Source organism: Crinia signifera, chromosome 9, assembly GCF_055691185.1.
Source record: "Crinia signifera chromosome 9, ASM5569118v1, whole genome shotgun sequence".
In the NCBI taxonomy this organism is placed as follows: Eukaryota; Metazoa; Chordata; class Amphibia; order Anura; family Myobatrachidae; genus Crinia; species Crinia signifera.
Window position 1 is genome coordinate 123496800 of NC_139225.1, and position 144179 is coordinate 123640978.

At 45.9% G+C, this 144179-nt stretch overlaps 5 protein-coding genes and 1 long non-coding RNA gene across 10 annotated transcripts; 4 read left to right on the top strand and 2 right to left on the bottom strand.

The window, feature by feature from the left end:
• Window positions 1–8491: 8491 nt before the first annotated feature.
• Window positions 8492–45597, bottom strand: CLPTM1 (CLPTM1 regulator of GABA type A receptor forward trafficking). Its single transcript, XM_083159639.1, has 14 exons — window positions 45440–45597; window positions 36375–36502; window positions 31777–31900; window positions 31517–31675; window positions 28206–28323; window positions 28037–28122; window positions 27834–27954; window positions 25908–26152; window positions 25390–25483; window positions 25102–25292; window positions 22372–22467; window positions 21846–21981; window positions 19579–19746; window positions 8492–10557 (listed from the first exon to the last, which is right to left on the bottom strand). The coding sequence occupies exons 1-14, from the start codon at window positions 45464–45466 to the stop codon at window positions 10370–10372; spliced, it is 1881 nt and encodes a 626-aa protein (XP_083015765.1). The 5' UTR covers window positions 45467–45597; the 3' UTR covers window positions 8492–10369.
• A 12841-nt stretch (window positions 45598–58438) lies between these two features.
• Window positions 58439–69176, bottom strand: LOC146035927 (uncharacterized). Its single transcript, XR_014460748.1, has 3 exons — window positions 68918–69176; window positions 63709–63772; window positions 58439–58860 (listed from the first exon to the last, which is right to left on the bottom strand). It is a non-coding gene; the product is annotated as an uncharacterized LOC146035927 (long non-coding RNA).
• Window positions 62238–63642, top strand: LOC146036700 (nanos homolog 3-like). Its single transcript, XM_083160603.1, has one exon. The coding sequence runs from the start codon at window positions 62734–62736 to the stop codon at window positions 63229–63231; it is 498 nt and encodes a 165-aa protein (XP_083016729.1). The 5' UTR covers window positions 62238–62733; the 3' UTR covers window positions 63232–63642.
• Window positions 69173–81699, top strand: CCDC61 (coiled-coil domain containing 61). 2 transcript variants are annotated; one of them, XM_083159641.1, is made up of 14 exons: window positions 69173–69296; window positions 69760–69915; window positions 73115–73197; window positions 74812–74972; window positions 75052–75204; window positions 76411–76621; window positions 77733–77815; window positions 77992–78185; window positions 79299–79377; window positions 79464–79522; window positions 79654–79729; window positions 79873–79942; window positions 80394–80466; window positions 81010–81699. In XM_083159641.1, exons 2-14 carry the CDS (start codon window positions 69768–69770, stop codon window positions 81102–81104), a joined length of 1485 nt encoding a protein of 494 aa, XP_083015767.1. In that variant the 5' UTR covers window positions 69173–69296; window positions 69760–69767; the 3' UTR covers window positions 81105–81699. The 2 variants fall into 2 exon arrangements, with proteins under 2 accessions (XP_083015767.1, XP_083015766.1); XM_083159640.1 differs by lacking the exon at window positions 69173–69296 and adding an exon at window positions 69533–69557.
• Window positions 81700–87058: 5359 nt separating this feature from the next.
• On the top strand, window positions 87059–109813 carry DMPK (DM1 protein kinase). Of its 4 annotated transcripts, none has more exons than XM_083159642.1 (16): window positions 87059–87487; window positions 87713–87942; window positions 95101–95192; window positions 98129–98212; window positions 98327–98422; window positions 98735–98883; window positions 98972–99065; window positions 99151–99351; window positions 100207–100470; window positions 101391–101467; window positions 101575–101677; window positions 102862–102986; window positions 104255–104358; window positions 104957–105027; window positions 105410–105484; window positions 108229–109813. In XM_083159642.1, the coding sequence occupies exons 2-16, from the start codon at window positions 87810–87812 to the stop codon at window positions 108286–108288; spliced, it is 1728 nt and encodes a 575-aa protein (XP_083015768.1). In that variant the 5' UTR covers window positions 87059–87487; window positions 87713–87809; the 3' UTR covers window positions 108289–109813. The 4 variants fall into 4 exon arrangements, with proteins under 4 accessions (XP_083015768.1, XP_083015770.1, XP_083015769.1 ...); XM_083159644.1 differs by having other exon boundaries at window positions 105414–105484; XM_083159643.1 differs by having other exon boundaries at window positions 87059–87434.
• A 17037-nt stretch (window positions 109814–126850) lies between these two features.
• On the top strand, window positions 126851–135792 carry RSPH6A (radial spoke head 6 homolog A). Its single transcript, XM_083159646.1, has 7 exons — window positions 126851–127167; window positions 128042–128276; window positions 130365–130820; window positions 130921–131208; window positions 131302–131446; window positions 131965–132082; window positions 135495–135792. Exons 1-7 carry the CDS (start codon window positions 127067–127069, stop codon window positions 135727–135729), a joined length of 1578 nt encoding a protein of 525 aa, XP_083015772.1. The 5' UTR covers window positions 126851–127066; the 3' UTR covers window positions 135730–135792.
• The last annotated feature ends 8387 nt before the right edge of the window (window positions 135793–144179 follow it).

The window sequence follows — 144179 nt, forward strand, 5'->3', positions numbered from 1 at the left end:
CCCGATGCTCATGATGCCACACACGGTAATGCCCATTGCACATTACACATGACGCAACACACTGTACTGCCCATTACACATTATACTACACAACGGAAGGCTTACTACACATGACGCAATACACCAGAATGCCCATTACATATTATACCACACACTGTAATGCCCATTACACATGATGCAACACACCACAATTCCCATTACACTTTATACCACACAACGGAATGCTCATTACATAATATGCCACGTAAGTGCCACTTACCCACATGCTCATTGCTTGATGCCAGGGGCTTCATGCCCAATGCCAAGAGGGTTCCATTCTTGTTACCATGGGGGATTGCATGCTGGTTGCCAAGAGGGTTTCATGCTTGTTACTATGAGGTATTACATGCTCGTTGCCAAGGGGGTTTATTCTCACAGTGACAGCCGCCACAATGGTAGTGCCATGGCCGCCTGTCCACCTGGCAGACTGTAGCTGCTGGCACCCGGCGATAGGTGGGGAGATTACAGGCTGGGCCCGGGGGTCAGGTTGCATAATGTGCCTTGAGTAGCGTGGCTGGGATCCCCTGATTATTTTTTTTCTCCCCTCCCTGCAGCAGAGATGGAGGAGATTCAGCACACAGGAGACTGGCACCCGGCAATACCGAAAGGTGGGGAGATGACAGGCTGGGCCGGGGGTCAGGAAGCATTGTGCCCCCCCCCCTATCATTTATTTATTTATTCAAGCTCCATCGCGACCGCCCACCCACCCACCGAGAGAATGGCAGAACGGTGAACTGCTCGTGCCCGGCAGTCTTCAGAGCGGGTTGCGGCTATTTGAATTCTAGCGCAGGAACAATGTCAGCCAATCAGTGGTCTCGCAACCCAGCGCGAGAGTTCAAATAGCTGCAACCCGGGCATGGGCAGTTCACCACTCTGCACTCTCTGCTCTGAAGACAGGCAGTTCGCCGCTCTCTGCTAGCTGTCACCTGGCTGTCACCACTCTGCCATTCTCTCGGTGGGTGGGTGGGCAGGCAGGAAGGCGGCCGCGACGGAGCTTGAATAAATAAATGACAGTGGGGAGCGCAATGCACACTAACCCTCGGCCCAGCCTGTCATCTCCCCACCTTTCCCTATCGCTGGGTGACAGCAGCTACACAGTCTCCTGTGTGCTGCAGTGAATGGCCGCGTAATCTCCATCTCTGCTGCAGAGAGGGGAGGGAAAAAAAAGAGTTCAGTGCTCGAAGTGCAGGTATGTCATACCGTTGTATACCGGCCCACTTCGAGCACTGGATATATTTATATAGCTATATATCTATCTATATATATTAGTGCTGGGCACGTAACAGCGATTAATTTAACTACATTAACACAAGGGCAAGGCAACAGGAAAGAGAGGCACCACACAGGGTCTGATGACAGCATTACAGAGACCCTGTGCCCCTCCAAAAATGTCTTCCACCACAAAGAAGACACGCTAGAAGTACTCTATGTTTGGAGGGGCGCAGGGTTTCTAATGCTGCCATAGACTCTGCGCTTCAACGACACCAATCCCTCCCACAAATAAATGATTTAACTCACGCTGGGCAACAAGCATTTAACCCCCTATGGCAACAAGCATGTAATCCCCCTGGCAATGAGCATGGAACCCCTATGGCAACAAGCATGCAATTCCCCCTTGGCAACTACAACCATCATATAATCCTACCTGGCAACGAGCATGGAACGGGTGCTGGACGTCTCACCGACAGTTGGGATTCCGACAGTCATTACTCCGACGTCGGAATCCCGACTGCACCCTCGTGGGGGTCCACAACCCCCATAGAGGGAGAATAAAATAGGTGGCGAGCACAGCTCGCTACCATGCCTACAGCGTGGCGAGCGCAGCAAGCCCGTAAGAGGCTTCATTGCGCTCCCCCCCCTCCCCCGCTGTGCAGTCGGGATTCCGATGTCACGCTAATGACTGTTGGAATCCCAACTGTCGGTGTGTTATACCAAACCCCATGGAACCCCCGACAATGAGACTGTAGGTAAGCTGCACTTATGTGCCTAACAATGCGATTAATCAGTTAATCAAAAATTTCATGCGGTTAATCGTGACATTCTCATCTCCCTGCCTTGGAGACCCAGACTTCATTGGTCTATTACAGCATTTTTCAACCACTGTGCCGTGTCAAACCAGTGTGCCTTGAGTTGTTCTCAAGTGTTCCCCCAGATCTAGAGATGTCCACACCAGTTTACAACCACAACCACTGCCAGTTCAACTGTTATTCACTCTTGTGTTCATGTGAGGGCCATTGTATTTTATTTTTGTTACCTGTGATTGTTTTTCCATATGGGGCCAATGAGTTTGTTTGTTTTTCCTGTGGGGGCCAATGTTATTTTCCCTGTGGGGGTCTGATGGTGTACCTTGGAGATTTTAATATCATGGGGTTTATTCTGGTTCACTCCTTCTGGCAAATTCCTTCTCAAATGGACAAAACCATGTGCACTGCAGGTGGGGCAGATGTAATGTGCAGAGAGAATTAGATTCTCTCTGCACATGTTACATGCTCATGCTCTGTTCATTAGACAGGGGCAGCGTTTGAGTCGGACAGCTGGTGACCGGGGGCAGAACTGCGCTCTATGCTGCATACAGAACAACTAGGAACAACTACAATTTACCTCAGTGGGAATTTTGATGATATTTGCAAGTTCATTGCGTCCTTCATTCTCTGGATTGCCCCGGCACCCTCCACACGATTCAGGCACCTTTTGAACTCCTTTGTGTTGGTTCCTCACCTCCTTATGTTATTTATTTGATATACAATCTCGTCCTGGAAGAGGCAAGTCTCGGAGTTGGGCAAAGCGGTGAGGGAAAACAACTGGGTTAAAATATTTTGTTTGGCACATGCATGCTCTCCTAGTGTTGGTGTTCAAGAGACCCAAAACAAGTCAATTACCCGCTGGTATAGATGCCCGAATGCTCTCTGCAAGATTCGGATTGAAGTACCCAATGTTTGCTGGTGTTGCTTAAAAGCCCCTGGTAACCCACTTCACATTTGGTGGCAATGCTCCCACCTCAGTATGTTTTGGTGGTTGGAAGTTTTTAAACTCTGCAACTATCTTGGTAGAAACAGCTCCTTATGATCCATTATTTTGGCTGTTTCACCCCTGTCCCCTGCTCCCACCTCAAAATATAAAAAGATTTTTACTATGCCCTGTAAATAACGCTTATAGGTGGCGCTACTCCTCTTCTCCAACAGTTACATTGGATTAATAGAACCAATCTCTATATGGGGATGGTAAATATTCTGTCTTCCATGGACGGTAACTATGCAGTCTTTGGAGATACATGGTTCCACTGGACGGACTTCAAGGACTTGAAAACTTTTAAGGATATTATTACACCTCTCCCCTTTAGACCTTCCCATGCCATGTAGGACTCCCTGGATCCATGATCCCCTGGTTTTGATTCAGATCTATTTATTTTCTCTATTTGATTAGTTTGTATAATTGTTTAATTGAAGTTTGCTCTTCTATTTGACTCTCTCAACAGCCAAAGCTGTTCTCTTCTCCCCCACCCCGTCTTCTTCTTCTGTTCTTTTGTATCGCTGCTTTCCTTGTTGCACCTGATTCATTTTGAATGATTATACAATTGACTCTATGCCTAAACATGCTCAGAATTAGTTTTGCATATTGGGAAAAGCATTTTTGCCTGTGTTTTATTTTTTTGTCTTGTTAATCTGTAAACCAATAAAATCAATTTGCACACCCAAAATTATTTTTGTGTGCCATGAACAAAAATTATTTTAAGATGCTGCGATTCAAAAAAGTTTAGGAGCCACTGGAATAGAGGGAGATGAGCTGGTCCTACTGTTCCCACCAACCCAAGGAGTGCCCTCTTCAGCTGCCAAGAAACCTCAGAAACCACCTTGTATTTCAGGCCCTCGCTGGTGCATTCCTAGCTTAGCCTGGGAGCCAGTCTGTACAAACTGCCCTGGATCCATTAGCAAGTGACTGGAGGTAGCTAAATCCTTTCTCCCATGTAATCTTCTCTTTACAAATGTCAGTGTCAGAGGAGTGACATCATACCAAAAGCAAGGGCTTGTGTCTATTCAGCTATTATTATCCTTTATTTACATGCATGTATGTAACACCCTTCCCCTGAAAATAAGCATGTAAGCCATGGCATGGAGCATGTAGGTATAAAAATCAAATGTTATTAATTTATGGGGTAGAAACCTTACTGTGGGGCTTCATTTGTAAGGCTATCGGCAGCATAACTCTGTGCATCATAATATGTAATGGGCATTATAGTGTGTGGAATATTGTGTATGTGGCGTTACTGTAAGAAGGAAAACAGGCTGGTGGTGGTGGTGGTGGTGGGGGGGGGACAATATCAGCTAGCTACACCTTTGTGTGTGTGTTAGCTGTATGCATGTATGTATGTATGTATGTATGTAAGTTATGTATGCAGTGTGTCTTGTATGTATGTATGTTTGCAGTGTTTGTGTGCATATATGCTGTGTGTTTATTTATGTTCACATGCTGAGGTGTATATATGTATGTTTGCTATGTGCATGTGTGTGTTGGTTGGATGGATGTATGTATGTATGTTTGCAGTGTTTGTGTGCGTATATGCTGTGTGTTTATTTATGTTCACATGCTGAGGTGTATATATGTATGTTTGCTATGTGCATGTGTGTTGGATGTATGTATGCTGTGTGTTTATTTAGTTCTAGAGCCCCCACCCCTTGTCTGAAGTACCCTGGGCCCCTGGAGCCTCAGTCCAACTCTCCCTCTCACAATTTACTCCTCACTGTGTTGGCATTTGTTTGCACCCATAAACCGTTTCATTTACAACAGGATCCTCAGTGACCTACACAAGCAGAAACCTCAAAGCCACAAACCAACATCCTCTTTCTCACCATGCCCTGCACCGTCCTCATGGCAGATTGTGACATTTCACCCCCCACTTACACAATAATCTCTCTTACATCCATGAATTTCTATTGATTTTAAAATCCATCAACGTCCATTCCACTACAGAAATGTCTGAAACTACTACAGCTCTTTCCCACAGAGACATGCAGACAAGATGGTGGAGTCACCTTTGTGTGTCAGATCCCAGGAACTCTCCCTCTCCTTCTAGAAGTGGATACATCCCGATTTGGTCTCCGCACCAACTTTGCATTGCTGTTCTATACTCACAGTCCAGGTTACAGATTATTTCAGACTCTGGTTCAACTTGTTTCCAATACATTGAAATCACTTGTTTGGGAAGATCAAGGATAACCACACCATTGCCGCAAAATACCCGGAGTGCTGCAGACTGGTAGATACAGCCTTTAGCATGCAGTTACCTAGGAAATGCGCAACACCTTCTGTAAATATAACTGTGGCCTTAAATACTGTAACTCTGCAGCACTTGAAATAATTGTTCCATGTTGCATTTCCAATACACACAAAAATGAATGATTATTGTTAAGTGGCCATTAGCAGCACCACCGAAGAGATTACTTTAGAATGCAAGCTCCCACAAGCAGCACCCTCTCCTCAGGTACTTTCTCTCTTTATGGCCCAGCTGCATTAAGCATCAAAAGTGGTAAAATGGAGAGTGATAAACAACCAACCAATCAGCTCCTGCCTGACAGTTTTCAAACAGTCTGTGACATGGCAGATTGGAGCTGATTGGCTGGCTGTTTATCACTCTCCATTGTATCACTTTTGAAGCTTAGTGCATCTGGCCCCATATATTTCTATTGTTTTTTTTACTCCTTATTCCATTGAACGGCACCTAATCCTAGGTCTCTGTCACCCTAATAGTTACTTCAGCATCCTGTGTTCAGTGGGGAAATGGTCATCCGTCAGACCACACTTAGGTCGACAGAGTTAAAGGTCAACATGACTTAAGGTCAACATGGGTTTAGGTCAACATGGGTTTAGGTCGACATGAGTTTTTCACAGTTTTTTTGAGCAGACATGTGCCGACAAGCGGTATTTCATGCCCTACCATTCACTAGGGCATGGTGGGAGAATAAAATAGTGTACCGAGCATAGCGAGGCACCATGCCCGAAGCATCGCGAGCGATGCGATGGGCTGCGGTTCAACTACAACTGTGTCCATGTCGACTGTGTCAACATTCGGGTAAAAAAAAAACAGTGAAAAACTCATGGCGACCTAATGACTGTCAACCTAAACCCACGTCGACCTTTAACCCTGTCGACCTTGGGGACAGTCGACCTTTCAGGGTCAACCTAATGACTGTAGACCTAAGTCTGGTCTGACAGATGTACCGATTCCGTTCAGTGTTGGTAGAAAAGCCACACATTTTCATTTCTCACTGGATCTCACATTTCTCAGGTGTGTGATGTACAAGTTTCATGAAACAAACACACTCTTCCAACCTACTTTCATTTCAATTGTTCCCACGGTGTACAGTGAACAAGTTAATGCTTGATATGCGTTCTAAAAAAAAAAAAAGTGTTTAGAACATACTGTATGACACCCTCTCTTGTAAAGGAAAATGGCACTGTGCTGTAACAAATAGGACTTGATGGTAGATAGTATGGCAAAATTACACGTCTTAGCATCCATGCAATGGTTGGAAGAAAAAAAAAAAAACCTCAAACTCCTCAACTGTCAGTATGCTAATCGGATACCATAACAGCCAACCAGCTCCTTAAGGTGCCCATACACTAGTAAGATTTATCTTCAGATGATCTGGCTGGTTAGAACAAAAACATGGTTATGGATGAGTGACAGTTTGTCAGTTTTCCAGCATTTCCAAGCAAATGGTCAACTGTTATTTGCTCTCATCCATAACCATGTTTTTGTTCCAACCAGCCAGATCTGAAGATAAATCTGCATGTGTATGGCAACCTTTACTGTCATGTTACAGGCAGTGTTTAAAAAATTAAAGGAGCTGATTAGCTTGCACTTTATCGGTCTCCACTTAACACTCTCCAAGCCATAGTACACACCTGCCGCTATGTGACGAACCAACTCCATTATATTTTTGAATCTTGCTTTTACCATAATTATAGTGTTCTTATGGCTGCTGGACTGCTTGAAGAACCCAATCTCTGTCTTCCCCTTGCTTCACGTGATCATAATTGGTATCATGATAGCAGGGGGGGGGGGGTTTGTTCAATCCCGGGTAAATTTTTTGCCAGGCGAAAAATCTGCAATTTTTGCCCAGTGCTGATTTTTCACCTGGATTAAAAATCCAGGGTTAGGGGACATATACGATGCACACAATTTGGTAAGACTTCTCATCCGGTTCAGTTTGTAACGGCCTTCAGTGGTATATTTAATGTACGCCAATATTTCCTACGGTCTTATTTTGGCACTTTCAATAAGAACGAGTCGTATCTACATTCGACCTATAAAATCTACACGATTGAAAATCTTCCAAACAGTTGGAAAACCGGAATATTGGCAAAAAACAGATCCTTTCTTAAAATCAAACCTGCATTGTCAAAAACAGACAGTAAATGGTTGTATCTGTGACCGGTTTCTACTATCTGCAGCTACATTAAATAGGTGTGTGCGGATATTTCCGATGGTCAGAAAAATCGCTACACATTGGATTCATTTGGTGCAGGTACTCCTTACCCAGGCTTTTTGGAAGTACCTGAGAGGAGAATGTTCCCCTTGCAGCAATGATGGCTCCCAGAACTGGCCACGCTCAATCACAACCACCTCCTCCCCCAGTACCCAGGCCCTTGTCTGGGATTGGTGGTTCTGCTCAGACCTGGTTAATTCAAAGTGTATTTATAGCCTCACAACTATGGGGGTTATTCAGACCTGATCATTGTCTTACACATTTGTACAATGATCAATGATCAAATCACTGTATGCATACATGAGAGCAATGCTTTTTTTTTTTTTTTATTCACAATCACCACACAACTTGACTGACAAGAAGACAATGGCGGGGGTGGTAACCAGATGTTTTCATGAAGAAAAGCAGGTGCGCCCAGGCATTTTCTGGGAGGGCGTGAGATGTTGGCTCCGGTCTAGATCAGCATGTTTCTATCGCAGAGCTGTGGACGGGTCAGGGTTACACACAGCCGGCACAAATACTTTTGACAACGAGTTGCAGGTGTTTTTTGCAGCAACAAATCAGCGATATTCTTGCAAACTATTCGAAGACTTGCCCAGCGCGGGATTTCACTGGCTGGGCAGTGACTATCTGATTACAGAGCATTGCAAAACCACACAGCAGCGATTAGCTCGGAATAACCCCATATGAATATATTCTGTATGACCACTTAATAATGTCCCAGTAATTACACAATGACATCACCCATGTACATATTACCTGACCAGATACAATAATATACATAACACACCTTTAGGCGAGTGATACAGTATACAGTGACAGCAAATACAGTAACCATTGTACACGTATGTTATGGCCACCAGCATCCAGTGTACTTATGTCATTACATTGTTACTTGTACATTATATACAGGTCACATTTTCTAGCCAATGGTTTAGAGGCGATATGGAAAGCAAGTTAGTATATGTTCCTTAAACCATAACAACTTTATTAGGTATAAGATATAGGTATTTACTGAAACTCATTGCATTTACAACCATGTTGTATTTGGTCATACTCAGAACAGGCTCCTCCCACTTGTGATATTTAACATACTTTATAAAGCAATGCATAAATTATATACATGCCATAATGTGATTTATCCAATCGAGAACCTGATTACGTTATCTCTATACAATTCCAAGTAATATGTCAGTATAAGGTTCCAAGATTTATTCATTCCTTTAAAAGGTGTTGTCCCACCTTTGGACGAATCCCTCTTTCTGACCTGCATCCACATTTAGTCTAAGGTGGAGATCTCCCTCCTGAAGCCAGAGCCGTATCAACGGGAGACCCGAAACATGGGAAGGGGTCCAGTGCATCCAGTTCTCTACAATGAAGCTGAACAGGTATAAGACAGTGTGAGTCCTCCAGTGCTACGGAGCCATCAGTGCAGTACTGTAACCAGTTTCAGGGCGTTGGCATGGTCCCAGGGGGGCGGGAAGTTGGAGGCAAGTAAGAAAGAGGCAGGAGGATAAAATAAACAAATATTTTTTTTCAGAATGATCCAAGTCTCTGGGGACTGTTTATTCTACAATGGGACACAGGCAGCAAGAGCACAGACTCACAAATAGCCATCACCCACTTGATGAAGTGTCTCTGTCCACCTCAATTTACCCTAATACAATAAAACATTTAAAACGTTTCATAGTGAAAAACAGTATTTTACCATAGGAAAGGTGCACTGCAGTCTCTCTTGATTCATTTTAAGAAAACGTGACTACTACCAGCCACAAAGCAAATAAAACAAAATAAATCCAAGGCAACAAAGTGGACTCAAACTTTTTTCTTGCCTTGGTCCAATCCTGGTGGACTCCATTGAGATGAGTCTACCACCCCACTGATACGGGACAAAGGTCAGTTGCAGTCCAGTGTTTCAGAGGACACAGACCAAGGAACGTTTTTTGTTTGGATTGACAGAAACCGGTTACCTTATTCGGAAGTGAGGGTCTAGCAAATTGAGAGGCTCAATCTGGTAACCTCAAACTGACGTTAAAGAGCGGCCATATTTATTAAACCCAAATTACACATGTTTATTCCAGGAAAAGGGGTTAATGACGGAGAGACAGGAGAAGAGACACAGCACAACAGAAGTATATCGGAGAGGAAGGAGCGTGGGGATGGGAGGATCTGGAAAGGCAGGTCAATAGAGAGCTTGGGAGAAAAGTATGGGGGAAGGAGGACAGAGGAAGACGACAGTAAGCAAGGAGGCGGGCAGAGAAAGACGAATCACAAGAAAGCAAAAAAATATACAACAACCCCTTATTGACGGATGTGATGAGTATATTTAAAAGTTAGGATATTCCCAAATGACATACAAAATACTATGTGAGCCATATCATAAAATGAATACATATTGCACATGTAGTTTATGTATGAACACTGGAACATCTGTGATAGTACATTACTATACTAGTCACACTTCAATGCCAACAGTTTAAGAAGGAGAAATTAAAAGGACTCCTGAGGGCAGATTCACATCTTCTACAATGCAACCGAGAACTGATGCACCGGATTAGGAAATCTATTCTCAGGTCCACTGAGACTGAAATCACAGTTCTTTACATACATACTGTAATACAACGTCTGTTCCATTTACAGCATGGCTCACACAGTAATTCCTATTGCATTTGGGCAGAGAAAGACAAACCTCACCAGTCCCATATACATAATTCTAGATGCGGAATTGCCATCTCAACAAAGGTGGTCAGGGATGGGGGATTTATATATAAAACAGCAGCTGATTTCCCCCCCATGGGGGGGCTGAACAGTTCATGTGGGGGTGGGGACACGGGAAGAAGAAATTAGTCTTTCTTTTTGTCTTCTGCTGGTTTTGGTGACGACGTGTCCTCCGTGTCGGAGGCAAGGATTGCTGGCCTATCCTGTGCAGGGGCAGGAGCAGAGGTCTCACCGGTTGTTCCAAACTCATTCAACCGTGTGGGATCCACTCTATAAATCCAGCGCTGGTACAAATAGATAAAAAACACCACATCTGGGGAGGAGAAATAAAACACGCATCAGAAAGAGGTCAGGAATGCTTTAAAAGGGAAAGAGTGGTTTATCAGAACGTGAACAAACAAGACACACAAAACACTATTTAAGCTTTAAGGCCCATATACAATCCTGGCCAAAATGTTCACGAGGCCAAAAAATAATGATTAAAAAAAAAAAAAAAAAAAGGCAAAAATGTGACTCATGGGCCTCTGTTTTCCTCCTGTTTTTTTTTTTTTTAAATTCAATATTTTTTATTTGATTTTCATACCAATTTACAACTTATACAAACATTAATACATTGGGATAAAATAATAATACAAATAAAAAGGAAAAAAGACATATGAGAACAAGATGATTTACAGCTTTTTTTTTGTGTTGGTGACGTATTTTCTGCTCCACAGTGACAACATTTCCGATATTATGTAGTGGCGTTTATAATTAATGTTACAATTGTTACAGGCATCCATGTGAACAGGCAGATCAAGCCAGCACATCTTATATTAGTGGTTTGACATTGGTGACTAAGATGTATATCTAAACAAGTACAATAAAAGAGATACATGTTATAATCATTCTTTGAGTGCATGACTCTACTTCTTGGTGTATGTTATTGGGGAGTACGCCCATGTACATGTTCTCATCCCCCTTCATCTCTCCCGTGCGTGTTCATGTCCTAGCTGGGCATGCGCTATATACGGCAATGTTTATACATTTGGTTGCATAAGGGATGACTCTAACCACGGGTCCCATATTTTATGGTACTTTCTCTCTGAGGCTCTGGATGTGTACACGAATTTCTCGTGTCTGACCACAGAATTGGTTAGAGAAAGCCATTCTCCATGTGTAGGGCCCTCTGAGGCCATCCACTTCCTAGCCACACACACCTTGGCCAGAGTACATAGATTGACCGCGTATCTCATCATATTTTTGTCAATACTATCCACATCCATAAATGACAGGGCACAGAACCTTGGGGTGAAGATGTCGCGGGGTATGCCCGTGGACATCATTGACGTAATTACCTCTTGCCAGAAGGCAGACAGTATTGGGCAGCTCCACAGCAGGTGCCAGAACGATCCCTCCTGTGACTTGCATTTAGGACACATAGAGTCAATTCTACCTCCCATTCTACATAGCCTGGTGGGTGTCAGGTAGACCCTATGGAGAATATAAAGTTGGATCTGCTGGTATCTGGATGAGGTGGTTGATATACGTGGGCTCCCCAGGGCTGACTCCCAGTCTTCCTCCGATATCGGGCCAAGTTCAAGCTCCCATTTGGCCTTCAAATGCGGCAGACCAGGAGCATGTTGTGCTGTTAGAATAGCTGCGTAGAACCTGGAGATCGCCCGAGGGGGTCCTCCGGACACCAGCAGATTTTTAACCGGTGAGGCTTTAAGTTCTGGGGGGCTCGTAGGGAATTGCGTCTGGCATGCATGACGGAGCTGGAGGTAACGATAGAAGTGCGCATTTGGGACCTGGTATTCTTCCCTTAGTTGCTGGAATGATTTAAGTACATTGTCTGTATATATTTGGCCAATTGTGGTGATACCCCAAGTGCCCCAGACCTCCCGGAGCTGGAGTCCTATTAGTTCGGGAAACGCCCTGGTGCCATCGAGGGGGGTGTCAGGGTCAAGTCCAGATGCTGATAGCAGGCGGGCGGATTGTCGCCAGATCATTACCGCTTGTTTAAACAGTGGCATGTCTATTAATTTACTGTTGTCACTTAGTAGGACATGTAGCGGGGACAAACCGGGTAGTTTATGTGTGACCAGCAGCGAGGGGAGCCCATCTGCCGATCCCTCGCCACACCAGTTGACAAGATGTGCCAACTGTGCAGCTAGATAATATAACCGGAATGAGGGGACCGCCATACCCCCACCCTCTCTCGTCCGCATTAGTGTATTCAATTTAATACGGGCCCTTTTTCCAGCCCAGATAATAGATGAGAGCAGGCCGTCAATTTTCCTAAACGTTTGAAGGGGTAAGTATATCGGTGCATGTTGTAGTACATACAGGATCTTCGGCTGAGCCGTCATTTTAATAAGACTAATTCTTCCTGAGACTGTCAGGGGCAATTTGCCCCACACTGAGATCCTGGATTTTAGATATTCTAGCTGTGGCTGGATATTTAGTGGTATATACTGGGATGGGACATTGGACACATGTATCCCTAGATATTTAAAGGAATTCACCCATCGCAGTGGGAGGGTAATCGCAGGGGGTTCCGGGACGTCCCCTTGGAATGGGAGTACACAGGACTTGTCCCAGTTTATTTTAAGACCCGAGTACGTGCCAAACTTGTCTATAATATCCAGAAGTGGAGGCATAGATGTGGCATAGTCAGAGATGAATAGTAGGATATCGTCTGCATACAGCGCTATTTTTTCTTCTAAGCGACCCACCCTGAACCCTGCAATCGCCGCTGAATCCCGTATCAGACAGGCCAGGGGTTCCACCGCGATGGCGAATAGGGTGGGCGAAAGTGGGCAACCCTGCCGGGTTCCCCTACCTAGATCAAACGGAGATGACATGTATCCATTTACAGAGACCCTGGCCCGCGGGGAGGCATAGAGTAGGCGAACCCATGTGATGAAGGCGGGGCCAACACCCACCTTTGCCAGGGTGAGCCAGAGGAATTCCCACTCGATCGAGTCGAACGCCTTAGCGGCGTCTAGCGAGACCACTATAGATGTATCAGCGTCCCCGCGGGGGTTCTGCAAGTGGGTGAACAATCTGCGCAGGTTAATCATAGTCGACTTTCCCGGCATGAAGCCGGTCTGGTCCGGGTGTATGATTTTGGTGATCACATTATTGAGGCGAAGTGAGAGGATTTTGGCGAGGATTTTAATGTCTATGGGTAGGAGGGATATAGGCCTATAGGATTCTACTGAGCATGGATTTTTGTCGGGTTTTAGGAGAACCACTATGGCAGCTTCCATCATGGATTGGGGCAGGGAACCGTGTAGGAACAGGTCATTGTATAATTTTAAAAGAATAGGGGCATAAAAAGAAATGTGTTTTTTATACAAATCTATAGGGAGACCATCCAGGCCTGGTGCTTTACCGGCCGGGAAGGCCCTAATGGCTATCTCTACCTCCTCCACTCTGAGGGGCATATCCAGGGTCTCCATGTCCGCAGGGGTCAGGGCAGGCATAGCAATCTGGTCCAAATAGCGCTGTATAGCAGAAGTGTCATGTGTTAGTTTGGAGCTGTATAGGGTTTGGTAGTATTCCACAAATTGGCCGGCTATCTCAGGAGTTGTGGTGTAAGAAACTCCCTGCGAAGAGCGGATCTCACTTATGGTATTATTGGTGTTTTCTGCGGCCGCCAAGCGGGCCATGTAGCTACCAGGCCTATCACTGAAAGCATATTGGGAATGTTTAGTGTATAATATTTTATATTTGGCCTTATCCCCAAGGCATTCTAGCCATGCCTCTTGAGCTATGAGCCATTCACGCCTAGATGAGTCAAGACCGTCCTCCAAATAGGCAGCCTCAAGTTGTCTGCAAGTATCCTCTAGTTCAGTTTCTGTTTTTCTATAGGTTTTTTTGAGGGCTACTATTTTTTGGATCAATGTCCCCCTGACGTGGGATTTGAATGCGTCCCATATTATTGTGACTGGGGCAGTATCTTTATTTAGTTCTAAAAATTCTTCCCAAGCGGACATTAGTTCTGCCCCTTCTCCTAGTCCCGTCAACCAGAATTTATTCAGTCTCCAAAAAGACTGACCCCTGTCTCCACCCATCTGGACATCTAGAGTTAGGGGAGAATGATCCGATATGCCTCTGGATTCATAGGTGATGGAGTGGATTTTGGGAAGAAGGGTCTGTGACACCAGGGCTAGGTCGATCCTAGAAAAAGAGGAATGCGTAGGGGAGAAGCAAGAGAACTGTTTTGTAGCGGGATGTTTATGACGCCAAGCGTCGACTAACCCCATACCCTCTATTAATGCCCTGAATGATCTATGGCCTGCTCTTCCGGGGATCCCCGATTGGCGGTGAATATCAAGAGTTGGATCTATCACATTGTTGTAGTCGCCCACGCTTATAATGGGCACATCTGGGAACTCGGCCACAAATTCCGCGGCTTGTTTGAGGACCTCGGCGGAGTATGGTGGGGGGATGTATATAGCAAGCAAAAGCAGAGGGACAGAGTGGATGGTACAGAGGATTAGGACGTATCTACCCCATTTGTCAGTCTTCACTCGCTCCATTTTAAAAGGGACATTCCTACGTATGAGCACCGCCACACCTCTTGATGACGGTGTATAAGAGGAGTGGTAGAGCCAGCCTACCCATGGTTTTTTTAGGGACAGGACCTTGGTGCCCGTCAAATGCGTCTCCATCAGGCATATAATGTCCGATTTATATTTGCGGATTTGACTGAGCACCAATGTACGCTTGACTTTGTCGTTAAGACCCCGGACATTCCAGGATGTGATTTTAACTAAATTCGGAGCCATAGTTTAACTGAAATACATAGACCCATGGATACCTGTACATATATATCTATTCATCTGCCACCACTGCGCGTAGCACAGCGTAACACCACCAACTGTATATGTCTGTAGTATTTTAAGAAAAAAAAGGGAAAAGGGGGGGAAAAGAAAATGGAGGAAGAAAAGTGAAAAGTAAAGGTAGAGAGAAAAGAAGAACAACACTTGATGCATAGATTGTACCTTGCATCTAACCAAACCCCCCCCCACCCTGCATGCCTCCCGGAACTTCGACATACTTGGATCCCTAACTAAACAAAAAGGAAAAACCCCTTATGTGGATAAGAGAAGCCTATCCACCCCTTCTATATGTACTGACAATTTTAAATTTCAAGATTTAAACACAAACTATTAACTATTAATGGGGGGCAAAGTATACAATGACTATCAGGAACATTTAGCAGGTATTGCCCGCTCATATTTATACATACGCTCTGTCGTCTTAGGATAGTCTCTGTTGCGACACAGGTGTAAAAGTCCCGCCCCTAAATATAGTCAGATGTATACAGTCCCAGCAGTAACTGATTCATTAAGGTGTACAAACGATGAGCAGCCATTACTTCAGGAGTCATCTAGGACAGCCCGCCTGGCCGGTCTTGCAGTGTCCAACCATGTTGACGCTTCCCTTGGGGTAGCAAAGAATTTGGATTCTCCATCCACGATCACCTTCAATCTTGATGGGAATAGCATGAAGTATGGTAGATTCAGCTCCCTCAACCGCCGTTTAACTTGAGCATATTGAGCTCGGCTCTTCTGTACCTCCACCGCGAAATCTGGAAATATAGACACTCTTTGGCCGTTCCACTTCAGTGGACCTTTGGTACGGTTTACTCTTAGAACAGTGTCTCTGTCTCTGTAGTGGAGGAGCTTTGCAATTAGGGTGCGGGGAGGGGCCCCAGGGGGCAGGGGACGTGTGGGCACCCGGTGCGCCCTCTCAACCGAGAAGAAGGGAGAGAACGCATCTGTTCCATATGTGTCACGAAGCCATTTCTCAATAAATTCTTCTGGATGTTGACCCTCCTCCTTCTCCGGGAGGCCCACTATGCGGATATTGCACCTCCTCAGTCGACCCTCCATGTCCTGGAGCTTGGTCTGAATGGAATTGACCTGTGATGATAGGTCCGAGACCTTGTCTGTGAGGGGTGAGAGCTTGTCTTCTAGTGTGGACGTGCGGGTCTCCACCTCTCCTACTCTCTCTCTGACCCTCTGCAAATCATGATGTATGATGGATAAGTCTGACTGCACCTGCCCAATTTTATCCGTCAGCCTTTGTTCACTAGAGGTCACGGCCTCCAATACTCGTTGCAGGGCCTCCGTCTGGTTCTCAGGTATTGGGGGTGCGAGATTGCATGGGGATGGGGCCCGAGATGGGGGCTGGGAGATCTCATCTGAATCGGGGGTCTCCACGGCTGATCGCGGGGTTCTGGCAAATCTCTCCAGCTGTGTAGCTGCAGAGCTGCGGTTATTCTTCCCCATAGTGGTTGTAAATAGGGTATATGCTTTATAGGTGTAAGAGGGCGGTGCAGATTTGTAAACTTGAGGGCTCTGAGAGTCAGGTCTGAGGAAAGGGGTCAATGATACTTGTTGAGGGTTTTTAGTGCCACAGACTAGTGTTCTGAGCTTCAGCAGGGGGTCCCCAGCGGGTGGTGCGCTTAACAGGCAGTGAGGAGTCACAGCCAGTTCCCAGTATGATTCTTAGGGAGAATATGTTGCTGCTTTGCTGGTTATGCTGGCCAGCACAGAGTTAGTTATCCCCCCTGGGTATTATTAAGTTTAGGTAGGTACCTGTGGCTGAGCAGGGAGATAGCACCTTTCTCCTGTGGCTTGTGACTGTCCCACCTAGGAAGGATAATGGCGCTGGCGTCTCCACTCTCTCCCTCTACTGTGTGGTCTTGATGCCTCCCTCTCTGCTGCAGGCTGGGTTCACTGGGCTGAGGGTAGGTGCTCTGAGCAGGATAGATTATGCCCCCAGAGATCGCTGCCCAGGTCTGGAGCGCTTTCAGCTCCTGTTGTGCCTGACGGGATGCCTGTGTCTCTTATAGGGAAGATGGCGGCGGCGTCACCCCCTCCTCCGCTCCCCACTCACTGTTGGAGGTGTTGGTCTCTGTGGCCTCCTATCTGGGCATCGACCGCAAGTGCTGGTATGTGCGTGGCCAAGCGGGGATGCTAGGAGTAGGAGCTTCTTGTGCCGAGGACTCCGTTCCAGCCGCCCGCTCTCGCGCCCCGTCAGAATGCACGAGGCGCGCGGCAAGATGGCGCCCGACTCGATGCCGCCGGCCTGTACGCTGTCTCTCAGGCAGGTGACTGCTGGGCGTATCGGGGTTTTGCCGTTGCCGGAGGGATGCTGGGGAGTTCCCACACCTGTGCCGTCAGGGGTAGCCGGTGAAGAGCGCATGTAAGGATGTTTTTCAGGATAGTTGAGACGGGAGCTGCTGTCCGGCACTACCGCTCACATGCTCCGCGAAGCCACGCCCCCCTTCCTCCTGTTTTTTTAGTACATTTTCACCCATGCCATTTCACTTTTTTGGGGGAGGTGGGTATGGACAAAATAAGCCATAAAAAATGTGCTCAAGCGGCTGCTTATTTGCCAAAACCATGTGAATTTGTGGCAATTTCGCTGATACACGCGGTTTTCCCTCTTCCTGGAAAAATCAGCACTGGGGTTTAATAGGCAAATCGAATTCACCCCAAAAATATGGGTGAAGACTGACTTTTTTGGGCCTGGTGAAAATTTTGGCTGGGAATAAATATGGGCCTAAAACTCTACATCCAGACAGGACTTAATCCCAAAACCCTGCTACAGAAACACTTTCACTGATAAAAGGATGCTCCATATTCCCATTATACAAGCTTGCAGAGATTACCCCACACCCCTATTTTGGTTTCTAGGCCTGGAGAAAATTAAATGCTAGGCGTTGAGAGCCTCAGACCAGTGTAACTGCCAGGAATTATCCACCACGTTGTCTCTGTACAGGGAATATTCCACTAAAATGGAAACGTCTTTTCGTGACCACGTGAAAGTCTAAACAACTACAGTAAATACACTTGCTCAACACCAGATTAATAAGAAACTCAAAACTTGTGTTTAATATATTGAAAAAAATGGTACTCTTTACCTAGAACGGCGCCCATCGCGGTGATCGCGACATCGCGGGCAGTACATAAACGGCCGCGACGCGATGCCCGCGATCACCGCGATTTTCCCATAGGGAACAATGTTAAAAAGCCTGATTGACCGCGATTTTGCATTCAATGCCTCAATGCCCGCGATTTTCACATAGGAATCAATGTTAAATGGGCTACAGAGCCCAAATAGGCAGAATTAACCCTTAAATGTCCCCCCAATTTTTGTACGCCACCCCACGATCCACGCCAACCCGAAGCGTGGCGAGCGCAGCGAGCCCGCGAGGGGCGGCGGTACGCGTCCTCCGACCTTTTCATGCCCTACTATCCACGTCGGCGTGGAGTTGAGAATAGAATAGTGTGGCGAGCGTAGCGAGCCACCGAGCCCGAAGCGTGGCGAGCGCAGCGAGCCCCGCGAGGGGACGCGGATACCTTCACAGGTAAGCGCGTCCCCTCGCGGGCTTCACAGGTGTCCGCTTTTCGCCACGGATACCTGTGAAGCCCGCGAGGGGACGCGTATAACTGTGAAGGTATCCGCGTCCCCTCGCGGGGCTCGCTGCGCTCGCCACGCTTCGGGCTCGGTGGCTCGCTGCGCTCGCCACACTATTCTATTCTCAACTCCACGCCGACGTGGATAGTAGGGCATGAAAAGGTCGGAGGACGCGTACCGCCGCCCCTCGTGGGCTCGCTGCGCTCGCCACGCTTCGGGTTGGCGTGGATCGTGGGGTGGCGTACAAAAATTGGGGTGACATTTAAGGGTTAATTGTGCCTATTTGGGCTCTGTAGCCCATTTAACATTGATTCCTATGTGAAAATCGCGGCCATTGAGGCATTTTAAAGTAAAATCGCGGTCAATCAGGCTTTTTAACATTGTTCCCTATGGGAAAATCGCGGTGATCGCGGGTACACGATTTTTATGTACCCGCGATTTACCCGCGATGACCGCGATTTTTTACCCCCGACGCCCGCGATTCTAATCGCGGGCGCCGTTCTAGGTAAAGAGTACCAAAAAAATAAATGTATAAGTCCACCCTTCCCTAACTATAGATTCCATTACTACTTAACCTGCAAATCCCTTTGGAATGGAAAGTGCAGTGATTACACGGATTAAACAAGATGCATGGCTTACTGTATGCATTCCGTGTTTTTTAGGGGTAAAATACTAGAAACCTGAACAAAATAAGCAGTGAGGAGGGCGGATTTATCAAAACAGGACATGGATACACCATATTCACACCTGCATTCTCTACAAAAGGACATTCCACCTAGTAAAGATACCAATTTCCCCTAATCATCGACTGCAGCCCCTGTCTATAGAACTAGACCATGCATTTTTACCTTTTAAACATACATTGACCCTAAACGCTTGCCATACCCCATAGAGTTAGGTAAGGTCTTACCGTCTCGCAGACACCCAATCCTATACATCATGGGCATCTTGATGACGAAGGCAAACAGATCATCTATGAAGGTGTTCAGGGCTTTGTATGTTAACATCCTCCATGGGAGGTGAGCAACTGACTTCATCTTGTAGTTAATAAACAGCTGTGGGGTCATGGTGATGAACCCTGCAAAATAGAAGAGGTTAATACGCCCGCTGCCATCTCCGATGTACCCCTCACTCTGCTGTGCCAACATAAAATTAACAGTCAAGCCAGGCACACACTGGCACATTATGGGGCCAACATTTGGGGCAGATTTGGAAGGAAATATTCCCCCGATTGCTCAGTGTGTGAGATAGGCCGTGGCATGCGCAATGGAGGAACAATATGTCGCTCTGAACTTAATTACATCACTCTTACGTGTGCCCAGGTTCCGTTATGCTGACCCAACGTAATGGCTGGGTACACATTGCTTGTGTGTGCTCAGCCTAACAGTTAGAAAGTACAGTAGGAGTATAGTCTATTGCAGGGCTGGGCAACACCGGCCCTCCAGATGTTAATTAACTACACATCCCAGGATGCTTTGCATTAGTTTTGCTATGTGGCTATGCTGAAACTGATGCAAGGCATGCTGGGATGTGTAGTTCATCAACATCTGGAGGGCCGGTGTTGCTCAGCCCTGGTCTATTGTATTATCTACTAGAGTGCTACAGGTTGTCCAAGACTGGATTACAGTTATTTAAGTGGGCACAGAATTCCTAATTATTATTATAGCAATATGTGACAGTAACATTTGTAAGAATTGAAAAGAGGAGTTCTGCAGAATATTAAGGTCTGCAGAGTGAAACATGTTTAGTGAATACAGAAAGAACGGGAGGGAGGGAAGGCGTGTGACTGTCATGAGAACGAACACCCAGAAACTTGATTTTCCGCAAAGGTTCTGAGCCAGGTTCCCTAAATAGGTCAGACCTATTGGCGGTTCCTGTTGCTTTCCGAAGCAGCGGATGCCTGAATGTGAAAAGGGTAAGAACACGGACAAGGTCTTCAGTATCTCACACAGGCCCCTGACGACAGACATGACATGGGCTTTCCTTGCCTGCTTTGGAACGGTCTTCTACAGTGGATTTGGGGAAGAGACGGAGTTACTCTGAATGGGAGGATTAACCCTAGGTAATGGAAGAGTTTTACCAATGGTTGCGAGCACCTTTTTGGAAGGTGGTTCTACCATAGTATAAACAGGTTAGGCGTTACCTGTGCTATTCTCTATGGGCCACATGTATTAAGCTTCAGAAAGATATACAATGGAGAGTGATAAACAGCCAGCCAATCAGCTCCTAACTACCATGTTATAGGCTTGACAGGTAGAAGCTGATTGGCTGGTATTTTATCACTTTTGAAGGTGGATACATCTGGCCCTGGGAGGCTGCCATAAGGGAAGTCAGAGGACAGATCATACAGTGGTCCATCAGTACCACTAGCAGGGTCTCTGCTTTACTGACCACAGATCGGAGAGATCCCAGAGCTTGGAACCACCTTCATGCTAACAGGCCGCAGCACCAAGATTCAGACATGCACCTGATTCATTAGACAGGGCTTTGCATGGGAGTTTAACTCTGCTTGCTCAGTGTAACAGGCCTAGGCATACATAGAGAGCTAATATCACCTACACAGATGAAGTAATCACCGGGATGATTAGTGCTCCAAGTAACTACACATTGGGCCTGATTCACGCTGACTCACTAAGCAGCATAAATTCGCTGCTTAACGAGCCATCTAACGCCACCCACCAACCGAATGCCCGCCTCCAATGCAAGAACATCCAGGCCGCACTGCGAATGGATGTTTAGCAGAGCCACCCATTTGCACAGGAGTGAAAAGTTTTTGCGGGCACGGCCAGGAAACATTTGGCCTCCCCATGCCTCATCCCCAAAGACCGCCTCCAACCCACCCCCCGTGGGAACACATTGGTGACAATGCAAGTCGCCGAATGAGTCTGCACAGCAGCCCTGCACATGCCAATAATAGAATATGTGCAGAGTAAAAACATCGGTCCCCATGTGGGAATATGATGGGGACCGGTCGTTAATGAATTAGGCCCATTGTACTTCTGTCTGATACACATACTCTTTAGGGACCTGTTTATATACAACGCTGATATAATCACAGATACCAGCTATATCTCTTCCTGCACTGAGGCACCACTCCATAAAATCATCACCATAATAGAACTGCACTGCTAGGGTACACAGGTATTTGCAGTCAGCTTGTTAATATTGCTTGCTTACCAAATGTGAGGAGGAAGCCATACAACATACTCAGTACAAAGGAATACCAGCCCTTGTGCTCCATGTACAGCAGACTGTATATTGAATAGCATCCCAGCAATGGGTACAGGATCCAGGACAGGTATCGGAAGGCCATCTGAATACAGGAAACCAATTTTATTATCACAGTATGTGCTAGACTGTCCCTCCACCCACCCATTGTGCTAACCACAAATATACTACCATAATGCATCTCACTTCGGCATTAAACTGAATTAGAATGTATTATGCAAATACAAACAGCCACATGTGCATCACATTACAGAAATGCTTTACTATTGGTCCTTAGCACAACCAAAATTTAAATCCCACATGAACATAAAAAAAAAAAGTTTCCTAATAAAGTCAGTATCTTTATCTGCATATACAACCACCTCCTAGGCTTCATCTACCAGACAGAGAGTGAGGTCTGAACTTCCTGTATCACAGGAGCTCTCTATTCCTTATAGAGAGCTCCGCACCATCTCCTAAATCTCAGTGCACTTACATCATCGTAGATCTTAGTAGCGGATTCAATATACGTGGACTTGTCCTTCACTGTGAGTCTGGGGAAGATACCAGCCACTTTATTCTCTCTGTCCAGCTGTTGGAAAACCAGGACACAACATTAACCACTTAATCTCCAGTGTCACATAAAGCAGCAGATAGCGGTACAGTCACTGGATCAGCACAGAGCAAAGAACCAACCAAAAGCTTTAAGGTTAAGGAAAAGTGAAGCATACACTGCAATATACAGTACACACATGCAGAGCAAATGCTGGCAAACTGCTCAACAGACCGCACCCGAGGCCGGTAGGAGCAAAATGGTGTGACTGGACCTTAATGGAGGAGAGGCACACAGGGGCAGCAACCCAAACTCTCCAACAGCGATCAGCAGAACTCCGGACTGGGCATGATGGCTGCTTTGTGTCAGAGAGGGAGGAGGAACGCAGTGGCAGGAAATCTGCAGGAGGGAGGGCGCCACTGACCCAGGGGAGAGGATAATGGAGAGGCTCCCCCTGCAGACAGATCTCCAGGGAAATGGCCGCCAGTGCAGCATCATTAAGGCGATGGGGATCCAGCCCTGATACTGCATGTCTGTTTCCCTGGAGGAAAATGGTCAGCGCAGCCCCCTGCACCAGAGCTGCCCAGCCGATAGCGTCTCCATGCGCAGAGAGAGGCTGGTGGCAACCCATGCACAGGGAGCCACCTTACCTGCACCTGGCATCCGGCTGAGTTCCCTCTAGTGCCCAGGGACTGGCCGAGGTCACTCACTGGTGTGATGCTGCGGCCACCGGCACCTGGGTGAAGGCGCAGCAGAGCTGGTGTCTGCCAGGCACCCACGGGCAGATTTATTAAGCTTGGATAAGAGATAAACTGGAGGTAAAGCGGAGAAAAGGTAACAGGAGATAAAGCACCAGCCAATAAACTCCCAACTGTCTTTTTGAAACACAGCTGATTGGCTGTGCTTTATCTCCTTTTACCTTTTCTCTGCTTTATCTCCAGTTTATCTCTTCTCCAAGCTTAATAAATCTGCCCCCAGTGCTGCTGCACAGTGTAAAAAGAAATAAAACATAAAATAAGGATGCCTAATACAGCCCCCCCGTTACTATCGGTGCATCTGGCTCCTGCTGGCACCAAACTGCAACGGAGTTGGAGGTGGGCTACAGGAGGAGAAGCCTGGGCTGCCTGGAGGCAAGAGTTAACCCGTTTGGTGCCAGGTCCTTCCTCCAATCCCGCTACCCAGCACCAGCCCTGTGTCACATATCAGAGCCGGCCCTAGGCATAGGCAAACTATGCAATTGCCTAGGGCATTTGGGATGCCTAGGGGCACCAGCAGCTTCTACTGATTAAAATGATATGCGGCATGCCTATATACTGTGTGTGAGTGAGGCTGTAGTGTATTCATGGAAATTACTGTAACATAGCATTCCGTATGCAGGTACAGCCACAGTCGCACACAGAATATAGGCATGCCGGATATCATTTTAATCATCGGAAGCTCCTTGTGTATCCTGGTCACATAACAATGCAAATAAGATGAATTTTCAGCAAAAGAGGCACCCAACGTTAGCAGAACTGGCCAGGAGCTGCATGGCCTATTGAGGCAAGATGTATGAGGAAACATCTGTATCCAAGCAGAGGCAGAGGTCACAGTGTTAGCAGCTGTGCGAGTGCTGTCTGCGGGTGGGTTGGTTGTGCAATAGTGTTCAGCATATGTATAAGGGGCATTATGTGTGTCATGTATAAATGCATTAATAATGTGCGACATGTGTAAAAGGCATTGTGTGTCGTGTATAAGGGCATTAATAATATGCAACATATGTGTAATGGGCATTGTGTGTCATGTGTATAAGGGCATTAATAATATGCAACATATGTGTAATGGTTATTATGTGTGTCATGTGTATAAGAGCATTAATAATATGCAACATGTGTAAGGGGCATTATGTGTGTCATTATGTGTATGAAGGGCATTAATAAAGGTTGGAATAATGTGTAAGGGGCATTATGGTTATAAGGACATTCATAATGTGTGTCATGTGTAAGGGGCATTACTGTGTAGTATTATCAGGGGTGCCAAGAGAAAGGGGTAGAGGGTACAAATTACCCAGGCCAAAGTCTGATGGAAGGGCAAAGTGGGGGCCCCGGGCCCCCTCCCCTTAAATGACAGCAGCAGCTCTTCTCCTCTGCCCAGCACACACTGCTTTGTGCTGGGTTGCAGTGTGGCCATGGAGGTGCTTAAAATACAATATTTTCTCAGGATTTTTTTCTAAGGGTATAATATGAATAATGTGAGGAGTAATGTATATAAGGTAAAGTGGTACTACTGTGTGATGCAAGTGAATAAGGGACACCATCACATGATATAATGTGAATAAAGTTTCACTAGTGTGCAGCATAATTTGAATAGGGGATACTATTGTGTGGCCATGCCCCTTACCAGCAAGAACACACCCCTGTTTGGGCCGCGCACCAAATGTGTGCACTGTTTCTATTTAAAATATTGCGGGTAGGAGCACCAAAATGATGACTGCTATGAAGAGGGTTGATGGTGCTGGGAAAGGGGAGCAGGGTCAGAGGCGAAACTAGTGGTGGTGCTAGGGGGCACCAGACAAAATCTTGCCTAGGGCGTCATTTAGGCAAGGGCCGGCTCTGTTGCATATGGAGTGAAGAATAAAAAAAAGTTAGGAATAAACTGCAAAACACCATAGCCTGTATGGTAAGGTCACCTCACCTTGACATCCATAACCTTGGTTATCTTCCAGAAGTCGATCAGCAAGCCGATGCCCACGCTGACCTGCACCACAAAGTTGGTCTCATTGTCCAAGATGTAAAGCAGCACCACGAGGGACTGAAATACTCCAAAGATGACGGATCGCACAGAGAGACCCTCCAGAGACTGGCGACTGTTCCAGAACTGGATGTCTGAGAGGGTCAGGAAACAGAAATAAATAACCAATATAATATACATATTATTTGTTTGATCTTTTGGCTTCGGTCAGAAATGCCCAGGAAAACTTACCATTTTTGAAGGCCAGAAACTCAAAGACACTGTGTACAATGGACACGGTGATGGTTAGAGCAAGGAGGTAGGGGTTGGTCTCCAAAAGAGCCACCTAGAAAGATAAAATCACCATTTACAAACTTGTAAGCTCTGTAAATGTACGGACGGGAATGAGGGGGGCTTGCAGGTAACGTATTATGGAAACCGTACATGTATGGTATCATCATAGTTGGCTACCAGAATTTGAGCTGGTTTCAGTTACTTTCGAAGATTAATTGCATATAATAATCAAAAATTCTAAGGAATGTTTCCGAAAACATTGGAACAGCGATCACTAAAATACTTGATGCCCATCCTGTGCTGTGGTCTCCTGGCAAATTCTATTCTCCTGAACATAAATGAAACCTACAAAACGCACGATAGTGACAAGACCACTTTACTGGATTGACAATGTAGCCCTCTGTTCCACGTCTCCAGTATGGGCGCGCTTTGTACCATTCTATACACGACACATTTATCAGTTCTCCAGCACTTGCCTTAATAGAGTCCTGCTCTTCATCTGACTGTTCATACATGTCGTCTCCAAGAAAGCTCCAGGGACTGCGTGAGTTCTGTGCTGCATAGAGCTGCCACCGCCACAGGGACAGGGGACAGAAGGACAGTCTCAAGGGCAAACTGGTTACAGTGGAGTTTACTGGGATATAATCTTTCTGAAGGTTCCAGTAGTCGTTGAAGTACAAGATCGGGTAGTAGTCACCGCTGACCGCATCAAATTTCACATCTGTGGCAGAAGAGATTTTATGGTTAGTGTAACTAAGGAGGAAGCTGCTGTGGCCAGAGTAGCTAAGGAGGAGCCTCTGCGGCCAGAGTAGCTAAGGAGGAGCCTCTGCGGCCAGAGTAGCTAAGGAGGAGCCTCTGCGGCCAGAGTAGCTAAGGAGGAGCCTCTGCGGCCAGAGTAGCTAAGGAGGAGCCTCTGCGGCCAGAGTAGCTAAGGAGGAGCCTCTGCGGCCAGAGTAGCTAAGGAGGAGCCTCTGCGGCCAGAGTAGCTAAGGAGGAGCCTCTGCGGCCAGTGTAGCTAAGGAGGAGCCTCTGCGGCCAGTGTAGCTAAGGAGGAGCCTCTGCGGCCAGTGTAGCTAAGGAGGAGCCTCTGCGGCCAGTGTAGCTAAGGAGGAGCCTCTGCGGCCAGTGTAGCTAAGGAGGAGGCGGAGCCGCTGTGGCCAGTGTAGCTAAGGAGAAGGTGGAGCCCATTAAAATCAATGTAGTTAAATATAAGGAAAAAATACAGGACATCGATCACACATGTCCAAAAAGTAACCTCATCCAGTTCACCATTACACTCACCCAAAACATGAATAAAGGCTCATTACACACCCAGCGACACCACAAATAGAGGTCCTTCACCCTGGATTAATATTCAAGTTTGGCTGTTTATTGCGCAGTGGCAAGTCATGGAAACGGCTAGGGCAAATACGTGCATGGAGGGATGACAGACTTGTATGAGGAAAGCGTAAAGACCATAAGGCGGCTCCCTCCTGGGGTCACATTCATGGGCAGTGACTGGGGTTCAATTAACATGGGATGATTCAGAGCATGAAAACGGGTGTTTGTGCATTCAGGGTGCCCTTCTGTGAAGGAAATGTTGGGGTTCAGGTTACAAATTGGGCAAGTACTATTGATGATGTGTTGTGTATGTGGTGGGATTATGTGGAAGGTTTTCTAGATGTTCAGGACATGGGGGAACAGTAACTACTGCAGAAATGAGGAGATGCCTGTACTACATTACTGATCTGGTTGGGAATGGCCTCTTGGAACTAGAGGTACCAATCTACGGTAAAGAGGATGATAGCTGGAGAAGGATTATCATGATGCATGGATCAACATGGGTCTAGGTCGACACAAGCATTAGGTCGACAGTCAAAAGGTCGACATGGGGGTTATCACCCGAATTTGAAGTTTGAAGTGCACCGCATCCACTCGCAATGCTTCAGGCACTGTGCCTCGCTGCACACACTATTTTATTCTCCCACCACTCCCTATTGGATATGAAATACAACCTGTCGACTCAAAAAACAGTGAAAACCCCCATGTTGACCTTTTGACTGTCGAGCTAATTCTTGTGTCGACCAACATACTGTAAACCAAATGACCGTATCCCCCTTAGCCCACCAATAAGCTGAGGAACAGGGATCGCCAAGGAGGGTGGTGTGATGAGTGCACGGGTAGCCAAGGAGGATGATGCTACATTTTAAAAGGATAAAAACACAATTGAGGGGATGTTTGCATACTTTTACGAATAGCGCTTAGTGGTTCCCCTTCTGCTGACTTCCACATAGGCTAAATGTATGTTAAGAAAGTGAAAGCAATCCTATGCTATACAAGTGGAGCTAAGACAAGAAGTTTTACAGCAGAATTCCACAAACAAAAGCAGCAACACTAACTGCCATTTTTGGTGCTTCACTTACATTGGTCTAGAGGTGGTGGGACACTGCCTTGCACCCATGGAGTGTGGTCATCAACAATATTAATTGTTAAATTAGGATGCCAATGAGAGATTATCTCGATAGGACCGAAATCCTCAGCTCTCTGAAATGAGATCACAGCGGTCAGTATCTGCATAAGGAAACCATATCATAAACGACTGCTAAATAACTAGACGGCTTCCCACCTTGATAACCTCTGGGTCAGCCTCCGTCTCTCCGGTCAGAAGGTTTTTGGTCTTGAGAAACCGCTTGCGTTTGTATTTATTAAGCACTGCAAGAAAGAGTTGTCACATGAGATATCATACCACTCTCTGAAGGCGACAGAGGAGATAGAGAGGGGGAAGATATGCTTACTACGAGATGTGTGCACGGTGGCCAGCCTCCGATGCACAGCCTTCTGGCTGGGGTCAGGGTGGAAACCGCTCTTTGTCAAGTATACGTGAATGTAAAAAGAGCCATTGTTCTGGACTCCCTGCGAGAGACAAAAAGTAACGCGTCACCACTACATGGTAATAATAAGCACATTCACCAGCTCATGTCTGCATCTCAGAGCACCAGCGGCTACATGAAATCTGTAGCCTAAGTGGACGTTGCACAGCAGGTGCCCACACATGGCCATGTATTTTTTCAAGGCTATGGCTGTTTGACCAATCATTTAAAAAAGGGGTTAGACAATCGGATAAAGGGGTTAGACAGACAATTTAAAAAAAAAAAAAAGATATAATGGTTCAGGATAGACAGTCAATAGGTAGACACCAAAAAGTCACGACAAAAAAAAAAAAAAACCGTTGACATCAGTTTTTCACAGGTTTTTGGTGCCATACGACACAAACCCCATAGATAAAACCTACATAGATATTTATACAGATGTGTCCACATACGTCTATTCTCTAAACGCTACAAGTCACATAACCCATGAGCGCTGTGATACTCTGTAGCAATAAGCATCTCTTCAGTAGATTTGCCATTAAAATGAGTTTTGTTTGAAAAGTTTGCAAATAAGATGCACAAGCAGCTTCTGCGGTTTAAAATTATAGGTGGCATGCCTATATTCTTTGTGCTGGCATCTGTATTCTGGCCTCCTGCAAACCGCCTGCCGGTCATCCTTAAATCCTCACAGTGCTGAGGTCATGGGTTCGATACCCACCATGGCCCTAACTGTGCAGAGTTTGTATATTCTCCCCGTGTTTGCGTGGGTTTCCTCCGGGTACTCCAGTTTCCTCCCACACTCCAAAACTATACTGGTAGGTTAATGGGTTTCTAACTAAATTAACCCTAAAATGTCTGTGTGTGCGTGTACATGTGGTAGGGAATATAGATTGTAAGCTCCACTGGGGCAGGGACTCTGTAAAGCGCAGAGGAATATGTGTGCGCTATATAAGAAACTGTTAACAATATATCCCAGAAGGACTGATTAACATGCAAGGAGGCTAGATGTAAGTGGTCATATCTGTATACATATAGGTAAAAAGATATAAATATAATCAATCTAGCCAACTGTTTTTCTATTTATTCAGAACATAGCAATAAGGCATGAAAGCCAATAGCTATGGGAAATAGAGCTATAGGGCAGGGACAACCAATTTAACATACAAAACAGAAATGTGTTCAATATGTAAGAGCATATGTAGATGGAAAAGGACACAAGTATATTACAGTTATTGCACAATGTTACGCTATTTGCTCAGTGTAACACATACGACATGGATGAGATTGCCAAGTGCTATAGGGCAGGGACAACCAATTTAACATACAAAACAGAAATGTGTTCAATATGTAAGAGCATATGTAGATGGAAAAGGACACAAGTATATTACAGTTATTGCACAATGTTACGCTATTTGCTCAGTGTAACACATACGACATGGATGAGATTGCCAAGTGCTTTCAGAGGAAGCCAAAAGAAATAGAAGATAAGTACAGGGATTACACAGGGAGCGTGGATGAGAAATGTCTGCACTTCACCACAAATACTTGGTTACTACAGAGATAGAGAGGTCGGGCATATTGTTCTGGAACTATAGGAAAGCACGCTGCCAAAAGGCCGCACTGCTTACAGAGTTCCATAAAGCCAGCCTGGCCTCTGAGAAGGATCTGCAATGCCACAGCTGGCTGAACTCTATTGTTTAGAAAGTGCTGACAGTCAGGTCTGTGTTCCCTGGTTACTGAAGGAAGCATACATCAGAATGAAGCTAAGCTCTCTGATCCAGCCAGCAGGGACATAGCACTCTGCATACCTCCCAGCTTTATATTACAGTGATTGCATCTACAGAATGACTTGTTTCACCCATCATTAGATGCCCATTAATTTGAACTTCATAAAGAAAAGATTAAATCCAATGCAAATAATGACCTCAATTGCAGAACTGCAGGCAACACAAGTGGTGGGAGCTGCAGCCCCCTAGGGACTCAAGCTTGTAACTTAAGGACAATGACTGTCTAAATAAAATACAGAATTTAGAATGGCTGCCCTCAAGTTCCTCTTCCTTTCTGGGGTGTCGCTGTTTGCTGTGGTGTTTCTAGCATACGTCTGTTTTGTATATCAGTGCTGATATACAGACCACACTGTGCTAGAAGCACTACAGCAGACAGCAACACCCCAGGCAGGGAAGAGGAACTGCATGCGTTTTCAAAGATGGCGTGTGCTAGAATGGACACTATAGGGCAGCATATTCCGTTGTGCTTTACAATTGGAAACAGTGATTAAACAAACTGGGTAGAAACAAAGAGGTAGGAGGGTAGTTACAGTAATTAAAAAAAAATGCACACAGCTGACTGGATGCTGTTGGTTATATCACCTCTATGTGTAAATAAAGATTGGCTGAATGTTATGTAGGTGACCAGGCAGTGGGACTCACGATTAGGAGCAGTGACCATGCTCGTATAAAGATGGAGGAAGACAGGGCACATCAGTTCCCAAACGTTCTTGAATCATGCTGCCCTAGAGCAGGCCTGGCCAATCATGTGGCTCTCCAGCTGTCCAACTTCAAGTCCCAGCATGCCTGGCATCAGTTTTGCTATTTGGGAATGCCAAAGCTGTGGCAGGGCATGCTGGGATGTGAAGTTCCACAACAGCTGCTGAACCAATGGACAACAAGTTGCCAAGGCATGCTTTACAGCATCCTTTTATTTTTTTACGGCACCCTTGGCATCAGTATTTTATTGAATAAATTAGATGAAATAAAATAATTTGTGCCCAGCAGTCATCTAGTTCTGTGGTGGTGTACAGGGCTGCGCTTCTGTGGTCCAAATATTGTAAAGTATGATTGATTATAACCTGCTCTAGGTTTGCCAATCACATGAACCATACATTTCATTTGGATCTGGACCACGAAGCTGTGCCACCAATACCAGTGCCCTGTGGCACCACGTTTGGGAACCACTGGCTCAGCACATTAATTAACAATCAATTCTTATACCACTGCATTACATTTAAAACTTATGACACACTAGAAATATTTGAGACATTTTTTTTCATAACTGGTGGATACGTTATTCAGGCACCGAATTCCATACTGTGACAGCAGCAGCTGATCATTCTACTGGTGAATACTGTTACAATCTCAGGCACAGAAATCATATTGAACGGTTGGTTTGTAAGAAATACAGCTCATTAGCCAATGGGAAAGGGGCAGTAGGCCCCGCCTTTGACAGGTAGCACCTACCTCTGGTACATCAATTTCAGAGTGCTGCTCATAGCAGCCGTCTCCCATAACCCCGCTGCTCCAGTCTCCGTACACCAAATCCCGCTGCTCCCAGAAGAGAGCTGTGGAGGAGTTGAACTCTGTGAAATGTTCATTCTCTGAGATGAACACATGGAGATCCTACAGAGAAAGATAGAACACGGGTCAACGTACATCACATCTTAGTAGAAGTAACAGATCACACTGATGTCACATAGTAGACCAGACAAATGGAAGGTTACCATTAAAGTGTCTTTAGGGAAGAGATTGCGGCTGGGGGGTCGCGGAGCCCCGGGAGATGTGGTTTGGTCCTGGGGAGTTGATCCCCTGCGAAACCAGCTGCTGATGGCCCATATTATAAAGATCCTGTATGAGACACAGAGCAAAAAGCCATTAGAATGTAAGCTCTCACGAGCAGGGACCACTCTCCTCATGTGCTTTTTCCAGTCTTAGAGAGTGCGTAAGAATATAAACACATTTTTACTCCACGCAATGGTACCTACCCTAGGTCTCGGTCACCTTAATAATTACTGCAGTATCCTGTCCCCGGTCTTTAATTACCATGTTGTACTTGTCCTAAAATGCCTTTACTGAAAGCCTTTCTTGTTCATTTGTGTATTGATAAGCGCTGCAGAACCCTTGTGGCGCCATATAAATAAATTATAATTTAATGCCACGGGCAAATAAAAAAAAAATTTAAAAAAAAATTCACTCTAAAACAGTGCATACGGGCAGTGTACAGTGCATACGGGCAGTGTGCAAAGATACACACAGCTCTACAGAGAAACATCCTCACATTTATATCCAACTTGCCCCAAACGGTACCCAATTCACAGTTCAGATTTGGCCCGATTTGAACAGATTTCAACGGATCAGGCCAATATATCGGATAAAATCGGCCCAAATCGGAGGTGTCTGACATAGGTTTCAGAAGGAGTGTTTGTCTATACCGCACTGAGTGCTCCTTTGTGCGATCACATAGAATTCCCTTTTTCTTGTGTAGGTGTCTTTTTATTCTTTTATTTTATTTTTCACAGTTACTTGTGTGTTTTTTTCTTTTCAGCAGTTGTGATGCTACCCTTCTCTTATTTTATGAACATGTATAATGGGAAAAGAAAAGGATAAGAGATATTCTGGGTGCACCCAGAACTCTTATCCTTTTCTTTTCCCATTATACGTGGTTGACATATGATAGGATCCAGTGCTCCCAGGAAGCTGCCAGGGAAACTCAAGGGAAAACGGGTCCCTCAGACAAGTCGGACTGTGCATGGGGATGTAAATTCATCTACAGTAGCTACAAAAAAAACTATGTATCATGTTGCCACCTGTTGGCCACACGTGGCAATCGCAGTAGTCGGAGGCAGATTCTGAGAAATGCAAAAAAGCAGGTAATGTTTTACCGGGTTATGATCACTAGGTTGACATGCATGAAGGTCGACAGTCAAAAGGTCAACATGGAGGAGTTTTTAACTTTTTTTTTTTTTTTGAGCAGACAGGTGGCATTTCATGCACGCCATCCACTAGGGTGCGGTGGGAGAATAAAATAGTGTGCCGAGCATAGTGGGGCACTGTGCCCGAAGGGGACGCGGTGATACATTTCAGTGTCCATGTCGAAATTCAGGGAGGGGGGGGGGGGGGGGGGGCGGGCGCCACCCCATGTCTACCTTTTGACTGTCAACCTAATGCTTGCGTCGACCTAGTTCATGTCTATCCAATGATCCATACCCATTTTACATGCAATGCAGAGAGAGCAAATACATTTATTAATGGTTAATTGCTGCTTTCTTTTTCCACTGCCTCTTAGCTATGAGCTAGGAAACATGGCATCTCAAACCCTCAGTGATATCGTTTACAATATTTTCTAGTGCAATGCAAAAAAATCAAATAAAAAAAACACAATGCACATGCTCCAGCGGGCCATTAACATCGCCTGGCGGTCAGCTGCACATGCAGCTCAATTTGAGAATCATCAATGACTGGGTGTATGGAGCAGGGACTCAATGACATCACTTAACGAGATCATTACCGATAGATCACTCAGTGTGTATGTCCTACATCATTCCTCCATTAAGCCTTGGAAAAGATAAAGCGGAGGAGTTGCCCAAAGAAACCAATCAGTTTCTATCTATCTCGATCAAGGTCTTTAAAATGGCAATTAGAAGTCAACTGGTTGCTTCAGGCAACACCCCCATTTTTTTATTTATCCAAGGCTTGGTGCTGCACCCCCTGAAGTCCATTTGTTCAGAACTTTACAAACAATATTCCTGCCTAATGAATTCCCAGCACCTGACAAGGATACAACTAAGAAAAAAAAAGTTTTGATTTCGCAGGTGCTCCTCAGAGCGTAACATTTACATTACGGAACATACCGGTTACTCTAGAATTATGTTTAAATTAATGTTTGAGATGCCGCCCAAAACCAAAAGCTACTTTGTAGCCTGTCCCAGGCATTCCTGTCAGTGTTTTAATCTTATGGGCGTACACACGGGGAGATTTCATGGCTTTTTCTAAGCGATCTGACTGATGAGCAGATTGCTTAGGAAATGCCCCTACATGGATTATATGTAGGGGCCACAGCGATGCGTGGGCCTGCGCGTCACTATCACCCGGCGATTAAGATACAGCAAAATCGACTTTGATCACCGGTCATGGTCCAGTGTTCTCACCGGAGAACACTGGCCCAGACAGATCGCTCAGCACAATCTCCCCATGTGTAAAGGCCCCCATACACTAGCCGATTTTGGTCAGATTTCATCCAGATCAGTCGGATCTGGCCAAAATCGTACCAAAATCGGCTAGTTTTGATGTCCCCTCAGATCCGATGCGCGGTCCCGTGCGCATCGGATCTGCGTCGGGTGGTCGGACCTGCTGCACGTCAGACCACCCGACTTGGGACCTAGTGGGGCGGCGAGGCGGTAGAGGGAGCAGGGGGGGCTGGGGACGCTGCGGGGGACGCAGGCGGCATAGAGCCGCGCAGGGGGAGCCGGCGGGAGCTGTCAGTATTGAATAAAAAAAAAAAAGCCCATACAATGCATGGGCGGCCTGTGATTGGCTGAGCGCTCTCTCAGCCAGTCAGCAATTGGCTGAGAGAGCGCTCAGCCAATCACAGGCTGCCCATTCATTGTATAGGCTTTTTTTTCTAGCACTGACAGCTCCCGCCGGCTCCCCCTGCCCGGCTCTATGCCGCCTGTGTCCCCCGCAGCGTCCCCAGCAGCGGGGGACACAGACGCTGTCCCCGCAGCGTTACCAGCAGCGGGGGACACAGACGCTGTCCCCGCAGCGTTACCAGCAGCGGGGGACACAGACGCTGTCCCCGCAGCGTCCCCAGCAGCGGGGGACACAGACGCTGTCCCCGCAGCGTTACCAGCAGCGGGGGACACAGACGCTGTCCCCGCAGCGTCCCCAGCCCCCCTGCTCCCACCTCTGTAGCCCCCCCCCCTGCTCCCCGGGTTTTTTTACATGTGATAAATCGAGACGATTTATCACATGTAAAAAATGGCACATCAAGTGCCAATCTAATCAAGCTCCCCCGGGGAGCAGCCGGGGAAGCTCAGGGGGAAGTCGGGGGCGACTTGTCCTAAGGACAAGTCGCCCTAGTGTATGGGGGCCTTAAGACTCATTAGAGAGCCAGCTCCTCATTACTATGGTAGAAAGGACATGAGCCGTAGCATTAGGCATTGTAGACAATTTGGAGTACAATTGGGAACAGTAAAAAAAAAAAACACAGGGTGACGTGATCTGATTAGGAGGTGCAAAGCCATTTTACCAGATCAGATGGAACAAAGGGAATCTCTGCAGGTTAATGCAGTAGGCCCAGCTTGTATGGGATTACAGACTGGAATTAATGACAGATTTACAAGGTAATAGGATCACAAGGTCCCAACTGTTTCAGATAAGGAGAGAACCAGTTACTTGTTATAAAGCAATTAAAGCTGCAGTTTTTGAAGACAACAACTGACCACTGGGAAATAGAATTGTAGTGCGCAGAAAGGTGCATTTGGGCCAGTGAAGTTACTGCGGACTCTGAATTGTCACCTGTATTAAGTAGTTTAGAACAAGGACCTAAAAATGTGTAAAGGTGTCTTGAGTTGTAAGGAGTTAACACTTGAATTTATAACAATACTACAGTATGCATGTTACCTGGCTGATATGAATACAGGCTTTCAGGCAGAGTTTCCAAAACTCTGTCATTACATTCCAGGGTTTAAGGATAGCCATTACTTGAATCCAGAAGATTTGTTGGCCAAACATACAGAAGTCAAACGGTTTTGAATTATTTGATGAATCCAGTATTCCAAACTTCGATAAAAATACTTCTGAATAATGTCTTAGAGATCCTTTTGGCTAAAGGGGTTTTCACAATTTAAAACTGTATGGTGTACAATTACCCCCTGAAGCTGGGTACACACTACCACTACACGCGCCCGATCTGTCGGAATGGACATCGCCAGTGGGCGGGTGCATTTGCATGCGCCCTCCCACTGATCTCTCAATCACAGACTGCTTCCGGTGCGGCTGTACGGGCGGTCAGCAGATCGGTTATAGCATGCTGATATGTACGACAGTGGCAGCCATATTGCAACAAAATTTAACATTCATCATGGCGCAGCCTATCACAAAGGTGTAAACACTGTGCATCTGCTGAAATGAACTGTAGTACATACTGAATAGATTTATCTACTCAATGTCTAAAAGGTCACATTAAAGCTCAAGAGAATAAGTCAAGCATGGCGGCAATTCCACTAATTCAGACACCAGCAGTAGATGTATAGCTAGAGGTCAGGGATAACTGGCTCCTGGGTTTGCCTTGTTGAGTGTTTTATGTGCGAAGATCACTCACCTGAACAGGATGCCTTTTATCACTTGCCAAGCATTGGGGGGAGGTGGCTGCTGTGGCTGCTGCGGCTGGGGATTCTGCTGGTCAGGTGCTACAGCTGCTTCAGTTCCGACAGAGCCATTGAGGGCCGCCTGCAAGACAGACATTAATACCAGACTTAGTATAAAAAAAAGGTACAAACTGTTAAAATGGTCTATGTACTAATTGGGAGGAGATAATGTTCCACCAAATCAGCTACTAATTGGCATGTTTCTTCCTATAGAATGATTGTAAGCTTGAGGGCGCGGCCTTCCGACCGCTGGCTGTTATTACTCCGTTTATTCTAGAACGACTGTTCCCAATTTTAAAGCGCAACCGTATAAAGTAATAAGGTTACATTATGTGTTCAAAGATTAACAGTTAGGAATGGATCAGTTGGTACTTTATCTCTACTTTCTCCAAGGCTTAGTAAATAGACCGCAGGTTTTTCTGACTGGTTGATCCTCTGCCCATCCTGCACATCTTAGTTCACTGTTTCAATTGGGTATGGGTTGACAAAATTTTAGGTCGAAGAACATAGGTCAACGACAGGAGGTTAACACGCCAAATGAAGACAGGGTCGCAAGGTCAGCACAAGCATTAGGTTGACAATAGGATGGATTGACATGAGTTTTTCACGGGTTATGTCCCAAATGTCGGCATGGACCTCGTCAAAGTGTACCGCTGCGCTCACCGTGCTTCGGGCACGGTGCCTCGCAGCACTGTTCACCCTCCAATGCTTATGCCTACCGTTTCTATTACTAAAAAGCAGCCGTGAGAGCAGGGACCCTCATGCTGAAGGTGCGGAGCTGCCTGCCTCATGTACGCCACCTTTCTCACTAATCATCAGTATCCACACTACAAATACAAGCTGACCTAAATAGGTAGTTGACGTTAAAAAATAAAAAAAACTCAGCAAACCCGAACGTTATTGATGCTGAATAAACAAAATCTTCACTTTGCCAATTTAAATAAACAGTATTTTATTAAATACAACAATACTCCCGAAGTCCCTCATGACTTGGAGAAATGTGTAGCAAATAACTCCATTATAAAATACAAATACAATTACAAAAGAGGCTACGGAGCCAAGACGTTCCCACCAATTAATAGGACTTCAATCAGCCAGCCTCTTTGAACCAGAAAACAACTTTAACCATCAACAGAGGCAACAAACATTGTATGTACCAGCAGGAACAGAACTGTGCTTTGGGAGAAGAGGGAGCTACAGTTGATCACTTCTTGGCCCTCCGCTTATTAATGGAGCAGCGCTATCCATTGTAGGGATGAGCCACATAAAGGATGACATGTAATAGGGTGAGAGAATCGTAAGAAATCTCCAATTTTTTTTTAAAGCGGCAATCATTTACACTGCAAAATCAAACTGGGTAAAAGGATTGCCACTTAAAAAACAAAAAAAAAACCTGGAGAGTTCTTACCAAATCTCTCACTTTCTGTTTTTCATCCTATTACATTTCACCCAAAGTATCTATTCAAAGCAATACAACATTGCCATCCTGAGGCCTATGCAGGAGGCATTGGACCACAATGCCTAAGCAGTACTGCCTGTATGTAATGTGGCTATGAATGTGGAAATGTTGGGCGCTGTGCCGGAGGCGTGCATATTCTACGCACACAAAGTCACCCAACAGAAGCTTTTTTATGGCTGTGGACAATGCTGTATCTAGCATCGTTCCATAATAAATGTATTGTTAGGACCTTGTGACTGTGAAAGCCATGACAAAATGGCTAACCCTTTGAGTGCTCAGTAAATTTGTCAAAATAGGTGTGAAAATTGACAAGCAAACATTTTTATTCATCATAATGACCTGTAATGTTTACTTGATATAGGAAATAATCTTTTTTTTTTTTTTTTTTTTTTTTTTTTTTACACATTTTTTTTTTTACATTTATATAACAAATGTGAGCAACGCTGGCATTTTTAGCGAATATTTTGAACAGCTCTCACGGAGATGCTGGCACTCAAAGGGTTGACATCAGTATCATGTGACACAAGTCAGCATGGATACTGCGTGATCTCTTGGGAAGGGTGGCAGTAATATCAAGGAAGACCCTAAAACACAATCCGGAAAGGAAATCATTTACCAAATTATGGGGCTGAAGATATCACCCAGCACATACATTACATCAGCATAAATCCTACAAATGACCTGATATATACTAGTCTGGGGGTCTGTCCGGCAAACATGCACATTGTATTCCTCATGGCACCCCTAGTAGAATAACCATGAGACAATCAGCCTATAAGCAGTAGTATGCATAACTTTAGGTATTCATTTTCTATTTATAAATATGGATCCACAAGTGATCCTCCAGGGTTCTAAGCAGCTCACACGGCAGCAAAGATCCGCTGGGCCCAAGTCATCAGCAGATCCAGATCAACACTGAATAAGGATCTACGCGAGCAGGATTGCCAGGGAATACAGGTGGATACACTGTGATCCTTATTTTAACGAAGAGGTAACATAATATTTTTCTTTATTCCAGCCTTATCGCTGGTTCAGGGGGCTGATGGTACTGTATACTGTGGCTCTCTAGCTGTTGTCGGAACACAAGGACTGGCAGGATGTTCTAGGACTTGCGCACAATAGCTGGGCATCCCAGGTTTCCTACCTATTAGTCTGCATGTCCAAGTCTCCATCCACATACAGCAGCACTCTCTGATGCCTATATACAATCCCTACAAGAAACACCAACACCAATGTTTATACTTAAACACAGCTTGAATATGTTCGGTATGCACACTTAATAACAGAAGAGCCCTTTGTTTTTAATAACCAAAGGCAAACTGGTTTCTTCTGCATGAGACAATAACACCTGATTGTCCATACAGCACCTTGCATTCTCGGCCAATGGATTCCCCTACTGTCTCAGTGAATAGCCATGGTTTGTGCCCTCAAATTATTTGAATATTGCCTTAAGCACGCCATGTGGCCACTTTCTCTGCACACTTTACGGTCTTCTATAAGGGCTACGGTTACTAGGTCGAAGGTGGACATACATTGAGTCGACCACTGAAGGTAGATGGTGCTTACCTGAACTAGGTTGACATGGCTATGGTCAACAGAGTGGGAAGGTCGATACAAGCATTAGGTCGACACTAAAACGGTCGACATGAGTTTTTCATGTTTTTTGGTCCCGAATGTCAAAACGGACACCGTCTATAAGTGTACTGTGTCCCCTTGCATGTCAACCTTATGACACATACTCTTCTATACCACCCATATTTTACTTAAAAAATTATAAAACAAAATAGTAATAGGGTCCATTCTAGCACCCTGCTTCTTTCAAAACCCATGCAGTTCTTCTTCCTTCCCTGCCTGGGGTGCTAAATCTCTGATTTAATCCACCAAGGATATATAAAATAAACTGGAAAACAAAGTATGACAGCGCTAGGGTGGTAAATAAAAATGAAATAGTCATTAAATAACGGTTGACTCAAATTCTACATACTGTATATTACACAATTGAACTACTAATTCAAGCATTTAACGATATATATATACATGAAAGTAACACTGGGGGGTATTCAATCCCTGGTAAATGTTTCGCCAGTGAAAAAATCTGCAATTTTCACCAGTTTTTTGGGTTGAATTCGACTTGCCCTATTCAATCCCAGTGCTGATTTTTGCCTGGGCGGAAAAAAATTCCAGCATCGCCGAAAACCACATGGATTGGCAAAATTGGTGATTTTGCAGCCGTTTCTGCCCATCCTGAGTCGGCAGGGTATTGCATGCTGGGTTCAAATGCGATAACTTTACAGTAGTGTATTTACATTTCACAAAACAAATATTTTTAGCATTTTGTGAGGTAATAAACATTCATATCTGGTAACATGATATAGGACATGTGATCTCAAAGAACCTTTGGGTTAATAAGCATGTTTAATCATATGTAAATATGTGTTCAATCTAAACCCTTGATGGCAGTTGGAGTATGAACAGTGAGGATAACAAAGGCTACAGGATTCTGATCAGCAAATATCCTATTTCAGTGGTTCTCAAACACTGTTCTCTGGAGCTGCGAGGATAACAAAGGCTACAGGATTCTGATCAGCAAATATCCTATTTCAGTGGTTCTCAAACACTGTTCTCAGGAGCTGCAACAGTTCATATAACAGGTGCACAGGTGTAGTCATTGCTCTCCGACCCGTTTTAAAATGAAAAGAACTTACAGGTGGAGCTAATTATGTAACTTAGTAGTGATTTTGTGAGAACTGGAAAATGTGCGCTGTGTGTGGATCCGGGGACAGAGTTTGAGAACCTGGGTTCTAGATGATAGAATCATAGTCCCCTCACTAGAACACCCCACTCATCTAAGTGACCATGACAACAGGAAGTATCCGAACTTCACTGAACAGTCTGTATTAAAAAGGCAGTGCTCCTCTCTCTGGGGACTGATCATGTAATTATTATAGTATCATTGTGTGTCTGTTTAACAGCCTTCTTTTTGTGACCATGTGCCTTAACACATGGTGGTTGTCATATTGGAAAAATTAGGTTTCATTATTCAGAAGAAATATGCTAATCAGCTTTAAAGGATGGAATTCCTCTTTTCGTAGAAAATCAATTAGAAGACTTCACAAATGATTTACCCTATTACTATACCGAGGAAGAATACTGTACATCCACAATTTTTTTTTTATTTTTTTTTTAAAGAATAAGACCAGTATCACATTCAAAACAATGGTTTTAAATTGCATAATGGATTGTTATTATTACAATAGGCATTGCTAAGCAACCACCCAATTATCAATTAAGTTGTCTCAATTAACAGCCACAGTGACATGCCGGAGGAAGAACCAACTAGAAATGAAAGATCTATAGAATACAGTTAATTTGAAAAACTATTTACCCATTATAAGGGAACCAAAGTGTGCAAATGTATCTTATGCTAAACATTGAATAACAGTTCAATTCTATAAATTCATCATGTTATTAGATCGTAAGGTTAGATTTTTCTTTTTGCTTTAATTACAGCATGGTTACAGGTTATACACCTTTGAAAAGCCTTTTTGTCTGTTGTGTACCTCATTTTCCGCAGGATTTTTATGTTGTTAATTGGTTGAAAAAAAATCTTACGGTAATTTTTTTTTTTCGTGATGTATACATTTAAAGGTCCATACACACTGGGCGACTATGCTCAGCGTGTATGGACAGTGATGATGACAATCATCACTGTGGGGAAAGCCGCTCAGTGCATACACTCTGAGCAGATTTCCCCCTGCCCGGCGCCGGCTATGCAAAGCCGTCCTCAAAGCCGCTCATCTGCTGGTATAACCAGCAGATGAGCGGCTTTCCCGGCGATGTGGGAGCGTGCAGCAGGGCTCATCGCTGGGGCATACGCACTGGGTGGCTTTGAGCTGAAAGCCGCTCAAACAGGCTGTTTTGAGTGGCTTTCAGCTCAAAGTCGCACAGTGTATATGGGCCTTTAGAAATAAAACAAAGGACTATTAGTAATACACAATGTTTATGGGTTTCACAGTTCCTAAAAATTTGTATGGAAGCAGTTATAACATTTGAAAATAAAGGCTGCATCTTGTGTATTAAGACCCTAATGGGGCCTACACACGGGGAAACACTGCTGAGCAATGTAGATCGCTCAGCACACAGCAATGTGTCAGGGCCAGTGTTCTCCGGGAAGAACACTTGCCCTGAATGGCTCTCTTACTAAAAATTTACACAGGACGTTAATTGCCAGGCGATAGCGACACACAGGGCTGTGCAGCGAACTCAGACAGTGGGGTGAGCACAGAGAAGCACCTTTTGGCCTCTCTGCGCTTGCAACCTATTCTATTCTCGCTCTGTAGGGGTCGTGGACACCCATGAGCTAGAATAGCCCCTGTCAGTTGTGATCCCGACTCTCAGGTTTTTAACAGCTGCGATTCCAAAATCAGTGTAATGACTGTCGGGAGGTCATGCGGCACCCCTCATTCTAACACTCTTTTTCATACTCAGAGACACCCCATCTGTGTCACCCTTGTCTGTCCCTCCCCTACAGAATGTAAGCTCTTACCAGAAGGGACCTCTCTTCTTGTGCTTTACCTACCTACATAATTATCTACTCAATACTTCTGCCACCCTAATGCTTATTCCAGTGTCTGCTGATGAAGCAATGTATATCAGCATCAGAATCAACTTAATTGGCCATGTATACCTATACAATGTACTCATCCTGGATGATCTTGTGCTGTAAGTTGCTGTACTTTTTTTGTGCTACAAAACCTTTGTGGCACAACAGTAATAATCCTCTTCGTACATATACACATGAAATTAGTGCCATAATAGAACACTATAACCAGTTTCAACTAAAATACATCCCTATCCCCAACTACAAAAAAAGTAAGGGGCTTGGTTCGGAGATACCCCTCATTTATGGAAAACATCTCTTTTCCCCAACACCTGGCGGACTATCAATCATCTGCCAGAGGATTCAGCAGAAGTTTAAGAAGTGTGTAGCCTTCTAAGGTAAAACTTAAAGTGTGAACCCGTACATTAAATGATCCCACTAAGACAGGTATGAGGTATTGACCCATCCATCATCATGCTGGCCTTGGGTAACCAGATGTTAAACTAAAATGCTACTACTGGATAACAATCATCTTTAACATTCTTAAAATAAACTTTCCATCTGTGCAATTCCCAGGTCAGTTTTGTTACATACAACTATGAAGTCATATGGGCCCCATACATCAGCAATTAATTGTGACACTCCTCAGATCTGGAGATGATTGTCACAATTAATCTTTAATGTGTGGGCTCCCCCTTTTGGCGATCCTGATCAAAAATTGATCGGGATGGCCAATCGATTGCTGAATCAAATTTTTAAACATGTTTATTAATCTGGTATTATCTGCGGTTGTTTTTTATGTGTGGGCATTCCCGTCTCGTCGTCTTCTTCTATTTAAATTATGAAAAGAAGTAACAGATGAAATGACAATCGATTGAGGTGATGTATGGGCACTTTCCAGATATGAAGATGCAATCTTTAGATGGGAAAAATCTGCCGATCACTGAAATAAATCTGTAATGTGTGGGCAAGACAAATAGATTGTAGAAACCATTTATCTGTCCCAAAAAAAAAATCACTGGATCTGGAAAACCATTAATTGTGATTGCTGAAGTATGGGGCCCATTACATTAGAAATTGTTAGTACAAAGATAGCCTACCCTATAATGAGAGCTCTAAAACATCAGGATGGCGATGGCTGTGTTCACCCATATAACGGTGTACATCTCTAAAGCCAAGTACACCCCTATGCAATAGCTCAGTGGTTCCCAAACTGTGCGCCTAGGCTCCCTGGGGTGCCTCGGTGCACTTGCAGGGGTGCCTCAGGTTGGTGGTCCAGAACCAATTCAAATTGTTTATGGTCAATGTAATGGCCAAATATGTGGATAAACAGAAGTGAATCATGTTCCTCACCACATAACTGGACCGAAGGATGACATTTAGGCACAACTTATTTAATTTTTTTTTTTTTTTATTCTTGGTAACAAACTTTTGACCTAGGGGTGCCCTGAAAAATATTCTGATACTCTAGGGTGCCGCGAGTCAAAAAAGTTTGGGAACAACTGCAATAGCTGGTTCGATTACCCAGTGTCAGCTGATCAGCCCAACCATTGTATAGATGAATATGAGGGAGCGTTAGCTGATAAATGGCCTAAAATGCTCCTGCTACAGTTGGAGTGAGAGGTCACATCTTATAAGCTGTTTTATAACATGCTGACTTCCAGATCCCATAGAAGAACAAACAATAGGCTGAGATATTTCCAGCTCAGTGAGTGCAGGGGTCACATGGGGTCAAGCTGCCTACATATTACTCTGTTGCTCCGGAGAATTTAACCCAATAAACCAAGTGATCGCTAAGGCGTGCGCCCAGCTTTAGGATAGGTACTCTCTTGTACTTTTGATATAAATATTTAACTTTCGTGAACACTGTATGAATGTGACAGAGGCTGGAGATGCCTGTAATACTAGTACCACTAAAACATTACTAATCTGGTTAATAAGTGAAGAAGCCACCAATCATTACAATTCCAGAATAAAGTCCATCAAAGTATAGCTGACACCATAATGACTTATACATGTTACAGAGACACACAAATTGCATTTTAGGGAAATCTATGCATGCATTCTCCATCTTAGCACAATTCCTAAGCGCAACGGGTCCTAATGCCCACATGAACACAAGTAACTGAACATCTCTATCAATGGAACTACTTCAGTACTTCCTCATCTTTGCAGCAACCGCTTACGCTACGGAACTTACAAAGCTCCATTGTCCGCTCGCCTCGCTTGCCACAAATTTACTAAAAGGTAATAGATGGTGGCATGGACATGGGAGGGTGACATGGACACAGGAGGGTGGGGTAATTCCTCCCCAAAAATCCTTGCTTAGAGGTTAAGTAGCAGCTAACGTAACTGGCGTAACAGTGGCCGCAAAGATGAGGAAGTACCACTTCTTAGAGAATGCCTGTAGCCACCACAGTCCCTAGGGTAGTGCCTACTCTTTGTCGACCGAACCTTTCCCATCATGCATTAGGTCCATGTCACCTTCACATATTATTAAGTCCACATCCCTGCAATGGGGTCTGCTAGCACAGTGTGGGCTTTATCGAATGGGATTTGGCCCTGTATACAAGGTGATAATGATCCCACCGTACTGTGATTCAGCCTCCATCCAACAATACAAAGGGACATGGATAAAATGAATGAGTGTACTTCCTATGCCACGGCAATCACCATGAAGCCATGAGACATCAATACAGGCAGCTCTATGTCTGACCGGTCACAGCACCATTGTTATCCGTGCCCACACTGCCCATTGTAGGGTAAGACACCACCCTGCCCCCGGCTGTACACAGCACTAGGCTGCCATGGACAATGCAGTGAGAATAAGGCCATTCCCTAAAGTGATCCCTGCAGCTCATTGCCTAGCTATGGTCTGGCTGGCTATGGTCTAAGGCTGCAGCAGGGCCACATGACTCTCCTACCTACCACCCGCCAGGCCCGGGCACACAGCCACTTACCTGGCTCTCTCCTCCCGGCACCGCCATCTTGCTCTTTGCTCTGTCACTGAATTAACCGGATCTCGTGAGAAGACGCCGGGACATCGGCCGCAGCAACTACCGCCATCTCCGCCAATGAGCGCTCAGTACGTCTCTCGAAAGAGACGTCAAAAGATTTGAGGGCTTAGGTCACCTTGCATGTCTTTTCCGGATTCGAAGCCATCGCGGCCATGTTTACCAAGGGCAAACTGAATGGAATTACCCATAGACGCCATGTTTGGAAAGGGAACCCTCCCATACTTTATCATATACCAAGTGCGGATACTGCCCTGCACGGCAAATAAGCTGCCCTGTTCCTGTGGTACGACACACGCTGCATGAGCGCCATGTTTTAAAAGGGCAAATACAAGTTCACTATTTAGATTCAGATCTACTCCAATCCAGACTTGCCTACCCTCCTGCATTCTGCAGGAGACTCCTTGAAATAGCAGCAATCTCCCTCTCTCCCTCATTAGTCTAGCAATCTCCCTCATTTCACCTAGCCCTCATTACACTGTTACATTTTTCGGGGTAAAAAAGGAATTAGAGACAGGTATTTACATTAAATTATGAGCACTATTTCCCAGTAGCTCTAACTAACTGCTTTGGGGCTCATCTAGATTTGGATATAAGTCCTTTTAAAAGATTCTCAGATGTAGAAGTACACACCCACGCTTCTAGGTGCCACGTTCACAATCTCTTTTCACAATCTCTCCTTATATGGAACTAGACACGCCCTTTGGGTGGAGCCCGACATGCCCCCTCAATGGGGCGCTGTGCAAAATTCTCCTGCCAACTATAATCTCCCTGAAATTAGTTTTCAAAAGTAGGCAAGTATGCTCCAATCTCCCTATGTACTTCTACCATGCAAGGCTAGAAAGATGAATACAATATCTAAACATACCTAAATACATATGATTATTTTGCACTTTCTATCAATGACATTAGTAGGCACTCCCATACCTCCCAACATGACCCTCTCCAGGAGGGGGGACAGAATGCTCTATTCCTGGACTCAGGGGTGTAGCGAGGGCGGAGCCAGTGTAGCACAATCTTCGGGCGCCGGAGCCGTGCACCGCAAACTCTGCCGCCGGCTCCTCCACCCTGCTCGAACATTCCCCCACCCGCCCAGCTGTCCGACGCTATTTTCAATTCAAGTTTCCCGCTGGACCGCTAGCATCCAATTAGAAGCAGCATTGGTGGCTGCTGGACTGCGAGCGCCTATTGGTTAGCGGTCCAGTGGGAGACTTGAGAATTGAAAATAGCAGAAGACAGGCTCAGCCGGGCACAGCGGGGAGCGGGCTACAGTCCCCCTTGGCGACAATCAATTTCAGTACCCCTTGGCAACGAGCAATTTCAGTCGCCTTTGGCAACGAGCAATTTTAGTTCCCTTTGGCAACAAGCAATTTTAGTCCCCTTCGGCAACAAGCTATTTCAGTCCCCCTTGGCAACGAGCAATTTCAGTCCCCCTTGGCAACGAGCAATTTCAGTCCCCCTTGGCAACAAGCAATTTCAGTCCCCCTTGGCAACAAGCAATTTCAGTCCCCCTTGGCAATGAGCAATTTCAATCCCCCTTGGCATCGAGCATGAAGTTCCTAGCAATGAGCATGTAGGTAAGTGGCACTTATGTGTCAAATGTGTAATGGGCATTACGGTTTGTTATATAGAATGTAATGGGCATTATGGTTTGTTATATAGTATGTTATGGGCATCATGTGTGGCCTTATGTGTAATTGGCAATACAGCATGTAGCTTTATGTGTAATGGGTACTACAAAGTTTGCTAAAATGTGCAATGGGCATTACGGTGTGTGGTATAATGTTAGGCCGTGCCCCCTTTTTTGCTGCACAAGAGCCCTGCCTACAACAAATCGGGGGGGGGGGGGGGTGGGTGCAAAACATGCCCTTGCTCCGGGCACCATGGCACCTAGCTACGCCACTGCCTGGACTTCCCTCTTAATTTATGATTGCCATCACCTGTGGTGAAACACCTTAATGATCAATTAACATGTTTAAAGCAGGTGATGTCAATCATAAATTAAGTCCAGAAGCATTGTGTCCCTTCTGGAATGTGTCATGTTGGGAGTTATGTTACTGTGCACTAGCAGTATTTACAGTGGCCAGTGCCCTCTGAATCTCATGGCACTCAAATGTTGTGTTCACATGGTGCGATTCATGCTATTGGCCAATCAGATTTAGTCTAACTGCACTTATTTACACTATCTTGCTATTTGGTCCTAGGCACAGAGCGGATGCACCATGGCGGAGGTTGCAGTCTCTGTGGAGCAGGCCTGAGCAGTGTGCTACCAATGCTGTGCCTCCATTTGGTGCAGGGAGACCCTACAGCATCTTAAGATAGCCAGTGCCTCGAAGATCCAGTTAATGCAGAGAATGAGATGGAGCTTTCACAATCAGCCAGAGTCCAGCACCCTCCAACCCCAGTGAGCAGGATATAATGTGCTTGATGGAGGCATCAAGGGCCAAATGTAGGATTGGGGAAAAAAATGTGATGGAGAATTATATATATATATATATATATATATATATATATATATATATCTGAATTGCATACATATTTATCTTTTTTTTTCTTTGGTAGTATACCAATTCCGGCATCCCAACTGTCATCATTCTGGTGTTGAGATCCTGATCTATTCGGAGTTCCAGCGATGGTATTGTGAGGGCTCAGAATACCATCGCCGGAACTCCAAATAGATCAGGACCCCAACACCAGAATGATGAAAGCCAGGATCCCGATCGGTAAGTATGCAAGGCTAGCTCCAGGCCATTCAGGAAAGAGGGCTTTAGGTTTAGGCAATAGGCAGGGACGGGACTTCGGGTTAGGCTGCAGGGAGGGGAAGGTTAGGTTTAGGCACCTACAAGGGGGGGGGGGTAAAGGTTATGCTCTAGGGCAGGGGGGTGTTAGGTTTAGGCAGAGCCAGATTAAGGTCTAAATGGGCCTGGAGCTGAAAATGATCAAGGGCCTATTATCCGCAATAATTGGGGTTGTGGCTAGCACCTAATAATGTGGGTGCATGACCAGTGTTCTGGTTAGGTGGTCTGCTCATGGGTGTGTCTGTAATTGTTTAAATACTTTCAACTAATTATATATACCAGGAAAAGGCAGGGGGCTGGTATAGGAAAATTGCAGGGAGATATATTGGTGGGTGCCCTCCAAAGGTGCACCCGCAGGATGCCGATGTCCTAAAATACTTGCGGGGTGAGGAGGCACTCCAGTCATAAAAAATACTGAAAGCCAAAACTTGGTAGCACCTTTTATGTGATCACCTAAGCTTACCACACCATATACCCCTCATACAAATCATGCAACACACTAATAACCCCCTTATACTGTACTTGCCTCTTACACATTATGCCACATGGAATGAGCCAAAATTCACACTCTGCCACACGTATTGAGTCAAAATACACACTATACCAGGCATTTCCAAACAGTGGCCCTCCAGCTTTTGTGAAACTAAACATCCCAGCATGCCTTGACATAGTTTTAGCATTCCCTAATAGCAAAACTGTGTCAATGCATGATGGGATTTGTAGTTTCACCACAGCTGGAGGGCCATAGTTTGGACATGCCTGCACTATACCAAACAGATTGAGCAATAATGCACAATATGCTTTATAAATAGGGGCATTGCGCGCCAAAGGCACGCATTAAAAATGTACACCATAATGCTGATTACATGTTAAGCCACACACCATAATCTCCATTATGTATTATGCCAAACAGCATAATGTCTATTAATAATTATGCTACATAAGTATTGCTTACCTACATGTTCATTGCCAGGGGTTCCATGCTCGTTGCCATGTGGGATTACATGCTCATTGCCAAGGGGGAATACATGCTCGCGGTAACTGGGGGACAGCCGCCGCCAGGCAGAAGTGGCAGCCATTGACAGCCGGGCAGAGAGCAGGGGGCTGCCCGGCTGTATTAAGAGCACCGCATGTCCCGGCTTTTTGAAATAATACCCCTTTCACACCAGAAAATGCAGGGACTTACCCGGGCATATGGTCCCAGGATCATGCAGGGACATTCCCGGATTGGCCCCTTTTACACCAGCCTAGTCCCTGCATTTTCTGGTGTGAGGGGGAGAGAAAACCACCCTTGCCCCCCTTTAAACAACCAGCTATATCTTCGGAACCAACTGACCCATTTACATGTAGGCTTCGAATGATTTTGGTCCCGTGAAACTGGGCCATTTGGTTCCAGAGAAATCTGTCCTCAAACAACATGAACAGCCATGAAATTACGGTACTTATGTAGTATCTGGGCTGCCGATTTTTTGATTGTATGCCTTAAGTTAAGGCATACAATCAGATGCGATGCGATGCGATATCGCATCGCATCGCATACGATGCGATGCGATGACCCGATTTTTCCATAGGATTCAATGTTAAAATGGACTGAGTCCATTTTAACATGGAATTCAATGGGAAAAAGGGGTCCTTTTCATACCCCTACTATCCAAGTGGGCATGGAGTTGGATATAAACCTGTGGCGAGCGTAGCGAGCCACCGAGCCCGAAGCGTGGCGAGCGAAGCGAGCCCCGCGAGGGGACGGTATTCTGCGTCCCCTCGCGGGGCTCGCTACGCTCGCCACGCTTCGGGCTCGGTGGCTCGCTACGCTCGCCACAGGTTTATATCCAACTCCATGCCCACTTGGATAGTAGGGGTATGAAAAGGACCCCTTTTTCCCATTGAATTCCATGTTAAAATGGACTCAGTCCATTTTAACATTGAATCCTATGGAAAAATCGGGTCCATCGCATCGCATCGCATGCGATATGGTCGGGTGCGATGCGATGCGATGGACCCGATTTCAAAATCGGCAGCCCAGTTACTACATAAGTACCGAAATTACATTTCAGAAATGAAAAAAAATGGTTTACCCGCAATATCTCTAGAACCAATGAACCCATATGGACCAGGTAGATTGACGGCCCAGCGATTTGGGTTAGACTGAGATCAACCTCGAGCTTCTGCGATGCCGGAGGGGGAACTGGCAGCCGATGGAACCGGGTGGAGGTCGGAATTAGCGGGTCCCATGTTATCCTATGGGGAAAACATTCCAGGTTTGCCTGGCGGTATCTCTGGTTCCCGGGGGGCTACCGATGCAGGGCTTGGCTCGTTGGCAAGCCCTGGCCCTCAGCTACAGAATGGGCATATTTGGAGAGTAGGCCTGGAGCTGTAGCTCCATCAGGCCCATTGTTAATCCGGCCCTGGGTTTAGGCAGTGGGGTGCAGGACTTATGGTTAGCCACTAGCGGGTAGGGTTGCAGGGGGGAATAAGGGTTAGGCTGGATGAGCCTTTAGGTGCCTTCCGGGCCTCTGTCTGCATTTTCACTATCGGGATGCAGGGGTTGGCATTATGACCTGCAAATTGGCAGCCATGCAATCATGTCTGAATAACCCCCTGCGTTCTTCTGCTCTCCTTATATATATGTCCCCTATTTCTCCTCTCCTGTGCTCTTCTTTTATCCATCCCTTGAAATGCTGCAAGCATTTGGAGGAGGTGTGCCAGACACAGATTCACTGGCCTTGGCAGCTTAGGTGCAGTGGCCATTCCACATACCAAAGTTTGGTTTATAGGTCTTAAATACTCTGGGCCCCTTAAAACCTTAATCCAGCTCTGATTAAGGTGCAGATATTCAATGCTACATGGCCCCTTTATCCTAAAGGAAAAAACTCGGAAGTTCAAGTCATCCTCATACACCTAGCCTCAATGTGATGCAGAGTGAATCACCTGGCATGAGTGAGCTGTGCTTTTTTTGTAGGCCTGTGCATCTTGTACACAATGAGATGCGACAAAAATGCTTCACTTGACGGCATTGATTTAATTTAATTTCAGATACTTGTAGATCTGTATTGTGATTGAGTCAGAATCTGTATATGAAGAGCAAATGAACTTGGGTGGGGATTAAATCATCAAGTTTTATGATATACAATGAGTTTTGAAACTCCTAATAAATGGTGTTCCATTTATTAGGAGCTGAAAAAAGCTGAAGACACTGCATTGAAGCACTTCATATACAGAATCAGTTGCACAGAGATAGCCAAGAGACACATATCATATGAATCAGTCTAGTCGAGTGAACTGGTTGTGTCATATCACATTGTGATTAAGGGCCTTATTCTAGTTCACTCTTTCTGACAAAATCCTTCTTAGATGGACAAAACCATGTGCACTGCAGGTGGGGCAGATGTTACTTGTGCAGAGAGAATTAGATTTGGGTGGGGTTTTACTTCAAACTGAGATCTATATTGCAGTGTAAAAATAAAGCAGTCTGTATTTACCCTGCACAGAAACAAAATAACTCACCCAAATCTAATTCTCTCTGCACATTTTACATCTGCCCCCCTGCAGGGCACATGGTTTTGTCCTTCTAAGAAGGATTTTGTCAGAAAGAGTGAACTAGAATAAGGCCCTAAGACACACATTTGTCTGAAAAGCACACTCTGCGCAAAAAGCACTTTTTTTCAGGCAGGTGTAACAAAATCCCTGATATGCGCCATTTTTTAGTGGACACTACTGCAAAAACACCCAGATTTCTGTGTTTTTCACGAAACCATGTTATTTTTAGGTGAAAATAAATTAACTTGAATTGCACTTTAAGACCACGGGCAAAACAAATCACACTAAAGACCCTTTTTCTTACTTGCAAATGTATCCGGCACAATTGAATTGGCCTTAGTTTCTACAGTAAGTAATGACAAAGCAACAGAGAATGGACAGATGCGCAGAAGGGTTGAAGGGAGAGGGGAAGTTGTGTGCAGTGGGGCATGTCATGTGAGAAATAAACGTGATGCACGGGGGGGAGGGGGGGCATGTGATTAAAATAGTGATAGGTGGGGAGGGGGTATGCATAGAAAATGTGAAGGGCAAGGGGACTGGTGGGGTGTGAGGTAAAAATGCTCAATGTTTATGGCCTTGATGTTCTAGCATTATTGTGGCTATTTTTGCTAATTAAATTGTCACCTTCATGTACTATTTAGGTATACCAAGTCATTTAAATAAATCATATATAGGTCTAGTGTCCATGAGTCTCCGAAACACTGCCATCTGCTGGCAGAGAGTGAAACTACAGGTGACATTTAATAGGATATGATTGTGGAGTTTTGGCGATAATTAGGCAACAAAATGGCGTTATCACATTTTTTGCCGAAATCACCAATTTAATAGGTTGCGCTAAGTCCCGTAAATCGCACTTTTTTGTGAGAGAATTCGCACTCACTTGCCGGGGGAAAAAAAATTAGCATTTTTATCGCATCCAGATGTTTTCGCATAGAAAAGTATACGAATCGCTTATTTAATGGCATGCGCAAATGGAATTCGCACTTTTGGGGTGTCTATAAATCACATTTTTTTCAGACCAGGTTCTGATGGGCGAATTAGTCAGAGACATGCACAGATCATTGCGATCTTTGCATGGTTCTGGTGTAAAAAGAAAGAGTTAAAACACAAATTTAAAAAAAAAAACGGCGTGAGGTCCCCCCTCCTGAGCATAACCAGCCCCGGGCTCAAAGAGCCGGTCCTGGTTTCATAAAATCACGGGGCAAAACAAATAGGGGTCCCCAGGATTTTATAAAACCAGCACCAGGCTCAAGGGCCAGTCCTGGTTCCCAAAATACGGTGGACAAAATGAGTAGGGGTCCCCCGTGTTTCAAGAACCAGCACCGGGCCCAACCAGCCAGCAGGGTAATGCCACAGCCGGGGGGAGACTTTTTATACAAGTCCCCCGGCCAAAGCATTCATGCCCTCTGACTGGTCAGCATGGACAGGGGTCCTGTCATTTTTATTTTACACAAATCGCACATGTCTGAAAACATGCTGATTTTTAGGACTAAAAATTGCACTTTATCGCAGGGTTGCCGACCCTCCCGGAATTTCCGGGAGTCTCCCGAAAATCGGGTACCCCCTCCCGGCCCCCTGGAAGGGTGGGCAACCCTCCCGGATTCAGGGGGGACCCCCGCCGACCCCCGGATCGCGGCATTAAAATGCCGCAATCCTCGGGTCTCAGAGGAGGGGGCGGAGCTAAAACGGCACAATCGCGTCATTTTAGCCCCGCCCCCTCCACGGAGATATGTGAATTTGATGCTTTAACAGCATGGGCGGGGCTTAGTGATGTCACTCGTAAGCCCCGCCCCCTGAGCGGCTTCTGAAACTCTCCTCTCCGGGCTTCTCCCGGAGAGGAGAATCTTAAAGTCGGCAACCCTGCTTTATCGCGCTTTTTTCCCCGCAAATTCGCATCTCATTAAATATGCGGTTTACAAGAGAAAAATGCAAATGTTAAAAGTGCGATGTGCAGCTATACGGTGCGATTTTAAAAAGTGCGAAAAAAATCGCATCCTATTAAATGTCACCCTACATCTCTTTCTCACACATGCACAAACACGGAAGGTAGCAGACTAGCTTTTGCTTCAAGCGTGCTTACTAGTGTATAATAAATAGAAAATGGACTAAAACATACTGTCAGCTACATGCATATATTCCGGTTATAGAGTCATATCTAAATACATCTCAAAGAGAGAATGAGCCAATACAAAATGTGAACCTATTATGCCAGGTGGTGTGTGCGCATTTCTAGTTGAGCCCTGTTTGCAGATCTGCCAAGAATAAGTTGGCAAACCTACCGTATGCCTCCTGGCTATGTATTATACACATACAAATCTGTGTACAGCTAGGACTGACTGGAAAGTACTGACAGAGGACATGCATGCTTTCCTTGTCTGATTCTCTCACTGTCCCACTCTCCACCTGCTTCATTTGACCTTTTGTGACGTTACATTTTAGGATGCTAGAGATTCCTGCCCAGATAAATTTGTTTCACATGTAACAATTTGCAGCAAACATCTGGTAACTGCCATAAACACACATGTACAGAAGTAAACAGAGAGGCCTGTCCTGCACACCAGTTAGGCTGTCCATATCCTAGTCCAGGCCTGGCCAAACCGGTCCTCGGGATCTACCAACAGGTCACGGTTTCAAGGGGTGTGGATTATTAGGTCGACAGTGTCTAGGTGAACAATCAATAGGACAAAGACTATTGGTCAGCAGGCAACAGGTCGGCACATGAAAAAAGATCGACAGTGTAGGTTGACATTGCCAAAATGTCAACACAAGCAAAAGGTCACTGTGGAAATGGTCAACACAGGAAAAAGTCAACACAAGTTTTTTGGTGTCTCGGTCGACATTAGTGTCCTGCATCTTCTTGTATGAGTTACTGCGCTCGCTATGCTGCGGGCACGATCCTCTCGGATCGTGAAGTAAGAACAAGTCGGAAACAAAATCATGAAAAACTCGTTTTGGCCATTTCCTTTGTCGACCTTTTGTCAATGTCGATTCATGTTTATAGCTATTGCCTGTCGACCAATAGTGGTCAATCTAATGAATGCCAACTTAGACACTGTCGACCCATCAACCGAATACAGTTTTCAAGACCACCCCGCTGGAGCACAGGTGCATCCATGACCGTCACATATTCAAACATGCTGCATTCATTCCTAACTGACACATTCTACAGATCCACTGGTGGCCTGGAAAACATGAACTGTTGGTAGATCTCGAGGAGTGGTTCGGCCACCCCTGTCCTAGGGACGATTCAGACCTGCTATCAGTTAGCCCCCTCCCTGACTGAGTATTGGCCCGCACTGTGCATGGCTGCGAATGGCTTTGGAGGGGGAAATCCAGTTACCATGGAATGGATTCCCCCCACCCCCACACCCGTATACAGCGCAGCATAAGTCAATACTTACTTGGCGCTGTAATGGCTGTGGGGAGATCAGGGCTGCTGATGACGGCAGCAGCCCTCCCTCCCAACGGCCAGGTCCATTTGCGTTTTTGTGCAGCACTCCCAGAAAACGCTGGGGTGCCGCCCACAAACGCCAGTTGTCAATCAGTCGGCACATAGCTGGCTGTGGCCGCACAGAGGGCTCCCTCATGCACATTGCAGATGGTGAGCATGCACAGTCCTCTGATAATTGCCAGGGCTGGGAATTAGCAGCCCTGCGATCAGGGCTGAAGCAGCCAACCAACTGTCCCATTTTCTGCCCACCACATATGTTACCGCTTGTCACACAGTCCCTGCTTTTGCAGAGCATCTTGTCATTCTCGTGCAGGGACGTGCAGTCAGGGGAGGCAGTGCTTCCCCTGTCAATTTGTTTTAAAATAATACAAAGAATATACCTATGACACATATTCTGTGTCATAAGTATTTTCTTTATATTATTTTACTGGTTTGAATGAATGAACCTAGTTTGGGAGGCATCGATAAGCGTGCCTCCCAAACAGAACTGCAAGGGGACGAAGCGGGGGGCGGGGCTTGGGGCAGGGCTAAGCAGTGGGCTAAAAAGCCCATTAAAAATAACACTAAAAGCGGCACTTCTAGAAGTGCCTAATTGAAAGGGGCTGCTGTGATTGGAAAGCAGATCCAGCTGCTGGCCAATCACAGCAGCCCCTGTCATGTAAGCTTCCGAAAGTGCCGCATTTGCTCCCTTCTCCCCTGCTCCCCGAGTCCCCATGCTGTGACCTGTGCTGTGCTGGAGAGTCAAACGGGCGGGGATGGCGGTGTCTGCAGAGGACGGCTGCTGCGTGCGCCGGTGTCAGGTGCGTGGGGGGGTGTTACAGCGGGCGGGGACAGAGGTTTGCGGCAGGGGATGGATGCTGCCTGCTGCTGGAGGGGGGGGGGGGGGCAGCGGGTGTCGGCGGCAGCCAGGGGGGGGGGGGGGGGTTTGCGGTGCGGTGGTGGCTGTGACAGTGCCTCTCCGTTCACAGCCACCACCGCACGTCACTGTTCTCGTGTAGTGTGTACACTCAACATCGTTAATGATGTGCGCTATTGCGTATCATTAAAACCCCCCCTGTCCGCTGAACATGAGGGTTGTTGGCTGTATGACCAAAATTGACCTGAATGTTCAGCGGTCCCAGTGACCGATTGCAGACTGCAGGGTTTATTTACTAAAATTCGAGTTTTATTGAAGATGGGATGTTGCTCATAGCAACCAATCAGAATCTACTTATTTTTTTAGCACTTTCTAGAAGATAATAGATAGAATCTGATTTGTTTTTTCCTGTCACCTTCCATCAAGCGCTCCACTTGGTTGAGCTGCCCCGGTGGGTACTCTTTACCTAGCACGGCGCCCACGATGTCCATCGCGGTCATCGGGTGTAAAAAATCGCGGACATCGCATGCACTACAGTAACGGGTGCGACGCGACCGACGCGATGCCCGCGATTTCCCATAGGGATCAATGTTAAATTTTTCAATGGACGCGATCTTTCAGTTCAATGCCTCAATGCCCGCGATTTTGCCATAGGAAACAATGTTAAATGGGCCACAGAGCCCAAATAGGCACCCTTAGCAGTGAAATGTCCCCCACATTTGTTAACGACACCCCACGATCCACGCGAACCCAAAGCGTGGCGAGCGCAGCGAGCCCGCGAGGGGCGGCGGTACGCGTCCTCCGACCTTTTCATACCCCCACTATCCACGTCGGCGTGGAGTTGAGAATAGAATAGTGTGGCGAGCGCAGCGAGCTACCGAGCCCGAAGCGTGGCGAGCGGATGCGGATACCTTCACAGGTAAACGCGGCCCTACGCGGGCTTCACAGGTATCCGCGTCCCCTCCCGGGGCTCGCCACGCTTCGGGCTCGGTGGCTCGCTGCGCTCGCCACACTATTCTATTCTCAACTCCACGCCGACGTGGATAGTGGGGGTATGAAAAGGTCGGAGGACGCGTACCGCCGCCCCTCGCGGGCTCGCTGCGCTCGCCACGCTACGGGTTCGCGTGGATCGTGGGGTGTCGTTAACAATTGTGGGGGACATTTCACTGCTAAGGGTGCCTATTTGGGCTCTGTGGCCCATTTAACATTGTTTCCTATGGCAAAATCGCGGGCATTGAGGCATTGAACTGAAAAATCGCGACCATTGAAAAATTTAACATTGATCCCTATGGGAAATCGCGGGCATCGCGTCGGTTGCGTCGCACCCGTTACTTTAGTGCATGCGATGGACGCGATGCCCGCGATGGGCGCCGTCCTAGGTAAAGAGTACCCCCCGGTGTCCTACTTGGTGCCCCTCACACCAAAAAGAAGTGTTGTAGGAATCTGATTTGTTGCCCAAGCAACACCCAAGAACCATATTCAATGGAACTCCCATCCTGGTAAATAAACCTCTGTTTGTCCCAGTGGTTTGCTCAGGGGACTGTTCAGTCCCCAAATGCTGGATCAGCTTTCAGAAACAGCCACTATGGAACTTGTAGTGCACGTTCGTTCCAGTCCATCCCCATCCGGTGGTGGTGGGGGGGGGGGGGGTTTAGATTAGTCCCCCGATATGGTCCTGACCTTTCTGCTTTTACCCCACCCCACACCATATGGGCAGGCTGTTCTCTCCTCCTACCTGTCTTCTCAGTGACATCTGTCACAGACACCTCCTCGGATGGGGTGTGGATCAGTTGGTCACCAGCAAGTTGTTAGACAGTCATTAGGTTGACACGCATTTAGGCCGACATGTGTCTAGGTCGACAGGCAGGAAGGTTGACATGGGTTAGGTCGACAGGGTCATATGGTCGACAGGGTCATTAGATCGACATTCAAAAGGTCGACATGGGGTTTTTCACAGTTCTTTTACTTGAATGTCGATATGGTCACGGTTAAAGTGCACCGCTGCACTCGCCATGCTTTGGGCTCGGTGCTTCGCTACGTTCGGCACACTCTTTAACTCTCCCACCACTCCCTAGTGCAGACATGTCCAACCTGATCGTGGGGCATGAAATACCGCCTGTCGGCACATGTCAGCTCAAAAAACTCCATGTCAACCTTTTGACTATCGACCTAACCCATGTTGACCTAATGACCCTGTCGACCTAACCCATGTCGACATTCCTGCATGCCAACCTAGACACATGTCGACCTAATGGTGTCGACGGAATGACTGTCTAACAACTTGCTGGTGACCCAATGACCGTATCCCCTTGGATGGGACATACCTTACACGGAGATGTGCACTACAAGCTCCACAGTGGTAGAGGTTGTTGCAGAGAGCCGGTCCAGTGTTCTGGGGTCAGGACCATTCCAAGGGGGTTATTCAAACCTGATAGCTGTTGTGCGAATTCACAAGGCGATCAATTATTGAATGAATGCATATACATCATAGCACACATGTGTAAGACCAAACTGCGACAAAACTCAGCAATAATTGTTTCCAAAATACTCTTGTAGCTTTACTGCGTTTGTTGTTGGTAACCGGCCGCTTTCTCAGAGTGTCAGATAAAAACGCAGGCGTGCCCAGGTGTTTTAAGGGAGGGGGTGTGACATCAGTTCCGGCCTCGGACAGTCTGTTTCTGTGGCAGAGTTGTGGACGGGTCACAGTTACCTGCACCTGCAAAGACTGCAAAACGCATTAGTTGATGAGCGAGTTGTCTAGGGATTTGCAGATGGCAGACAATCGACAACATTTTCACCATCCGTTGGCATATCTCCACATGGCGGGTTTTCACTCTGTCTGGGCAGCGACTATCTTCAGCAATTAGGTCTGAATCGGGCCCTAATTTTTGTAATAATGTAAAATGACTGTGTGTAGGGGCCAGCGATAGAGGTGCGCGGCTCTGCGCAGCGCTATCGCCGGCAGAATGAAGAATGCTCAGTGAGCACAACTGTCACTATCGCCAGTGTTCTCTCACGCTGGCACTGACAGCTTGCTCAACATCTGTGTGTGTGTGTGCTGAGCAGCGGTGTGTGCTGAGCGATCTAGCATAGCTCAGATCACTCAGCACACTCGCTATGTGTGTAGGCTCCATTAGGGGGTACCTGCCATTCATAAGTAGAAGTAAGTGAGGACAGCTATAGATAAGCTGGGGGTAAATCAGAGAAAGGTAAGGTAATGAGATCAGTCTTATCCCGTACTGAAGAGTTTCTACTTGGAGGACAACCAAACTGGCTCCTGTATTTTTTTGTTTCAAGCATCCAATAACATAATGGCCCCATAAATCCATATATTAGTCAGACCCAATTTCCGTAGAGCTCCACGGGAGAGCCCACTTATGATTTGGCACTTGATGTGTCCGTTTTACATGCGATAAATCGAATGCGATTTATTGCATGTATTACTACTCCCGGGGAGCTGCAGACGGGGGGCAGGAGAATTAAAAAGAACCCATTAAAATGAATGGCCTACCGCTGATTGGCTGAGAGAGACCATTCTTTTGTATTTTTTAAATTCTACTACCCACCGTCTGCCAGGGACACAGAGCGGGGAGAGCGCATCTCCTGGTGGGTGCTTTGGCGCTAGGCAGATAGGTGTGCGCCAGTGGTCATACACTATGCAATTTGGGCCAATTTCACCCACTTTCTCTGCACAATCCACAAGAATCGGGTGAAATCAGGACCAAATCACAGTGTATGGCGGGCTTAAGAGTGTGAGTTACATAACTAAGGGTCTCATTTATTAATTATCGCATTTACAATGTGATCAGGGAGGAATATTACCGGCCAGGATCGTATTGTAAAATGCAATCCTATCACCTACATTTACCATTCTCCAGGCCGCAGGGACAGGGCTCCGAAAGGAACCCATCCCTGCGATGTGCAAAGGTGGAAGCCGGGGGGGTCTGCGCATGCGCGGTTAGCTCTGATTCCCCCCCCCACACCCCCGACCACACTGCCGGCAACAATGGGCTATCACCATCTCAGAATGGCAGTAGCCCAAATATGCGGCGCACTACTGCACATACCTGGGCTACCTATGGGGGAGGTGGCCGGCGGTTGTGCAGGAGGGATTGCTGCAGGGATTGGAGATTCCTGCTCCGGTCCCCCCTGATACAATAGGGCAGGACAGGCCAACCTGTGGCTCTCCAGATGTTGTGAAACTACAAATCCCAGCATGCCTTGCCACAGTTTTAACACTCCCTTATAGCAAAATTGTGACAAGGCATGATGGGATTTGTAGTTTGACAACATCTGGAGAGCCACAGGCTGGCCAGGCCTGCAATAGGGTGATACTTAATATTTGCGGCTAACCCCTGAAACCGGGTGTTTTCGGCGATTTAGTGGCAAATAGTGATTGATAAATGGGCCCCTTTATCTTCTAAAAAGTAAAAGTGGAAGTGTTGCCCATAACAACCAATCAGATTCTCGCTATACCTTATTTAGTACAGCCTAGAAATGATACCTACATTAAGATTGGTTGTAATAGACATTGTTCCTTTATAGACGTTTTAGGAAACCTGCCCACCTGTGCTCTGCTACAGACTACATAACGAAACACTACAGCTACTTTTTTCCTTATTGCTAGATCCCTATCTGAACATCACTGAAAGGTCCCAGTTTTGCACCACCATCTAATGTCGCATGTGACACCTGCACATGATAACGGGGGGGAAAAGTTCATAAAACAGAAATCTGACAAAAACATTATCCTGTTGTCATCGAAAAGAAACATTGTTTCTTACTTAAGTGGTTATTTGTTAGCCGAATAATCCAAAGATGTTTGCAGGTGCAGAAGGGATTAGTCCTAGCAAGGTGGAACGCTCTGCAGAATAATTTTATATGCTGCCGGGATCTACTAAAGGGAAATAACACCAGTCTGGGGTGCTGGATCAAGGGGATCTGTCCACCTTACTGTAATTACAGCTACTAATTGAATATGTACTGATGACATAACTAATGCCACTTGTTACTTGAAAGTGAATATTGGATCAGTTGATAATACACTGACCTTTTTTCGCCCATTTTAGCAAAAAAAAATAAATAAATGTATTTCCCCCGGGATAAATCTGCGTGTGAATGGCCACCCTTAGATTTGCGAGCTCTTGAAAAATCATTCTATGGTCGGCGATCAAGCAAGGCCATTTGCACAGGACCATCTTTACCACCTTAATAATGCCATTGTGGCAGATGTATTATAGCGGCGCTTATCGCGCCACTATAATACTTCCTGCTTCGCCTCATTAGCAAGGTGAAGCAGGAAGGGTCATCGACCGGATGTATTAACATCTTGTCTGCCGAAGCAGGGGAGCGCTAACTCCCCCCTCCGGCGATGTCCCCTCCTGGAGATAACGCATCAGTTTACACTGATGCGCTGTCTCCTGTCCCCCAGCCGGCTCGACTGGACATGTGCAGGATCTTGCTGCTCACGCGAGATCCCCCGCGCAGCCCAGAGCTAACAGCAGGGACAGCGCTGTCCCTGCTGTTTAGATAGGGCTTTGCCAGCCTGCTGCTGGCGAAGCCAAAACCGGCAGCGGGCGGAACGCTCAGCGAAGCTGACCGTTCATACATTCGGCCTGCTATCATTTAGATGGCAGCACCGATATGGACAGGGGTGCCCCTGTAATTTACCGCACGCTGGCTCCGTCGTACATGGAGGAGAAGCGGTATCAGTGCACGTAACGTGCGGGATACCCCTTCTCCCCCATACCAACACTTCATACATTTGCCCCATTGTCTGTAATTTGTATCATGTAATGTCAGCACTTCATGAAGAAAAAGATAATAGTACCTTGCTGCACTGACTCAGTGGCTCTCTCCTGGACTCTCTGACCCTGGACCCTCTGCACAAGGGATTGACACCCTGTAGGTGTTTTATTTCTGGGCTTGTCCTGGCGTTCCCCCGACGGCCTCCTTCTCCCCAAGGCCATCACAGCGCCGCGCCTGCATTCCCCCCCCCCCCCCCCCCCCCCCGCCCATGTGCACGGCTGTGAATGTGATCGCAGCCAGGCACATGAGGGGAAACCATTTAAAATTCACTCCCCATTGGATGGTTTTCCCCTGTTGTCGCAGCACCGTGTAATGTCAAACTGCTGCACAGGCTTTCCTCCAAGTAACCCTGTACAATGAAAGACAATTGTATTAATCAGTCCTTAACTCCATGTTCTATTGACACTATGTTTGTTCTACCTGTATATCTGTGATGAAGAAGACCACTGTTCTTTACTATGATGATGGTTCACTGGAATCCTTATAATAAATGTTCTTGCCTCCTTCCCATCAGTATTCCTTTATACATATACATGTAATTTAGTAGGCATCACACAAGCTCTGGGTATGGCAGGGATTTAGTTTTACATATACACAATGTTGTAACAATCAAAGTAAGAGAAACAAGTGTCCTTTGCTGTTATCATCTGACCTGTCATACACATCACGCATGGGAGGAGAGCTGATCACAATGGGGAGGAGAGTAATGCTGAATCTCCTCCCACCTCAATCCCAAAGTAAATATAAGTCATATGTGGAACCATAAGTCAGACACTTCAGAGCTTTCATCATGGACTTCCAGCCATGGAAAGACTACTTACAGCTGGCCTCCGTTATCCAGAAGATGGCAAGCTTGGATATTTCAGAATCACTTTCTGCCAGAGATGACCTGCTTGATCCTCCCAAAATCCCAAAGGACAACACTAAAGAAGAATGTACCATCCACTCAAAGGTACAACTTCTAATCAACTCTCCAACAAAGACTCTTATCACTGACTCTGAAACTCCTCTGGACTCATCATTAATCACCCAAGAAGACAAGCCACGGGGGAAAATGTGCCATTTTTGTAAACACAACGGTGAGTCACACATTGTGTATACTTGTCATAATCTGAAAGATGAGCAGGGTAGAATTATTTGCCCTGTCCTACAAATGTATACTTGCACATTGTGTGGGGCAACTGGAGAGTCATCACACACCAAAAAATACTGCCCGATGAACAAAAATAAGCAGATTCTCTACAAAAAGGCCGGACGCAACTGTCCACTGCGGAAGGTGAAACGTTAAGTCAAAGAGACAATCCGCACTCCTCAACATGAAGCCAGAACCAGCTTTTTCTTTCTTGGAGTATTAAGGGACAGACTATTTTTAATTGTTTTTGTTGTTGTTAAGCATTGGAACCTGCAGAGATGACTGGACTGTGATTCCTTTTGGATGCGGGACACCCAAGTGTTTATGTTACTTTGCTACCTCATAAAGAGACAGTTCCTGAGACTCATGACAAGAAGTCACATTTATGTTCTGGTTCAAGGTATGCTTTTATCAATCTGACTTTTACCTGTGGCTGTTCCACAGATTGGCCCTTGGGAGAGAAGTGACAAACAAGTCAAGTTATGATTATTAAACGTTGTTTTATGGCTTCAGAGGAAAACCTATTTTTGTTGGGACAGTTTGCAATAAATATTGTATTTTCGCTAATGTATAGTCTTTATTCTTATGTGTGTGTATCCATAGTAGGAGGGAATGGTAAAAAGGTTACTATACCTATACTTAGCCAAATCTGCCTCTGTAGTGCTGAAGGTTTGGTCATTCTATGCAGCTAGAACATCTGTAAAATACATTTGATAAATAGGCATACACCGTAGTCATTATTTTATTGTCAGTTTGTGACACAAAGAAATATATGTACTAGACTGAAGTTTTTTTTTTTAGAAGTGAAGAGGATTCTTATAGCAACCAATAACATTGCACTTTATATTTCTCTAGCTACTTCCAGAAGATAATAGCTTGAATCTTATTGGTTGCTATGGGCAACATCTTCACCACATCTTGGTAAATACACCCCTAAGGGTATCAGTAGTTGTCCGCTAAATGTTATTTGTAGATCAGAACTATAGACATTCTGAAATGTTGGTGGAAACTATGGGATCACATGAAATTCATTTTGGGAGAGATTGCCTGTGCATTTACATCACAGGTGCTGTCCAATGTTTCAGCAGAGGACATCCTCATTATAGGTGCCTAGGTAAGTAAAAAAAAAAAGTGGACATCCATTTTAACGGGGTTTCAATGATTTTGCTTGCACATACCTGCCTTCCTTTTTCTAGTGTTCACTATAGGATTTAAGGCAGGGCTCTTATTTCTTCAGCACCTTCTAGAAGTTAATAGGTGGGATGTTTCCAATAGCAACCTATCAGATTATATCTATTATATTTTAGAAGGTGCTGAAGAAAGACGTAGATTCTGATTGGTTGCTATGGGAATCATCCCATCTTAGTAAACATACCCTGAACACTAGTTAGTAGTTATGGGGAGTGGATGAAAAAAAAAATCTAACTACTGCTGAATTAATGGACATTAAAAATAAGGGGTGAAGCAGGGCCCACTGTTTGTGCATTCATTTTCTACACCTCGCCCGATATAAGCATCCGTGTATAACACATAACAGCCACTGGAGGCAAGGAACACTTCACACAAGTTATTTGGTTTTGTTATTCTAAAAAGATGATCTTAATGAATGAGGCACATAGGAGCAGCAGGCAAGATTTCATAAGCGTTTACAAAAGTTCCTAAACTCAGTGCTTGAGGCACCCCAACAGTTCAGGTTATAAGGATATTCATGTTTAGGCATAGGTAACTTAATTAGTACCTCAGTTAGTTTGATTTATACCATCTGTGCACAAGCAGGGATATTCCTATAAAGTGGGTATACTTAAGGAACCACTGGTTTTCAGCATAAGTAGACAACCAGTGTCTTCGTAGCTCCTGTGGAAGTACAAGTTGCCACATGCCAGCCTTATAAGGTATGGAGGGACTGAAATATAGGCTGCCTAAGCCTGGCTTTTACCCCTTCTATACCAAAACGCCGGGTCGCACCCTGGTTTTTGGACCCAGCTTCAAGTCGGGTGCGACCTGGCGTTTTGTCTTTTTTACACCGGCGCCCCCCCTCCCGGTGCAGGCGGTTCCTGAGCCGACGCTTGGAGATGACATCATCTCCAAGCGCCGCCGCCGGGACCTGGACCGATGCACTGGGGGCAATCCCAGCACTAAGGTAATCTGATGGGCTGCCCCATCCCTCGTGCAACCCCCAGCCCTTGTCCGGGAGGTGAATGGATGCCGCACCGAGGCATTCATTCACCTCCTCCACTGCCGCTGTCTACAGAGTATAGCAGACAGCAGCGCAGGCTGTCTGTGTCCCCCCATCCGACCTGCGGACGCTGCGGTCCGCAGGTTGTACGTCCCCCATTGATGACCCGGCGTACCCATTTACACCGCCCTCTACCCAGGTCCTAGCCATGTTCTACCCAGGTCAGGACCTGGGTAGAAGTCCTGTGTAAAGGGACACGACGTGTCCCATTTACACTGCCGCTGACCCGCCGAAGACCTGGGGTTTTGCGGCGGTGTAAAAGGGGTATTAGATCTACTGTACCCCTTTATACCGCATTTCCAGGTCCAGCACAGGTCGCTGGACATCGTTGCCATGTCACAGCAGCTTGAAACAAACTCACAGTGATGGCCAAACCTGGAATATTGCCGGCGCGCATACATAGTCCAGGGGGCAGAATACCATACCACCATGAGTCACAGTCAATAAAGTCATCAAATCCCAGCACCCTTAATGGCCTATTTATCAACCATTATTTGGGACTATTCTATAAAAACTTCGTTTTTTAGGGGGTTAGCTGCAAATTGTAAGTATCACCAGAATGTATGAAGAAGGGATGGAAGTCACAGCAGATATGTCCAATAGTTGTTGCAATCCCTCCATTCCTGCCAGCAGCCATATTCCCTATGGGGGATGCGATGCTGCAAGATTTACCAATATCTGATGATGGCGGCAGCCAACCTATGGGCTATGGATGAGGGCTGTAGTTACGTCAGTGTTCCACAGTAACCCTCTGCTGCAAACTGCCACTGTGCATGGTGGTCAGGTGACCACACACAGGTGCAGAAGCCGTGGTAACATTCTCTGCACTTATTAGTCTTTGTATGCAACAACAAGCACCAATGCCCCAAAAACACACCCACTGAGCTAATCACCCAGACGAGCCCATCACATTTCCTTAACATTCTTTATACCATGGGGGAATATTTACTAAGATGGGAGTACTATTTTACATGGTATGTTGCTATGGGCAACTAATCAGAATCAACTTCTTATTTATGTAGCTACCTCTGGAAGATAATAGACAGGATCTCACAGCAAATTCCCCCCCATGGGTCTAAATCAAAACTTTTGGCGTATTGCAAAAAACAATCGCTCAACTACAGGAAAACTGCATGAAAAATGGCCTTGTATGCGTCTCACAATCAGTCCCCCACATTTATATGTTCCACTATTTTAGGGTTGCCTACCTGACCCTCTCCTTCAGGGCAGGGCCGGCTCTCCCATTAGGGGGGGGGGGGGGGGGGGGGGGGGGGGGGCACCAAGTCTGCCTATAAAAAAATCAATGATGTCTATGAGGATCCTTTTTGTACTTCATGCAGGTGGCGGCTGTGGAACCTCTAAAACTTCACTTCCATACTTTCCCTTGGACCATTTTTCCCTACCTTGCTGCCCCTCCTCCTTGAACTCTGTTGTGGGTGGCAAGAGGGGGCCTACAGGGAAAGCAGGGGACATGTCCACCTTGCCGGGGGCTGGGAGGTCCACCCCATTTTTGGGAGCCTCACTGCCATTCCAGAATGTTAGGCAAGTATGCCTTAAGGGGTTGGAAAGTGGGTATTGGTGGTAGTATTGGGGGGGGGGGCAATAGGTTGAACTTTTGCCTAGGGTGCTGAGAACTTCATCAAGTGATGTACTATCTACGAGCCATATAAACATACGATGGTTACTATGGGATCCATTCAGAGATGTATTCAAACCAATGATTTATGTTAATATCTGTCCTCAGGGGGTAATTCAGACCTACTCGCTAGACTGCGTATTTCAGAGCCTATTGTGCAGGTTAACACCGGCCCGCCGAACTAACACCCCTCCCCGCCTGCCAAATGCCCTCACTAACACTGGGAGCAGATGTGTACACTTGCACACCCACTTGCAAGTAACGGCACAGGAAAAATCATTTGATGGTTACTCGACATTGAACGACTTTTCCTCTGCTTGCAGCCAAAAGGTAGTCCAGGACTTACTTTTCGGCTGCACATTGTTGTACGAATTGGGGGCGGGTGCTGACGTCATGTGAAGTCAGCTGCCCAGCTGCCCGCCCCAAGCATGAAACACCGGGTGTCCACCCCTGCCTGTCAATCACTGTGCGAGTGACTCGACAAGTGGAACTCAGAGGGTCCGAATTCGCTGCTCTACATGTTGGTTTGAATTGGCCTGTCTTTGTTGCCGTGATGCATTCATGGCGCGGGATAGCCGGAAGCGCATGCTATCCATTAACTATGGCGTGAGAACCGGCATATCTGGATGCAGAAGTGGATCAGGGAAGCCTGCAGGAGATGTGTAGTTACAGAAGGTCCAAAAACACATAGGCACGTAAGATGAACTGCACACAACACTTCCAGTGTATGCAGGCTGCTTACAAGCTGCTAGCCATCAGATGGGCATCAGAAAGCAGCATTTGGTGAGAGGCAACCATCGCATATCAACAATCTGATGGAAAAAGTACTATCATTGGATCACCAACATCGATGATTGCTACCATCTGTTTCCAGTGTCCATCTGTAGTCTGTGGGGACTCTTCAGTGATATCGGAAGAATAGGGGATTGTGCCTTGGAGCTGTGAAGTAACCATTGGTGGCCTCAGTTTGTGTAATGGTGGTGCCAGTCCTCATTATCAATGAGCACTGCACACTGCCGAATTGGGATCATTTGGTCTACAGCATGATGGTCGACATGGGAAAAGGTTGACATTGGTGTAGGTCGAAAGGTCATTAGTTCGACAATGTCTAGGTCGATAGTCAAAAGGTCAACATGGGGTGTTTCATAGTTTTTTTTTACCTGAATGTCAACATAGTCGACATGGACACAGTTTAAAGTGCACCGCATCCCCTCGCATCGCTCGCTATGCGTCGTGTATGGTGCCTCGCTATGCTCGGCACACTATTTTATTCTCCCACCACGCCCTAGGCTAGTGGATGGTAGGGCATGAAATACCACCTGTCGGCACATGGCTCAAAAAACAGTGAATAACCCCATGTCGACCTAGACACTGTCGAACTAATGAGCTTTAGACCTAGAACCATGTCAAGATTTTTCTATGTCGACCTAGTCCCATGTCGACATTTTCCCATGTCGACTAATGACTGTCTACCATCATGCAGTAGACCAAATGACCGCATCCCACACTGCCATAGTGCTGACTACTGGCAGCTAATATGGATTGGTCAGGTCTTCCCAAAGCACTGGGCACATACACAAAGGGAAAATGCCCATTGTAGAACGCCTACTAGTTTTGGATTAGGGCCCATGTTGGTTGGGTGGCTGGTATCTGGCCTGGTATCTGGTACCCAACCATGGGCGTGTGGTTCAAATGGCCGACAGGCACAACATCGACATGGACAAAATGTCAATGCAAGCAAAATGTCAACAGAAAAAAAGTTAAACGCAAGTCAACATCAGTTTTTCAATTTTTTTTTGTTTCAACGAACGTACATTGTAAAAGGTCTTCAGTTAGCATGGCATACAGATGATACAGTTACTGGAGCTTGTAGTTCTACAACTCCTGCAGAGGCTTGCTACCTCCCTAGTGATGAGCACCTGTTGGTGAACTCCAACTATACGTATGCTGCTTAGTGCTTACCTACTTACAAAGTGTCACGCCACCATAGGTGGCTGACAAAAACAGCTGGTACTCCCATTCTAGTTGCCGGGGCTAGGCCTTGCGGTCGGCATGACAACGCTTTTCTCTTCCAGTCAGTCAGAGGCGTCTGGTTCTGCCAGCACACATCATGGCCGCTTAGAGGCGCTGCCTGACCGAGCACGTCACCAATCAGATAACACCAAGACGAAAAAGGCGGGCGTATGCGTGACGTACAAGCTTTTTAGCTAATAGGAGAGCGGAAGGTACCTGCTGCAGCAAATGGGAACAGAGGGCGGTGTTGTCTGGGGTTACCGGCGGTTTAACTGACCCAGGGTCCGGAATTGCTGCTGCTGTGTAGAGACTAGAGTGAGGCTGAGAGGAGGCGAGGTGAGGTTTATATTTCTGTCTCCTTAGTTCTGCATACCTTTATTTCGTGATCTATGTCTCAATGTCTGCCTTACTCCGCATTCTAACAAATGGCCACTCTCCCCACCTTGTGTGCATATATTACAAGTGTGGGGGCTAGTATACTGATATGTATGCTGTCCCCTGTGCTTTGCTCTGCATAATTCTACTGCTGATGCTCTAACATTCTACTTGTGGTTCTACAGCTGCTGTAGTCCCATCATCTACCTGTCATGGATGCTGGTACTTGTAGTTCCACCAGACTCAAATGGCCATGGCTCTTGGACTTATGGAAAATTAATATTGATTGCCTTGAGCGTGACCGCAGTTAGGGGAGTTATCACAAGCAGTGGGGTCCCTGTGGGTATTACCCCCCTAATATGTTCTTGTGACCTACCTGTGATTTGCTGATAACTTATATTCTGGCGACATCTGTCTCTTTCAGGTCACATCATGGATGACGCTGAGATGGCAGAAGCGCGGTGCGTGTTTAGGGGCATAGAACACATACTGCGAGTCAGGGACGCTGGCAACCGCCTTGAAGTGGAAGTTGAAGATGCTCTGACAACTGACCAATGGAGGGGGGAGTTCGATGCTGAATGTGAGTGCCACTAAGTAAAGTATACACTTAGGGCCTTATTCTAGTTCACTCTTTCTGACATAATCCTTCTTAGATGGACAAAACCATGTGCACTGCACGGTGGGGCAGATGTAACTTGTGCAGAGAGAGAATTAGATTTTGGTGGGGTTTTACTTCAAAGTGAGATCTATATTGCAGTGTAAAAATAAAGCATTCAGTATTATCCCTGCACAGAAACAAAATAACTCATCGAAATCTCTCTGCACCGGTTACATCTGCCCCCCTGCAGTGAACATGGTTTTGTCCATTTAAGAAGAATTTTGTCAGAGTGAACTAGAATAAGGCCCTTTGTAGATCTTCTTCTTTAATTGATTGCGGCTAGAACCACTTCTGTGTTTTGCCTTTTCCCATCATGCACTGGGTCCACGTATACCTGGAGTGGGAATATAATGTGTGGAGAGTGAAGCTTCTCTAATTCCTTTCCCAGCTACATGTGACTCTGGAGTTGATGTATGAAACAGTTACAAAATTTTGGCCGGGAACTTACACACACAACGCTAGTCGCGGGTTCAACCCATGGTCCTGGCCGGTGTTAAAGGGGTACTAACCCGGGTTGCCGGTCTTCAATGCGGGCGATCAGGCCGGGGATCCACATAGGCGGCAGGCGCAGATGACAGGACAGGTGGCGGATGAAGATGACGCAGCTCTCCGGCGCCCTCACTGCAGCCGGAGAGCTGCGTCATCTGTGCCCGCCGTCTGACCTGTCATCTGAGACCACCACCTGTGTGGATCCCCGGCCTGCACCGAGGACCGGCAACCTTGGGTGAGTACTGTCCACCTCCTGATTCCTGCCTACCTCCTGCCTGCACCCTATTTTTCGAAGCTGCTGAACAAAAATAATCTAACTCTTCAAACAAATAAATCAACATTTGGAAGTGGTATAGAATTAACTTGTGGTAAATAGAAATTGTGGGGAACGTTGGTATTGTACCCTAACGTAGGTTATCCATGTAATGTATCTTCTATCGATGCTGTTGTTTCTAAAAGATACTTAAGACAAATTATTCATACCAGTAATAATATATAATACATTGCATTTCAGCCCTTATGAACTATAGACATATATGTATATTTTCCAATTAGCCCCTTTTTGCTGTTTTGGAGTTTAGCATACTGTAGGTTAGATGTTTTAACTTTGATGCTTGGAGATTTTGGTGCCATACTTCTATACAAAATACAGTTTCAACAGGAGCCTGTCATTATTAGTTTAATACCCTGTGCATTCCCCATCTAGTGTTCACTCTGTGGCATTCTGGTCCTGATTCAGAGACGGATGCTAACTGAACCAATGCCGACGTTGTCATAGAATTTGCTACTGTACATTCATATGTTATTGTGAAAACCTAGATGGGCAATACAGAATAAATGCTCAAAGGTGCGATCAAGTGAGGTGGTTACAGAACTCAAGAGGCAAAGTGATCCCACGCATGCGCACTGCATTTGCTAATCGCTTGATTTTCAAATTCTCTAATTAGTGATCCAGGCAGAATTAGGCCTCTGGTGCGAGTGTTGATGATGTATTGTCTAGAACCACTGGCATTGCTACTTCATGTTGGGGTGCATGAAATGGGCATCCCATGGCTTGCACACTAGTACACTTGAAGCTAGCATTTGCATATAGTTGCACTCACAATAGGCGCTAGAGTGGACACCACAGCATCCATCACCTCCCATCATATCCCTGTAAAATGCAATCCTGTTATTACTAACCTAATCCAATAAGTGTCCAAAAGCCCCAAGCACACTGATCTAATATACCCTGTGTGCTGCTGGGGAGGTTCCAATTATGTTATTAGCTACCGGTTGTTCCTGTATCCCTGTTCCCAGCTGAACACCTTGAAGAGCAGTAAATGAAAACAGAAGGTACAGTACAAAGGTTCCCTGGTGAGATGCAGCATTAGTGCTGGTGTACATAGGGACCTGTTTAACAGAAAAAAATATTTTGGGGGAAAAGCTGCCAATCTTTTAAAAATACCTGTTGCCTGAGGGTTGCAGAATCTTAATTTTGCTGCCATTTACCAAGGGGGTTCCGTAGCTGATAAGTCTTGGACCTGCCAGCTAACACAAACAGCTTTGCATGGCCGGATGGCAACATATTAGCTAAGCACTAGCCGCATCCAGGAGTGTATCCCGGGGTCTGACTATTGGTAAATTGTCCTAAACCGGTATTCCGAGCCTCCGCAATATGTAATAATAAGGAATGCTATGTTTTATGCTAATCTGTACATTTTAATACGTAGACCCTATACTCTAATGATGGGTAAAAAAATGCACTAGATATAAACTTTTACCAATCCAATATATTGCTAATACACCGCAATACTTGAGAAATATGTTAAGCCTTGTGAGTCCTACATTGCATGGTACAGTGCACATTTGGAAACGTTGTAGATTAAAAGGCTGCCTATTAATGCATTTATTGACGTGTGCAAAGTGCCAAAAAAGCTACAAGGAGGTGGCTCGCATCTCTACGCTAGGCCGCGTGCATTCACAGCCTAGTGAGCAGGTAAATGCCTCCCCGGCAGCTGAATTCGGATGCATTCCCATACACATCCGCTCGCACGCTCCCAAACGGGGAGAAATCATTGGATGGATGCTCACCATTGGAGAATTTCTCCACTGTTCAGCCTGGCCTGACGTTTCCAGCGCCCACTATCTGCGTTTTGCATTAGCAGGTGTCCGTCCAGCACGCCCATGAAACGCTGGGTGGTCTCCTACGTCCGCCCCCCCCCCTCCAGTGATCGAATGCCCTGGTGAGTCTGAAACTCGCGGAAGGCATTTGTTCCATGGATTTGCACATGCGCAAACCGTAAACATCGCCCAGGGGAGTGAATTTGGCCCGCTACGAGCGGGTCTGAATTGCCCCCGAGTTGTGTACGATTCCGAAGTTCTCTCAATCTGTCAGATGCATCCGAGCTCACCCTTTGTATGGCAGCTATTTTATTAAGGCGGCGATGGGGATCCTTGGCATCCAAGCTGTTGAACTACACATCCCAGCATGCACTGCAACAGTTTTATTGCCAAATCTCAAAACTGTAGCAGGGCATGCTGGGATGTTTAGTTCAACAGCTTGAGTGCCACACAGTTCCCATATGATTTTTTTTTTCTTATTGTGTTTGCTGTTTGTTAATGGCCGTATACCATCTGCATTTGCTTACAGTTATAGAAGACCTCACCCATAAGACCGGAAACTTCAAGCAGTTCTCCATCTTTTGCAACATGCTGCACTCAGCCCTCACTCAGGTAACATTCCTGCATTCTGTGTGGCGACCCTTACTGCAGCAGCACAGCCCAATATCATGTCGGCATGTATAAAGGGTTTATTCTGTAGTTTATAATTATCATTTTAGAACAGCCTATACGTCTGCATTTAGCTATATAATGACTGATCCTAAGACGGACGTGTTCTTGCACCACTCACTGTAGCCACTAGTTTATATATGAACTACAGGCCTAAAGCTATTGGCTCACAATCAGAGGAAGAAAGGTGTTGATTGGTTAGAACATTAAGAAATGAACAAGGGTAGGGTAGCTGCCATAGACCAACGCCTGGAAGGTATGTTTGCCAGTCAAGTCTATGAGTCTCTTGCACAATGGCTCAGGGGGCTGAGCCATTATCAACCCATATGGGCTGAGTGAAAGTGCAGACTATCTATTTATAAGTAATTACTGAAATCATTGAAAATCTTCAGTGATCGCGAAAACCCCCCAAAATGATGGGTCCCTGGGACCCCTCATTTACAAAAATCGGGGTCCTACTTGACCTTTTCTGGGTCCCAAAGGAATAAAGCCTCCTCTCCCCTTCCCCAGCATGGCGCATACAGAAGCCTCCTCCTCTCTTCCATATGGCATATACCCTGAGCCAAGGGCCAGCCTGAGACTATTTTTTTTTTTTTTTTGGTAAGCAAACATAGATTTGGGCACCCCAAAACTGTGGCTATTGTGGGTTGGGGGAGTGTGTGTGTGTGTAATCGGCAATTTGCTCACTCACATAAAGCAAGATACACATATACTAGAAAAGGGCATAATGTTGGAATAGGGACACCTGTGCTGCACCAATCAGGATTGTAAAAGTAATGGCAGCAGGAACAGGAGGGATAGGGTGAGTGAAATCCCAGCACAGTCTATAGGCTCCTCTCCTACAGGCAGCTCTGCCTGTTAAGAGTTAATTGGGGAGCTGCAGCCTCTCTGCAAGCCGTGCAGTGAGTGGAGGAGGGGACAAGTGGGCCATTAACAGGCAGCACTCAGAGCCTGGAGGAGGTGACAGTGACACACAAGAGAGCAGCACCGCGAGGTAGGAGAGGAAGAGGGAAGTCTGCAGCCCGAGTCTTGCTAGCAATAAATCCCCTTACATGACACAGCCAAGCAGCCCGCTAAATGGACCACACACCCCTCTTACCTCTACTTCCTGCTCGGGTTCCTCGTGCTCCGTCCTCACACCAGCCGCAGCTCTGTTCCGCTGCTGAGCAGCTGTTTCTGGTGTTGGCTCCAGCCATCTGTTGTTGAGGCACAGTGCAGGAGCCAGCTTCCGTGGCTTCGTGCACTGCTGCCTATGACTCTGCGGTGACAGGGACCCTTTCATTTTCGCGCCCAGCAGATGTATGAAGCGGCCGTAAGTCACACTGTGTCTTCTCCACGGTCACATCACAACTGAGGGGGAAATGGATCCCTCCGCCCTTGTCACACATATTAACACGGCGTGCACACCGAAATGGCTGGGTCCCAGGGGACCCAGCCATTCATAAAAAATGAGTCCCTGGTGCTCCAAAGTGGGTAAAATACTCGCTATAGCGAGTATTTGCGAACCCTGATCTTAGCATATTGTAACAAATTCAGCTAAATTCATGTCCTCTCTAGAGCAGTGAATCTGTAACACTTGACCTCCTGACCTATGCTGACCTGGAGTTGCTGCGTCATAGGAAAGCAGGTGGCGCCCAGCGGCAAGCGCCCGCAGCCAGAAGCTCCACCCTCAGCTCCAAGCGATACTTGATACTTATCTATTCAGTGGAATTTGACAGGTGAATATTATTATGAGCAGGTGCAGACCACTTACGCTGACTCCCACCTTGCACTATGCTCATTTATATACGTTTGCAGGATACATTATCCGCTTCCTCTTCCGTATGTTGGCAAACCAGATCCTGTCTATTTACGGCAAGTCATCCGAGGGTTGAAGGATGAGCTGGCTGCTCTGAAACTTGTATCAAATGAAGAGAACCGGGAGTCTGAGTTCCGACAGCTGCGGGAAGAGTGAGTACCAACAGAGGCGGAGTTTCCACAAGGCAACCTAGGTGCTGGCCTAGGGCGCAGCAGGCCCCATAAAGATACTCTGGCCATCATCGCATCACACGGACCTGTCCCACACTCCCAAAGTCCCTTTTTGATGGGATAATTATTTTTTTTTATGGGTACACACAATGGTTTCATTCCCTGTCTGCGGGCAGTCGGTTAACCTTAAATGTGACAGGTATTAAGCTAACTTCCAAAGGAACTAGATCCTGATTCAGATTTGTACTCAATGCCGATGTTCCCACAGCTGAGCATTTATTGGTAGACTGCAGGCGACAAGGTATTCTAACAATGCCACCTGCAATCATCCGCAAAAGTATAGTGCTATGTATTGTTGGTGGGAAGAGGGCCTCAAACCGGTATCTGCCTACGGCCCCATGAGGACTAAATCCGCCTCTGAGTAATAATATAATTCTGGGATTCTATGGAAGAGCTGTATTCCGCTGTGCAGTTCTTGTTTCCTCTGCAGTGTTTTGCAAATAATCATGGGAAGGGATTACTGGTATGCACCTATATGCAGTGCCGATTTATACCCCTATTACACTGCCTCAAAACTCCGGGTCTTCGGCGGTGTAAATGGGACACGCTGTGTCCCTTTACACGGGACTTCTACCCAGGTCCTGACCTGGGTAAACACGGCTAGGACCTGGGTAGAGGGCGGTGTAAATGGGTAGGCCGGGTCGTATGATCCGGCTCCCATTTATATCAATGGGGACGTACAACCTGTGGACTCCAGCATCCGCAGGTTGGGGGGGGGGGGGGGGGCAGACAGCCTGCACTGCTGTCTGCTATGCTCTGCAGACAGCAGCAAAGGAGGTGAATGTGAGCGGCATCCATTCACCTCTCGGACGACGCCTGGGGGGTGCATGGGGTCTGGGGGCAGCCCAGCAGCTTACCTTGGTGCTGGGCTGCCCCCAGCACGGCGATCGGTGTATCTGGTAGGGATCACTTCGGTCCCGGCGCTTGGAGATGATGTCATCTCCAAGCGCCGCCTCAGTCTACACTGCAATGTAAATGGAGTAAATCCCGGATCCAACCCGGCTTGGATCCTTTTTCCAAATGCCGGGTCGGATCCGGGATTTTTGGTGTAAAAGGGGTATTATTAGAGGGGTCATTTCCAGATTGCGATAATTACTATAGGACATTAAGACTATCTTCGATTTCCAGACTTCAACGAGTGACCGAGGAAAAGAGAGAGGCTGATCTTGCTTTGCAGCGGCTGCAGGACCTAGAAGTGCCCAATGGCAAAGAATCCAGTCACATACGTATCCTGAAGAGAGCCGTACAGACTCTGGAGTTGGAGCTGCAGAAGGAGAGAAGCCGGAGTCAGCGACTGGCCAGCAAAAGGAGGGAGGAGTGCAGGCAGCTAACTGAGCAGGTAGAACAGAAGCTAATCGTGCCGTAGTAGGTCTCTTCTGTTTGTCCTCCTTTTACAGGAGCTGATTTAGAGATGTACACTAATGCATGCGCAGCTGCGATTCCATGTACCGCTTATGTGAGAAAAATGCTAATACTGCTTCACTGATCCAAGCTACTGCATACAGACATGTATTTGGTATTACCTAAGGGAAATAAAATGATCAAATAAATCCAATATAAATTGATATAAATATGAGAGCGCGCCACACGACTAGAGAATCAAAAAAAATATCTAAAAATTTATTGCAAGAATTCATTCTTTACCATGTATATAAAATGAACAAAACACATACACAATTAATTCACAAAAAAAATCACTTAATCAATAAAAATGTATTTAAATTTGATTATTTAAACCAACTCCGGAGGGGTAGTTCTAGTATCCACCGTATAAAAAGAAAGTCTCAGTGGTAATAGTGATGGTGATCTATGGACTTTATAAGCAGTTAATACTGGAAGATCCTGTTATGTCATAAAGTGGTGGAGACGAATAACTACTTCAATGGGATAGTCAATCACAGCTGGAATTTATGTATAGAGACCCAGCGGCCGCAATGTATAGCAGATCCTCTGCTAATCAGCTCCCTGTGCAACCCTATGGCCACGGGATCTGATCAGGTGGCACCATGTTTTCCGTGTACGGGATTGCAGTTGTAGTCTGCAACATGTTTGTGTGTTTACCGAATGGTCTCTGAGTGACAATCACTGTGCAAATAAATGCTCACCGCAATCAGCAGCCCAAAGATACCGTGGCTCATATGCAGTGCGGCCATGATGCAGCCACAGTTGGCAGATAATTCCTCAACGCTTTTGTGCATACTAACAATCCTATTATAGATCTGGAAGGAGTTGTAAGTAATCACTAGAAAGAGGTTGCTTTGCCCTCTCCTGTTATTTACACAAATTCCAGAACTGCTGCTAAAGTTGCCCCCTCACCTGTATGGTGGTGTGTTGGGGTTGAGTGTGCAGCTGTTACTTCCGGATTTCCTGATAGTTTGATCCCGGACTTATTTAATTTGACAAGGGACAATATATTGCTGACAGTCCTGTGTTACTCTCTCCTAATTTAGCTGGAAGAAGCACGAGCTGTGGAGCGCACACTTTGTCTGAAGGTGAAAAGTCTGACCACAGAGCTGGCAATGTACAAGAGAGGGTGAGACGCACGGGAGAATAGCATGATGGGGGATATTAATGAACTCACGAAACATTTGATAGAAGCCTTGGATTTTTTTTATTTTTATTTTTTAACATCCCCATCTATGTTTTTGTATGTGTTAAAAAAAATTAGACCTGAGCATCTCGTTAATTAGTCTTTTGCCCCTCCTACAGACGCGTGACACCTACCGGCCCTTCCTCTCAGAGTCGCTCCAGCTCTGCCGGTAGGGGGCCCATTCACCGTAGTACATCTAGGGGAGAGACTGGCACAAGAAGGGTGCGGTCCACATCAAGGGAGAGAAGTGGCCGGAGCTCAGGAGAAGGAAGGAGTCACACTAGGCAGCCAAGACTATCGGCATCTCCTATGGGTAAGTGCTATTTTCATCTCCTCTTTGGGGGCAAAGGCTTCAGACCTGGGGTATAGGGCGGTGAGCTGAGCCAGGCACCAAACCGTTAAAATATTCTTCTGAGCAGCGGCGGCTCCATCTCCCCCCTTTTCCCCATCCCCTCCGTAGTTCACATTATACTACACAGTGTCTCCAGTTCATAGTATGACAGTGTTGTGCCCCAAGTTAACAATATGCCACATTGTACTACTGCCAGAACAAATGGCCGTTAGTTTACATAGTGAAACACAGTGCTTAGCTGGTATTTCTGGGAACTTGGTAGACCACTTTACAAACTGTACAGTAGACCCAGGCACCCTAAGCCTCTGAGCCCCATAGCATTGACAACCCCTGTAGCCATGCCTGCAGGCACAACCATTGCATATTGTTACATACAAAGACTGCAACCCCTGGGCGTCATATACTCCTTCTAAGCCCGCCCCCGGACTCCCATTGGCTGGTTTCACTGGTGTTTGGAGGTGGGCTTAGGAGTGTAAAGCAGCTGATTCTTGGGCGCCCAATGTATACAGTGCTGCCGATCCCTGAAGGAAACATCCAGCACTTACAATACATACGAGTACAATACGAGCGTACGCGTGTAAATGTAAAGTCAGTCCAGGCTGACATTTTTTATTATGAACGGCAGAAAAATAATTTCATGATGACCGACCATCAAATAATTCTGCGGCCGCATGCAAAGGGATGCGCGCGGCGGGGGGGGGGGGGGGGTTCAGCTGGCGTTTAGCTGTTCACTAGGCTGTGATTACACGCAGCCTAGTGAACAGTTCTGGATCAGGCGCAAAGTACCAACCAATCTGCTCCTAACTGCCATGTTACAGGATTTTTTTTAAATGAGCTATGTGCTGGTTGATCAGTACTTTTATATCCGTCCGCTATCTCTCTCCAAGGCTTAGTACATAGACGCCTATATTTTTTTAATGAATATAAACAATCTGTATACAGATCACATAACTAGGATGACACAACCTACAGCATGCCCACATGTACAGTAAATCGCTTTGGTTTTGTTATTTTCCATGCTCCCAACATCAGGGTAAACACTCAGCGGCTCATATCTCACATGTTCCCTCCTAGCTATCCGCCCGCCACGGTTTGACCCTACAGCTTACATCCGAGACAAAGAACGCAAAAAGAAAGATGCAGACTTGAAGAAGTGGGTGACTATTCCTCTACCCAGCCCCCTGACCTTTCTCCATGACCATGTGTTGGCATTCATTCCTAACTCTATGTTTGTTGCAGAGGTCGGCAGGCCTTGGCATCCCCATCCAGTATGAGAGGTCAGAGGCGCAGCTCATCAGGTGAGCCATATTAACATGCTGAACAGAAGACTATTCATTGGCAGAGTACAGTGCTCTGTTCATACTAGAGGATATCCTACTGCTCTCACCATCATTGTTAGTTATACATGCTGTGTTTCTCTCTCTCCCAGTTGAGAGCATTCGAAGTCACAGATCCTATGCAAGCTCTGGCGATGATATGGAGTACGCAGAGCCCCTTCCAAGCAGGTGATGTGCTAATTACTCCAGCATTACCTTTCTGGGGACTTCACTTTGGTGGGGAGATGCTGGCCCATCATGCAGCATCACTTTGTGCGTTCCTGTCTGTCAGGTGCCCATGATGTTCACACTCTGCTGTACTTCTGTTGTAGTGGGGACAGGAAACTGGCTGCACGTGGTAGGAAACCCTTCGCCCATTCATCCTGGAACAGCCGCAACAGGGTAAGTGCAGTTATCAAACTGGCAGAACTTGTGCCCTCTAAAGCTTTTACAGTATCCAGATGATAGATTGTCAGTGTATTGGTCGACATGGCAATGATCAACACACACACAGTTGACAAGAGTTTATTGTGGTTTTCACCGTTTCCCAACATTTGCTTAAATTATAAATTACAATTAATCTGGACATCTATTGGGCATGGTGAGCGTCTGCATTTGTACTGGGCGCAGAACCTGAAATATACAAGATTTGGTCCAAAAAACTTGTTGACCTTGCTGTTGACCTTTTTGTACCTGGTGATCTTGTGCAGGTCAAAAATTTGGTGTCAACTGATTGACTGTCAACCTTAACATCGCCGATCTTCTATACCACACCCAGCTTTTACTGATGGCAGCAATTTTCTGCACACCAGAAGTAGGCAAATGTTAATTTGTCATTTCCTTTGGTCTATAGGGGAATCGAGACCGATCAGCAGGAAAAAAGAGGTTATCAAGCACCCCAAACTATGACCGCAAACCTGAGAAAGGTAACAGACCACCACCATATTTACTAAAAGTATATTTAATGCTATTCAATCCCATCAGGATTTAGCTGTGTGTGTATGTATATTGTATAAACATACATCCTAGCTGAGGTACCCAGCGGTGTCAGGGCTATTAGCCCTGACCACAAGTTGTTGTTTTTAGTGTTTCCTTACACCCAATATCCTCCACCCCTGTATGTTCTGCAAACCTGCCATATCTTTCAGCCCTGACCCACTTTGTGTAGGGGCCGGACTTCTTTATTTGTCCCCCGGTGGTGCCGGGATTGCGGGTGTTAAGGTGCTTTAAATCTAATCTGGACCCAGTCAATGTCCTCTACCCTCTGTTATGCAACGTTGCCATATATTGCATCCCTGACCCATTCTGTGTAGTGACCAGATCCCTTTTTGGGGCCAAGGGGGTTTGCCTCCAGATTGTGTAAGTCATATATGTACCAAGTTTAGTGTAAATTGCTCCAGTCATTCCAGAGTTCTATATATCTGTGTCCTGCCTGACCAAACGTATTTTCCTCTTCTCCCTGACACCAGAGAATCGTTTTGACCCGGTTTCCGACCTCTCTGACATTGACGCCCGCCTGCAAGCTCTGCAGGATTACATGAGAAATCTGGATACACGCACTTAGAAAGAGATCGGATCAGTACTGATAACGTCTGAAGGCTTTCAACTATTGGGACCGGGCCTGGTTTATTCCCACAATAGAACTAGCTGACAGGCACTTCTCTGTCAGCAGACTTTGGACACTGGAAGCCTTTGAAAATTCCTTATTCCGCTAAATGCCATGCAATCAATTTGTGTGACTCACAGGAATATGTAGCCTATTGGAGGCTTTCTTTCATATCCAACGAGTGCTGCATTATGTAACCTATGCGTGTGGATGGAGCCTGGTCATTTATCGCAGGGTGAACCAAGGAAGGACCCGCAAAATGGAAAGTAATCCGGGTGGAATTAGTAAATGGACACACAGATCCAAGATGATTTTGTTACGGATCTGACTTGGATGAATGACACAAATAAGCACATGATGACTACCTTAAATAAGGAGGAGCAATGTGTAAAGAAGAGTATACTCTCTTTGTACAGATCAGTACAACCTATGTGTGCTTATTATACTTATTTTATTGAATGTTTTTGGCTGGTGGATGGGAAGATTATTTTAAATGAGATTTTTATTTATTTGACTTGTATTTTAATGTCCTGGATGAAAATTTTAAATATTATTTTGTTGTGTTTTTGTTAAGTTTATACTTTATTTTAATTTCTCATCTAAAAGCAATTTGAGCATTGTTGTAGGGGACATGGGGTTGGAGTTTTTGAGGCTTTTTTTTCTCCTCTCAAATACCAAGGGGTAGATGTACTATAAAATGAAAAGTGGAGAATATAGTAGATTATCACAAATCTGCTTTCTTTAGGCAACTCCTGTACACACTAAAAGGGCCATTTACCCCAGTAAGTGTTCACATGTGCAGAAATGGGACGGAGAGGGTAGCTGGTAAACTGCAACAAGCTCCGCTGGTGCTTTAATGGGAAATTCGTTTTTTAAAGTGCTTTAATTCCTAATGAAGATCATATGGTATAGTGTGATAGTATGTGTGGGTAGACTTCACTGTATAATTCATTTGTTATGACCTCCCTATGGGTAGCATTTTTTGGGTTGGGTACCAGTTTGCAATAACATAATAATAAAAAAAGATGAATTGTAACAGAAATCTTAAATACAATTACTAAAGGCACAGCTGGCATCTGTGCGCGGCACACCATCTCTGTATGGATGGGGCTATGGCAGAGGTTCCCAAACGCGGTCCTCAAGGCACCCCAACGGTCCAGGTTTTAGGTATATCCATGGCTCAGCACAGATGGTTAAATCAGACTGACTTACTAATTAAGTCACCTGTGGCCAAGCATGGATATACTTATTACCTGGACCGTTGGGGTGCCTTGCGGACCGTGTTTGGAAACCTATGGGCTATGGTACAGCTTGCCCATTTATCTTTATTACTTTGTGGCAACTAGGCATTAAAGTAGGTATGTAGTCATTGGGCCATATACGATGCGGCCAGCGAGGGGGTTAAACTCCCTGCATTAGCCACTCACCCTATTCTATGTTCTGGAGGAGGGTGAGGATTCTCCCAAACAGCAAGGCTCGTGGCTAATGCAGGGAGTCCACTGCATTTAGCTTCAAGCCTCTCTGGTTTTGCAGCTGCATGCGCCGTTTTCCCGTCACTACAAAAACCTAGCGAGGGGGGGGCGGGCATGTGCAGGGGGTCAGAATACTGACTGGCGAGCTGTGACAACAAACAGTGAGCACTGCTCACTGTCACAGCTCGCAAAAATCATTGAATACACCCCATTATGTTGACATGGTCTCTCTTACCTGTGTTGGCAGTGCAGATTAGGGCTCTAACCCTAAAAAAATGCTGTGCTATTATGTGAATACTCTGGTGTTGAAGAAACCTACTACACCCATTATACTGGGGTAGATGATAATGGTTGGAGTTTGGGGATATTGTGCATGCTCCGCATAGTGTGCAATGTACATAACCTTGCCTGTAAAGTTATGTAGCTGCAACTATGTCACATCAGGAAAATATGTTCCGTATATTAACGTTATTGTTTATGCAGTCAGTATGTGAATCCAGCATGTTAGAGAAGTTTCTCTGAACATTGCCCATGCTAATCATTAATGCTACATAAAGGCACTGTTCGCTATTAAATGACTGTAATCAACTGAGGGTAGTTAGCATTACTTGGGATAGAACGGTGTAAGTGACAGCGTGCTGTTGTACTCAGTGGATGTTTCTAACCAGGATCACTTGGACAAGGGAGCTGGTCAATTCTCTACATGTCACATTGACAAGAGCGCAGATAAATGCTCTGCATGTCTCCCTGACCAAGGGCCAGCTAAATCTCTCTGGCAAGGGAGCAGGTAAATGCTATGCATGTGTCTGACAAGGGACAATGCTCTGCAGGTTTCTCTAACCAGGTAGCGGGCAAAAACTTACAGCTGAAAATTGGTCTTGTGGATAGATAGCTCTGCAGGTCTTTTAGTTTGTGAGAAGCGTGCATAGGCTCTCCCGGTGTCCCTGGTAATTGAGGGCAGATTTAGATTTGATAAATGCTTAGTAGACCACTGCCAATGATCTGTAGGTTGTGCTAACTGATGGTAAATGCCCTGTAGATGTCACTGGTAATAAAGCAGTTAAAGCTTTGCAGGTACATGCTTTGTAGGTCACTGACAAGGAAACAGGTGACTGGCAAGGGCACAGATAACTCTGCAGGTGACCAACAAGAGACCAGGTAACGTCTCTTCAGAAGACGGACTAGGAAACCAGTAAATACCCTGCAGCCGACTGACTAGGACACAGGTAAATTCTCTACAGGTAACTGACAAGGGGACTTTTAAAGTGTAGGTAAATGCTGTGTAGTGGACCAGCAATCTTCTGCAGCTAACTGACAAGGGCAACACTAAGGGTGAGATTTAATAGGATGAGAGATTCAGAAAGTGAGAGATTTGGTGAGAAATCTCCAGTTTTTTTAAAGCAGCAATCATTTACACTGCAAGAACCAGTTTGATTTTGAAGTGTAAATGATTGCCGCTTTAAAAAACCCTGGAGATTTCTCACCAAATCTCTCACTTTCTGAAACTCTAATCCTATTAAATCTCACCCTAAATGTTCTGCAGGAGACTGACATGGGAATGAACAGGTGAATTCTCTGCAGGTTACTGACAAGCGAACAGTTGATTCCTGTGCAGATTACTGACAAGCGAACAGTTTGTGAATCCTGTGCAGGTGACTGACAAGCGGATAGGTGAATCCTATGCAGGTGACTGACATTCGGACAGGTGAATCCTGTGCAGGTGACTGACAAGCAGAGAGGTGAATCCTCTGCAGGAGACTGACCGGCGGAGAGGTGAGTCCTCTGCAGGTGACTGACAAGCGGACAGGTGAATCCTATGCAGGTGACTGACATTCGGACAGGTGAATCCTGTGCAGGTGACTGACAAGCAGAGAGGTGAATCCTATGCAGGTGACTGACAGGCGGACAGGTGAATCCTCTGCAGGAGACTGACAAGCGGACAGGTGAATCCTGTGCAGGAGACTGACATTTGGACAGGTGAATCCTGTGCAGGAGACTGACAATTGGAGAGTTGAATCCTGTGCATGTGACTGAGTAGCAGACAGATGAATCCAGTGCAAGAGACTGACAAGCAAACAGGTGAATCCTGTGCAGGAGACTGACAATTGGACAGTTAAATCCTGTGCAGGTGACTTCAAGCGAACAGATGAAACTTCTGCAAAAAAAAAACTGGCAATGAAGCAGATCTCTTCTCTGTAGGTGACCACATAAAACCAGAAAAAACTCTGCAGGCAACTGAGAAAGGAACAGATACATGCTCTGCAGGCCACTTATAAGACAGCAGGTAAATCGTCTGCAGGTGACTGACAAGTGAGTTGGTGAATCCTCTGCAGGCCGTAAGGGTCAGTTGAATGTTATATGCGCACCTGAAAGGGAACAAGTAACTGCTTTGCAGGTGGCTGACCGTAACAACTAAAGTAGTCTGTAGGTGACAATGAAAGAGATAAATACCCCACAAGTGTTTAGACAAGAGAGGAGGAAAAATCTCATGGGTGCATTATCTGGAGGTTGTAACTTAATATTCTATAGCCTGTCAGAGTAATAGAGGAAGGGGGCGGGTATCTCCTCTGTATTCTCTTGTGACATGAGAGAAGGTAACGCTTTACCTGGGACACAAGAACAGGTAAATCATCTGCAGAATTTCCTTACTAGAGAGCAAGAATATTGTCACCCGCATTCTTTGAGAAGAAAGTAGACAAATGCTCCGTCGCTCTGCGGCTGTAACCCAGGTACAACCCAGCAAAATCCTGGGTAAACAAATCCCAGGTCAGACCCTGGATTTTGGTAGAAAAGGGGGTATAAGAAGAATGTGAATGCTCTGCAGCTGTGGGACCAAGAAGCATCAATACACTTGTTTAAAGAATCTCCCATTGCATGTTATGGGTCTGCACAGTGTTACTAGGGACACACTAGTTGGGTGATGTTCTGAAAGATCATCCCTAAAATTAGAAGTCTGTATTTTCCTTTGACTATGATATATGGTCCATAGACTGTTTATATTCTAATGGAGAGAGATATAAGTCACTTATGATGGCTTACATCTCTGGCATAGGCTGTGTGCGTCTCTGGCAAGTGGTGAATAATTTATCTCTCTAGACGCTTTATCTGCTCTGCTGGTTGTCTGTGCCAGGCAAGGGCTGATGAATCCAATCAGGACAGGTCTTTCATGCTGGATGCCTTGCAAGCAAGGGTTAATTGCTCCGTCAAGTGTATATGCATTGTCCATCGTTGGCTTCTGCCTGGCAGGGAGGGTTAAACGATGTGCACTCATCTACTATGTTTGGTTACATTCCTGTGCAGAGAGTTTTCGGATGTTTATATTTAGAGCGTGTGGAACTTATGAATAGGGGGAGAGACATGGAAAGAATGAGATTTCTATCTATATCTGTACATCTATCTGCCTGCTTATTTGTCCGCCCTAACGTCCATCATTTTACCCTACCAGTGCACCTCTTATTGCAGCACAATGTCTAAGCTACAGTATGTACCTAAAAATAATATAACTGGCTGCAGGCGGATGTGCAGCACTGTCTTCTGTGTCTAAAGTCATTTTCCTGTATCCTATATGGGCCAGGAGAGAAGCCAGTACATGGTAGGAATGGCAGAGAAGATGAACTGGGGGGGGGGGGGGAGACAGAAAATGAAAGACAATCTGCTAATAGATTTTGTTGAAATACAGGAATTCTGTAATTTGGTGCTGCGGATCCCTTGTGGCGCCATAGAAATGATCATGATGATAATAATAAAAAAAATAGTAAAAAAACATTTGTAAAATAAAATAAAAAGGACAAAAATACATCCAGAAGACTGATAATGTGGAGAGAAAATGCACAATGCAAGGCTGGGGCAAATTACCCTGTAAGGGACTAAGGAATGGACAATTGCCCAAAAGAATAGAGTGGGAGAAACGGCTTGAAGGGGAGGCAAAGCGGTCTGGGAGGGTAATTTAAAGGCATGGATGTGATTTTGTTGTAGGGGTAGTAAAGAGAAAGGGGAGGAAGAATCAAAGGCATCAAAGTGAGGTGTCATCGTAATGTCAAATTGTAGAGGCAGAAAGAAGAGGGGGATGATGGGAAGTCATGATGTGGGATAGACTATGGGGCACAAATGTAGAAACAAGAAAAGAATGTCTCTAGACTAACTATGGGGCAGTAAAGGTACAGGTGACTTGATCAGGTGGTGAAAAAACCCGGGGGGGGGGGGGGGGGGGTGTCTCTCTAAGCAAAGGCATGAAATAGGGAACAAGTGGAGAATCCTGCACATGCCAAGTCATGATAGAGAGGCTGAGGAGGGGGGGAAAGGCAGCACGGCAAGCCTTAAGGGGGAATGGTGGCTAGGAAGGGAAGAGTGGGGTGGGGGGGTGATGAAGCAACAGTAAGTGGGGGGGGGGGGAGAGAGAAAGTAAGTGAGAAGTGCAAATAAAGGAGTAACAAATGAAGATTGTAGGGAAAGAATAAAAGAGTTAGGGAAGCAGGATGCTGAATTCGGGACAGGACAAGGATAATGACTAACTGTAGGATTGTACAAAGGAGAGAAACTTGCGGGTGGGAAGTGAGAAGGATGCAGGGACGAGAGTTAGGAGACAGGAAAACACATTATTGGATAAACATGACTGGGTATGAGAGGAATGACTTGAAATGAGATGACTTTGTTAAAAAGAAGTGAGTAATTCAACCTTGTTAGAGTTAAAGGGACACAGGAGGTGGAGAAGGGGGGTTGGATAGTGGCAGGAAGGAGGGAGAAAAGGGTGGGACAGAACACAGAATTTAGAGGATAGGGAGAGAGAAGCTGAGAATGAGGATCGCCTACTAAAAGTGTAAGGAGGGAGGGAGAATCTGGTAGTCACGCAAGATTGTAACAGGAGAAGAGGTGAAGTATCTTTTCCAGATCTCTCACTGCTGTCAATGATACATCACCTATACTGTGATGTGTCAGAGCTTCTTTAATATTGGAATGTATCAATAAGTACTGTTCAGCATTTGGGAAATGATAGGGTAGTGGCTATTTGCGATTTGTGTTTCTTTACCAGCTACTATAATTATCAAAGTGCTAGTTGATACCAGTCCAGTGAGTGTGATTTGCTATCAAATTTAGGAACGGACACAGAATTCATGGATGTAGGCTGATCCTCAACGACCGTGACATGGACAGGTGGCCCTGCCAGTGAACCTCGAGTACCGGTACTCAAAGGATGGAGCGCATACTCCTGGCACCAGCACTCCTGAGTCTCGATGCTCTACTGGACCTGATGATTTGCGTGTGTCACGAGTTGGTCACTTCGCCATTGGCCCACGAAACGCACATCGCAGATTTCCTGCATTGGGGTGAGTGCCTCCTAAAATTGCCTGGAATTAATATTTTATATAGCACCATCCTACACCATAGTGCCGTACACAGACAGCACCACATTCAAAGGTAAAAACCACAGTCTGGAGAAAAAAAAAAAGTGTAAGGCAGATAAGCCGAGATGGAGATCCTGTACCGTGTGCGACTGTCCCTGCACCCATGTGATCTTGTGACTAGCCATGTGTTAGTGTGTCCTGCCTATCTCGTTATCTGCCTGTCATTGTTGTCTTTATTTTGTACATATGGGAATGCAGAGAGAGTATTTCTTGCATTACATCTAGACGCCATTTCTGTTTTCTAGTTTATTGTTTTTATATATATATATATATATATATATATATATATATATAAATATATATATATATATATATATATGACCAATGCTAGATTGTACCTCGTAATGTATATCTAAAACCTTTTATATGTTTATGCACACACTAGTCTGACTGGATGGGTCAGTTCATAAGACAGGGAGTGTAGGTGTCTGCAACATAACGCCCTGTAATTACAAATACAGGTCTGGCTGCTGCATGGAGTGACACAGAAAGAGGGGTTCCTTCCCTGCCGAAGTAGGGGATCCATGTAAATATTCCTCTCGTAGTGGGGGAACGTCTGTATCAGTGGGATTTACTAAGCAGTATGTCAGGAGAGTGTTAGGAGTCCTGTCCTTTCTCCACATGGAGAGTACACCGAGGGCAGGCCCCCTACCACTATAGAGTTCCTCCCAGTAATATGTACCTCCACCAGCCAGGTAATACCTCCTGTCCTCTACAGGGGGGTGCAAACACTCAGGTGCATTGTTACAGTGACACATCAAAGTCCTGCAGCACTATCTCTCCCATGAAGTTGAATTCAGATACGTTTAATAAGAAAATCTCTGTCTACTTTTGACATGTGGGGTTTCTGCTGTACGTCTGGTTTCTGCTGTACTTCTCTGACCAAATAGTTCATTGTGATGTGACCGTATGGACTGTGTCTCCTGGAAAGTGGGAATGAGTTAATTCCCCAGACAGGGAGTTAACACTATTACATTAACCATATGTGGAGTCTGTAAGAGCAGCAGACTGACAGTCCATATAAGGAAGAGGTCTTACTCTGCTCCCCCTGGTCTAAGTGCTCTTTCTGTTGTCCCCATACACTCTACCCTTTCATTGCTCCCCATCACCACCCCAGTCATACTGATGACTCCTATTCCACCAAGATCTGCCCGCAAACATTACAGCCAGCACTTGCTGTACCCCTCGCCACATGGGGAAGTGGCATTGAGACCCTCTGACTGTCATTATTGTTATGAATGTTAGTACATTTAAAGTGCTACGCAAAACAATCAGGAATGTTAAAATGCTATTTTTCGCAAGCATTTCCAGTGCTGCATTATTATATCAGCACGCACACACTAAGCATCACTATACTGTGCTTTGGTAACACATCTCCTCATCATCGGCAACACTTGCTCCTTAATCTGTTCTTCAGCCAAATGCTGAGTTTTGTTTTAACACCTTGGTAGGTTTGGCTTAGAAATGTGCGGCCTGATTCACGCTTGATCGGATGAATTGGGCCCCGTTTTCAATGGTGAAGTATCACACTCGCCGAGGTGTTCGCACTGACAGGGGTGGGTGAGGGCGGACAGGGGGAGGCAATGGGGGAACGCTCAGCATTTTATGACGGGGTGGGTGAGAGCGGACAGGGGGAGGCAGTGGGGGAATGCTCCCCATAAAAACGCTGGGCGTTCCCCTGGGAACGCAGGCGTGACATTGCCCACCCCGTATTCGGCGTTCTGTGTTGGAAATAAGTTTAGACTGACTTTTATTTCCGACGGGAGAAAAATCATTCGATGTTCGGCGCTGACCTGTTCTCTAGGCTGCGAGTATAAGTAGCCTAGCAAGCAGGTCTGAATCAGGCCCTAAAATGGTATTAAGAGTGATGGGCCTATTCATTAGTGCAGGCTGGAAGGGAATGCGGTCATTAGGTCGACAGTGTCTCGGTTGAACACAGTTGGTTGACACATGAAAAAGGTCGACATGTAATAGGTCAGCAGATCAAAAGATCTACATGGAAAAAGGTTGACATGAGTCTTTATTTTTTAAAACCAACTTGTGCATACAAGCACAGCGAGCCATGCCAGGGGGCGAGGTACACGTATACAGTGCCCAGATCAACCTAAACACCCAAAAAACGTGAAAAACTTGTCAACCTATTTACATGTCAATCTTTTGCTGGTGTTGACCTTTTGACCATGTCGGCCCAATACTTTTTTCCCTGTGTCTAACTTTTCGCTGTCAACCAATAGTGGCCATCTGGAAGGCTTCAGGGATAATCAAGGATCCAACTGTCCCCCCACCAGAGTAATTAATTATGGTGGGGGGACAGCAGCCATGAAAAGAGTATGGCGAGTGTGCAGCCGCCGGCCTCGCAGTGAGGAGTCAGACCTCTTCGCAGCCCTGGACCTATTCCATAAAAAGACGAGGGGAGCTGGGAACCTACTCCATTTCTTTGCTGAACATTAGGCAGCCCTATCGGGTCCCTAATAATAGTTGTGCCTGTTACATAAAACATCGAGCCCATTAGTGATGATGAACAGGACCCGAAGTTCAAATCTGAGCATGTTTTGCATTTAATATCAATGCCAATTTAGATTCTGAGGTCAAACCTGCAAGGAAGCAGCCTCCGCTTGGTGAATAGACCCCGTAGTATCAGATTGCACCTTCACCTGAATCACGCACTATGGGAATGTACCGATGTTTGTTACATTGAGCAGGCGCAGGACACCTACTGCATATGTGCAGTAGGAGTCCTGCAATGTCACTCAGGGGAGGGAGTGGCGATGGTCTCAGTTTCTGAAAATGGCATTTTGTGGGAGTGCTCTTCAACTGGGATTTCCTGGTCTCAGCGACATAGGTGTGACGGTTGGTCTACGTAACCTGTGGACTACTCATCTGGCCGATGGTGTCGCTGAGTGATTTGTGGATGCAGCAGTGGATCACACATGCATTCAGAAGGTATCTACTTATAACAGATGCCTCTTGCTACATTACCATATGTAAGCCAAGGAAGCAGCGGCTATGATTTATGCAACCACACCTGAAATAGCCCCATCATGGGCCAGATCTAATAGCCTCCAAGTTCAGTGGCCCCGCAGGATGCCGGTCAAACTCTTGATTTTTTTTTTTCAAAAGGGATAAATCATATACAATGCATGGTTTTGGCTTGTAAATGATTGCCCCTTTAAAAAAAAAAAAACTCAGAGTTTGGCCGGTATTCCGTTCAATCATCAAACTCAGAGTTTATTACATTTGGCCCCAAGTGTTCAAGAATTGACAGACTGCTGTGCATTCTGTACTCTCTTCATGGTATCTGAAGTGGGCAGACTTCTGATGGCCCTCAGCATTAGTCTTATGGGAGGACGTTGGTCGTCCCTCTCCTTATGTGGCTAGGGTTTCTATTGTTGATTCTCACTCTTCTTATTCTATATCTGGGGAAGATAGACTGCTACTAATGGGGCGTTCACAAATGAAGGGGCCCATGGGCAAGTTTTTGCATAGACCTCCCTCATCTGAATAATGGTGCAGAAGATAGCAAAGATTGGATTTGTTGATATATTTTTCAAGTGGACCTTGTTTTGGGGTACTGGGTGCGTTTTCTAATTTTCCTCTGCTATTGATGTGTTCTGCTTTCATTGAGTTTTTTGTTTTTTTCTGTTCCACTTTTCTTTAATGCAATGCAGCTAATTTTCCTCTATAATATTGTTGCTTTCTGTGGTTTCTTGTGTAAATGCAATATATTCTTCCTCTATATTTAGTGCTTTCGCTGTGTTTCCTCTCTCCATTTAGTTATCTTGCTATTTTCGTCATTTAGGGGCAGATTTATTAAACTTGGTGAAGTGATAAACTGTCTGGTTTTTATCACCGGCCAATCAGTTCCTACCTGTCATTTTTCAAACCAAGCCTGTACCTTCACAGGTAGGAGCTGATTGGCCGGTGATAAAATCCAGACAGTTTATCACTTCACCAAGCTTAATAAATCTGCCCCTTATTGCTTTATAAAGTATATGCTTCATATTCTCTATTGCTCATGTTTTGTTTTACTTCCTAATCTTTTGCTCTTGTTATGTTCTTCCTCCTCATCTATTGCTCTTGTTGTTTTCTAACACCTCATCTATTGCTCATGTTGTTCTACCACCTCATCTATTGCTCTTGTGTGTTCTACCTCCTCATCCATTGCTCTTGTTGTGTTCTGCCTCCTCATCTATTGCTCTTGTTGTGTTCTACCTCCTCATCTAATGCTCTTATTTTGTTCTACCACCTCATCTATTGCTCTGGTTCTGTTCTACCTCCTCACCTATTGCTCCTATTTGGTTCTACCTCCTCATCTATTGCTCTGGTTCTGTTCTACCTCCTCATCTATTGCTCCTGTTGTGTTCTACCTCATCATCTATTGCTCTTTTCTGTTCTACCTCCTCATCTATTGCTTTGGTTATGTTCTACCTCCTCATCTATTGCTCTGGTTCTGTTCTACCTCCTCATGTATTGCTCTTATTTTGTTCTACCTCCTTGTCTGTTGCTCTGGTACTGTTCTACCTCCTCATCATTTGCTCTTGTTGTGTTCTACCTCCTCATCATTTGCTCTTGTTGTGTTCTACCTCCTAATCTATTGCTCTTGTTGTGTTCTACCTCCTCATCTATTGCTCTTGTTGTGTTCTACCTCCTCATCTATTGCTCTTGTTGTGTTCTACCTCCTCATCTATTGCTCTTGTTGTGTTCTACCACCTCATCTATTGCTCTTGTTGTGTTCTAGCTACTTTTCTATTGCTCTTGTCCTTCTGTTCTATTGCTCATGTTCTATTCTACCTCCTTGCTTGTTATGAGTGACCTCCTCATCTATTGCTCCTTTTCCTCATCTATTGCACATATTGTTCTACCTCATCCATTGCTCCTTTTCTCTTCTTCCTCATTATATATTGCGCTTGTTCGCTTTATTCTCCTGTTCTTCCCTTTTATGTAGAGCTTTCTATGCTCCACCTTGTGTTATAGCTCTGGTCCTCCTCATTCTTTTGTATTTCTATCTATGTTTAGAGCAGAGGTATGGCATATCAGAAAATCTGGTTCCAGTAGGTCTCAGAAACAGTTTTTGGTTTCTCCTGATCCTAACATGTACAATGCTTTCTACTGGGAACATCCACTTTTAGATCTTCAGTGCACTATAACACTGACATTTGTGCTCCCATAAATTATGACTTATTGGATAACTGTGGTCGCAGCTGGGAGGGTGAATGCATACCCTAGTTTGTATGAAGAAGTTTCCCTAACAACTGTACATTCATTCCAAGTGCCCATGAATATTTACAAATATTTTGTAATCAAAACTTTTATTTTAAAATGTTTTATAAATGAAATATTACATTGCTATTCTGACATGAGCTTGACTGGTGGAAGGTACAGGTCTCAGGTCTGATGCGCACAGGACCGTGCATCGGACTCGAGGGGGAAGTCAGACAAATCTGATTTAAAATGATTTCTCGGCCCAATCTGTCGGGATCAGGTGCAATCAGCCCAAATCGGACTAGTATATGGGCACCTTAACTCCTGGAGGTACAGGAGGAGAAGCACTTGGTCTTCCTCTAAAGTCTATACCCAACTTTAAGTAGTTTGGCCACTAGGTGGCAGGGTTCTGTTGGAATTGTTAAATATTATGAAACTAGTCAATTAGAACCAGATTATGCCAGGTCACCTGAGTCTACGCCAAACCCTCCCCACTGTATTACAAGTGCAGCGGTGGTCCTACAAGGCTGCTCTTCATCTGGCCTATCCGTGCAGTCCCGTTATTGCAGTGCATATGCACGCACTGGGAAGCCCCCTTAGTACTGCAGCTGTGCTGGTACGGAAAGCTTTACAGCTGACACATTTTATCTTGGCATCTAATGATCTAATCATAATGTGTGCAGTGTGAAGGAGTCTAGCTTCTGGGCAATGTGAGTAACACTAAAGATGCGTAAGTGAGTAACACTCTGAAGAACATGCAGCTCTTCAGACAACCCAGACTGGGCTGTAGCTCAATGTACATAAAGTAAACCAGTACATGGTCTCGATGGCACAGCCAACTGGTAGTCACTTTAAGAACTTCCATTAACACCGCCTCAGGATGGCTGAATTACTAATCAACTTCATTAATTAAGCTGCGCAGCTTCCGCCAACATGGAATTAGTTCTAATTACCTGGCTGCCAAGTGTGTGGTGCATACAGACTTGATCAGGTCACCTGCATGAAGCGGAGGCAGCCATTTTGGGTGCATTCACTTTGGGGGTTATTCTGGTTGAATACGCAGCCTTGCAAGTCCACCAAACCCCGCCTTGCGAACAGTGACCTGGCCGCCACCCATTCACAGCGTGTGTTTACACGCACTGACTGCGAATGGATGCTTAACATAAACATCTGTTCGCAGGCTGGGGGGGGGGGGGACACCAATATCATTCCATGGTCGCCGACCATCGAATGATGTGGAAGGCGCACGCACATCTAAGGTCAGTCTGAGGTAACCTTAGATGTGTGTGGGCATTCTGAAGGAAGTGGGCGGGCAGATATCATCCGGTGATGTCAGCTGCCCACCTCTGGTGCCCACATCACCAGGCAATTTACATGGGAATGCCCAGCGAGGCCCGCCGCCTGCAATGTTGGGTGTGTGCAGTGGCCACACGCACCCTGCGTCTGCACATGCGCAGAACTGCATCTGCACATGAACAGAAATGCTTCTGCACATGCGCAGAGGCAAAACATCGGCCCCTGTGTGAACAAAGGGGCCGATGCGAACGGACCAGAATAAGGTCCTTTGTGTAGGTGACAAGTACACCTAAGAGAGGTTACTACTGTATATGAGTTTGGTGTCTTAATTAGGTTGAAGTTCTATGAAGACCAAACCCTTTACTATGCACAATGACTTAATATTGTAAAGAATATATACATGAATGTTTTCCCTAGAACTTAGCAGCACTACATTATGTTCCCCAACTCAGTGATGAGGAATCACTGATCTGGGTGTGTAAGTTATACTGTTGTACTGTATGTAGGTCATTGCTACCCTCACTGGCTGTACGGTTCCGTATGCAGGATCTCTTTGTAACATGTGCTTTTGTCATTTGGCAGCTGAGCCATTAGTCCACAGTTTACGGGAACAGAGAATGAAGAGAAGTGATTTTGACATCCTAAAAGTGATTGGACGAGGAGCTTTCAGTGAGGTAAGGGCTGTGCATGGTAAGCTGAGAGCTCTACCCTAATGACTAATCTCTCTGTAATGTGTAACCATGGTATGAGAAGATTGTTCTCAAACAATAACTTGAGTTTTAAGCATAAATTGCAAAAACAACAAAAAAAAGTTCTAACTTCTAAGCCACCTAGTCAAGTGGAGACCGCTAATATGCAGTCTTCTTTGGATACAGCCACCAGGATTGTAATGTGCTTCGAATGCTGCCCAACCTAACTACCCATACCCGATTAGATATGTAGACCTCGCAAACTAGGATATAGGTAAATTCAAGGATTGAGCAGAAGGACAACATTTTTCTTGATTTTTGATTCTTGTTTTCCTGATTTTTAGTAGGAATCCAGACGATGAAAGCAGGTGGTCAGGACAGTTGCAGCGATTGGGCGTAGAGGAACGAAATCTTAAATCCAGGTTAACCTAATGACCGCATACCGTCTAACCAGTCGCCCCATCTGGGCCACCCAGACTTCTAACATTAATAGAGAGGAGTGTGGCAAATAATGGGGGTGGGGCTTAGAACATTATAGAAAGAGTGGGGGTGTGGGCTCCTGCTTTATTGTCTGGTCCAAGCCCCCAGATAAACCCTGCCCTGGTAGCCAGTACCCACCCCAAAGCTCTCTGTGCGACCCTGCAGGCAGGCAGCCGGTTCCATGGCCCCAACTTCCTCTATGCTTCAGCTGGTTATGGATTAAGGGGTCAACGGTGTCTAGATAGACCTCAAAATGCCGGCATGCACAAGGTCGGCATTGATACAAGCAAACGTCGACATGGGAAAAGTTAACACATAAAAGTGTCGACATGAGTTTTTCACAGGTCTGTGCATGTAGACCCCCAATTAGAAAATCGCTTCTCCCTCCATTCTCAGGGCCAGGAACCTTGTTCCTCTGCCACTGCATTCGGCACACTTTGGTAAAGTATTAAACAAAATATTGTGATAAACACACGTTGACCTTTTTGCCGACCTATCATCCAGATACCGTCCCGGCTATATAAAAGAATAGAGCAATGAAAAGAGAGTAAGTCGTTACTGTTACAGATCATACGCCTAATTAAAACATGATCATTGTGTTTTTTAATGCTGACAGGCACAGGTAAGAAACAATGCGGTAAGATGTTCTGTCACCCAGGGCCTGGGCTTACCTGACTACCCCACAAGTGCAGACCTGCTGCTTTGTGTACTTGCCAGGAGCTTGGGGCTGTATTACATATTAACCATCCACTTGGGATGTGTTATGAATATTTGCCACCAGAATGACTCATCTGAACAAAGTGTATAGAGACTCACATTTTATAATTAGATATACCGGTAGTTGTTTTTCTGTGCCTTATTCATTCAGAAGCTATGCACAACAGATCAGTGCCTGCACAGCACATTACCATTCTATGTGCTTCATCTGAAGAATGTGTCTGTAATTTATCTCCGAAAAATCTGTCGCCAAAATATGGTTACGAGTTATTCTGTGCGGGAAGCAATCGTTATTTGCGTACATGCTTAGTATGAATGGGAGCAGACATTCTGCTTGCTTGGGTATTGGTAAAACATTAAAGGCCAGGCATTAAGCTTTCAAAAGCGATGAAGTGGAGATTGCTAAACAACCAGCCCAATCAGCTCATAACTGTCATTTTTCAAATGCAGCCAGTAACATGACAGTTACAATCTGATTGGCTGGTTATTTTTAACTTTTTGAAGCTTAGTGCATCTGGCCCAGACTCTGTAGTAAGATACACCACTAGTCCCAGCATTCCTCATGATCCTTATAGCTACAACAATGTGACTTGGGGCCGGATGTATCAAGCTTCAAAAGTGATAAAATGGAGAGTGATAAACAGCCAGCCAATCAGCTCCTATCTGACATTTTTCAAACCCAGCCTGTAACATGGTAGGTAGGAGCTGATTGGCTGGCTGTTTATCACTCTCCATTGTATCACTTTTGAAGCTTGATACATCTGGCCCTGGATGTGTTTAAGAGTTCTCTGCTTAGAATGGATTCATATGGAGATTAACTAAAAAAATTAGTTGAAGTAATATGTATATTTTTTGTTATGTCTTCCAAGCATGGAGCAAGGACAACGCCTAAAGGGAGGGCGTGGGTAGTATGGCAGAGCTGCCCAGTGTCCCTGTTTTCCAGGTGATTCAGAGATTGACATAGATTATGTCACATGTGAAAATATGCCAATTCCGTAGGAAATTTCTAAAGGGGAAAAAGACACTAGGCATTGTCATTGCCTTTAACAGCTTTTTGGGGCCTGATTCAGGCTGGCTCGCTAAGTAGCGAATCTCCCACCCAGCAAAGGTCCCCGATGACATGCGAATAGATGTGTACGCCCACACATCCATTCGCATGCGAGCGTATGGGAGGAAAATCATTCGATGGTCGACAACCATCAAATGATTTTTTTCCCCCCTGTTCGCAAATAAAAGTCAGTCTATACTGACTTTTATATGGTAATGTCTGAGAACGGGGCATGCACTGATGTCATGTAGCGTCAAATACCCGCCCCTGCAGGCTTCAACCCGTCTGTGTTCACATGGTGCACATCGTTTTTCTGGGTGCACCCACTGTTTTTGTGGGCACGCTCAGGAAACATTGATAATCTCCTGTTGCCCGCCCACCTCTGTGGAAACACCCCGGCAACTATGATAGTGGCCGAAGGCATTCGCACAGCGGCCTTGCACATGCGTATATTCACCGATACGCATCCGCAGAGCTGCACAATCAGTCCCCGCAGTGAATTCGCTGCGGCCCGATTGAACAAGAATCAGGCTTTTAATGTATAAGGTAATATCAGGGCTTTTCCTCCTTTTTTTAAGTAGATGTCTTGATTCTGGCTTTCCAGACTGGATGCTGATGAGAAATATTTGGCCAGTAGCCGTACAATTCATATCCTCTTCTCATTTCTTATCTTCAGGTTGCTGTAGTGCGGAAGAAAAGCAACGCTCAAGTTTACGCCTTGAAGATAATGAACAAATGGGACCTCCTGAAAAGATCAGATGTGAGAGGAGAGGACAAATAGAGGGATGGTGTGTGGGGAGTAATGGGAGAGAGTACAGGCCAAGGAAAGCGGATGATCAAGGTCACATGTTGTTCGTGTCATTTCTGTGTGCAGGTGGCTTGCTACAGGGAAGAACGAGACGTTCTGGTCAATGGAGACAAGAGGTGGATAACACAGTTGCACTTTGCTTTTCAAGATGAAAATTATCTCGTAAGTTCAACCTACTGGTAAAATACACCATGACACCCGGCATAACGGGATGGGGAGGGGCTCTGTTATTCGTTCTACAATGGATTGCAGGAAACAGGACAAGCGGTCACTCTCGCAGGATGACCGTGACATAGAAGAAAAGGAAGCCTGTCCATTAGGATTGCAGAGAGAAACAAAAAGCTTGGTAGAACGTCCTTTTAAATTTTGGATGCCTTTCTTCTTAATCAGTGGTAGGAACATTAGGTTAGTCACGAGAAGGATCTACTGATCTTTGCAGAAGGCAAATAAGGTTTTTTTCTGTTATTTTTCTAGTACCTTGTGATGGATTACTATGTAGGAGGTGACCTCCTTTCCCTCCTCAGTAAGTTCCCGGATGGGTTCCCTCCCCACATGGCCATTTTCTACCTGGCCGAAATGGTCATGGCTGTCAGTTCTGTCCACTCTCTGGGCTACATCCACAGGTGAGGGAATCGCAAGCTATGCAGAAGGTTTGGTTGATTACATGTTACATATGTCTTAATGTTCCTCCACTCTCTCCTCATCCATCAGGGACATAAAACCAGACAACATGCTTTTAAACCGGTCGGGTCACATCCATCTTGGGGACTTTGGTTCTTGCCTGAAGCTACGGGAAGACGGAACGGTACAGTCAGCCCGCGTGTCCCTCTCCACTCCTGACCACTCCAATATTCCAATATTTCACATAAGACTTCTCACTTTTCTCCAAGGTTTCCTGCTCTGTTGCGGTGGGGACTCCTGACTACCTGTCCCCAGAAATCCTGCTCTCCCTTGAAGACCACACTTTGTCATATGGCGTGGAATGCGACTGGTGGTCAATAGGGGCTTGCGCTTATGAGATGTTCTTTGGGCACCCTCCATTTTATGCGGAATCTGTTGTAGAAACATACGGAAAGATCCTTCATTATAAAGTGAGTTCACTTTGGGCCACGGTCTATGTGATTTTACCATAATAGTCTCTAGGATACATTTAGCAATGCTTGGAGAGAGATAAAGGGGCCAATTTATACCCACTTGTAGCGGGCCGGAGACGCCGATGTTTGGGGTTTGCGTATGCACGTTCATGTGCAAACCCCAGAAACGAGCGGCTTAGTCGGGTTTCACACTCCCCGGGCCATTTGCTTCATGGGGGGCCGGTAGGTGGTGGCGGACAGGGGGCTGGAGCAGGGGAACATTCAGCGTTATATGGGTGTACCCATAAAATTGTGTGGTGTGACGTTGCCTGCTCGGGGCTGGCAGCTGATGTTACGTGATGTCAACGCCCAACCCGTATTCGACGAACAGCGACAGAAATTAAAGTAATTTTTGACTGAATTTTATTACCAAAGGGGAGAAAAATCATTTGATGGTCTGAATCAGGCCCAAAGTACCATCCAATCAGCTTCTGTCACTTTACAGGCTGTGCCTGAAAAATGGCAGTTATAAGCTGGTGGGTGGGTACTTTATTTGTATCCAATTTAGCCCTCTACAAGCTTTGACAAATCTCCCAACTTGGTGGCAGATGTATCAAGCATAGATAGCGATAAAGTAGAGAGTGAAAAAGAACGATCAGAACAACCAATAATTTGATAGGTTGGTTCTTCATCTCTCTCCAAGGCTTAATACATCTCCCACTATGTGAGACATTGGGGGCTGTTTTTAACGTGGGGTAAATTAAGCTTCTCGCTTCCTCTGCTGGGATAGGGCCTGGGAATAATTCCTAATCTTTGCTATAAAAGACAACGATAGCAGACTGACGAGAGTCATGTTACCATATACTTTTCCAGGAACACTTTACCTTCCCTGCCTCAGCGAGTGGGATGCCACCTGAGGCGCCTGACTTCATCTCATCCCTCATTTGTGAGCGTGAATCCCGGCTGGGCATTGGTGGACTCCATGATTTTCAGATGCACCCACTGTTTGCTGACATAGACTGGGAAGATTTGCGGGATTGCACTCCACCCTTTGTTCCTGAGTCAGGTGGAGCCACAGACACCTCCAATTTTGATGTGGTTGAAGATCATCTATCGGAAATGATCACTGGGGGCGGTGTGAGTATCCACATGAATTAGCAAGGAAGGTGACCCATTATCCCAGACCCCTTTTAAGGACCTCAGAGGACAAGTAAAACCTTTCTAATGTAGCACAAGGAATTAATAATAAGCAATAGGATAATACAATCTAATAGAGATATGGTTCAAAATGGGTGAGCAATGGTTCCTCTACCATAGAATGCATAGATCCATGATGATTACCTATTAGTGGACATTATTGGACTGGGGTATAGAAAAACAGAACATAGAATTTGATGGTAGATAAGGACCAATTGGCCCATCTAGTTTGCCCTAAATGGGGGACCAAAAAACAAGGCTGTCGAGACACACGACTGGCCCAGGAGGTACAGGGGGAGTGGCCAATGCTGGGAGGTGAAAAATAAATGCTCTGCTCACCATCACAAAGGGAGTCATCTCTCCCCCACCGCTGCCACAGATTCGCCAAGCCCCTCAGACAAACCTGGGTTATTAGTACCGCCCCTATCATGGTGCCCCTATCTGCAAGTAAGTACAGCTACAAGAGCCCACTTTATATCACATATGTCCAGTCTTGGAACCCACCAGAGACTTATCTGACAAATGTAATGGTATTGTATATTTAACGGCCAGGCCAAAGCTGGATGTTCATTCCAATGTGCTTAAGAAGCTAGCCCTATCCAATTACAGCCTAATATCACTAGGTACTTATGTATTATCTGGGCTCCCATGTTAAATGCACCCCATTTTTTCATACCCCTACTATCCAACTACGCATGGAGTTGATTCTACATAGTGTGGCGAGCCACCGTGCCCGAAGCGTGGCGAGGGGACGCGGCCTCATAAGAAAAGCGGGAGCCCATATACTACATAAGTACCTATCACTAATTTTGAAAGTGATCCAGAGCCAAAATAACAATTGTGCCACTTGTTTCTCTCAGGAGACCATATCAGATGTTGGGGACAGTTCTCCTCTAGGAGTCAACCTTCCCTTTGTTGGCTACTCTTATACGTCTAGGTAAGCTCAGTCTGACCCCTCTGCAGTATCTCATGTAGAGGAGCCATTGCTGGTGAACATTTGGACTGGACAATAAATATGGGATATTGCATCTCTGTATTTCTCAGGGACGACAGCAGAGAGCATGTGTGGGGAAACTTGAGAAACTCCTGTGGATGTAAGTTGGGTATGACCCCTAACCTGAAAACAATGAGCCATACAGAAAATTTGGTGAGTAATCGTGTTCCATAGATCCCTTGTTACCACATTCTAGTCCAGAGGTAGGCAACGTTTCCTTCCCTGGATGCCAGCCCTTCAGCATTACAAGCCAAAAAATATTGTGCACTGCAACCGGGATAGTTTTTGTTTGTTTCCTATGCCACATATTTTATTTGATAACTGTGGCAGTGTTCACTGCCTAGCGGCCCAGGCTTAGCTGGGTATGTATGGCAAGTGTTGGCTTTCCAGTTTGCAGAGGGTTTAGTGCAATCAAAAGGTCTCCTCTGTGTGAGAAGGATTTGCAGCAAGAGAGTAGGACCATTGCTTGTTGTAAGAGGGGGACTGACTCCACGGATGCTGCTCACACAACATCCTCGCATGTCACTCTGGGGTAGATGTATGAAGCAGTAATAGGGGAGGAGAAGTGATAAAGTGCCTGTTACTTTATCACCGGCCAATCAGCTCCTGACTGTTAAGTTGCAGGCTGCGTTTAAAAAGGGACAGTCAGTAGCTGATTGGCCGGTGATAAAGTACCAGGCACTTTATCACTTCTTCTCCCTTATCACTGCTTCATACATCTACCCCTGTGTGTCACTAGAGAGTCAAGAGATACCTATGTCTGTACTGTACATGCCCTTATACACATTATGCTAGGTTTAGCCCCTTACACACATTATGCCAGGTAGATCCCCATAACCTCATTCCTCCTTCTCATAATTCCTCTACCCCTCCCTCTTCCTACCCTGGAGCATCTACTACATGCTGCTGCATTCCCTTTGTTGTGCCCCATTTGTACTCACAGCCTTGTGTCTCTGACACAGAATGAGTGGGGTTTCACTGCATCTGTGGTGTGAATAAGATGCAAAATTATAGGAAAAGTTCCTACGCTGCAAAGCTCTATGTGACTCGCTCATACCAGTATATCGAGGCTAGATATATGGGGACACATCTGTACAGGCCCAGAGTGGCCATCTAACACTTATGGCTAATGGCTAAGTTTCTGTGTTATTGACACAGATTACTATAAATTAATTTGTGGTTTTTAAATAAATTTAATTAATCTTAGTGTATTTTCTTTAAGAAAATTAACTTCTCCGGTCACAGGATCTCTTCATGTAAAGTTATATTTTGTTATTTTGGGTGTGGATAACGATTGATGTTCAGGCTGCAGTAAAGCACATACCTCTTCCTATCAGGAATCGCATCTGGACGCCTCACTGCTGTCTGACCTGCGCAATGCTCTGCAGAGTGAGATAGAGGCACGTGAAGCTCTTACTTCAGAGATCAATCTCTTGCAAACAGCCAATCAGAGCTTGGCCAGGTGAGATCCAGCTTTCTGTATTTGTACAAGGCGTCCATCTGTCAGATGCATGAAGCTACAGTATCACACAGACCTTTTCAATACAAAACATATAGATGCACAATGTTTTGGACCTGATGGATATAAATAGTGAATGTAATGCAATATACTGTATCAGGTTATTGTGACTGCATGTACTCTTTTGTTGAACAAAACAGGTCATCTATTAATACGCACTATACAACACGCAGCGTGCACTGTACAACATGCTTTTTTCCCTGCATAATCCTGTTGAGGGACCCTGGAATAGGGTGGCCACTTCCAAGATCGGGATCCCGGGATCTGGCCCCCAAATATCCAGGATACTCCAATCCCGGGATTTCGGGATTAGAACGCGCATGCGTAGTCTACTGCGGGGCAGTGTCTGAGCACTCACTCAGATGCTGCCCGGTTGTTCCCGACCGGCATGCGGCCTGCACAGCGTGACTTGGTTATAGGTCATGCTGTGCAGACCGCACCTCCGCCACCGGAACCATCCGCCTCCCGATCAGCGCTCCTGGCGGCACACAACACCCGCTGACTGCCTCCGGACAACCACTCCTGTCAGCTGTAACACCCGCCAACTGGCTCCTCCTGGCGGCTCCACCTACCCCGCTCCCACATGTAAGTAAATGTGGGGGGCACGTGGGTGTTTTTCTTTTAGGGGTGCCAATTCGGGGAATCCCAGGTTTGAGCATTTTTCAATCCCGTTTCCCGGGATTGAAAAAAATGCCCCAGGGTTGGCATCCCTACCCTGGAAGCATCGGTAATATGCAGCTCAGGCAGCAGACTGGACAGTTGTGCAACTATATAGTAGCCTGCGAGGGACATTTGCCCTTAATTATGCATTGCCTCTCTGCATTCCTTGCTGTTTTGTATGCAAGCCAATAAATAGTTACATAATTCGTGAATGATGTACTGTATATTGTGATAAACAGTATATGGAAGAAATTTACTAAGATGGGAGTTTTATTTCACATGGGATGTTGCTATAGGCAACCAATCGGAATCTACGTCTTATTTATTTAGCGTAGATAGTACCTGATTGGTTGCCCATAGAAACATCCCATGTGAAATACAACTCCCATCTTAGTAAATTTCCCCCATATACTGTTTAACATAATACTGCATATATGATTCCCGGAATATCTAACTATTTATTGTCTTTTCGAGTGGACCATAACATTTTCTACAGACATCTTTGTTGTAACATCTCGCTTCCTTCATTGTTATCCTATAAATCTCCGCAGTCGCCTTTATGAAGCCGACCAGATCAACTGTGAACTTCAAAAAAAGATCCATTTATTGGAGCAGCAACTAAGAGACCGAGAGGGAGGGGAGGAAGAGGAGAGAGGTGAGTGAGCCGTCCCATTCAGTCGTTCTCACTACGGGTTTGTACACACTAGGTAAAAACATGTCTCTTCTTGTGCGCCATTAGCTGCGTTCATGGCAGGGTGATGTGCTGGGGCACCTTTTATAGAGATCTGTGGTCACTACATTGAAGTGCTATACACAACAATATGTACACGTGCAGTGTTCCAGGTCTAGTGCATGTGTGTGTTATGGCTGAGGTAATGCTAAGTGCCTGATGTTTTACCTTCTGTGTACAAGCTCTGCCACTGCAACACCGCTGTACTTTCTGTGTATTATTTTTCACCTTCTGGGCGAGATGTACAAAGCCTTGAAAATTGATGAAGTGGAGAGTGATAAACCACCAACCAATCAGCTCCTACCTGTCATTTTTCAATCTTAGCATGTACCATGGCAGTTAGGAGCTGATGTCTGGTAGTTCTTTACATTTTACACTTAGTACATCTGGCCTCTATCTCTATTTCCCATATTAGTCACTTGTGCTTCCTCGATATAAATATATCTATCTGTCGATCCCTCCTTCTCTGCCTTTATCACCTAGTACCACGTGTCTATGATGTGTCTCCTCCAACCTCTTACAGACAAACTTTTTCCCCATCGAAGATGTGAAATCTGCAACCAGAAATCTGAACCCGCCTCTAGGATTAGCCAAGTGAGATACCTGCTGGGATGGAAAGGGGAGTCTGGGACTGTACGCCGGGGAACTAATGGAGAGCAGAGTTTGTGGGCCTGGATATTGGGAAGGGGGTGAGAGGCAAGTTTGGTCCAGGAGTGATTGGAGGGGAGGAGCAAGACATGGTGATTATATAGGCCATAGCAGGCCTGATAAGACTCGGAAGGCCTATGCCAGATATGCAGCACCAGTGTAGAGGTAGAGCCTGGCTGTAGTTTGGTGGACTTGGAGATAAGGGCAGTCTGCGGGTAGATGAATATACTCTCTGGGGCTGTGGTAGTAATAATAGGAAGAATTAAGCTAGATGGATCCTTGAAACCCACAAGACTGACTCCATACCCGTGTCTGTCTTCTCTCTCAGCTAGATAGCTGTATACCTTCCTATTGCCACCCTTTAGTGACACCAGTTCACCGTCATATGCTGCTGTTCTCACGGGTATGTCACATGCATGTCACCTACTGTGTTATGTTGTATAAACCCACCGCCTGCCCCTTGTTTGTACCTGTAGCCATCTTTGTCTGTACCACCCTGGGAGCTGCAAGGATGAGACCTACTTGCTGATGTCTTATCTGTGTTGTATCCCTCTGTATGTGGGGGTCAGGGTCCCCTGTCCTGTCTGTTTGTGTGTTGTCCAACAAAATGAAAGATTTACTCACCCTACTGTAATATGCACGTAACCTACATTATTCAATACTCTTTAGTCACATAAATAAGTTCTAGAGAACTTTAAAATTGTACATATAAAACCATAAACAAGTAAGATCCCTTTTAAATGGTGCAAAAAAGCAACTAATTAATTGTCCAGGAAGTTTGTATATAACTAAATCTTCATCCTTGCAAATGGCTTGTAATTGTAATCTATATATAATAGTATTGTTCTCCTAATTAAAATTAGGATATAAAATATTCAAGCTTAAAAAAAACAACAGTAAATCTGTAAATTGATATGAAATGTCACTCTGGAGTATAATAAGGTTACTGACAGTAGCCCTCCAAAGTATTGCTCACACGGCTGACCAGCACCAATGTCCCTTGTATGGTCAGTACACGATATAGGAGGGAAAGCGTAGGAAGAAACCTGCGGATGCCCGGAGAGGACATCACCTCAGAGGAGAACGGGAAAAGAAAACAGGGTAAGGGGACAGGGAGAGTGCTTGAGAGACTAGGGCAGGGCTGGGCAATTGCGGCCCTCCAGATGTTGAGAAACTATACATCCCAGGATGCTTTGCATTAGTTTTGCTATGTGGCCATGCTGAAACTGATGCAAGGCATGCTGGGATGTGTAGTTCCTCAACATCTGGAGGGCTGCAATTGCCCAGCCCTGGGATAGGGTGTCATAGGAGGGGATACAGGAATATAGTAGCAGCATATAATATACTTATTTATTTCGGGTTTCATTTCTCTCTCTCTCACACACTTTTTGTGTTCCCTTTCTTTTTTCTTTTGCTTATTCACCCCTCCCTCTCTCACTCTGGGTCAGATTCTCTAAGCTTCAAAAGTGATAAAATACAGAGTGATAAACAGTCAGCCAATCAGCTCCTGTCTGACACTTTTGAAACACAGTCTGTGACATGGCAAGTAGGAGCTGATTGGCTGGCTGTTTATCACTCTCCATTTTATCACTCTTGAAGCTTAGAGAATCTGGCCCTCTGTCTTTTGATTTATCTTTCCCTATGCCACTTACCGGTCTCAGAAGGGGGCCCTGCAAATCTATAGTGGATATATAGGTGAATGCAATGGGAAAAAGGGGGAGATGCCGCAGAGTTTAGTTATAAAGAGGGCTCCTAAAGTCTTATGTCCCTAAGTAGTGTTCTAGTTATGTCCCATGCTGTAGTAGTGCTCCAGTTCATTAGAATGCCCCCAGTTTACATTATGCCAGATCAAGGTACGACCAGTTCATATGATGCTACATTTTAGTGCCACTTTTCACATTTTACTGCCCCTGAATCATGTACCCCATGTTCACATTTTAGTGCCCCCAGTTCACAGTATGCCACATTGTAGTTCCTTTCAGTTCACATTATGCCACATTGTGGTGCACAATGTAAATGATGTTACACAGTAGTGCCCTCAGCTCATAGCACATTCCAGTGCTCTCATGTCATGGTATGCTACATTGCAGTATTCCACATACCTTTATGCTAGACATTGCCATACTGCCTCTTTCACCTTGATCCACTACTTAAAGACCCATTCAGAAATAGGACATTAATGAGGGAATACACGTGTGGTTCCCAGGGACAGCCGTAACTCTCACTGACTGTTTTCTGCAGAGTCTCCTCTGAAATACATTGGACTGGGGAGATTGAGGGCTAGAGGCTAGGGATACTGTAGTGAGTCTAGAGCAGGCCAGCGCAGCACTCTGTGATGTGGATGGGGCCATTGCATGTCGCTAATCATACTGACCCTGCCCAGTCTGGGTTGCCCCATGAGAGAGGGGATCCCATACGCGGGCCCCTCCTCCTTAATCCAGCTGTGTTAGCAGGGAATGGGGGAGGGGCCATCATGCTCTTTTTAAGGGGCCAATTCGGAACCATTCATTATGAGCCAAATCCGTCCCTTTCCCCCCGATGTTTGGGCTCTGCGCAAGTGCACACCCAGGGAGCGAACGACTTTGTCGAGTTTCACACTCGCCGAGCTACTTGCTCAGTAAGCGGAAGGAAGGGGTGGCAGCAGGTGAACACTCAAGCGTCCCCATCAATACGTTGGGTGTTCTCCTGCTAACACAGGCGTGGCTATGTCTGCCTGGAGCGGGCGGCTGATGTCACATGATATCAGCGCCCGTCCTGAATTCGGAATACATCGGACATCTGAAAAGTAAGCGACCATCGAATGATTTCTCCTCCTGCATTTTTGTGTTTGCTGATACAGATAATAAAAATTAAACCAAGATAATGGAAACTATAAACCACACTACAGTGATATCCATACATTTTCTGTTATTAACCATTTCAAAATAAGAGAACTTTATCGTTTGTGTTCTTCATTAGAATGAAACACAGGAATTGCGATGTGCATAGGAAAAAATATTCCCCCTACAATCATATAATTGTCTTAAATATGAATCATTTCTTTATGTGTCTGTAGGACCTACATATAAGGGAGTTTGTGTTTTAGGTTTAGTGGTCCTCCAGTGATTGGCATGTCTATGTGTCACTCTTTCAATGTGTTTCTTGCAGATACCTAAGCCGAACTCTTCCTGGGTCGGATACCTCCTGCACGTGAGCACTTGGACCTAGAAGATGATGCCTCGCAGCCTCCAATCTGAGAGACCACTTTCAGAGATATACTAAGAAGATTTCTGAGTCTCAAGCCATCTGATAGCCCTAAATAACAACAATCAGGTTTACATTATGTACCCTGCGTTACACTGATAAGAAATGTAAGATGTCTGTCACTCGGCATTTTAGAATTATCTAGAGTGCACCTGTCACAGATGGACTGTGACGGAAATCTTGCTGCCTTTTCATTACAATTGGTTCATCCCACAAAATGGCTGCCCACTGTGTGCAGGCAAAACATGCACATCAAGTATACGTCTGGGATTACCCAGAATCCCTTTTTGTGTTTTGTTTTTTACCAATTTTTTTTTTTTTTTACTTTAACAGGTCTTAACACGTATACACGTGCAAATACACATACTATATAAATATAGAAGTCAACATCAAACACATAATTCAGCATTATGATACCATGGGGTACATGTAAAAGAGTACAAGAATACCTGTATTTTTAAAGCGGCAATCCTCTACATGGCAAAACCAGGTTGGTTTTACCCTGTAAAGCAGTGGTGGCCAACCCGCGGCTTGCGAGCCGCATGAACCTCTCTTCTACCCTTTATCTGCGGCAGGGTGGCTTGGGCGTGCACAGTGCCGTCGGGCCACGGCCGCATAAGGACTGAGTGTGACCTGGACACACTGTGAGTAGTACTGAACAGGTGCTGGAGGCGCTGCTGCCGCCCAGCATCCTCTTAGTACGACAGTTGTCCATAGCAACATCCCATGTGAAATAGAACTCCAATCTTAGTAAATTTCCCCCAGCTATATGCACACAAATGCAAGGGATGCATCACAGGTAATGTGTTGGGTCTTCCATGCCTGGTGGGTACATATTGGACTCAGGCACCAGTGTCCGTGTTGGGAGAAGCTGGTTTAACTCTATGAATGTTTTGGACATTTAGCACTTACGCGTAGAATTACTGGTAATGGCTATTGATGGTTCCACTTTTAATGTACTTTATTCTGAAATGAATTCAAACTAGTTGTTTTCTGTGATGTCAGGGGCAGATTTAGGGGTCAGGGAGCCCCTGCACACTATTCACACTGTTTGGCTATAAGCCCTCATTTGTCAAATGGCAGTTTAATATAATATAATATAAAAAAAAAATCAAACCGTAAGCTATGACATTTCCGCTTATTTTTAATTATGGATACGTCTGCTAAGGGATGTGGATTGTGAGGTCAACAGTCAAATGTCAACCACTATTGGTCGACACATGGAAAATGACGACATGGTCAACATGAGTTTTTTTCACCTTTTTTTGTGTCACTGTTGACATATGTGCAGTCCCGTGCACATCGGATCAGAGCCTGAGATCTACATTGCTGCCAACAAGATTTATCAGATCCCATAGCCATGACTGGGATCGCACATGATACATTGTATGCAAAAGGACTGCATTCAGCGTATCGTATGTCATAGTGCCATCCGGGAAACTGTCCGAAAAGTCACACTAATGTATGGGGGGGGGGGGGGGGGGGCGTAAGGAACATTTACAGTATACATTACTCATGCAGGACACTACAAAGGCTGTCAGTGATGCACTCTTCAGGCAATTTCTTATTGTTCTATCCTATCCAAACCTTTAACTGCAGCGATGGGAGCCACGCCCTCATTGTTGTCACTGGGGGGGGATGCCCAGCACTTACAACACTGCGGCCTGTGGGTGGGACAGTGCACCTAAAACAGGACTGTCCTGCTAAAATTGGTACAGTTGTGAGGTACGAGTGCATTTGGTCATATATAACTGCAGGAGATACACTTATCCCTCTGTTCTTCAGCTTTTCCTTTATGCCAGCATTTTACGCCATCCAAATGACCTGTTCCTCTTACCAGTTACTAGACATTTGTCTGTGTTCTTCCCTCCCTCCAAGCCATCTTCGTAACCTCCCTAGGCCACTACCACCGCTCTGCTCAGTAATCTTATATTTCTAGTCCTGTTGTACTCGGATATGTACTGATGCCCAAACCATTATTTCTTTATGACTGGATCATACAGACCCATGTAAGCACTGTTCTTATTGGACCAATATGCAATATGTGGCACTTGACCTAACATACCAAACTGGTATATCCCTGTAGACCAGTGTTTTTCAACCAGTGTGCCGTGGCACACTAGTGTGCCTTGAGCTGTTCTCAAGTGTGCCCCCACATCTAGAGATGCCCAAACCCATTTACAGCCACCACCAGTTCAAATGTTATTTACTGGTCTCTTCTTTTCATGTAAAGGGCCAATGTATTTTATTTTTGCTACCTGCGGGGATCATTGTGATTGTTTTTAATGTGGGGGTCAATAGGTTTGTTTTTTTTCCTGTGGTGGCCAATGTGTTTTGCCCTGTGGGGATCTTAGGGTGTGCCTTGGCAATTTTAAAGTCCTATTTAGTGTGCCGTAAGGTAAAAAGGTTGAAAATCACTGCTGTAGACTGTAACCTTGTGAGCCTGTTAATACATAAACTTGTTTTATTGCTCTATTTGTTTCAATTTGTAAAGTGCTGGTCCCCATTAACCCCTTCACTGGTGTTTTTTTTTTAGGGCGCGCTCCCCACAGGGCAGGCTTTTTTTGGAGAGTGCTTCCTAAAAAAAAGCCGCTGTGTCTCCCGGGGCCTGGCAACCCGGCTATGTAGCTTGACATTAGCAAGTTCACGCCGCACACAGCCAGGAGGAAGGAGTCGGGCAGTGGCTGGAGCTAAGCTCATCAATAGTTCCGCTCAGCACAGCAGCATTGCCCAGCGCCAAGGAGGGGGAGGCAGTGGCAATCCCGGAAATTTTCCAGGAATGCCAGTGTTACCACTGAAGCATAGCCCGGAAACTTTATGGGATTGCCAGTAATGAGGTTAATAACCACCCCTTTCATTACAGAAAAGGATTCTGGTTTACCCATAACATACTTTGGGTTTAGCCTTATTTATGCCCGGGTACCGAAAAATGTCATCATTCCACTGCAGAGTGCAGTATAGCAGCTAGCCCATTAATGGTATCAGATGGGTTGGATCTCAGCTCTGAGCTTCACATCCTGTGTGTCCTCTCCATCCGTAACATTTGTTCCAAATAGTCTTTTTTGTAGGGATCAGACGCTGGTTTATTTCTCCTTATATAGAAGATTCCCAGCAGTATATCTCTCCATCAATACTTAGAGTGTATATTGTAATCTTAAATTCAAACATAGCAACCATATACACTGGCATAACTTCCTCGCAGGCACTTGGATGCAAGAAGACCGGTGTCCCCATCATCAGCTTTCACTAACAGTTCCTCCACAAAAAAAGACATTTCAGCTTCTTCTCTCCACATCCTTCTGTTCTCTCTGTCTGCTCCTCTGTTGGGGTATGGGTCGTTAGCTCGACCCATATTAGGTTGACATGCATTGAGTCGACTGCAGATGGTTGACATGGCTTAGGTCGACACGTGAAATAAGTAGACAGGGTTGAAATGTCGACACAAACATTTGGTCGACAATGGCTAGGTCGACAGTCAAAAGGTCAACATGAGTTTTTCAAGTTTTTTCCCCGAATGTCGAGATAGTTGACGTGGACACCTCTCTGCGGTCGCCATACTTCGGGCACGGTGCCTCGCTACTCTTGGCACACTATTCTATTCTCCCTCCATACCCCAGTGGATGGTAGGACATGAAATACTGTCGGCATACGTCGGCTCAACAAAACGTGAAAAACTCATGTTGACCTTTTGACTGTCGATCAAACCATTGTCGAACTAATGCTTGTGTCCACATTCCAACCCTGTCGACCTTAGCCATGTCGACCTTGAGTGGTTGACCCAATGCTTCCTATCCATCATGCTGCAAGAAATATTTACGGTGCCAGGAGTTGGGTTGATAATAAGGAAGATGGGGCAGGGTAGCAGATGCCCCCGCCTGGCATGATGGCCAGAGGTGACCCCCCCCCACTGACCGGAGGCGACACCCCCCTTGTAGTTCCACCACTGCCAAACTAAAATGGAATGACAGTGACAGACTTTGCACTTGTGTTCTCTGTATATCTGTCTTAGTTATAGTATATTCGTGTATTAGTGTTGTGTATGCAGGTGTGGTACAGGGTTCCGACAGTCGGGATCCCAACAGTCATTAGCCCGACGTCGGGATCTCGACTGCCCGGACTCAGACAGCATGATGAGCGCAACTAAGCCCCTTGCGGGCTCGCGCTCGCCACGCTGCGGGCGCGGTGGCTCGCTATGCGAGCCAACTTTTCTACTCTCCCTCTATGGGGGTCATGGACCCCCACGAGGGAAAATAGCGGGTGGCCGTCGGGCACCTGTCTGTCAGCGTTTTGACAATCGGGATCCCGACGTCGGGTAAATGACTGTCGGGACCGCGTCCAGCACCCATGTATGCATGAGAATCTCAGCGATGTCTGAGCTACATCTGCAACAATGATGCTATGTTGACCAGTAGTCAAAGGTCGAGATGGGGTTTTTTACCGGAGTGCACACTATTTGAAAAAAATACCACCTGTCGGCACGTCAGCTCAAAAAAAACAGTGAAAAACCCCATGTTGACCTTTTGACTGTCGACCTAATGCTTTTGTTGACCTAATGACCTGTCGACCTAGACCCATGTCGACCTAATGATTGTCGGCCTGATGACTGTATCCCGTAGCCGGGCACCTTGGTATGTAGTTCAGCAGTGGTGGACACTCCTCATCTTGTGCAGCCTGCAGATTTGGGAGCGTTATTATTAGTTCTGAGTCTCACACATTACTTATTAGTAATGTGTGAGACTCATTAGTGTACATTTTAGTTTATCTTCCTCGTTTAAATGAAAAACACACACTTGAAAATAAATGTAGATTTTATTTGATCACTTCCGAAACTATTATAAACTCTTAAGGGGTGATTTACTAAGATGGGAGTTTTATTTCAGATGGGATGTTGCTATGGGCAACCAATCAGATACTATCTATTATCTTCTAGAATCTAGAAGGTGCTCAATAAATAAGAAGTATACTCTGATTGGTTGCCAATAGCAACATCCCATGTGAAATAGAACTCCCATCTTAGTCAATTTCCCCCTCAGCGTTGATGCTCAGGATAGCGGCATTTTTAATATTGACTCCTATTGCGTTATTTTAGAGGATTTAACGTGGAACTATACCTGAACTTCATGTTTTTTAGGGGGCACCATAATATTTATTTTTCCTTGAAGCTATGACAGCCTTCTACATAAATTATTTTAAAGGTTACGCACTGCCTACTGCCATATTTCTCTGACAGTCTCCAACATTCCGAGTCACTGATTTGGAAGAATATAACTAAAACAACTCCCCCAAAATTCGTTTTTTTATGATACAATTAATTATTTTTGCCATTTTTCATAATATATATGCACACTACATATAGGTTTGGCAATAAATATATAAATGTATGTATCTGTTTATATATAGATATATAAAACATAGATGTAATATATTTTATTTATGTTTTCTTATTTCTAAGGTTATGTATATATGCATATTGTATATATTAATGTACATATCTGTAAGGAAGTGAATATATATGTGTATAGCAAATATTTTTTTCTCTTAAGTGTGTGTATTTATATAAATTGTGTGAGTGATGAATAAAGATATAAACTCTATTGTTTCATTAAATGTTTGCCTACTTTTTTCCCCCATAGTTTCAATTTATAGTCGAAATCCATTCTAAGGTCCATACACACTGGGCAATTTTGCCCAGTGTGTGTGGACAGCACGATGGGGAGAATCGCTGGGCTGAAACTCCCTAAGTGCATACACACTGAGCTATTTTCACCCATTTAAATGTTTCTCCCTGGGGTGGATGACTTTCCATAGCAGGACGCTATAGAAAGTCATCCACCCCGATGCTCATCTGCTGGTATAGGTTGAGTATTCCTTATACGAATTGCTCCGGACCAGAAGCATTTTGGATAACCGATTTATTTTTCGGATTTTGGAATATATATTTTTTTCATACTTACCTAGTCCCCTGGTGGTGCGCCGATGGGCCTCGACGTCCATGGTGTCCCCCGGCATCCATGGTGTCCTTCAGGATCGTCTTCAGCGGCATCTCCGGACCCAGGGGTGCGTTGCATGAGTGCACGGTCGTGCCAGCAACGTCACCGGAGCATTTGCGCAATGTGCCCCTGGGACTGGAGATGCCGCTGAATAGGTTTCCGGAGGCCGCCGTGAACATCGGGGGATGAGGGAAGTATGAAAAGAAAAAAAAAATCTGAAAAAACAGTTTTCGGATTTTTTTTTGTTTTTGGAATACACGGATAAAGGAGACTAGACCTGTAATCCCAGTAGACAAGCGGCAGCCGGCGGCGATGATGTGGTGGCGCACATTAGTGCTCACCGATGCCCCATGTACACTGGGTGGCTTTTGAGCTGAAAAGCAGCTCAAACTACAAAACTAAACTCAAAATTGCCCAGTGTATACGGGTCTTTAGATACAGTATACTGACAGAAATATTGAGAACTGAACATAAACTGGTGATGCAGTTCTGTGTCTGCTCAGAAGGTGGTGACTGTGAGTCATTCGTACAGTTCTATTAATATAGTAATGATTGGCTCTTGTAATCTATACATTTTAGGCTTTTTCTGTGTTTTGGATTGTGCAGTAATATACATTTGTGCTCATAAGTTGATATACCCTAGCAGCATTTGTGATTTTCTGGCCATTTGTCAGAGATTATGAATGATAACTCACAAACTTTTCTTTCACTCATGGTTAGTAGTTGGATGAAGCCATTTATTGTCAAACAACTGTGTTTACACTTTTTAAATCATAATGACAACAGAAACTTCCCAAATGACCCCGATCAAAAGTTTACATACCCCAGTTCTTAATACCGTGTATTGGCCCCTTTAACATCAACGATAGCTTGAAGTATTTTGTGGTAGTTGTGGATGAGGCTCTTTATTTTCTCAGATGGTAAAGCTGCCCATTCTTCTTAGCAAAAAGCCTCCAGCTCCTGTAAATTCTTGGGCTGTCTTGCATGAACTGCACGTTTGAGATCTCCCCAGAGTGGCTCAATGATATTGAGGTCAGGAGACGAGATGGCCACTCCAGAACCTTCACTTTATTCTGCTGTAGCCAATGACAGGTTGACTTGGCCTTGTGTTTTGGATCATTGTCATGTTGGAACTTCCAAGTACGTCCCATGCGCAGCTTCCGGGCTGATGAGTGCACATTTTCCTCCAGTATTTTCTGATAACATGCTGCATTCATCTTGCCATCAATTTTGACCAAGTTTCCAGTGCCTTTGTAGCTCACACATCCCCAAAACATCAGCGATCCACCTCCATGTTTCACAGTAGGAATGGTGTACCTTTTATCATAGGCCTTGTTGACTCCTCTCCAAATGTAACGTTTATGGTTGTGGCCAAAAAGTTATATTTTGGACTCATCACTCCAAATAACTTTGCTTGATTGATGATAAATTGATGATATATCCTGCTAGTATGGCAAACAGCCTGGCAGCCATTGATGATGATGATGATTACCATGTATGGCTGTGGGTGGTACAAATATTGTACCACCCACAGCCATACATGGTAATCATCATCATCATCAATGGCTGCCAGGCTGTGTGTGGTATAACCATTGATAATGGGACGTCCAAATAATGTCAGTATTTCAAGATAATACAGTATAGTGACAGTCTGCAAATGTTTTCCCCTAGACTAGAGATGGGTACACCCTGACAGGAGCCTTTAGCCAGGCAAAGAAACTGGGCGCTGCAGTGGCAGTATAGACTGCACGCTGCCGAGATGGAGCAGCAACTTGTTGACTCTACTAAAATATATTCCGGTACTTGTGGAGTATCACGGCTCCCACGACCTGCATCGTATGCAGATCGTATGCTAAAAATCGCATCGCATCGCATGCGATCAAATCGCATGCGATGCGATCGCACCCGATTTTGCACTGAAATGCATCAGAATGCATTGAAATGTGTATTAAACTTGTGAAATGCCCCCAAATGCCATTTTTCATAGTGCACCACCCCCACTATCAACATCAACCCGAAGCGTGGCGAGCGGCGGCAGTACGCGTCCTACGACCTTTTCATACCCCCACTATCCACGTCGGCGTGGAGTTGAGTACAGAATAGTGTGGCGAGCACAGCGAGCCACCGAGCCCGAAGCGTGGCGAGCGCAGCGAGCCCCGCGAGGGGATGCGGATACCTTCACCGCTATACGCGTCCCCTCGCGGGCTTCACAGGTATCCGCGTCCCCTCGCCACACTATTCTACTCTCAACTCCACGCCGACGTGGATAGTGGGGGTATGAAAATGTCGTAGGACGCGTACCGACACCCCTCGCGGGCTCGCTGCGCTCGCCACGCTTCGGGTTGACGTTGATAGTGGGGGTGGTGCACTATGAAAAATGGCATTTGGGGGCATTTCACTAGTTTAATACACATTTCAATGCATTCTGATGCATTTCAATGCAAAATCGGGTGCCATCGCATCGCATGGCATCGTATGGCATCGCATACGATTTTTGAGCAAATATGCTCAAAAATCGTAATCGGGTGCCATCGCATCGCATCGGATGCCATCGTATGGCATCCGATGCGATTGCATACGATTTTTGAGCAAAAATGCTCAAAAATCGGTAAAAATCGTATCGCATCGTATGCCACTACATATGGCATACGATGGCATACGATGGGAGCCGTGATACTCCACAAGTACCTATATTCCTTACTGAATTAAGAAGAGGATTCTTCAGCAATACAATTCTGGAACTCATTGCTGGTGGGGGTGGTTACAGCATCTACTCTTTTTTTTAACATTACATTTTTATTGACAGCAACTACTCTTAATGAGTTTTTATTTTGAATTGAGTAATATTTTATTGATTTTTCGCAAAAAAAGAAATTGTGGAAAGTTGTGGAGATGCATATTTTTAAGGATAACCACTGAAACCAAATACGTATTCTTAATGAATTTGTATCAAAACTGGACACATTTTTGGCCACTAAGGGAATCCTATAGATATGACTTACTCAAGTCAGTAGTTACAAGTCAAATAGGTTGAACACTGTTGAATAACGTCATTTTTCAACCATCATTACTATGGGCCTTATTCTGGTTCACTCCTTCTGCCAAATTCCTTCTTAGATAGACAAAACCATGTGCACTGCAGGTGGGGCAGATGTTACTTTTGCAGAGAGAATTAGATTTGGGTGGGGTTTTACTTCAAAGTGAGATCTATATTGCAGTGTAAAAATAAAGCAGTCAGTATTTTCCCTGCACAGAAAAAAAAATAACTCACCCATATCTAGTTCTCTCTGCACATTTTACATCTGCCCCCCTGCAGTGCACATGGTTTTGTCCATCTAAGAAGGATTTTGTCAGAAAGAGTGAACTAGAATAAGTCCCTTTGTTACTGAAGAAGCGGGCGGATTTGGAGGCGGGGCCCGGGCATCACGTAGTGAAGCGTGTTATGCACAGAGAAATACAGGAAAGGTGCGACTGCGCTACAAAATTACAGACATGTGGCAATAAAAAAGCTGGTTTAATATACTAAATTAAAACAATTAAAAAATATTATTAAAAAACATAATAAATAATAAAACCATGGATAATGTGGTGTGCACTTGTATTCTGCTGTTGCAAAAAATAACATTGAAAAATGGATAGTCACCCACTGAGTCCACTAGTACTGGGGAAGTCCCCTTGGGAGCATGGAAACACCCATGGAACGCTGTGCGTTACCATCTTAACCTTCCTTCAGTCGAAGAATAACAACCTTTAGGAAGGTTAAGATGGTAATGCACAGTGTTTCATGGGCCTTTTCATGCTCCCAAGGGTGCATGATTATGTAAGTGAACTGAGAGTCATTTAGACATGCAAGCACCTTCGCCATCAATCAATGGTTGGTGCCCATTGAATGATGGGGTGGTTCCCCCTAGCCTGTGAATGGATGTTTATGTTAAACATCCATTCGCAGCCAGTGTGGGCGGACCCGCACTGTGAAGGGGGGAGGGGGTGGCAGGTGGGGTTTGGTTGACTCGCAAGGCTGAAAATTCATAGCCTTGAGAATCAACCAAAATAACCCCCCTGGCAACAACAACAGCTGACTGGATTGGTTCATTGGTACTGGGAAGATCGTGGTCTCTGGTACACCCTCTACCTATCTGACCACCATTAAGGCCATTCCATGAAAATAAGTAAAAATGTTTCATAGTTGCCACTGTAAAAAAAAATCTGTAGCTGTATGTATGTCTTTTGAGTTTTTGACATAGGTTGAGAGCGGCAGGAAGCAGGGATATTGAAGGTCTCTTTACTTTGATAGTTGGTGGGGTAGGCTCCCACAGAGTCCAGGACATGGGTGCAACCATTGCTGTACTGAACAGCTGTCTGTCGTCAGTTACAGCTTTCTCCCTAACCACCAATGACCGTTCTCTGCAGAGGGTCAAAGGCCTGATTCAGGTTTACTCGCTAAGAATCATATATATATATATTTATATATATATATATATCCACTGCCTATTAAGCACATTAATGCTGCCCCTCCGAACTGCCGCCCCCGTCACCCCAATCCCAGCCAGTGACAGCAGTGCCAGAGTCGGAACTAGCGAGTTGTGGGCCCAGGTGCAAAAATATGCTCCCCCCCCATACTCAAAACATACTTGCCTACTTTCATCTTCACCTCTCCGGGAGAAGCCTGGAGAGGCAACACATCAGGGGGGCGGGAGCAATGCTGATGCTGACATCACTTGGCCCCGCCCCCCATGACGGAAACCTCCGTGATCCGCGGGCCATGCAGAGGGGGCGGGGCTTAAATGCAGCGAAATGCCGCGATCGCGTCATTTAAGCCCCGCCCCCTCCCCTCGGACCCGCGATTTCATGTAATTTTAACCAGCGGGCAAGGGACGAGCGGGGCAAATCCCAGAATGAGGAAGACTTGCCCACCTTCCCAGGGGGCCGCGAGAAGGACCCGAATTCCGGGAGGCTCCCGGCCATTCTGGGAGGGTAGGCAAGCCTGACTCAAAATAGGTACATTGTGTGCTGATGGCAGGCGCCAAAAATGTAGGGTGTAGCTTTGTGGGAAAGTGGAGTGGATACATAATAGTGTCCTAGTGGTGTCTATTATTCACATTAAACCACATAGTAGTGCCACTTGTACACATTGCACAAGGTAGAGCCCCTTAAACCTCTTTCAGATCTCATTTATAACCCGGGTTAATGCCTTGTCGAGGTGCAATGTGAAAGCACCAAACTGAATAACCAGGGTCGACAAAGTAATAATTTCAACCCGGGTTATAAGAAGGGTTAAATCCGGGCCACCCTATGTATAATGGGCAACATGGGTTTAGTGCATATCTCACTCCCTCTACCTCTCCGTCCCTGTCACAACCGCATCTCTCACTCTCTCCACCCCAGTTACAACTGCATCTCTCACTCCCCCATCTCCTCTCTGTCACTGTTGAACCTATCTGCCCCCCTGCACCTCTATACCCCATTACCCCTGCACTTCTCCTCCTGCTTTGTACCTGCAAGGCCCACATACACCCCCTAACAGCTATCTTCATACCCCTATACCCACCTCACACATTACTCCCTCTATCTACCCACATATTCCCCATATGCCTATACCCCCACATGCAGACCATACCCCTTTACCCCCAACATACCCTACTCCCCCTATCTCCTACAAACACCCCAAATATCGCTACCCACAACACATCCTGCACTTCAGTTCCTGTCCCCCATCATACACCCCATAACCCTGTATACTGCCGTGCATAAACTATTTCTCCCACATATTTTTGATTGAAAAAGCAGGTCTTTATTGTACATAAAGAATGCAAAAAACAGACGATAACAAATATCACACATATACCGTGTCGCAGCACAGCCAAAACACAGTACACATGCAGACAGTATAGTACATATTATAAAATACAGTACAAGATAAACTTACACTATAGACTATACTATGCACTATGCATTCTAACGGTAACATTTACACAACAGTATACAAGACTATGGGTGTGGAGGGTAGGGGGTGAGAGAGGAGGAATCACATGCCCAAAGCTTTATTGACCAGACAGACACATATAAGGGGAGGGCAATAAATAGAAATACATCAACAAAACAACAGACATTGTGAAGTGAGGGGGAAGGGGCCACGGTCCCAAAGTCTTATAAAACAGTCCAAACAAGGGGAAAGGACCAGAAGAAAAGGGGTTTAGTCCTCTTCTTCCTCAGGGCTATCCCGAATGGAATAGTCTCTGAGCAGGCTGTGAACCAGCCTGCGGCAGTCCTGAACGGACATTCTCTCCCTCCGCAATATGAGACGATTTCTGGCAAACCACAAAGCGTCCTTATGTGCTGGCCGGTGCACGAAGGGAGAGGTCTCCCCTTACCTTGCGTCGGGGTGATTCAGGTTCGTCGAGCTTCCGGTTTCCGGTGGACAGGAGGTAGGCGCTTCGATGAAAGGGACACTAGTTGATAGAATAACTCAAGTTTATTGCGGGTAAATTTCAGTCTCAGACCACTGACCCCCTCAGCTGAACAGTAAGTGCAAAGAATAAGGCACAACAAACAATCATGCAGCCTGGTGTCGGCACAGGTAGGTAGGAGAGTACAATACCAACTATACAATACTACCTTCAACGGTTAACACGGTGAGCCGCTGGCTCCGCCCCGACTAGCAGTAGCGAGGACATTAATAAATCGGATTATACCGGTTTCTACAGGTCTAGCTTGGCCGCAGACACTTCCTGTGTTCCTAGTACCGTATGGCCTCCTATGGGTCAAACACCCCCGCTTAAATATTACCACTGGATCGCTGAGCCCCACCGGTACTACTAACACTGAAGTTCTCTTCAGGACTCACGGCTCAGATCATGCATGAATTTATCACATTAAACAGTTACCACAACCTATAACGACTTAAATAATTGGTGTATGAACACTGTCCTCTAATGGGCGGCCCAAAATAATGTCACCTGCAAGATAATGTTAGTCTACATGGCCCATGCACAGGGGTCCTGGAAGAATGTCAACTTTGCGGGAAAATACGGGGAAACAAGGCCCACCGTAGGTCATTAGTTGCAGGTCAGTTATACAGGATCCATAGGAAGGGACACACTTTGGTCCAGAGCAGTTGTCTCTAGGGTGGCCACAAGATGGCGCTGCCCCCTTACAAGATGGGGCCGTCCAGTAACGATATCCTGAGGCAAGGTGCAGATTTGAATATGGGCAGCAAGCCCTTGCAGTGGGGTGTCGCAGATCTCCCAACAGGGGCCCCCTCTCTTGTGGGGTAATGGGGGTTTTGGCGCTGGGGAAGGGACCCACAGAAAACGGGTCAGAGGGCTGAATGGGGGTGGATGGCTGCTGGGGAGGCCGGGCAGTTGTCAATACCTGATGGCTGCTTACTGGTGCAGGCTCCTGCCCGTCGCGACTGCTGGCGCCTGCAGACTTGGGATCTCCTGGTCCTCTCCGGCTCGGCTGGGGAGGGGAAGGGCACTAGTGTGGGCGCTGCAGCCGCAGCGTTGCCACACTCAGTGCTCCCTGACGACGGCTGGGCGGATGTGCGCTCCGGGGTTTCTCCTCAGATGCCGGCGGGTGTGGGGCAGGTCAGTCGAACGGCGCACTCTTCTCCCTGCTGTGCGCGCGGGCGGCCGTCTCGGGGACTCCGCTTCTCCTGCTCACCGGGCGCTGCTCCTGCCCGAGACGTGGGAGTGAGCTCACTCTGCCCAGCGCTCCTCTCCGCGTGGGTCTCTCCGTCCTCTCCTAGCCCACGTGAGTCACTCTCCTCCTTCCCCTGCCCCGCACTTCCTGCTCCCCCTTCCTGTGCCTCCAGCCAATCCGCATCTCCCCTTCCACCCTGTCACTCAGCAATGCTGCTGCGGCAGCAGTAGTCCATTAACCCTGCAAGTCCCAGCCTTCCTTTCTAATGGGGGGGGGAATTCTTTTGGGGGCTGGCAGGGCACCACACTTAACACAGTTTATAAGGCGCCAGGCTTCCTGGGTCGCCCCATATGTGTGGGTGCCCGGGAATAGTCCATACAGTACCGAAAGGTATGAAAGACAGTTCCTGGGCACGGAGTCCTTGAATTCAGTCTCTAGGGCATCCAACAACAACTGTGCGTAGGTGCAGTCCCAGAAGATGTGCATGGAGGTTTCTTCATGCACAAAGCACCAGGGACAATTTCTCCCACATATTTTTTTTTTTTTTGATTGAAAAAGCAGGTCTTTATTGTACATAAAGAATGCAAAAAACAGACGATAACAAATATCACACATATACCGTGTCGCAGCACAGCCAAAACACAGTACACATGCAAACAGTATAGTACATATTATAAAATACAGCACAAGATAAACTCACACTATAGACTATACTATGCACTATGCATTCTAACGGTAACATTTACACTACAGTATACAAGACTATGGGTGTGGAGGGTAGGGGGTGAGGGAGGAGGAATCACATGCCCGAAGCTTTATTGACCAGACAGACACATATAAGGGGAGGGCAATAAATACTCTAAAATCCTCTACTCCCATATACACTGGTTCCATTGATGCCACCGTTGGAGGCAGGCCGGTCCTACCAACGTCACCACTGGTCATCTATGGGGATGCTGGCAGTGGCGGATTCAGGGGGGGGGCACCTGGGCACGTGCCCCCCCTGTCATTCATTTTGTAGCTGAGGACCAGGGCTTTCCAACGAGCCCAGCCCTATGTCTCTAGCCCCCCGGGAACCGGAGATATCGCCTGGCAAAGCTGTAACATTTTTTCCCCATAGGATAATATGGGACCCGTCAATTCCGACCCCCACCCGGTTCCGACGGCTGCCAGTTCCCCCCCTGGCATCACAGGAGATTGTGGTTGATGTCATTCAATTCCAAATCGATAGGCCTTCAATATGATACCAGGATGGTCCATATCGGTCAATCGGTTCCAGAGATATAGCGTGTAAATCTATTTTTTTATTTTTGAAATGTAATTTCATGGCTGTTCATGTTCTTTGAGGGCAGATTACTCTGGAACCAAACGTTACAGTTTTACTGGACCAAAATCATTCAAAGCCCACTCAAAAGTTCTTCAATATGATACATGTCTCATGTAAATGGGTCAGTTAGTTCCGAAGATATAGCCAGTTAAATGAGATAACTGGTTAAAGGGGGGGAGGGGTGGTTTTCTTTCCCCCTCACACCAGAAAATGCAGGGACTAGGCTGGTGTAAAAGGGGCCAACCTGGGAATGCATTTTCTGGTGTGAAATGGGTATTATTTCAAATAGCTGGGACCTGCAGTGCTCGGAATACAGCCAGGCTCTGCCACAGTCAGTGGCTATCACTTCTGTCTGGCGGCGGCTGTCCCCCATTTACCACGAGCATGTATTCCCCGTTGGCAATGAGCATGTAATCCCACATGGCAGCGAGCATAGAACCTCTGGCAATGAGCATGGAACCCTTGGCAATGAGCATGTAGATAAGCAGCACTTACTGTATGTAGCATAATTTTTAATAGGCATTATGGTGTTTGGCATAATACATAATGGACATCATGCCGTGTAACTTAACGTGCAATGGACATTATGGTGTAAATGTTTAATGCGCGCCTTTGGTGGACAATGTCCCTGTTTATGAAGCGTATTGTGAATTTTGTCTTAATCTGTGTGGCATTATGTGAATTCTGCCTCAATCCGTGTGGCATTATGTGAATTTTGGCTCAATACGTGTGGCATTATGTGAATTTTGGCTCAATACGTGTGGCATTATGTGAATTTTGGCTCAATCCATATGGCATTTTATGAATTTCGCTCAATCCGTGTGGCATTATGTGAATTTTGGCTCAATCCATTTGGCATTATGTGAATTTTGGCTCAATCCATTTGGCATTATGTGAATTTTGGCTCAATCCATGTGGCATTATGTGAATTTTGGCTCAATCCATGTGGCATTATGTGAATTTTGGCTCAATCCATTTGGCATTATGTGAATTTTGGCTCAATCCATTTGGCATTATGTGAATTTTGGCTCAATCCATTTGGCATTATGTGAATTTTGGCTCAATCCATGTGGCATTATGTGAATTTTGGCTCAATCCATGTGGCATTATGTGAATTTTGGCTCAATCCATTTGGCATTATGTGAATTTTGGCTCAATCCATTTGGCATTATGTGAATTTTGGCTCAATCCATGTGGCATTATGTGAATTTTGGCTCAATCCATGTGGCATTATGTGAATTTTGGCTCAATCCATTTGGCATTATGTGAATTTTGGCTCAATCCATGTGGCATTATGTGAATTTTGGCTCAATCCGTGTGTTATTATGTAAATTTTGGCTGAATCCGTGTGGCATTGTTTGAATTTTGGCTCATTCCATTTGGCATCATGTGTAAGGGGCAAGTATAATGGGGTCTAGTATTTTGTTGCATAATGTGTAGAAGTTGTGGTACTCTTTACCTAGAACGGCGCCCGTCGCGGGCATCGCGGGTACATTTATGCCTGCCCGCGACGCGACCGACGCGATGCCCGCGATTTTCCCATTGAAAACCATGTTAAACCTGAAAAATCGCGTCGGTCGCGTCGCGGCCGGCCATAAACGTACCCGCGATGCCCGCGACGCGATGCTCCCGATTTCCCATAGGAAGCAATGTTAAAAGCCGCGATGGACCCGATTTTAGTGTTAAGTGCCTCAATCCACCCGATTTGGCCATAGGAATCAATGTTAAATGGGCTACAGAGCCCATTAACCCTTAAATGTCCCCCCAAATTTTTAACGCCACCCCACGATCAACGCCAACCCGAAGCGTGGCGAGCGCAGCGAGCCCGCGAGGGGCGGCGGTACGCGTCCTCCGACCTTTTCATGCCCTACTATCCACGTCGGCGTGGTGTGAGAATAGAATAGTGTGGCGAGCGCAGCGAGCCACCGAGCCCGAAGCGTGGCGAGCGCAGCGAGCCCCGCGAGGGGACGCGGATACCTTCACAGGTAAGCGCGTCCCCTCGCGGGCTTCACAGGTGTCCGTGGCCACGCGGACACCTGTGAAGCCCGCGAGGGGACGCGTATAACTGTGAAGGTATCCGCGTCCCCTCGCGGGGCTCGCTGCGCTCGCCACGCTTCGGGCTCGGTGGCTCGCTGCGCTCGCCACACTATTCTATTCTCAACTCCACGCCGACGTGGATAGTAGGGCATGAAAAGGTCGTAGGACGCGTACCGCCGCCCCTCGCGGGCTCGCTGCGCTCGCCACGCTTCGGGTTGGCGTGGATCGTGGGGTGGCGTACAAAAATTGGGGGGACATTTAAGGGTTAATTGGGGCTATTTGGGCTCTGTAGCCCATTTAACATTGATTCCTATGGGAAAATCGCGGGCATTGAGGCATTTAACGCTAAAATCGCGGTCAATCAGGCTTTTTAACATTGTTCTCTATGGGAAAATCGCGGTAATCGCGGGTACCCGATTTTGATGTACCCGCGATTTACCCGCGATGCCGCGATTACCGCGATTTTACCCGCGATGCCCGCGATTTCAATCGTGGGCGCCGTTCTAGGTAAAGAGTACCGAAGTTGTATATGGTGTTGTACACTACACTCAAGTAAATGCCCCCTGTTGAGTGGCCACACCCCCTTCTCCAGAGCGCGCCTTCGGCGCGCGCACAACTACATCATTCACTTTTGTTGCCATGGTGGGCCTGCGTACTTTAAATGCCAGGGCCTAGTTTTAATCCCATTGCCACCCTCTCTCTGCCGCTCTCTTAGAATGTACACTGGCACCACTAACACTGGCCCTCCCCCACCTAAACCCTCTTTTATCATGGTGCCCCCCCTGTCATTTTATCCTGGATCCGCCCCTGGATGCTGGTCTTCCCCCAAGCGCACTAACGTGAATAGATACCATCCACGTGCGCACTTCATCTATTCACAGGGCGCATTTGCTAGAGGGAAAGGCGCATTTTGCCCTTTAGAAATCGGTCCAAAAACAGCCTAACATAAACACTATTTTTAATATGCTACTAAACCCCCCCATCCCAGCATACATAAACATTTAATTTTGACACACCCCCCAGGACACATTAACATGTGCCTCCCCTCCCCATCAGCACACATTTACATGTCACCCGCCTCCACTGTGCATATTTACACAACACCCCTCCTCTCCGGCACACATTTACACATTGACATGACACCCCCAACACACATTTACATGTCACCCCCCCCCCCCCTCACAGCACACATTTACATGGCCCCACTCCCCAGCACATATTAACATATGATACCTCTCCCCAGCACACATCGCATTCACATAATTGACACTGAAGATCTGATCTAGCCTTTGCACATGCCTGCTGGGCGGGCTCAGGCTGGCTCCTCCAGTGCATCGGATGTGGCTGCCGGGTTGCTGCTGCTATGAGGGAAGGCAGAGGGGAAGGGCAATGCTGCCGTGTGATGAGCTGATGGCGCCCTGATTGAGCTGTGCAGCAGTGCAGAGGATCACAGCTCAGTCCGGGCATCAGTCACACACTGTCACACAGCGCCACCTACATTCAGTAAATACGAACTAGACGCAAACATGTAGCGAACGCTGAGACTGGAAACTCCCGGCATGCCGTGCGAGCAATACTTTCGTCACGTGACTGGAAAGCGTCGTTCGGTTCCCTGGCAACGGGGGAGCGAGCGGTAACCCCGGCAACTACAGACGCGGACGGACACTGGGGACACTGTGGCCGGCTCGGATCGTCTCCGTGGACGTTGTGAGACTCTGGTTTCCGTCACAGCGTCATTGGAGAGGAGATGTCGGAAAATCCGGCTGGTGTCGTTCCGGATACCCGAGAGCTGCAGATCCAAAATGCTAAAGCCTATCTACTGCAGGCGGGGTCATCCGGGGTCAGCCTGTAAGTATGGAGGCTGCTATTCTTTCTGGACAAGAACTACATAAAAAAAAAACCTAGTATAAATAGGGCTGATCTTGGAGTAACCAGGATCCAAACAGTGTTGTTTTTATAATGGGTGCCACACTGCACCCATTTTTAAGAAAAAAACAATGCTGCAGAAGTTTCTCCATTTTTCTGGAGATCTGCACATGCCCACTAGAGTCGGAGCCAGAGTCGTTTGTAGAGAGGAGCAGGCATGCCTGCAGCCTCCTCTGGCCAGTCCCAATCCTCTCTGCCACGAGCAGTGCCACGCTCAGACCCTACAGCGCATCCGCAGATCTACAAAAAATGGCGAAATCTCTAGCGGCAGCAGCGCGGCGCTGTAGGGGGAGAGACCCTACTGCACATGTGCAGATCACCAGATAATTGGCGCAGTGGCCATTTTTTCTCGGGGATTTCAGTAGCGCTGAGGCAGGCGTAGCAGGACTTCGGAGGGTAAGTATTAAAAAAATGGGTGCAGTGTGTGCGGTGTGGGGCCCCTGGGACTCAGGGTCCTGTGGGTACTGCAAAACTGCATCCATTATAAATATGCCACTGGTCTGAGCCCTCTTGGGCTCAGACTCCATATCTCTATAGTGGTGTCTCACAAAACATGATTGCAGTGACTATAGACACTGATAGTGGGCATCCCAGTCTTTGCACTTTTGGATGCATTAGCCCACAATAGGGCTGCTTCCAGAAATTCCCCTGGCTGGTTTTCAATACCAATCTGCCCCTGGGGAGATGAATGAACTAACTCGTCCTGGTTAGGCTACATACATCTTCTACTTAGAGAGGAAGCAGATGTGATATAATGTACGTCAACAATAATTAAATCCATGAATCTATCACACAGATATGAACATCTAGCAGCTCTTCTGTCACGGATCTTGTCGGAGCGTCCTCCTAATGCCCTGGAAACCCTGGAGCAGCTGAGCACAGAACTCCACTGGTCCAGACTGAACAAGGGACTGGATTCACTTCGCACCCTGAGAGATGACCCTCCCACCTACCTTAAGGCAGAGTCTCACCGTGCCCTGTTCACTCGGGGTGCGGGGGAAGGCGAGGATAATGATGGAGATGGGGAGATGGTGAGAGCAAGAATGGGGGGAGGTCTGGGAAGTGACAGAGTGCTATGAAAGACCACTGGGCACTGATTATGGACCAGATGTATCAAGCTTCAAAAATTGATAAATCAGAGTGATGAACAGCGAGCCAATCAGCTCATAACTGCCATGATACAGGCTGGGTTTGAAAAATGACAGGAAGGAGCTGATTGGCTGGTTGTTTATCACTCTCCACTTTATTACATTTTGAAGCTTGATACATCTGGCCCTATATGAGGTATTAGTCATCAGTTACCCTGGTGCATATTAGAGGTTCTCTTTAATATTTATGTAAAAAAATTAGAAATGTATATTTATAGCTATTTAATATCACATTCTAACCCAGCATAGTACATAATGTAGTTTAATGTGCTGGAAAAATCTATGGTGCCACGTCGCCTAGATGCTATCCAGCCCAACAGATATCCTGGTTCTGTACACTGAGCCATTGCACTAGATGCAGACTCTGGTTCTCAGCCCATCTCCTGTGCATTAAGCCAAGTACAAATTTTGATTTTGACTAGATAGTTTATATCACCTAGAGTTTAGCCAAAATCGCACCATGTGTACACTGCAGGTGATAGCAATGCATGGACCTGTGGTGGCACTATCGCCTGGCGATATAGACTGTGCAAGCAAGTCAATTTTGACTAGACACACGTCTTTGTGGATATGGCTTATGGCATTATGCGCACATACTGTAGGCATATATTCAATTGATGTCGAACCTGCCGTCTTGCCGAAAAGACGGCAGTTTTCGACTAGAATAGGTCGGAAGGGGTTCCGATCTATTCAATGCTAGCTGTTTTTTTTCCGATAGGCCGGAATGTTCCGACCTGCCGGAAACCAGAGAGATTGGCAGAATAGAGCAGCTCGCCTGTCCCCGTCCCGGCTCCCGCCACCTCCCGGGCAGCTCCTGCTGCCTCCCGCGCCTGCCTGGTGAGCATCAATCAGTGCCCAAATCCGACATTCGGATTTGACCGCTGCATTGAATAGACCATGTTGGATTCCCTCAAAAGAATTTCGGAATGGATCATACATCAATTGAATACCCCATAGTCAAAATCGCTCAGTGTACTAAGCCAAAATCAAGCATTTACGGAATGACTGAAAGGTCGATTAGCAAAAGAAAATGTATATGGATCATAAACGCAATGTGGCCTGACTTTGCTTGACAGGAAGCCAGCGTTTGGGGGCAAAAACTTGTCTTTTCTGTGTGTGTCCAAAAGAAACGCATTCATGCCCAGGCATTTGTAAGGAGGATTTATAATGTTAGCGATAACTGTCTCAGTTGCAGATCATTGTAGGGGTCAGAACTACTTACAATGGCACAGACGGCAAAAACCTTTCAATGATTGTGTAAATTGTGTATAGATTTGCAAGTTTATGGCGGTTAGCGATCCATTCACAATTCATTTGCAAATTACATGGGGCGGGTTTTCTTTCTGTCTGGGCAGTGGCTTTCTCCTTGCAGTCCTCTGTGAATTCCCATATTAGCGATATATGCAGAATTCGGCCCATAGGACCTGACACATATTTATAAGTGAAGCAACTGATCAAAATCATAATGCATGCAGGATCAGAGCACCTCAATGCATTGTTGCGTACTGGATGTTAGTGATATCTTTTGCAGCAACCAAGTCACTTTAAGGGAGTAAGCTTCTGTATGTGTGATATAAGGGATATGGATCATTGGATAAACGGCAATTAGGTCAACACCACAATGTCGTAATGCATGAAGGTCGGCAGGGTCATTAGGTGGACACAAAATTATTTGTTGATGTGCAAAAAACTCTTTTCACTGTCAACTTGCTGTGGTCCTATCAATAATATGTTTTGCATGGCCTTTAAGTTTTAAATTACAATATTGTGTCTCCTGATTTCAAGCTCTGGTTCCTAACTTTTTGAAAAAAATTCTCCTAATTTATAATATAATACATATATGCTAATCTAACTGTATTCTTGTCACTGCTTAAGATTTCAGTAAAAATTGGATTTACTAATGGTCTCTGTATTTTCTAGGCCAACACTGGCTAAATGGTCATTATTTTAATTGTCTGTGTTCTTTTATAGACAGAATCTCCGCTTCCTAACCTCTTTGACCTTGCTCACCTTTTTCAACAAGGAGGAGTGAGTTTGGGACGAGATGAGATAGTACGGATAGCCCTTGCTTTGAAACGTCTCATAGACACCCATCCTATCCAGTACTGCCGCTTCTGGGGCAAAATCTTGGGTATCACTGGCAGTTATTTGGTGGCAGAGGTACAGTTTCGGGAAGGTGAAGACGAAGAGAATGAGGAGGGTGCAGAAGAGGAAGAGAAAGCAGCAGAGGAAGAAGAGGAGGATGAAGATAAAGAGGAAGCTGATGACTTGCCCCCACAGTCCACGTACCGCCCTCCCCCATTGGTGCCTCGAGAGGCCAATGGCACAGGTGCAAATAAATATGTGTACTTTGTGTGCACTGAAGTTGGGTCAGAATGGGTCAGGCTACCTCCAGTTACACCTGTGCAGATCACAGCTGCACGAAAGGTATATGTCGATATAGATTTGTGTTTTTCTAACTCTACATGTATGTCCATATTTACCAATCCCCATCATACACCCAACTGATCAAGCTTTTTTTTAATAGATCAAACGACTCTTCACTGGAAATCTTGATGCTCCAGTTATCACTTACCCTCCATTTCCGGGAACAGAAGCAAACCTTCTGCGTGCTCAGATTGCACGGATCTCGGCAGGCACTCACGTCAGTCCTCTGGGTTACTACCAGTTTGGAGAAGAGGAGGGGGAAGAAGAAGAGGAAGGAGCAGCTAGAGATACATATGAAGAGAACCCAGAATTTGAAGGAATTCCAGTGACTGAACTGGTTGACAGCTTGTCTAGTTGGGTTCACCATGTCCAGCACATACTGCCGCAGGTCAGAAGGCTGTCTCTCATTGGTTTACATATGGTGCTCTCCCTTGTTTTCTTTCAGTTATCCTTACATTTAGTTGTCATCTCCAATTCTTAGGGGCGTTGTGTTTGGTTAAACACTGCTGTAAAATTAGAACAAGAGGCAGAAGAAGAGGAAGGAGAGGAGGAAGAGAAAGAGGAGGAAGAGGAACCAGAACCTGAAGTGGGCCCACCACTCCTTACTCCTCTGTCTGAGGATGCAGGTGCCTACACTTTATCTCCTGCTTTTACTTAGTTCTCTGTAAATGGGTTTTCTTCTGGAGCAATGAGTTATAATAAACTTCATGTTATGAATAAAATTGAATAGAATATATAAGGTTCATATAATTTTTTTTTAAATCCAAGTTCCATTTTGATAAAAAAAAACAATTACAGACTACAGTCAATGAAAGTGCTACAGAACCACTGAAAATTCCATAGAGTTCCCTGCTTAATTCTATTATAATCATCTCTAGCTGAGTATATAAACATATATCACCAACCCGATGAGGGAGGCAGGGGAGGGGGGCTTACAAGCTTGCTAGGCAGTGAAAGAATGCTGCTTAGCCTGCATGTCTGAATCAGGCCCTTGGTGTTCTCCTCTCATTGTATCCATAGAGCTATTACCCACTGAACTCTTGATGTGGTATTTCATCTTATACAGCAATATTCTACTCTGACTTCATAAACTGTGGCCTTTTTGCTAAATAATGAGGCTCAATCTCCCATTCTCATTTTGCAGAGATCGACAATACACCTCCATGGACGGCTTCTCTATCTTCCCAATTCATCCCTCAGTATGCTCTTGCAGTTCTCCGTTCCAACCTATGGCCTGGAGCCTACACCGTTGCCAGCTCCAAGTACGTTATCTGATACCTCCAGTTTTCTGAAATTCTTCTGGCTGCTCTTTTTATATTGTGTCCAGTAAATAAACCAGAAGAAAGTGTTGGAGAACAAGTAAATAAACATTTTGAGGCATATAATAGGTTGGTGAGAGAAAGTAGAAGGTCTCAAGCCCATAATGGCCACATCTGGACATGATCCATCTATTTTTCATGTACAGACCTCTATTCTATTTTCATTAATCCCTGTTCACTGTACTTAGGGCATATATAGGCATTTTTGTCCATCTGGAGAGGCAAGGGGGAAAGAGATGAGAGAGGTAGGAGTTTAGGAACATATGTCTCAGTGAAATGGGGTGAGGTGGAACAGAGAAAAGCGTGAGAGAGAAATGGAAGATGGGAAGACAAAGTTGAGGGAAAGTTGAACAATGGGTGCAAATAAGTGGGCAAAGATGAGAGAGACAGAGACAGACAGGAGGGACAGGGATAAGAGATAGACCGAGAGAGGGACAAAGATGCGAGACAGACCAAAATAGGGACAGAGGTGAGGGAGACAGGATCCACAGAGATGAGAGATAGAGATCAGACACTATCTGAAAGACAGAAAAAAAACCTCTGTGAAACAATTTGCACAATAATTAATAATAATTAGTGACCTGCAAAATTAACAATAGATTCGAATTAACCTGCGTAGTCATGTGAAGATCTGTGATATAGATTTTTACAAAGTCGGGCTCGTTCTGCCATGAGACCTCTTCAATGCTGTCATTAAAGACAACATTGAATAGGCGCGCGCCGCTATTTCCCCTGCCGGAAATAGTGGCGGAGGATTGCATACCCCCCATTGTTGGAGAGTGTACCTACCACATAAACATACTGTAATCACTCTTTATTTAGAAAGATGATATAATGTATATACATTTATGTATATAAAACATTATTCCTCACAAAGATGGATATATTCTTTAAGCTTACAGTGCAGATTCTGCTGAAGTGAGTGAAAAGGTTTCTGTAGTAATTTAACTGTGTTTCATTGATCTGGAAGATTTTTTCAAATTATCGGAAAGATTAAAGAGTCCACTGAAGAACATTCGTGAGACCATTTTTGGGTTTAGCATTATTAAGTAGTGACTCAATTCTATAAATGATTATAACTGACGCAGTTCAAACAAGCTACATTTATGTGGCCGTTAATTACGTTAAATAACAATCATCTGAAGATGACTCGGTTTCAACTGAAAATTGCTGCAGTTGATGTCTATGCAAGGTAGGGTTCCATGAATAAAGGAGAAATAATATAATAATGATTATGTGCAGATACCTTTACCTTTATAATACAAATAAAATGTTAATTCTTCTATCCACAGTCAGAAGTAATACAAACATGAACAACTGCAGAAGAGTTAGTTCTCAGAATACATTATTTCCAAAGAGTTATTGCAAACTGTAGAAACTGAGCAGTAAAATTTTATTTTTAGACTTTGGTATTAAAAGTTGCTTTAGTTCCTTTAGACAAATCCAAAAATAACCCATATATGGTGCAGTAGTTGTAAACACTATATGGAGAAAATAAAGATAATTCTCTAATTAATATATAATTAGCAAGCTGAAAGTTCTGCAACCCATACCTCATAACATTCTTGAAAATTTAATATGGACACATAGCAAGTGTGTACATCCAAAAAGTGGCATGGCCTCATAGAAAATGTTGTGACCTTGCGGGAAGTGCCATTATCACAAGATAGGCCCCCATTTTCGACATGTTGGAAGCATACCCAGATCTTTAGGCGGTGGTAGGTCATGCCCTCTGTCCTTCTCTCCAATGAACAAATGCCACACGCATTCACATGGTATAATTCACTGCTTGCTCAGCTAAGCAAAGCAGCAGGTTAAATTGTGGCCCTTGGGTGGGAGTTCCGGACGTTGCCTGAAAAGTGTGACTGTTCCACCAAAATCAGGGCAACTGGAAGTTATGCACACCTAGGAGAGCTGAACAAATCTCTGTTATGAGCCAATCTGCAGCTCTCCCCCCATGCAACCTGGCAGCTGCTATCCCCCAGTGCGAGTCCTAGCAACCGAAACATTGCGCCAGCTGCTCACTGGAGCCACTGGGTGTTGCCTGCTGGTGAGCAAGGGTCCCACCAGCTCACGGCCACATCCTTGGTTGCCTAGCAACACCCGGAAGTGCTACTATGTTTTGCACTACACCTATCCTCTATTGTTTAATTAATTACCTGCCTCTTTGTAGCTCCTGTGGATTGGTGGGGCTGTCTTGTTAATATAAATTCAAGCAGTACAGCCCTGCTGGTTAAAGTTTGATGCTACAGGCTTGGCATTTGTCCTTAGTACTTACCCTACATTTGTCTGCTGGTGGATATTCTCTCCATCTGTCTGGTTACCTGCACTACCCACAATCCAGCCAATCTGTACCACCTGGCCTGCTGGTGCTGCTCCACAATCTAGCTAATCCATACAACCTGGCTTTCTAGTGCTGCTCTGCTATCCTGCTAAACTGTATCATCTGTCCTGCCGGTACTGTTCTACAATCCGGCACATTTGTGTACCTGTCATGCCGCTACTGACCCACAATCCAGCATTCATGTATTACCTGTCCTGCTGGTCCTACTCTACAATCCAGTTATCCCGTAGCAGCTGACCTTCCGGTGCAACTCCATACCTTCGTATTGCACACCATAACCCTCTCATCGATCCTGTTGCTTTGATAAGCCACTATAGCCTGGGAGTGTAAAACCTGGCCTCTAAAGTACCCATGAACGTGTTCAGTTCTAAGGGAACAAAAGAGGCTGAAGACTTCTCCAGTATTCCTATAGCGGCCTCATCAAAGTATACAGGAATCCTTAACACTATGACCCTTATTCAGATCTGATTGCAGTACAATTTTGTTTGAAAAATTGGCAAAACCATGTGCACTGCAGGTGGGGCAGATGTAACATTTGCAGATCTGAATAAAGGCCTATGTGTGCAGGTGTAAAAAGCCCTTAGGACCTTTTAAAGTACTATCATTAAAACCCAACCAACTGGATCATTATTGGTCAGACGGCCTAACCTTATTTCTAAAGACCTGGATTCCAGGTTGAATAACATACCTATTACGAAGAGTATTTTTAAAGATCTTACGAAATTTTGACAACTGTACAAATAATATAAAATAACAATTTTCTCATAGAAACTAGTAATTACAACGTATTATGTCTTGCTTGACAGTATATCTATGGGAAGCTCCCAGTTGACCACTACTCTTTAGGGTCCCTTCCCAATGGTGGAATAGATACATAGATATGGCGTAGTCCTGTTCCTCAAATAAACAAGGTCTGAAGACATTCTCCTGATGAACTGTAAAGCAAGGCATAGTTCATTATGTGTTTGTAAAACTTCTTCCTCACAACAAATCTTTCATTTTGGTTCACAGAAAATTCGAAAACATTTACATTGGTTGGGGAGTAAAATACAACCCTGAGGTATACAGTCCCCCTGCTCCTCCTCCACCCCAGGCAGAGTACCCAAGTGGACCAGAGATTAGTGAGGGGTTAGACCCTACAGTAGAGGAGGAACAAGCTCTGAAGGCCGCACAGGAAGAGGCTGCAGCTGCCGCAGAAGAGGCAGAGGAGGAAGAGGAAGAAGAAGAAGAAGAGGATGACGACTAATGCTGCTTATTACTTTGTTTCTTGTAATAATATTAAATAAAGTTTTGTTAGTTTGAGAATTTACTCTCTGCTCAGGTGGTAAACACATTGAAAGATGCGTGAAACACAAATACAGAAGACAAAAAGACAAGGTGCTGTAAGTAAACTCCCACACAACAAATTATGAGGTGAATCAATCAGGACAGGTTACATTTGTAATACAATAGCCAACGGTAGTGATATGTACGGCTGATATGTACACAAAAGAACACAAAGAGCAACAGGTGGAGAGTAGCCTGCCATAAACCTGTACAAGATCCAACCTCAGACACCACATTCAAACACATCCAATGGCTGGTGTACAATAACGTGGACTATCCTATTAGCCTCGATCTTGGCGTCTTTTTTACCTAATACCTAAACTTACTGGGGATTACGATCCGGTTAAACAGCTGCCAATTCTCAATTGAGAGAACACTGACAATGACCAGATTTATACGACATCGCCATACCTGGGGGGTAAACACAGAGTGATCCATGCTTAATTTCTAAGCGATCTAGACAGATCGTTTAGGAATGGGGCTGTGATCGCCCTGTGTGTGGCCCATAATGAAGGAAGGAGCGATGTGTTGCTCCGACATCCATTAAATTGCTCAATGGGTACCCAGATCAATATGTCGGCCTGGCGTGCCAAAATACCATCTGGGAACACATCATCCCACTGTGTACCCGCTTTATTGTTATATTAGTGAAGATTCATACTGTTATTCTGCTTCTGTTGGTGTTGACTTTAAAAATGGTACTTGTTACTTTTTGCTGTGTATATGTAGTAAATGTATTTCTTTGTATAGTCACATACTGTAGGACATTTACTCATCTCTAGCAAAAGATACCAGCTGCGGTATAGACCATTACAGAAATACATTACATAACATGATGCATGGGTGGGACGGTGGTGACCCTGTGTAGCATTTACACATACCTCCCAACTTTGGCAACCAGGCATGCTGGAAAGGGGCGTGACATAGTGAAATGGGGGCATGGCCACGCTCCCGTTTCCGTCGCTCTGGGGACATGCAGCCCAGTTGCTCCGTTAGCTTCTCGTCGCTATGCCCCCGGGCCCCAAGGCTGCAACAGTAGACGCTGTGGTCTATTCATGGACAACAGACCACAGCGGTTATTGTAGCCAGGGGCAGCGAGAGCCGGGAGGGAAGCGGGAACGTCCCAAAAAACCGGGATGGTCCTGCGATATGCACAGGGCCGGCTCTACCATTAGGCAGCTTTAGGCAGTTGCCTAGGGCGCCAGGCTCTGGGGGGGGAGCCACCAAGTCTGCCTGTCAAATGATCAAGGATGTCTATGGGGATCCTTGTTGTGCTTAATGCAGGTGGACCTCACCTCCATACTTTCCCTTGAGGCATACTTCCCTACTTTCACAAGGTGGGGCTGGGAGGACCACCCAATTTTTTTGGGAGCCTCCCTGCCATTCCAGAATGTCAAGTGTGCCTTAAGGGGTTGCGAAGTGTGTATTGGTGGCATTATGGGGGAGAGGGGCGGATGCAGTAAGTTTTGCCTAGTGCTGTGCAGCCTTACACTGGCCCTGGATATGCGGACAGTTGGGAGGTATGCATGATGCATGGGTGGGACGGTGGTGACTCCGTGTAGCATTTAAATAGCTTTGATGATTGTAGTGCTAATCCTGACACTCAGGTTCTCACAAAACACCGGCAAGTCATAAGTCTCTTATTGTATGAAGAACACTTGTAATGAAGTGGATCAGACAAAGAGATTATGCTGAATCCAATTTAGAGGATGCTTCTTATGCGAGGATAACTGACCGTCGCTTTTTGTCTGCCTTCTGTCCTGCTGTGCTGAAAATGTTCTTGCATAAAACGTAAGTACTAGCAGCTAGTTTATGTAAAGCAGAAGCCGTTACGACTGTGGATTAATGGTTACAGCCAGGTGACTTATTTCTATTGAGACCTGGGGGTATATTTAGCACTGTTAGCAGATCCTACAATGTTATAGTTCGGTAGATGCACAGCAGCAGCAACGGTGTATTTAACAAACATATAGCGGTGGGGACACAGTGGTATCTGGGGGTCTATGTATATTCATCATTAGTAAGGGCGTGTCATTCACACTGAGGGGTAAATTTACTAAGATGGGATGTTGCTATGGGCAACCAATCAGATTCTATTATCTTTTAGAAGGTGCTAAATAAATAGGTACAATCTAATTGGTTGCTATGGACAACATCCCATCTTTATTAGAACTTCCATCTTAGTAATTTTACCCCACTCTCTAATGGGCCCCATACATCAGCAATCACAATTTATGGATTTCCAGATCCAGGGATTTTTTGGCCAGATAAATGGATTTTACTATCTATCTGACTTTGCCCACACATTACAGATTTATTTCAGTGATTGGCAGATTTTTCCATCTAAAGATTGCATCTTCATATCTGGAAATTGCCCCAATCGATTGTCATTTCAGCTGTTCATAATGTAAATAGATGAAGAAGACGAATTGGGAATGCCCACACATATAAAAAAGATCTGCAGATAATACCAGATTGTTAAACATGTTTAAAAACTTGATTAAGCAATCGATTGGCGATTTTGATTGGGATTGCCAAAAGGGGGAGCCCACAAATCTAAAATTAATTGTGGCAATCATCTCCATATCTGAAAATTGTCACAATTAATTGCTGATGTATGGGGCCCTTCACTCACACTCTCTCGTCAGTAGAACTCCCATCTTAAGTAAATTTTCCCCTAAAACTCTTGAAAGAAGATGTGCAGAAATCTGTACATGCGGAGTAGTAAGCTTGACAGATAGGAGGTCGGGCCTCTGGTAGTCTGGGTCCTAAAGTCTCAAGGACTTTAGTTGGTAGGCGGTAGTTGTTCAGAGTGGCAAATACCCCGAATATGCACGTATGGTCACACCTATCTATGTACGTGTATGGCCACAACTGACAGAGACCATGTCGCCAGATTTCCAGTGTGTGTCCAGCTAAAGGGGTTTATTTTCTAAGCAGCGGCTTGTAAAAACAACCACGTGCTGTGAGGCGTGAGCCTAAATATGAAATGACAATGCTTTTAATAGCAAAACGCCTCATGTTTTACTATTAAAACATTGCCCTTATATATTTTGGTTTTAACACACCTCATCTTAGTAAATAAGCTCCTTGGTGTATAAAACTTCTATCCAAACCATAGTGGGTAATCAATTACCCACAATCATTGATCAGGGGTAACTGCTTCATTGGAAGCTATCCTATCAGCTCCGATACATCCATATTAGCTGCAGCTTATTAGGAATCACCTCACCTGTCTCAGGCATGCGTAGCAATATCCCAGATACAGGGCGGGATGTATTAATATACATCGCCGCCCTTCGCCGGCTGTCCGCCGCGATGCCAGCGCATATGTACTAACATATGCGGCTGGCATCGCGGTGCGGTAACGGAGACCCCCGCGATACCTGTACTGTGGTCTGCGGGGGGGTCTCCATCACCTCCCAGCCGGCTCCTGATGCCTACACGCCGGGGACAGCTAAGCAGGCTGTCCCCGGCGCCTCCTCCTCCCCCCTGCAGCCGGACGTCCTTAGGGGGAGGAAGGGCTTACCTTCTGGGGTCCAGGAGGACCTGCAAGAAGGTAAGCCCAAGGGAGGGGGAGAGGGGGGGGTCGGCGAGGCGGCGGGGTTGCGGAGACGCTGCGAAAAGAAGCCCATAGGCTTCCATAGGGTATCGCCACCCAAAGGTGGCGATACCCTGCCCTGCGATAACGGTGCGGCCGGGTAATAGTACATAGGAAAATGCGGTAAAACGGGGATTTTACCACATTTTCCCTTTAGTACATCTCACCCACAGTGTAAGTGTAATCTTTTCTTACATGCACAAAACTGGTCCTGCATAGGCACAAAGGGCCCTTAATCGGTATTTTGCGCATGCACGAATCAGTCCTGCAACGACGGACGCAGATAATTATCACACTGTTAATACTTGACAGTCTGTTGCAGTCTTTGTGGTGTTGATGGCTTTCCTTTCTCCCAATGGAGTAGGGATGGCCATCGTTGCCTTTGACATTGATTTTTGCCATCGATGGCAAAAGTGCAACTGGCCATCGATGGTGCATAACTATACAATGGATGTCCATTGATGTCTTTACATATCAATGGTCATCCATTGTCTTTGACTGATTGGCCTGTGGGCCAATCAGAATACGGGGGCAGGGCTTCACGGGTGTCCTGGGCGGAGCTATGCTCCGTGTACCAGGAAAATGCAAAACAAAACTATTAGTTTAAGCTTGACATTGAGGGTGAAACCATCTGGTTCTCCCCCATCGATGTCAAAACTATTCGACATCGGCTACAAACCATCAATGTTTTATAAACATCGATGGTCGATGGCCATCCCTACAATAGAGGTGCATCGTCACCACTGCACGGAAGGGAAGAGGCCAGATTTTCCCTCAGAGGATGGTGATTTCCTTGTAGCTCCTGGTGCAGCCGGCTTGTGCAGCGCCATGTGTTATGCTGCGTGCTGACTGTGTCAGAGATGGTCCGATACTGTGTCCTAATATGCAGCTCACATCAGTAATGCAGCATGACGCCTCCTGCTACATTATTACCAGCATCAGTTATACTGGCCATGGCAAGGAAGTTTTTCCAGATATCCTGAGTAACCTGATGATTAAAGCAAGAAAAATAATAAAAGGATAGTCTCTTTTACTGATGCACTGGATAGAGAAACATTAGTGACTAATTCAAGATAAAATATACCTTTTCTTAAATTTTGATTAAAACTGTTATTGGTGACACATTACATACGAAATTGACAAACCAGTATACAATAAATTAAAATGATGCACGAATCCCAACTGTTAAAACCCAGACACTCGGGATCTCGATGGCCACCGGCTATTCTACCTCGTGGGGGTCCACGACCCCCATAGAGGGATAATAGAATAGGTAGCGAGCCACTGTGCCCGCAGCGTGGCGAGTCTGCAAGGGGTTTGTTGCGCTCCCCCCGCTGTCTGAGTCCGGCCAGTCGGGATTCCGATGTCTGGCTAATGACTGTTGGAATCCCGACTGTCGGTATGCTATAGTTCTGCTGCGCCTTTATGCAGTTAAAAATGCCAGTGCTTACTGCAGCTAAGGGTCCCTATGTTATGTGCTGAGTAGTATTATTTAAGTCGTGTGTATGTACCTTCTAAGGTTAAATTATTTTGCTGCTCGTTGGGCGGTTATAGGTCACTTATGCTTGGCAGCTTTGTCCCTGAGAAATAGGCCACACCAATATTTTATATTAACCACAGTTAGTAAGCTGCAGATAAAGTATTTTATGCCAGTACTATGTGTATGGTATTAGTCCCAAACATAGAATAACTAGGTGATTCATCGCGCCCTACGGGCGCTCTTCACACCGGCGTAAGGGGCTGCGCAACCTTAATTTGTGAACGTTTGTATGTGAGAAATATGGTTAGAATTGTATGAAAGATGCCCTGTATTGCAACTTGAGTTATAGGTGAAATGTGTTAAATAGAGAGCATATGATTTGGAAGGGGGTGTGTATTGTTTTGTTTAATTAAAAACAGAGTAAGATGTACATTGATAGGGTGGAGGGTACAGTGACATTTGTGGGTGTGGGGGGGGGGGGGGTGCGTGTTGTTGAGGTGTGTGTGTGTGCAATAGTATAGCAGGGTGTTTTTGAGTCAGCGGCTCCCGACTGGCGGAGGTCACGACACAGGAAAACAGGAGGCTGGGTAGTGATAGGGGTGTGTGGGCATAAGAGGGACTAAAGAGGAGGGTGGGGGACACTGTGCAGCTTCTGCCAGTGGTTAAGGGTCCAGCGTGGCAGCACAGGAGTACAGGACGGTGGCCCTGAGTCAGTGTCTCCTCCTACTGGGTGGGAGTTAGGGTGCATGAGAGCAGGAGGCTGGGCTATAAGGCATGATAGGTGTATGTGGGCAACACAGCGTCAGCGACTCCCCAGGGGTGGAAGTTACTGTTCAGGAGAGCAGGAAGCTGGGTAGTGATAGGGGTGTGTGGGCATACGGGGGACTAAAGAGGAGGGTGGTGGACACTGTGCAGCTTCTGCCAGTGGGTGAGGGTCCAGCGTGGCAGCACAGGAGTACAGGACGGTGCCCCTGAGTCAGTGTCTCCTCCTACTGGGTGGGAGTTAGGGTGCATGAGAGCAGGAGGCTGGGTGGTAAAGCATGATAGGGGAATGTGGGCAACACAGGGTGAGCGGGTCCCCACTGGCAGAAGTTACGGGGCAGGAGAACAGGAGGCAGGGCAGTGATAGAGGTGTGTGGGCATGAGGGGTAGTAAAGGTTTTTGGCTGTTGCTGAGTAGGGATAGGCCTTGGTGCAGACACCATCGATGGTTGGCATTGATGGCGATTTCGCACCCTGTCATCGATAGTAGTAACATATTACTTGGATAACCATCGATTCTTGTAGCTATCGATGATCATCCATTATATCTGACTCAATAGGCCGTGGGTCAATCAGAACTTGGTGGCGGGACTTCCGGGTGTGGGGGGCGGAGCTATGCTCCGCGTCCCGGCACCTTAAGAAAATTTGAAACTTGATCGGTTCTCCTTTGCCATCGATGTAGGGAAACTATCTGGTCCTCCCACATCGATGGCAAAAGTATTCAACATCGGCCATAAACCATAGATTATTTGAAATCATTGATGGTCGATGGGCATCCCTAGAACTAGAGGAGGGTGGGGGACAGTATGCTGCTCCCGGCAGTGGGTGAGTGTCTCCTCCCACTGGCATACCTCCCAACTGTCACGATTACAGCGGGACAGTCCCGATTTTCGGGTCCTGTCCCGCTGTCCCACCCGCGGCAGGCATTGTCCCGCTGCGGGGGGTGGCAGTTGGGAGACCCCCCAATCTAATAGAATAGACGCTGTGCGCATGCGCACAGCGTCTATTCTCGTATGAAAATGAGGTTGCGGCTAATTAGCATAAGCCACACCCTCATTTGCATACGCCCACCCCCTTTTCGGGCGCTATTTTAGTGTCCCTATTTCCCCAACACAGAAGTTGGGAGGTATGCACTGGGAGGGAGTGAGCGTGCATGAGAGCAGGAGGATGTATAATAGTGGTATGTGTGCAAGACATTAATAAAAGTTGTGGTGCTGGTGCAGAGGACCATGGGGACACTTCTGGCAGTTGGGGAACTTGCAGCGCAGCAGCCAGGGACGGATTTCCCACCTAGGGGCGGCACCTGCTTGTAGCGGTACAGGATCCCCCATTGTCACGGGGGTACGTGAAATGCGGGAGCGGGTGGAATTGCCGGAAGGGGGTCAGGGGGGTCTGCAAATTGCGTGAGGGAGGGGGGGTCCGGGGATCCGCGATTAGCGGGAGGGGGCCCGCAAATCGTGGGAGGGGGGGATCGCGGGGGTCCCGCGAATCGCGGGAGGGGTCGCGGGGGTCCCGCAAATCGCGGGAGGGGTTGCGGGGTCCCGCGAATCGTGGGAGGGGGGTCGCGGGGGTCCGGGGGTAGGGGATGCTGGCAGAGGGGGGGTGCGGGAGTAATGGTGGATGGTGGCTGTGGAGTAATGGTGGATGGTGGGCGTGTACTATAGCCCTGGCTGGGCGGGGGGAGGTGATGTCAAGGGGGTGGAACGTTATACACATGAAAACATTATACACATAAAACACTGGTCTTTTCCCTAGGGGGGAGGGTTTGTGTATGCCGCTGGGCGGGAACGTTATATACACAGGGGATGAGTGACAGATCTGGCTAAATATATAAGAGATAGCAAGTGTCAGGCACAGTGTGACTACAGGGTTACTTTCCTATTGCTCTTGATGTTTGGTAGCAATTACTATTGCACACTAGTGTGAAATATCTTCAGATAGTAACTTGATAATTACTCTGATGTTGTGACCATTGATCATACCTCCTAACTTTGATGTTAGGGCCTGCTCCTGAGATAGGGCGCAGAGCTACAGGTGAAGGGGACAGGGCCGAATGATGCAACTCCCGTTTTTTTAATTTTTGGGGGCATGCAGCTGGGCAGCCCTCGAGTGGAGCAGTGGTGATCTCCTGCTCCCCCAGCTATCCCCCGCCTGCGGGACACTGTGACCCATGGGAGAGCCAGCAAGACACTCTTCACTTAGCGGGACTGTCCCGCTGTAATTGGGACAATTGGGAGGTATGATTATGATGTTGATTCGATGCTGCATAGTTTTGGTGCCCAGCAGTGGACCACAGATGACACCCAGAGTAGGCGGACTCCACAGCAGCGATCGTCACTGGCTGGAAGGTAATTGAGAGGGGGATTTAAACCCCGACCCTGGACAAACCTGACACCTTTGAAAAAGCTGCAAGGCTGCAGTGAAACGCGTTAGGTGCTTGCCCCCTGCCCAGGAATACCCAGCACGGATTATCCATTGATGTGGACTTCCACTTTACCATCATCTAATTTTTGCCCATTTGTTTGAAT

Excerpts from the sequence above, each read along its gene's own strand:
- CLPTM1 (XM_083159639.1), bottom strand. The coding sequence starts at position 45,466 with ATGGCGGTGCCGGGAGGAGAGAGCCAG. Across the intron at positions 25,293-25,389 it reads GTTTCTGGCCTTCAAAAATG|ACATCCAGTTCTGGAACAGT; the intron begins GTAAGTTTTCCT and ends TGACCCTCTCAG. Across the intron at positions 10,558-19,578 it reads GATTGGGTGTCTGCGAGACG|ATGTGGTGTTTTTTATCTAT; the intron begins GTAAGACCTTAC and ends TCTCCTCCCCAG.
- LOC146036700 (XM_083160603.1), top strand. The coding sequence starts at position 62,734 with ATGGACTTCCAGCCATGGAAAGACTACTTACAGCTGGCCTCCGTTATC.
- CCDC61 (XM_083159640.1), top strand. Across the intron at positions 73,198-74,811 it reads TGCACTCAGCCCTCACTCAG|AGCAGTGAATCTGTAACACT; the intron begins GTAACATTCCTG and ends TGTCCTCTCTAG. Across the intron at positions 75,205-76,410 it reads TTCCGACAGCTGCGGGAAGA|ACTTCAACGAGTGACCGAGG; the intron begins GTGAGTACCAAC and ends TTCGATTTCCAG.
- DMPK (XM_083159642.1), top strand. The coding sequence starts at position 87,810 with ATGGAGCGCATACTCCTGGCACCAGCACTCCTGAGTCTCGATGCTCTA. Across the intron at positions 98,884-98,971 it reads TCTCTGGGCTACATCCACAG|GGACATAAAACCAGACAACA; the intron begins GTGAGGGAATCG and ends CTCATCCATCAG. Across the intron at positions 105,485-108,228 it reads ATATGCTGCTGTTCTCACGG|ATACCTAAGCCGAACTCTTC; the intron begins GTATGTCACATG and ends TGTTTCTTGCAG.
- RSPH6A (XM_083159646.1), top strand. The coding sequence starts at position 127,067 with ATGTCGGAAAATCCGGCTGGTGTCGTTCCGGATACCCGAGAGCTGCAG. Across the intron at positions 127,168-128,041 it reads GGGTCATCCGGGGTCAGCCT|ATATGAACATCTAGCAGCTC; the intron begins GTAAGTATGGAG and ends TCTATCACACAG. Across the intron at positions 132,083-135,494 it reads TACACCGTTGCCAGCTCCAA|AAAATTCGAAAACATTTACA; the intron begins GTACGTTATCTG and ends TTTGGTTCACAG.